This window comes from Diuraphis noxia, unplaced genomic scaffold, assembly GCF_037042655.1.
Source record: "Diuraphis noxia isolate RWA-SAM2 unplaced genomic scaffold, SU_Dnox_SAM2 contig0002, whole genome shotgun sequence".
Taxonomy (NCBI): domain Eukaryota; kingdom Metazoa; phylum Arthropoda; class Insecta; order Hemiptera; family Aphididae; genus Diuraphis; species Diuraphis noxia.
Genome location: NW_028301712.1, coordinates 72260089 through 72404267, shown reverse-complemented (window position 1 = coordinate 72404267; position 144179 = coordinate 72260089). Strand labels below are relative to the sequence as shown.

Below are 144179 nucleotides of genomic sequence, written 5' to 3'. Positions count from 1 at the left end.
ATGTATGCATATTTCAACATTTTACCATTTTTAGAGCATATTTTACAATAATTTAATATCTCAACCATAATATCCACCAACAATGTGAGCTACAACATCTTCGACTCAAAAAATCACTATGATAAGCTCTTGTGCGTAGTTCCAATCAAATTTCAAATTTTATTTTCTAAGCGCAAATCCATCTCTATTTATTTTAATTAATGTGTATATACAATTTCAAAGTAACAATAAATAAAATAAAATTAATAAAAACTTTCATGACGGTCAAAAATAGACACCGTAACTTTTTTAAATTTGTGTATTTATATTATTATAAATGTCAAACATAAATGTATTCAATTTGACAATTTAACTGATTATTATTTTCATTTTTCGTAACTAGGTATTCGACTAATAAATAAATAAATAAATAAATAAAGCTCAACAATTATAATATACAAAGTTATTATAATATAGCTAAAGATTATGTTTCTATTTTTTCCGTTATTTATTATCATTTACAATATCATATCGAATTGATGTCGTAAATTTATATATAATCGTATCCTTATTTTATATTTAAATATTATAAAAGTGTGAGACTGTAAAATTTGACTATCTGAGACTCATTACAGGAGATATTACAGGAGTGTGTAATTTGATTTAGGTCCAAAAATAAATAAATAATTTTGATTGTCTCATAAAATTAGATAAAACGGTATTATGTAATCCATACAATCTTGTACCCACAAAACTGAAATTTTCCTTCTCTGAAATATAACTAATAGGTAATAATTTTGTTTTTAACTTAATCGTATCAATTGAAAATAATTCATGAATCAAATAATAGAGACATTAGCTTTAATACATAATTATTATGTGCGCTTGGTAGATTTATATTGTAAATTTTAACAGTTGAAATTGAAAGCGCGGCGCAGATGCATAACATTATGATGCCATTTCGTTTTATATTATGAGGTGCAGATTACTAAAATAATTAATATTTAAATGTGGCGCAGATTACGTATTATAAATGTTGTCTCTTATAATCTGGCACACAGATTACATGCACACTGAAACGTACCAATTGCTGATGCAGTGACGCGAAAAAAATACGATCTCTTTGAGAGGTTTACAAGTCATTAAAATCGGAAGAACTTACAATTTTACTATATGGCATAATATTTGGACGGTATAAAAAAAAATATATATAATATATATGACAATATTAGTACCTAAACGTACCTATTCAAATATCGCTAATGGATACTTTACACATATCGTCGTTTTACGATCGAAAAAACAATAATAATATAATAATGTGCGTACCTTCCTTCTACTATCATATTATTATTATTATTGCTACCCGTGCGGCCTACCCACGAACATATTTTCGTTCATACATATTTATATACATATATATATATATATGTACACATTATAATAATAAATTGTGTACGGCGGAAGTGAATGAAAATTCCACCACCAGTGGTCAAAATAGTAGTAAGCGTGCGCAGTCGCGCTGGTATGATTTATGACCGAGGGTCACGAGTGCTCGCTGACCAATGGGCGAAACCTTGGGGTCCGGAGTCCCTTATACACACACACACACACTCACAATGTATACATTATAACTTACATAAGTGTGTGTGAGTGTGTAACATGTCCGTCCGTCGTGTTTATTTCCTTGTTATGTATAATTCAAACAGAGTCCGAATGGATAAATATATAATATAATATTATTATATACGTTGGCCACGGGTATCGTGGGGTGGAAGGGGCACTCAAAAGAGCGCCGGACAGACGCCGAAAGGGGTGGTCGGAGGGTGTACGCCGCGGGCCTCTCATTTGTCCCCATTGTTACGCGCAAAACGGTGTTCCCCTCCGGACAGCTGCGGGTCAGCGCGCACACACACACATATATATAAGTGTACATTTGCGTGTGTGTGTGCGTGCGTGCCACCTTAGTCGCGTCCCCCGTATTATAATATTATATTATTATACGAGAGTTTTATACACTCGCGACCGAATTATGCTGTGCAGAAAACCCGACGCGGCAAAATATTTAATATCCGGTTCCGGACGCAGTGCGTTATACGGTGTGTGCGTCGTTCCTGCCGACATTTGTCGCGTTGGCCGCCGCACTCACGGTGTATAATAATATTATAATATATACACGCGAGATATGTGTGCTTTTAAGGTGTCGAAATAATTTACAAAACCACTCACGAAAACCGTGAGCACGACTACGAGGTGTTACGATATTGACGTGTTACTGCATAATATATAGACGACAACTCGAGCACATTCTATAATAATATTATGATATAACGTTATCTACAAATTATAATAGGTTCATATAATACACTCATATTATTATATAATATGTAGGTACTATCGTATATATTGGTAGACAGCAGCTTCGGTGATGGGCTTTCGTCTGTTTCCCGCAAACGTGTTTCGATACGGAGATGACATATTATTATATTATATCACGTCAGTTACTCGCGACGATCACAGACGATAGAAAATTCGTTTAATGTAGTAGGTATGTATATAATATTATTATGCTCGAAATCAACAACATAATATAAAACTGGAACACGTCAATGGCTTGGCATAAAAATAAGATATAGATAGCACATCATATACCATTGCCAGTAAAAACTATTATTATTTACAAGGTTTAGTGAAAATCCAATATTGCAATATTGGTATACTACCGAAAAAAAGATCTTGGTCATTAAGTCATAGGTACACTATAAATTGCATCCCAATTATTTTTATATTCATAATATATGAAAAACACAGAAATTATCATACATTCATACACATTTTTTAAGTTAATTAACTACTAACATTTAAAAATACATTTTTTTAAATCTTAAACAACATAAACAGCAAAACCTATATTTTTAACTATACAAATATTAATAAATTTATATAAAAATATTGATTTTCAAAAATATACCCTTACATATAATTTTCGTATGAATTAAAAAATATTTGTGCTGCAATTTTTAATCTATTGCCTAAAAATAGGCGTGTATAAAATATACAAGGGCCACAATTTAAATAAAAAAATTAAAAATGGAACGATGCTACGATAGGTAATCAATGTGTACCACCATTTACAAAGGAAATCGATTGACCTAAAATCGTACAAAATATCCTGGGTATTCAAACTTATATAATAATTACGTACTAAATAATCGCGAAAATTTTTTTCAATAAATCAATTTTGTCAGGGATATGTATAATATAATATGCACAGCAAGTAGTAAGTACTAAACTTTACAAGACGTATTAACTGATTATAAGTATCAATCACTCTGTAATCATTATCGTATACAAAAGTCAAAAATACGATTCTGGTTTCCCGCAACTGTGTTGTGGTATACATTATAATATATATGCATATATTTCGATAGGTAAATATATCAAAACTTTATGTAATAAATCGTTCTGTTGATTTTTAGGTTAAACATATTATTAATTTACGAGCACGCTGTGTAAATATATAAATGCGTACCGCCAACCAACTTACAAACATTAAACAAGAACACGAAGACAAACACCAGACGTTTGAAAGAAATCAATATTTATTTCCAAAGTGTTCATTTACTTTAAACAACTTCTTATCGGAATAAAAATAATGTCTATCCATCCTTGTACCAATATATATATTGGTATATTGGATATATACATCAAATCGCATTAATTAACGTTATTTGAATACATAATTATTGTCGTCTGCGTGTCTGTATTATAATAATGAGGGGAAACTTCAAGTATAATGGCACAATGACCTCATTCAACTTTTGTCTTGGAAAAAAAAGAAAGAAGGTCTGGCAGTTTGAATGTTAAGTTAGTAAATGTTTTTTTCATTACTACGACGTTGTGTAAGGCTGCAAGGGTGAGGAATTATTATCCCTCGACTTGTTGTTATTGTTGTTATTTTTTTTTTTATAGTTTTTGGCGAACATAAAGACCGTTAATTTAAATAATACATTAAGCGAAACGGGGCAATGGTTTTTGTGATAACTTTAATTTCATTTGGCGAGAATCAAGTGATAACCGAGACAATTATATGTATAGTAGTAAGTTGTACCTACAAGTGCATGGTACAGTTTAAAAACGCATGTACAATTTCCATAAGTACGGACAATAATATTATACAATTATTATAATATGATGCGGTTTTCAAGGATATATAATATTTTAAACAATACGTCATACCTTGTGCATTGTGTTAATTTTATAATGCTATTTTTATCATCGTCGGATTTTCTTTTTTCATACCTATGAAATGTGTGATTGCGTGTAGTCATTACATTTATAATATGGTTCATAATATAATAAGAATTTTTTATAATATTTATAGTCTATGCGTAAAAAAATATAGTTCATACTTAAATACCACGATGTCTCGACGTCTAATCGAATTAATACTGAAACAAATTTAACAGGACTATATTATGCACTCGTAAGGCCGTAATTTATTACGTTTGGACGTTTAATTGCAATATACAAGTAAATCCGATAAGTGATAAAATCCTGTGTGTTTAATTTAAAAATAATTGATGGATTTAATTTTGATCATATAAAAAGTAGTGGTAGGTCAAACAAACAAAATGTGAACGGTTCGATTGACAAACAATTAAACCGCATTGGTATATTAATATTCGGTTACGTTTTACAATAATTTTAAACGTAACAAACGATACAATTTCAGTAGGTATATAGAACGAATACAATTTATAATATTATATATTTATATTTTACATTTATTGAATGTTACGATCGAGACAAACGCGAAAAATTTTTTTTGACTACCCAATATCATATTTAAACAACAGATAAATTTCCGAGTAGATTGGGAAGCGTACACATCTTACTGCAGTCGAATATTATTTGTTGTCCGTGAAATTCAGAATTTTACTAATAATAACACAAAATTATTCCCTCAAAATATAAGGAAACTTTGGTATCATTGTTTCCAGCCCCCGTTCATATCACATAACTGCACTCTTAATAATATATTATCATATACTATTACAGCGACGGCGCTGAATGCAATCGCTGTGTTTTTATAACACGCATACCTATTATAAATATTTGTGATTTATCCGAGACGCAAACGGTTTTTTCTGTACTTTCTCGTGTCGCGGAAGAGATAATTTATCATCCGACGTGGGTTAACATATAGGTACTAGGTACCTAGTGTAGTATATTAATATAACCTAACCTAACCTAGTGTAGTATATACATACTAGGTTCATAAATACATACATACAAATCCATTATAAACGCACTCGTACGCCCTAAAGACGATAACTGTCATGCTATGAAGTTGATTCTTTGAAAACACCAACAACCCGAAAACACATAAAATATTCCCTTTAAATGAAAAGTTCTAAATAATTTCTTGGCATTATACATTTAAAATGTATGTCTACACATGAAAACATGTATTAAACTTTAGCATTAACTATTTAGAAATGATGAATATATAAAAATACACATGTATAATATTGTTATTGTACAAACAAATCACACCTGTTTCCAAGATATTTCAGTCTAAAAGATGAATTTCAAAATAAGTAGAGTATATGTTATATATTTTGTCTAAATTAAATTCAATGTTTTTAATTTTATCTCAAAGAATATACAATCGAAATACAATATTAACTTTAAAATATTTCCTACCCCCCCCCCCCCACACACACACACACACAAACACGTAATCAAACCGTCGTATATACACCTCTTCGTGAGACTAAACCTGCAGTGTCTATAAATTGAATACCCTCCCCTCTCTAGAGACAAAATCCACCCACGTCAAGATATACAACAGAGAAAAATTGATAATAATCACATCGGCAGCACGTCTTTCGTATACTTACCTGCACCACAGAAAGGTCGTATCCGTCAACGGCCCGCTTTACTGTCACCGCTCGTTTTACGCTCCAAATGATTTAATAGACCAGCCTGGTACGGTTAAGGCCGTAAAACTTTTACAACCCTCTCTCCTCCATGTACCCAGAATCCCTCCACCACCTGCACAGCGACCGTCCCCAGCTCACGATAAAATAAAATAATGTTTATTATTATTGTTGTTATTATTATGATTCGTATTATTAATATAGTGTATAATACGTATACGGTATACAGAGTGATAGGTACATTTAACGCAAGAAACTAATTGAGTCAGAAAATATTAATGTTTTTTTGCATTATTTTAAGTCATTGCTAATAAATAATATTTTTAGAAAAATTTGCATCCATACTAATTTTTATCGTTAAGATTTCAAGTTACGCAAATACTTATTGTGAGTATACTCTTTTGAAGGACAGCGTACATTTTTAATTTAATATTCCAAAACCAAATACTTATTTAAGTATTTTGATCTATAGAGATCAAATTTCGGAAGAATAGTTTATTTGTTATGGGCAATTTGCTATAGTTTTAATTGGTGGAGTAGTGGACCAACATTTTGCGAGATGTTTTTGTTATACTATTCCTCTTATATTATGACCTATATATATATATACAATTTTAAATATTTATGTATCTATATATCTATATGCTATTGGTTCCAAACTCCATTTTTAAGTATTGGAGTACCTACTCTAAAAATAAATAATTAAAACTGAGTTTTTTCATTAAAAAAAGTTCAAGCGATACAAAATATAAAAAATGTTGGTTTTAACCACTGAGAATTATATAAAAAAGATGTTTTCAAAATTGTTGGTAGTGTTCTGAAATAATGAGTGTAAGTATTGCGTTTAATGGATCACCCTGTATACACGATAGGTATACGCCATACGCCATATTACATAATATTATATTGTAACCATAATATATTATGTTTTAAATAATAAGTAAACCGCATATTATGTCGTAAAACTGTTGCAGATAAATCCACTTGTTGATTCGTTTTATGCATGGATCGTATGAGCGTAAAATTTTCTCGCTGCCTAATGATTAACGGCATTTAATGGCTATAATAATATACAACCCGCGAGGGACGACAACTCGACCAGAACGGAAATCGTCGTGATTCCTCGGCACCTAATTATAATAAACCATATTACATTATTATTATTAGCAATATTATAGCAGGCATTACATATTAATTAAAACAACATAGTGCCGTTGAGTGAATAATATAATACATCGTCATTTAAATTTCAGTTCAGTATTATAGTAATATCATAAACTATAAAGTCATGGAGTTTGATGGCCAGGTCAAACAACAGAAAGGTCGTACGTTATAACTACAATGGCTTTGCAGCAGTTTGGCAGCGCTGTTCAGTGTAAATATTTAACACTGATAACAACCGAATAAAACACGTACAAAGTGTCCTACGGGATTTCGGACGGTTGATAATAAATTAATATACGGGTGAAATTCACCTATAAAGTTCACCCTCATTTTTTACATTGATAATTTATTTGTACAAGTTTTGAGTTTTGGAATTTTTAAATAAACTGAAGGACCATATTTTCAATTTTTTCGTTGTACCCACTCAAGGAGAGTCCTGTGGTAATACAAAATTATATTCTTAAAATCAGAACCCCCTTTTTGCTGTGAATTATTTAGTAAATATTTTTTTGAAAACTTTTATGTACTCACATCTACTTAAATTTTTAACGAGTAGATTCTGAATTCTTAAAATGTTTAATCAAGGATATTGTCACGTACGTGTAATAGTCAATACAAATTATTAATTTGTTAAACAATTTGTTAATGTCATTATGTTGTTGACTTGTAGTAATACCATTATAGTGCATAATGTTATTAAAGTAAATCAACTTAATATTAATGAACTTTAAATTATGTACACAAATAGTAATTTACATGGATACCAGCTCATTCTATTACAGTCAATGGGTACGTGTAAAATTAATATTCTCTTATTAAAATTTAATTTGATTAAAAAACACTGAATTCCAAATGTGATCTACCTACCTAATTTCTATTTTAAACCATTACTATGTATAACAAAACCATTATAGTATAGCTATTATAGTTAGGTCATCCATTGATTATTCACCACTTCTCGGGGGTAACATTCTGATATAATTGTAATTTTCTACGTATAGACATCAGCTGTTTCTTGTATTTGAATTTCAATGTACCTACCCATACAAAATAGGCAAACAATTTTTTGATTATCCAATCAAAAGTGTCAAACGAATTTTTTTTTATTATATATGTTATTATTATTCAAAACCGTCAAGTATGCATGTCACGGCGACAGCAAAATAATAAAAAAATGTACGACAGCCGTATATGTATATTATATTATATTTGTCAACTGTTAAGTGTCACGTATATATTTTATTTGTAGCATATTCCTGTCGAACAAGACAAACAACACGAGGGAATATAAGGTCGCCGGGCACGGGTTACCCCCCAAGCCCTTTGTGAACCCGGAGGCGTGGTCAATCCGGTTCCGGAGACCTTTTGCATAATATATAAGCATAGGTATACATCCTATAACCTACTTATATTCACTAAACAATATTCCACGGGTGTCGTTGAAATAAACCGTCGACCAGTTTACAGTTGAGTAACATGCCTAACCTATGTATGCACTGAACGACAGCGTGCAGACCGATTTTTGACCCTTTTTGTAACCGTATACGTGAACGTCGTATATTATAACACGTCGTGTATATCAGTGAGAACGGAAAAAGAAAAACTCAGTAGATGTATACAAAAAGATAGTGCAACAATCTTGATTTACCTATATTACACTGCACGTGATATATACTCTATTTCTCGCGGAGTGTGATTATAAAAAATAATATCAACGTATTATGTATTCGGGAATTGAAGGTGATTATAAAATTGTTTTTAGAGCTGCTTAAAATATATCAATTTAATAAAAAGAGTGGAACAATGAAAATATTTTCAAGTTAAATTTCACACAAATAAACTCAAACAATTTGTATGTATAACATATAGAGAGAGATGTACAGCGGCATATCTAGAAGGGGTATGGGTGTTTAAACCCCCCCCCCCCTAACCATTGATAATTTTTTCCTTAATAAACTTATTAACTTATTATTTATATACGAAAACTGGAAAAAACTTAGTTTAATTTATACTTAAGACCCCACCCACTATTACATAGTCCTTGATACGCCACTGCAGCACATATTATTATGTAGGTACCTAGGTATTATTAGTTATATTGGAAAATGGTTAGTATATTATGTAATATTATTATCATTCGCCTACATTTAAAATGAACCAACTCACTGAGACCGTTCTTAACATTTATCTCATTTTGTGTGTGTCTAGGCAAATAAGAAGAAAGAAAATGCTTTTTAGCTTAAATTTTTTTCAGTGATTTTTGCGTTCATAAAATATTTTTTCCTATTTTAATAAATCTTATATATATTTCAAACACTTTTGGTTGTATGAAATTAAATAATATTATGCTCAATTATTATAGTAGGTATTTTAGCATCATAAAATACCATAGTAATATACATCATAATATAGTTTTATTTTATGATCAAAATGATATACGTAAATACGCGTATATAATATTATATAGGTATGATATTTAAATTAAGTTTTGATCTTAGAAAATGCATGAATGAAATTACACAAAGTAATATTTATATTTTGAATTCGCATTACCTATGTATTTTTGGTTTCTTTAATCTTAAAAATTAAACCGCGATTGGTTTTAATATTAACCGAAACCTTAGATTTTTCATTACGACGGACCGAAACCTTAAAAACGGCATTGTACACAGTTCCGGTCCCCGTGACACAACACTATATAGGTAGTAATATATAATATTATAATGTATGAAACTCGTTGCGTCGACCGTTCTCCATTTAATTCGCATTTGACGAACGCCACCGACGCAATGGTTGGTTATATAACAATACATATACACGTCACGCATATACTTATTGCATATACTTTATAAATGTATATGTATATATTGTACTGTACAAAGTACCGAGTGAGTGGAAATACCACGGTCGCGAGCAATGACGAATTTCCCGGGAAACCCACAAAATGCACGGGTGGTTTTTCGGGGAAGTGCTGGGGGCAGTTGTCATGGGAACGTTTTGTCGAGGGCGTGTGTATGTGTGTGTGTGTGAGTGTATGTTTGTGATTGATAGCCGCGACAACATATATTACTCTCCATAGACACGACGTTGGCACACGCACACACACACGCACACGCACACACACACACACACACACAATATATGTGCACCACAACTACGGTTATTCGGTTCAGGAATTCCAACAAATGTTTTTCCGAACGCGAAATTTCCTGGCGGACGGACGCGTCACACCGCCACTCACCCGCTTGGCCATCCCTGTCCGGAGAGGGAGTGCAAACGACTCTGCGGCAGCATATTATATTATATATACTACACACTTCTGCAGCGAACGTGTCTCGGCGAAACGTGCGTAACACTGCCAAAGCTGACAGCGCGGCGGCTGTGGCTGGATGCTGCGGAGACGACCGAACAGCGGGCTGAACGGGTAAGTCTCTACCTCTCTCCGTAGTCCATCCGCCACATCCGACCCACCCCCGCCCGCCACGCCACGTTCTCTCGCCCATTATGCCGCCGACCTCGCAACAACCCGCGGCACTTCCCGCCCGGTCCCGTCATGTGTATATGCGTGTTCTTGCTATATATGTAGTTGTTGCTACTGCCCGCCGCCCGTATCCTTTTAGAGGAAACCCACGTCATTAACGGTGTGTGACTGTGTGTGTGTGTGTGTGTGTGTGTCATGTAGGCTTACACACCCCCTCGACCGAACACTATACCCGACCCAAAACTGTATTTCGCTCTTTTTCCTCGTATTTCTACCTACTTCCTATGTATGCACGCGTATACGTCGGTTAGTGTTTATCTACAGGGCAGCAGAAACTACCCCTAATACTTCCCAAGAATTCCAGCACGTCACTTTTGCCAAAAACGAACCAAATCTTTCATTCTCGCCTCCCCTCCCCCAACCAACCACTTCGGAAAACGCCGCCCCTGCGCAACAGCCCACGTCTCCGTCACTCCCCCCTTTGATCTGCATACACATACAACACTCACCCCTAGAAGCACACTCTTCACGCACAACCCTCGCTGCCTTATACCTGTCAAGGGAATTCTAATAACTCAAAGTTTTCTCTCTCGCTCGAACGCCCAAATTCTCACTTCTGTCTTTATCAGTTTTCTCTGTATTCCCTTCTCTCCTACTCTTCTCTCTTCCACAGTCTTTCACTCTCTATCTCCATTCCCCTTTTCTATCATCCCCACATTCTCATTCTATATTCATCGGTATCCTCTTTCTCTTGACACATCCAACGCTGAGCCACGGGTTTCCACCGCCACCTCTGCTTAAGTCTTAACGTATATGCAGCTTCTATGCGAAACACTAATTTATTCCCAAATACTGTTATTCTTACTCGTCTCTTTGACCATATCATCCCCCCCATCTGGTACGACCACCGATTCTGCCACGCACTGTAGGTATACTCGTATTTTCATCCTTTTGTCATGTTTTGACTCTCTATAAGAGCCGTAGATGGAAAACACAGGAAAACATGGTCCAAACCAATACTCGGCGAATCCCCTGGAGGTTCACCCGATACTGTCTTTGTTACGACCGTAAGCACACACCATCTGCCATGATTCACTAACATAATTAGTTCCAAATTTTCAAGTATCCGACATCCTAGACGTCAGTCTCATGTATGTGACTTTCGCATTCAATTTACACCATGTATACACTGCAACTGATAACACTCCACAATAGTAATTCTAAACTATACAATATTAATTAACCAGCCAATATTCATTAGTCATGCCTTACGTTAGTAATTATTAATCTAATCATAATATGTACATATGTCAATAAACATAAGGCCACAGCATTCAAATTTTTTTTCTTGACAAATATTATTTTTTTAGAATAATTTAGCAAATTATAGTGAAATGTGTACGATAAAAAACTTACAGTATTTGTACTTTTAGTAGTGTGTCCTAGGTTTAATCGACTGATGTTTGTAAATGCCTAAAGTCCAGATTGGTTATACGCGTGCATATGTCAATACGCTACCTTTATCATGATTTTTAGTTGAAATAAAAGTTTTCAAAGTTGATTGCAGAATTATTGCACTTTTCAACTGCATATCAATATTTTTAGCCGTTTATAATAAAAATATAAATGTAGTTTCGATAGAATTCAAAGAGGTATAAAAAATTTAAATCGGACATTCCGAAGTATGTGTAATTTACCACCGCTTATTGGTCTAAAACGTATGAAAAATACGTGCGTTGCAATCCCCTTAATCATTATTACAATAATATAATACATAATATTATAATAATATCAATTTGAGTACCTAATAATATTAAATTATTAGTAGCTAATGTAGTGCCTATAATTATATTGTATGCCTATAACTAAACGTGAACTGATCTTAAAGGTAAGGGAAAAAATTTAAGATTTTTAATAGCACCAACTGTTTAGCCTAAGATTTAACAAATCGCATTCGTTAAAGTCCGTACCAAAAATTTTTTTACCCAAATAGACAAACCAAGTTTTTTTTAACGATTTCAAAAATTTTTAAAAACTTCGGCAACTAGATTATCGTTTTTTTGAAAAACTCTTAACAAAATAATAATGAAATTCCTTGTTATCATGGATTCATGTGGCATAAAAAAAACAAAGAAAATAGTTTCCCCAGACGGCCAGATCGGCCGTATAAAATTAAATTGTAAGAATTTCCATAAAGTGTAAAACATCCATTTATCATCATGTTTTCAAAAAACTCTTTGAAAATTAATTATTGTTCACTTGATCAACATAATTAAAATTAAAAACTACTGAAAATAAACTTTCTTGTAGAGAACTACATTTAGTTTCACAGTAGCGTAAATAAACGTTAATATAAATTTGTTATTGAAAATTATTTTATTATTTCTTATGAGTTATGTCTTATGTGTTATGATCATTAAATTAAAAAAAAAAATCGTTACCCTCTGTTAAAAATATTTTTTTACGTTCAGTGATGTTATAAATAGGTATTTAAATTTAAAATATAATAAAATGCTTAGGTGGGATATAGCCATTTAGATAACCTCACACTTATGAAATTATCAACCTATTGACATTTGAAGTTTTAAACTTTTAACAACTATATTGGTTTTCGCCTAAAAAATAACATTATTAAAATAAAAAAATATAATATGATGCCTAAATCTATAATCACAATATTTTATTGTTAGTAATTATTTTCAAACACTGAGTTGATAATGTATAAAAATGATTGTCTTCGTTGTATAACAGAAAAAAGTTTAGCCACGAAAATATAAAATTCAAAACTCGATAACACACATATAATAAGTCTTCAACGTAATAAAGTTTAAACCATTAATTTGAGATATTGCTTGTCTGACTGCTTTAACGACTTAAACTCACTCTATTGTATTCTTCAAAGCCACTATTTCCACCAAATTTACTAAATATGTTACTTTCTCTCATGTACTGTCTGCCTGGAACCGTCACGTTTCTCATTTAACTTTCGGATTACATATGCTTTGATCTCGACAAATGTAAGCCATTGCAAATGTAAAACTCCAGAGCACCAAATATGAATACATAAAACGATAAACAAACGAAGTAAGTATTTAATTTATGATTTTAAAGGAAGTTACAATTGAATTTTTGTATATATCAATTTGAGTTCACGTTTTTAGTGATACTTTTTTTTTTTTTTTTTTTTTTTTAAAGTAGAAAAAAATATACAATCTGTATAACGTAATACAATAAGTAATTTAGATAACATTTTTACCAGTCTGGACGGCTTGAGGGAAGGGAGAGTCCATTGACACTACTTCCAATATGGACTTTGGTTAAATTAAATTTTTATTGTACAGTGATACTTATAATTTATATTCTACAATAGATAGGTATATTATTTTATAGGCACTCCAAGTCTACAACTATAGTTATTAGTTACTACTGAATATCATATAAATGTTTACTTCGACGTCTAAAGATTAAAAGTACGTAAATCAAAGAAATTTAAATGTATATTTTCAATAATACTGTGCAAACGTATAATTTATTTCCTCGTAAAGTCAGTCGGTTCGTAATTGTATACTATATTGCCAGGACCCTCGCTCAGTCGTTTATACATATTATAGTTATTAAACCGTCATTGAAAATAGAAAATTAGATAACTAACTCGAGTACCAATTTTTTTTTCCTGTTATTATTAATTCAACAGGGGTGCCGGGACTAATAGCATATTTGACTTACGGCTGAAGCACTATAACACTGTATCCCCATTGACATTGCCGATGTTATCTGTGTGTGCCTACTCCCCAGTCGTGCTCAGTTCCATTTCGGTCGTTTTGAATGTTTGAAGAGCACTTAAAATCGCTTCTCGACGCGATAAGGATTTTGACGCTCGTTAGTCGTTAACCCACACCATGCAACTATACTTATATAACTTCTCGACGGTCTCATTATTCCTATTCGAATTATTATAAATTCGTCAAATATACCTATAGGTCGAGTTATGTCAAATAATATAATGTATGGAGTACACACGTGCGCTTATATGGCACGTAAATGTATATTATACATTTTGCGTCCGAGATATTGAAGGTTTCTTTTGAAAATTTTTATTGTAATTAAAACCGCATGATATTTATGGTTCAATCATCCTGATAAATTAATGGTTTAGTAATCATATAATTCATTATGACACTATGTGAAATTTGAAAAAAAAATCTTATTAACAAATTCATAAGTGATTTTGAAATATTCTGATACATTTTATATAGGCAACAGCTACAATAGAAATATTTCAGTGAATATTTGAATATTGATGGATAATATTATATTATATAGTTAAAATTCAAATACAAGAATTATGTAATTTGTAACATAACTAACTGTATTTTGTCATACTTAATACCATTTTCATTGTTATTATTAGCTTACATGTCATTATCTTATAATCTTTTTGCTTACTGCTCTATATTTTTTAAATATTTATTAAAAATAATATATAATAATATGTACCTATTTTTATATCATATATCTATACACATTGACATTGCTTAAGTACTATGATAGTTATTTATATTTTAATGTAATCAATATTATGTTTTATGTGTATTTTTTTGTTTTAACTGATAATTTGTTGCGATAAATTTAAAACAAAAAAGCAATCAACTAACTACAAACATTAATTTATTTTGCTGAATATTAGATACGGATTTTCACTTTAATTTTAAAATTTCTGCTGTATAATCACTTTTTTCGAAATTGTAACTATATAAAACAACTGTCCTATGCTTGCACCGGTTTAGCTCACTTGTAACGCTACGTCGAATTTCTATTTTGTAGGTACTCTCACATCTTACAAACCATTAAGTACCGCTGTATATAATGACATGCATGACAATAAATTAATTCGTATATTCCGTATAATACATTCGTATAACACAATATTATGGAGGTCTTCACAAGGTAACTTGATTACCTACGAATAACCGTGTGCAGACGGTATACATGTTTTCAGCGTTCTCTTGCGGTTTCTATGTCATTTCAGATATGATTCCCGCATTGATCTTCTGATGCGCATTTGGCACCAATTGCATAAAGGTTACAGAATAATATTCGAGGATAATATATTTTAAGCCGAAGGTTGAATTACAAGTGTCTCAAATGGGGCGAGGGCTCTCGAGGGATAAAGCAAATATATTACTATTATTATTATTATTATTATACATTCGTGTGAGTTAAATGTTATAACAACATGATGCGGCTCTAAGTATTCTTGCGGTATTCCGGTATGTGTATATCGCAAGTATAAACTCGAGTATTATCAAACAAGCAAGCATATAATAATCACAATAATAATAATAAATATAATAATAGTAATAAATAATAATACGGATATTATATGTTCAGGTATTTGGTTTAATAAACATTTGAATTATCTGTTGTTAATTATATATTGTGGTGCCATGTTATTTAGGTTGTATACTTGTAACATTGTTGTAAATATTAAAATGATTTTACACACGCATCCTATTATACTTATACGTATATGGAAAAATTAAAATGTTATAGTACTTTATGTTTATCGTGATTGAAAAGCCAATTTTTCAATTTATAATGTTCTTGTTTTAAAATTAATTTTGTGTAAGCATGACAATATTACACATTATATTTTAGTATTAAAGTCAGTGCCGCAACAACCACAGGGGCAGCCGGGGCAATGCCCCTGCAGAGGGCCGCTAATCGTTGGCTCAAGGGGCCCCGACGTGCAGTGCGTCTATTTAAAAAAAAAATGTATTATAGTTTAATGTTTAAATAAAATAAAATATATTCAGTAAAAATATTATTGAAAATATTTATTTTTATGATTTATAATGCTATTTAATGTGTTGTCGAAGAGCGGGGGGCCCCTATTGATCCATAATAACATCTATATTTATATATAAAACTGTTAGTGAAAGTATTGGTAATTTAGTGACAGAATAAATTGGTAAATAATATGTATGTACTAAATACACTTATATAATTGTGGATATTAGAATATAAAATATTGATAACAATTTTGCAAATTGTACAAAAGTATGGTATTGTTTGTTTAATATTTTTAGGGGGGCTTTAACTTCAAATTATTTATTTTGAGGGAGCTAAGCCCCCGTAAGCCCCCCCCTCCCGGTCACCGCCGATGAACGTTTTAACAATTATTTCATACATTTTATTATTTTAGCTAATTCTATTTATGATGATTCTGAATATTCTGATAAAACTGTTAGTGAAAGCAGTGGCGGCCTGGGTTCATTTTTTTTAGTCGGCTAGAATTTAAAAAGGCCCCTGACCAATAAGACTAATAGCAAATGTGCAAATGCAAATGGCTATGGGCCTTTTTACAGTTTTACATTTTTAAAGATACCTAATCATTTTGAAGTTCTACTACCCCCCTCTTCCAAAAAAATGTATAATATGTAACTATTTTTGTAAGTACCTTATTTAGGTTTCAATTAACTTTACCCCTTTGGCTAATAAGACTATCTAACACGATTTAAGATAATATCTACAAACTAAGTTATTTATGAACATTTAAAATAATATAATCTCAATCGGGTAATGGCTCTGGCTGTAAGGGCCCATTTAGCCAAAGGCCCAGTCGGCGATTGCCAACTCGCCGACTTGGCCAGGCTGCCACTGAATGAAAGTATTGGTAATTTAATGACAGAATCAATATTGTAATATAATTTATATTTATAATAAAAAAACAAACACTAAAAGTGTTGTTATATTTTAATAACAAGACACCAGTCACTGGGTGGTGGTGAGCCTTCGCATTTTATTTTTAGGTTTTTAAAAAAAAAATACCATCATTATTTATTTTGTATTGGTAACCTATAAAAAAATATATACATAAGCCTCAGGGCCCCATACATTGACTGTGTCCGGGGCCCCAAGAATCCTAGTTGCGGCACTGATTAAAGTATTAAATAGTAAATACTATTCAAAAAAATTGATATCTATTCTATATTGAACATTAAGTTTTTAAAAATGTATATAAACATGACAAAGTTAAAGTTACAGGTGCACAATTGTAATAAAATATAACAAGTAAAAATAATATAGTCTTATATTTCACTTACTCATCTTTGCAATGTCGTAATATTTACTAGCTTTTTGGAAGAAACCAAGCTGTTTTATTTTTTATATTCTATGTGGAGGCGATTGATGTATTGATTTAAGCAATGATCTGTTTGTTTGATTTATTTTTCTGTATATCTTTTTTGAAAAAAAAAAACAGTAAAACTACTTCAATCTTATCTTCAACTTTAAGAGTAGTTTTTGATTGCAATTTGAATTCAGTTGGTATTAAAAGTTTCAAATGTAAATAAAATATGCTTGTATAAATAATTGTTGAAGAACTAAAAAAAAATTATTACAGAATACAGCAATATTAATTTTATGTGACGTAAATACTTGAAATTTTCGTTAAATATTTGTATTGACAGAATTTTTTAGATATGTATAATGTATTTTTTAAATTTTGGCTCTTTTTGAGCTATTTAACCAATGATGTTTGAAATTATCAACTTTTTTTTATAAATGGAAGTGAAAAATTTTACATCAAGTTAAACAGATATAAAATATATAATACAATATTCCTCATAAGCATAATTTACTAGCTTAAAAAAAGAATTCGAGTAAATTATAATATTTTTTTTATAAACGTTTTTTTTTCTAATTTTCGTAGTTCACATTTTGACGAAATTGGATATTTAAACGAATAATTACGATTTTATTTGTATTGTTGTTTAAAACATATTATTCATATGGATTGTTTACCATTACGTTTATTATTTATATAGAACAAGATACGACGAAATTTGCATAATATTACGATGGAATTTATGTCGTTTCATCAACAATAACTTTTAAGGTACCAGTATGTATGCAACAATATTAAAATAATTTATATACAATATATAGATATATGTACAAATAATATATAGGATATATGTTTTTTTTCGGAAAAATTATTTCAACCTACCTTATTATTAGCAGAATAAAAATACTTATTAGTATTGAGTTATTAATATAATTTAGTAAAATGTCCATAGAAATAAATTGGACAAGAACTGTCTGCTAACGGTCTCCGCTTAAAATCATATTTCATAGTCATATACAAAGATTCATCATTAAATTCAAATTTATCACGACCGTAATGGTCATTTTTTAAGTGACCACTAGCTCAATTACGAGTTACTTAATACTCAACACCTCCTTTCATACGATAAAATGACATCCCCTTTTGGCTTTTATATTTTAGTGACATTATTTTTTATAGGTAATTACTTTTTATTTAATTTTCCAAGATATAAAATGTTTATAAAAAACGTGAACAGAAATCAAATGTTAAAGTAATAGTTATTTTGTTTTATTTAGAAGAATTTAAAGTTCTCCTTGTTAAAACTTTTAATGTTCATAAAATTATAAAGAAAACTTTATCATTATTAGTTCGATATTCGTGTTTGTGATTGAAATTTGGATAAGAAATGTTGAAACTCACTTACTAGTTAATACAAATAATATACAATATACATATTATGATAAAATAAAAATAATATCATTTTATGCGACGTTTTTGACAAAAATTAATCCAACATAGTATAATACTTACTGATAGAAAAATAAATATTTTATAGTAGTAATATAAATAAATTATGAAATAGAGGCTGATACATCGTCTCCGCTCAGGATCATTTTTCGTGTAGTATACATGAGTGTATTTTTTTTTAATCAAAAATAAAAATAATTTTGAAATTTAAATTTAAAAATAGGTATGCAATATTTAAAATATATGTTAAGGAAAACATAATAAAATTACTACTATTAGTATGTAAACGTTTTTGTTAATTTTATATGTATACCATATTATGGATAGGTATATCATTAAGGTTCATTGCTTCCCGAATTATACACACAGCCTAAAATTTGATAACTAGATGTCATACCTTAATTTATTAACAAGTATAATTTTGTGAACATTCTCAATACTGAATTTTTGAAGGTCTGTTATTATACTCCGATGTGACCCGATGACCGGTGTTCACGTAATATTTCAGGAAATTCTTTCTCGTCAAGAAAAAATGTAGAATATGGATATACTAAAAAAATATCTTTATATGAAACGAATTTAAAATAATTTAAAATTTATGAAATTGGCGTTGATTTGATTTAATATTATACTTCATAATATTCATCTAAAAAATACAGTATAATATGTTTATTGGTATGTTATAATCCTTTTCAGACGATAGGTACCTACATCGTACATGCATGATCACAATTGAATATTCAATGAGTATGTAATGAGTTATTATACAAAGGTATCTGTGTTGTAAAGAAAAAGAAAAATCGTACAACTATTTATCGTATACCAACGTCAACAGTATATGTTGCTCAATTAATTTCAAATGAAAATGAAAAATGTAGTATTATACTGTTTAGTGAAGTACGCAAATGTTATACAGTTAAAATCTTGAAAGAAAATTAATACATTTTAAAATGATGATATTGTGCATTTAATTCTCTATTAACGGACCAACAATTTGGTTACCAAATATTGTAAGTGGTATGCGATGATAAATTAATTAATATTGGTATATACCGTTGCACAACATGACACATTATTTTTCAACTATCTAAACAAAATGACGTATTTTCACTACAAAAAAATATTTTTTATACATTGTTCAATTGAACATGAAAAATATAAAATAAGCAATTCTGTCATAGTTAAAAAAAAAAAACACATTTTAAATAGCAAAAGTTCATAAAAATCCTTTTCAAATCTTGTTATGAAATAATTTTCAAATTAAAAATAAATTAAAACCTTACCGATGTGAAACAATATTATTAATCTGTTAGAATTAGTGGCTATACATTATGATATTAAAATGATTGATAATTTTGTTTCTTGAACTGATTTTAATATAATTTTAAAAGGTACCAATAATATATCATCTTTAGTTGGAAAATATTTTTATATGTAAATGCAATTAGAAACTATCGATTGATGAATTTATTAAAATATTAATGCAGTATTAATTTAATCTATTATTTACTGACTTCTTCTATCGTAATAATTTAAAACACAATAAACGAAATAAATTTCATGGCAAAGAAGAAAACTCGAAATATATTATATAATATACAATACAGATTCCAACACGATTTATAGATTCTAATATTAACTATATGACAATAACCTGTTGTAGAGTCTACTTAGGTTTTCATTTCATTAACATATTTTACATGTATCATAATTTCGATGCTTGCAAGTCGTCTCCATTGTTTACGAAATTTAAATTACATCAAAATTTTTAATTGTTTAGATCCAAAAAATTAGAAAATTATTTGTTGACAAATAATATAAAATTCAAACACAGAGGTTATTAAACTGTTTTTTCATTAAGCCCTTTAGTTAGCATAATAATTACAAAACTATAAATACAAAAAATATCCAATTTGAACCACAACTTTTTTGTTTTCTTTTTATTATACATATACTAATCAAAAATATTAAATTTAATTCATACAGTTTAAAAACAGAACCCTTGAGATGCAAATTCACACTCATACATTCTTGAAAATGATATCTCCGTTTTCAGATAGAACATCTAAGTAGAGACAGTGGAGGAGTATTATATTTTGAATATTTACGTGTGTGTACGTTCTTCGAACTTTATAACTATTAACTGTACGTTCCTCGTATCCTGCTGCAGTTATACTTGATAATGACATAGTAGTTATATGACCTATTATAGTATATGTATACCTATTATCTATACTACACTAATATAGGCATATATTGCAACGTATATTTAGGTATATATTTTATCATTCAGCAAAGGTGGTACCTATCCTAATAACTACATACTAAACATAATAAACGATAATCCATTTTACGAATTCTATACTGTTATACTATTCAATCGTTCTCTTTCCATTGGAGTCTTTCCAGATAAATGGAAAATATCATACGTCTTCCCTGTTTTTAAAAGCGGAGATATGAACTATATAGTTAATTATCGACCTGTTTCTAAAATATCTATAATCCCAAAATTATTCGAGGGTATTTGTCCGATGTTGATGGATTTTCGGGCTTTATAGGAAAATTAGTCCTCTCTTTAAAAATTTTATAATTAACGAGCAACATGATGGCTTTATGTCTAGTAGATCCACTACATCTAATTTTTTGGTCTTGCAACAATTTATTTTAAATGCATTTAAATTAAACTGTCAGGTGAAATTGCTCTTTGCTGATGATGTTAAACTATTCAACTATTCCGTATTATTAAAACTGCACTTGATACTAAATTGCTTCAGAATGATCTTGATAACATGAGTGATTGATGTGATACAAACAAATTGTACATGAATGTTTCTAAATGTAAAGTTATTACTTTTCACTAGAAAGCGTTCATGTTTAATAAACAAGTATTTTTTTAAGGGTGTTGAATTAGATCGAGTCAACCTCGTAAAAGATTTGGGTGTATATTTAGACTCTTCTATTTCATTCAATGACCATTATATTATCCAAATTCAAAATTAAGCGTCCTCAATGCTAGGGTTTATAATGAGGGGCAGAAATAATTTTGATAATCCTATAGCTCTCAAATCACTATACTGCACTTTTGTTAGGTTAATTTTAGATTATAATTCAATAATTTGGTCTCTTTACACTTCTGGTCCAATTTATTCGCTAGAGGCAATTCAAAATCGCTTTTTAAGAATTATAAGTAATAAATGTAATATTCAAAGTTTGCTTCACACTTCGTATGAATCATTATTATCATATTTAATATTTAAACATTGATATACTTCAGGTGAGAAGGGTTCAACATTACATTTGTTTTATATTTAAACATTTAAATGGTTGTGTTAACTGTCCAGATCTATTGTCAAATATTTCTGTTTTAGTTCCTGGTCATACGACTAGACAAACTGATACCTTTTATGTGCCATTCCAGCGTACTTCATATGGTAAAAATGCCCATTTAATTATATCCATGCAGCATGTGAATAATTACAATATTGATATGTTTTTTGTAATTCTATTGTTTCTTTTAATTTGTATCTTAGTAATTTAATCAATTAACTTATTGTATACAACAACCCATCAACATCTATATAAATATTTTTTGTTCCACACTTAAATTGTAACTGGGCTTGCCCGTTTAATTCTAATAAATAAATATATATATATATAAACAAAGGTCGTCGAAGGAAGCCTACGATCGCGGCTGTAGGCAGCCTCTACTATATATATATATATATATATATATACATATATATATATATATATATATATTAGGGTGGTCCTCCGTTATAGATGAAGTAAAAAAAAATTGCAAAATGTTCAAGTTACCGCCCTCAAATCGATTCAGTTACTTAAAAAAAGCATGAGAAAAATTTTTTAGACGAAATGGTCAACTTTAACCCGTGCCGCAAAAGCTCTAAAGTTTTAATAACGAAAAAATGTTAGAAATCGTTAGTTTTTGAATATAATTAATCATAACTCTTAAAAGAATGATTTTACAAAAAAATTTTAAAGACATTAATTGTACGTTATTATTATTGTTACAACAGTTTTATACTTATACATTTTTTTTAAATATATTATTATCAAAGATATTTGAGTTTGAATTTTAAAAATAAAATTTTTTGTCTATTTTCATTGCTACTGCAGAAGCTTTAGGTAATAATGTTAATGAACTTATTGTAAACCGATCATCGATACGACGCTCTCGCATAAAATACTGTAAGCAACGTGCTGAAAAAATACGTCATGACTATAACTTAGGCAATACACTGGGACGGAAAACTTCTTCCAAATTTAACCGGGAAAGGCTTAGTCGATAGGCTGCCTATAATCGCGTCAGTAAATGGTCGTGAACAACTGCTATAGGTGTCCCGGCGTTAAATAGTGGAACTGGACTTGAACAAGCCAATGCAGTATACCAAACGCTTGTAGATTGGTGTTTAGATGAAAATGTACAAGCACTTTGTTCTGATACTACAGCATCAAATACAGATCGGTTAAATGGAGCTTGTGTTTTGCTTGAGCAACTATTAGAACGCGAAATAATATATTTACCATGCCGCCATCATATTTATGAAATTATATTGAAAAGTGTGTTTGATTTGAAATTTGGTGCAACATCGGGCCCAGACGTTGCAATTTTTAAAAGGTTCCAACAAGCATGGGGAACAATTAACCCTAACAATCTTAATTCTGGCATACTTAATACTAATGTAATGGATTCTGTAAATGACGTATGTGACGAAATTATTAAATTTTCTAAGGATCAACTATTAGAAAAGCAGCCAAGAGATGATTATCGAGAGTTACTAGAATTAACAGTAATTTTTTTGGGCGGAAAACTTTCAAATGATACTAGCTTTAAAATACCAGGTGCCATCCATCATGCTCGGTGGATGGCGAAAGCTATTTATAGCTTAAAAATATATTTATTTCGTGAACAGTTTCGATTAACACACAAAGAAGAAAGTGCCTTAAGAAGTATTTGCATTTTTATTGTATGGTTATACATAAAAGTATGGTTTAATTCACCATCTTCAATCAAAGCTCCTTTACAAGACTTGACTTTTATGAAAAATCTTTTACATTATGCTTCTATAGATAAAGATCTATCTCAAAATGCAGCTAAAAAGTTTTGTGGTCACTTATGGTATTTATCGGCGGAATTGTGCGCATTTGCTTTTTTCGATGAGGCTGTGCCACTGGAGACTAAAAGAAAAATGATTCATGCTCTAAACAACGACGAATGTACATCAGAATTAAATTCAAATTCACAACGTTTAATTATATCTGCAAAAAATACAAACGAGTTATTAGAAAAGGAAATTGATGATTTTATATGTGTCAATACTAAAAATATATTTAAACGATTTGCCATCAACACCACTTTTTTGAATGAAGACCCTTTAATGTGGGCAAATAATGCAGATTATAATAAAGCTCTGTCAATTTTAAAAAATATTCCAGTTATAAATTATGTTGCAGAAAGAGGAGTAAAACTTATTGAAGATTATAACAACAAAATAACTAAAGATGAATCTCAAAAACAATATCTACTACAAGTTGTTAGTGATTATTGCAAAAAATATCCTGACCATAGAAAAGAAACACTTACCCAAGTTACACAGTCATAAATTTAGTTGTATCATTTATATTTAAAATATGTTAAAAATATAAATGTTAAGTGTTAAGTCATTATTTTATTATTTTTTGTAAATTGTTTTTACAATTATTAATATGTTATTTTGATGGAAATATCTCGATTTTCAAGATTTTTTTTTTTTACTTTTTGATCAAAATATTTGAAAAAATAAAATATTTGGAATCTAATTTATATGAAACAAATTTCAGTAAATTTAGTTTTCTATCATTGTATATTAACAAATTTTTGTTAACATTTTTATTTCCAGAGTTATGCTTAAGAATATCAAAAAAAAATTAAAATATTGAAAATGTTCTATTTTTGTAACTTTGGAGCTTTTGCGGCACGGGTTAAAATTAAAGAATTTGCATGAAACTTTTTTTGTATGGTTTTTTCAGGTAACTGAACCTTTTTAGGGGGGGTAATCTCAAAAAAATCAAAAATGAAAAATAAGGACCACCCTAATATATATATATGAAAGTACAACCGTGCGGTGGCATCCTCGATCGATTTTGCCCACTTGGCGGCATGCGAGGGTGTCCAACAGCAGCAGCGGCGGTAGCCCGTGTCCTAGTGATGGGTGGATCAGGAGTAGAGGATGAGGAAAGAGGGGTTTGCAGGAGTGTAGGTTGGATATCTGCACGCGTGTCGTGGACAAAAGTTCTCTCCTTCTTTCTCTTTCAATCATTTCCATTCCTTTTCTCTCTCTGTCTCTATTTTCCTTTCCACTACTACCTTCTACAACAGTTTGTCTCCAACGCCACGACGGGTGAGGGTCAAACTTACCTTTCGTGGGTCCAACAGTGTATATGCGCAAAATAATACAAGACCCTTTCATTTTCAGTAAATATGTTTTAACGTAGAGCCTTGTGTTAATAACTTTTCTGTTAGAGTGAATTGACTTATACCCAATTAAAATTTAATATAAATATATATTATCCAGGCCAAATGTATATTTATATGTTCATAATTTTAAAGCCAATTATGAAGGTTTAACTGTAGTATTTACTATTTTTTACATGGATATAACTGACGTTAAAATACAAAAAAATCAATAAAATTATTCGAGGTGTGTATTATGTGAGGTAATTTTATTCTCACCTATATTATCTCAAGTTAGCTCAGTTAGTCGCTGCTGAGTTAATTTGCTCTGATATTAGAATTTAAAACTAACAACACAAGAATACTGGTTCTGGTCAATAATAATTTATTATATTGCACGTGGTTCCAAAACTTAGTATTTCGCTATATTAATATATAATTATCGTTATTATTTGTAAATGAATCTCGTTTAAAGAAACAAAAACAAACGATAAAATACAGCCAGAAGACAATTATTCAAATATTTTTCATCAACCACGTAGTTTAAAACTTAAAACCATTTATATTATAATATTATAAATTGTATGTAATCCAGACTAATCCGAACAAAATACCTAACTTGTTCGTGAACAGTGTTTTAATTAAAAAGTATATAAATTTTGATTTTTTCATGCAAGTATTGTTTTCATTTTTTGGTTTGTTTCGATAACGTATACTTTATAACAATTTAAACTTAAATTTTACGTCCAAGCTTTTAATATTAATGAATTAACTTTGTTAAATAAAACTGTTGATTTGCTTTCACTATTTTATTTTTCAGCACGAATTTAATTAAACAATTATAACCTTAGAGGTTCTTTTTATCTTAATCGTTTCAATAAACTTTTTGTACAACGCAGTTAATGGACCGTATGATTCAAATGTGTTACTCAAAACTTTTAACAATAATATTGAATAACTTAAACATGTACTGAGTAGTGTGAGTACTATAATAATTGCTACAATGTAAGGAAATTTTAAACAAACACTAATAAATTATAATAACGCATTGAATATCTGTATATAAAAAACAGTAAGCTGACTCAGTGATCCATCAACGCACAGCTCAAACCATTGGACGTATCGGACTGAACTTTGGTATAGAGATAGCTATTATGACGTAGGTAAGCATCTGCAGCTAAGTAAAGATTTTTGAAAATCATAATTTATATTATACATTTTAGTACTACTGTAGTATTTACTGTACAGTCCACTTGTGATTTATTTTCATTTTCACTTCGGCCAACACTTGTTTTTCCGTAGACCGTCAGTTATACATATATGTCAATCAGTTTCCTCAGATTAAATAATGCTTATAGTACAACAATACGAAGAATAATTTCAAAAATCATCAATAAATTCATTTTTAAAAATAATTATAAAACTATGATAATGAATTCAGGACATCGGTACTCTGTAACTTTCAAATGAATAATGCCAATATTCGTTATTTATTTAAGATAAATTGTTTTAATAATACAGTTGTTAGTTAATATTCGCTATCATGTTAACTTACTAAAGTCAGCATATCAAAAATATAATTTTTATTATTTGTTTCATATTTATCGTCTCCAATAATCCACTTGTATCATAATAATATAACTCATTATGTGTGGCTATTAAATATCAAAATATATGTCGGAAGTTTTATTTTCCACGAATTATACTTTTGAATTAGGACACCATACTAACTACAATCGCAATTTTTCATTTAAATACCTAATTTCATACAAATTTGAAAATTCAATTCAATTATTTTGGTTTCAGTATATAAAATATCTATGAGGAATTCCAGAATAATATAAAAAATTTCATAATTTTGACGACCTTTATGTCTGTTGTTCAAATTTAAATTTCAAATGATTCAAAAAAATTAATGCCTGTATAACTTCAATATTTTTAAATTGATATAATAACAAATATTGTGGAACTTTGTGTTTTTAATTTTATTGACCTAGACAAAAACAAAATAAATAAGTACCTACTTACCTATTATATAATACTGTTTTATTAATCATATATCACATGTGATATGATAAAACGTTATCATAATCCATTTCTATAGCTATCTATATAATGTTTGTCTTATTGCTAATCGTCTTACAATTTGTAATAATTAAAAATCAATTAATTTTATGAATTTTGTTTAACGTTTTTTAACATTTTTTTTTTTTTTTTTTTTTTAAATTTAAAACATAAATTTTATTTTTTTTTAATTAATGATACCCTCGGCAACATGGGCCATTGGGTTTAAAGTGAGAAACTGAGAAATATATATAAAGAGAAAAAAATTACATGAATTGTATCTATATCTAAATTAAACTAAATTTTGGTTAGAAGATTGGCGGCTGTGATGAATTGTATGATGTTGGTAATGGATTGAGGATTGTTGTTCAATATTTCTGAAAGTGATGATTCGGGTAGGTTGAAGTTTGTACGGGTACTGGAGATATATTCGGCAATCGGTGAGGATGTGTTTAATGGTTACTTGAACACCGTAGGTTGTGCATCATATTGTAGGTTCTTCCCCGGACATTAGAAAACTGTGGGAGATTTTTGTGTGTCCTATTCTCAGTCTCGTTATTATTACTTCGAATTTTCTATGGATTTCGAAGGGAAATGTCCATTGTCAGTGTTATGTAAAACATAAAATTGTATTGTATTTTACTATAATAATAATAATTAGTCGTATACCTTATATTCCAAGGGGTGCTAGAAACCTTTCTCCACACCTTTGATTGTGCTAATATTTTACTAGGCATTGGTACATATACAACATATTATGTGGAAGAAATTTTTAATACTACATTATATAGACTAATCATTATTATGTTTATAAATAACCACTTGTAATATGATATTACAATATTCCAAATATTAATAGATCTCTCAATTAACCTGGAGTTTCGATTATAATAATATATATCGTAGGGTATCAAATGTAATTTTTTTTATATTAGTTGTTTCGTTTTAGGGTTCGAATAATATTGTTTTACAGATATCATTAATAAAAATTGATTCCATCCAACATTTGAGTCAATAGTTAGAGCTTATAAGTATTCGTTAAAAAAACAGGAGGTCCGATCAATCTGTATTGTACAAATTGTTACGCATGAAAATCACTTTTGATTATGTTTAATCTGTTTAAAGTATTCCGAAAGTTTTTAATGGTACTCCCTTTCCCGAATGTTCCAAAACTTGTGTTATAAAAGAAATGTTCACCAAATTTGAGACCTAATTCAAAGTTGACCGAACTGTATAATCGGTATATGCTTACACTTTAAACTTTAAAGTGTACTAGTTCTTTTGGAACATGGTCAATATTATTCAGTATTTTTGAGAAATACAATTTTAGATTAAAATATAATTGATTTTGTCGAATAATAACAAAGTCGGTACATAAAAAATTGGTTCAAAACTTCAACCTGGAGTCTAAAACCCTAATGGTAACATGGATTTCAGTTGATCAATATAAAAATTAATGTCTCTGGTTTCAACACGAATTCTATAGGATTCAAAATTAAGATTTCAGTAATATAAATATTAACGTTTTAAACTTTTTTACTTTTATTTGCATGGTTGTAACTTGTGACCACATTAAAAATTATATTGTATTATTTTTAGTTATTCATAATACTTGATAAAAGCAAAAAAATTCAAATGGTACCATAAATTAATTACAAAGTGTGAATCAACTGAAAACGTTTTTAAAATGGTTATCCTCAGACCTAAAGTTGCATTTGATTGATTAAAATATACTTGTGGTAAGCAAAAATTACTCGTAATTTGTGCACGACACGATTTTAAAATGAATAATATTACTAAGGGATAATCTCATGTTAAAGTTTTATTTCCGGCATATTATATTCGCGAAAAATATAAGTATCAAGATTATTTTTCACAGAATGCCTTTTAAAAAAAATTTAAATTTCTGAAATCGGACTTCATTGTTTAAAAACTCTTTAAAATCTATATTTATTTTTGTCGTTTGTTTATAAATATACTAATAAACTATAAACTGTAAACTCTTTAACAAAAGTTATATACGCTAAATAATGTTAAATACTTAAATGGTTTATACTGCGTATACCATAAATTAAATAAGAAGTATATAGTGTCTTTACCATTATGTTATTATAACTATTATAGATACGATATCGATCACGGGTCAAAAATATAGAAACACTCGTAGCATTTTATATATATAGGTAGTATTTTATTATAATTATTATCATGTCGATTTAAGGTTTCGTTTGAGGTATAAATCACAAAAATAAATAAGTATAACTAATAATGTGATTTGGTTTTATTTTCCGAAACGATTAGTAAGTAAGTACGAAAAATCCGGAAAGTAAATAAAATATTACGTTAGTTACAATATATATGCGCCAAACCCACTTCCTGCAATAGACATTAAACGCATATAAAACAAGTGTTTTTTTTCCTTCTCATTTTTTTTTCACCTACTTGTTTATTACGCAAAAAACACTTATACGAGAGAGGATAGTGAAATGTATTATAAATTGTTATTGTGCGCCTGGAGGTTGTTATTTAGTTTTTCATTCTTGTACAAAAATTTGTTATGGCTTCAAGTTTTCATGTTTGCATTCGAGATTATGTTTAGCGAAATTGTTTGCGGCCCTGCTATGCCACCCATACAGTACCTACTGTATATATTAAATAGTACCAGGTACTAAGTATACCTACACAAGATCAGCATATTCTATTCAAAATGACTTGAAAATCATAGGGTTAATAATTGAATGACACGAGTCAATTTATGTACAATACGTACAGTGTACACAATACATATACCTATTAGGTATAAGGTATAATACATATAGGTACATATTATACTTATAATACAATTTGAATAATCAAATAATTCTGCTATACGTTTGAAAGGTATAATTCATTATATTACTTGACGGTTATATTAATAATATTTTATACACTATAGTTATGCATATTATCGTGTATACCTATTCTTAGGGATAGCAATTCAAATTGATAACTCACGACAGTAATTTCGTTAGATTGTGACCCTGTTTGCTGATCACATCATCAGTGTGCAAACATTATTAAGTTTATACATTTTGCACGCAAATATACACAATGTATATAATGTAGATACTAGTAAGTACCTATATCAATTTGTTAAATTTAGTCTTAAAAGTTATTTATATTGAATATTGATCTGAAAGAAATTAAAAAAAAACTAGTTGCGGCTATACGTTTTAATTAAAAACTAGTAAGTAGCGTTGTAGTTAACGATCATGATTGATTTAATATTGTCAGAAAAATATTTTTTTTAAATAGTAGAAGAATATTTAGAATAATACTGTTCCCTATAATAATTAGGGTTTATTAAATTCTTATATTCCTGTGGACAAAATTATTTTATGCGCTAATTTAATTAATTATTTTATCTAATTTAGTATCAACAGAAACCCATGAATATGCATTATTAAAAAAAATTGTATACCTATATGAATGAATGTTTGTTTAAGTATTCATCATTTCAAATACGTCAGTATTTGAGTTTATCTTATGAATATTATTAATGAAACAATATGTCTGTATACTGTACATGCAATATGCATAAACAAATCAAATAATTAAAATGTTTTATAATTATTCTCGTAGTATATCCCTATATATAGCTATTATCACTACTAAGTATTATAACTAGATAGTACAAATTCATATAATTACATACAGGTATTATGCTATATAACTGTTTATATGTGGGTCTTAATGTCTTATACTCTTACATTTTACTGCTCTAAAGAAATTTAAAATAAACAGAAATTTAAAATAAACACAATGTTTTAATAAATATGATTTAAAATATTTATAACTTCAAAATAAAAATAAAATCTTTTTATAATTGTTTATTATACCTACTTAGTTTTAATACGTTTTACATCATTTTAAGCGTTATTCACTTTTATTTTTATTTTTATGTAAGACGGATATTATTCTAAAAATTTTAATGTAATCACAACAATGTCAAATTTTGAATTCATTAGTTCTAAAATTATAAATTGTCCGTGAGTAGTTCAAAGTGAGCGAGTGTATATACAAAATTAATAATATATATTTTTATCTTTGATTTATCTAAACATTTTTTTTTTCAAATATAAATAGTTTTAAATAATAAACTTAATTTTGTTTGTCTTATGTATGTTGTACATACAACTATACTATTAAAGCATATTATTTTTTTTCAGAAAAAAAAATTATAAACAAAATCAAAATCTATTATATTTAGTATCTATCATGTATAGCTTACCTAATTAACTATACAAAAAAAATCGATTCTCACACAAGACAGTTCCTTAGATTTAGCAATTCAAAACCTACAATCCTCACTAAATGAAATAAACAACTGGTTCCAAAAATGGAAGTTGAATATAAATCCAACAAAAAGTGAGGTTAAAATATTCACTTTTAAGAGATATAACAATTCTAAATATATTCATATCAACAACCAGGTCATTCAATTGAATAAAAAAGACGACGCACTCAAATTCTTGGGTGCCCACCTAGATGAAAAACTTACCTGTAACATTCACATACGTATTCACTCGTACATGGCTAAATAAAGATGAGAATTCTTTACCCTCTAGTAAACTACAAATCAAGTCATCACTCCACATACTCAATAATCAGACCGCTGTTAACATATGCTTGCCCTGTTTTGGCGGTAGCCACACCCACTAAAATTAAAAATTTCAAACTTTCTAAAACAAATTCTGTAGGATTTCCCTAAAAGCACTATTGTTTATAGGTTGTTTATGTTTTTAGGAATCGCCAAAGCTATAACGATACTGGATACCTTTAATAAGTATCTGGATTAAAACCCAACTCAAAAACTTCCAGGACAAGCTTAAAGACTTGGATAGCTCTCGTTACTAGCTACCAAACTCCAAAATAGATGGCTACAACCTCGACTGCCCCAAGAGATTCTCCCAATGGACGCTGAAGAGCTCTCAACAGAAGATGAAGAATAATCAATACGATTAATATAAAATTTATAACTATGAACTAATATCATTATTATCATCATTATCATCAATATAAATGAAAAAATTAAATTTTAATTTTAAAAGTATTTGTAATAACCCACACCTCATGCACTGATGTACTGACATTTTTTAAATAATAATGAATAAATAAATTTAAAAAACTATACAAAAAACAAAAAACTTTATTTATATAAAAAAACATACAAGAAACGTCAGATAATATTCGTTCTAAAACATAATGATAGTGTAAAAATAATATATAGTAAAATTACCCACCTCAAATTTCAGCTTTTAATTCTATTATATTCAAAAACAACATTACATTTTTGCATATAAAAATGTATTTCCATAAACTAATATAACAACATTCATCGTAAATCTGCACAGGCAACCCATCAGTGTTTTGACATTTGTACACATTTTATGTTCGTGTATACGAATCATAGGCCTTACAAAGACGGGGGGGAGGATTTGCATTTGTTACGCGTAAATCCCCTCCTGGGACATGTTTTTTATATCCATTTTTATTGTATTTTTTTTCAATATAACTTTAATTGAAGTCAGCCATACTGTAACGTCATTCAAAGGGCTATTGAAAAGCTAGATGGTCTTATATAAATGTAAGTTTGAAAATAATATTAATATTTTGGTCTTTTTTTTCTTTATCTCACGTACAATCTTTAAACAATATTAATTATAAAAATGTAGATATTATATAATTTGGTAGTTGTATTTTGCGATTATGATTAAACTCTTAAGTAAAAATTATCAATGAAAAAAAAAATAATGCCTAATTGTTTATTAATTATTATGACAAAATCATCATCGACAGTATTGATTTATATGATTACGAAGTGATACGAATGCGAGTAAACTTTTTTTTTTTATTAAAATTGTATATCACCTTGAAGTAATAAACTATAAATATTATATGTCAAACATTCGTTTTATTACACACATTTTTATTCTAAGTTTGACATAAAAATGGTCTAAGCCGTTGAGTCTTCATTTTGTCTTTCTGAATTGTTATAATTATTGCGTATTTTTACCAACACTAAACATGTAAACGAGTTAATTTTTTTATGTATAATTATTACTCACCCGTGCATTATTTTAAATTAAGGTTTTTTTTTTAATTTATAAATATCATATATAAACAGTTTTTTCCTTAAAATTCCTGTATGGCTGTATGGCATGTTTTTCCCTTTGAAAAACACACGCATGTTAATAATTACCTCAGTAAAAAATAAAAACGTGTAAAACTCAACAACTTAAAGTTTTGAGTGGTTATTTTTATAATGTTTTAATGACGGAATAAAATCATTTTGTAAGCAAGTTGACTATTTAAAAATAAAATAATATTTACTAAAATGGATGAATGTATCTAATAGATAAACTAACATGCAAATGTATTATGTACCTATTTAAGTGTATATAGGTAGGTACACTATACTTAATTATACATAATATGTTTCTATTAAATTATAAATTATAATAAAAGATATAAACTAATATTATCAATATTATATTTAACATAATTCATCCATTCATGATTAATTATAGTACGGTTAAAAAGTTTGAAAATTTGTTTTAATTGGGAAATTTTTTGAATTAGTTATTTTTAAAAAATTCGCATGGCAGGCCAAAAATATAAACTCAAAACGTTTTGTGTCCAAAACACTAGAAAACTACCTCAACAAAATAGCTACCTATCTACATGGCTAAATTACAATCATATAATAAATTACATATAAATAACAAGTTATGATTTACGAAGTCAATTAAACATGGAAACATAATTTACAGTCTATATTAGGTATACGATAATCATAGAATATTTAGTGGAGATATATTATGGGGTGATCATTTTTTTATATACAATATTAGTTCACGGACACTACCCTTCGATTTATCTTAGATACAGTAGATTCTTAATATGTCGAACGTCGCTATCTCGAATTTTTCGTTATCTCGAACTACTTTAAATTCCCCTTGAAACTACTGTTACACTTAATAGTGTTTTGCTCTCGATAACTCGATATAAAATTAATCGTTTTTCGTTATCTCGAGTTCACAAATAATATTTTTATTACGGTTAAAACAGGAATTGTGCAGTACATTGCATACATTGTGCAGTATAGCGATTGTGATTTAGCGCGTTGGTTGTCACGTTTGTAGTCTTTCGTAGTTCGTTTATTCGTTTGTAGTGAAATGGAAAAGAAGCGTAAATTAAATGTTCTTTCAATTTCGGATAAAGTTCGTTTAATACAGTTAGTTGAAAAAGGTGACCGTAAAAAATGTGAAATCGCCAATGAATTCAATATTCCACCAAATACATTGTCGTCAATCATTAAACAGAAAGAGAAAATAATGAAGTTCAATTGTGGAAATATGAAAAAAATGAGGATGACTCCTTATTTGGACATTGATGAATGTTTGCTAAAATGGTTTACTCAGTGTCGAGATAAAAATATACCATTAAATGGAACAATTTTACTTGAAAAAGCAAACGAATATGCACAAAAATTAGGACACACTAATTTTAAAGCTAGTAGTGGATGGCTTACAAATTGGAAAAAAAGACACGATGTAGTTTTTCGAACTATTTGTGGAGAAAAAGCTTCAGTAGACACACATTGTTGTTCAAATTGGATTAAAAATCTTCCTGATGTCTTAGCAGGTTATTCTTCTAATGATATTTTTAATGTCGATGAAACGGGCTTATTTTTCAAATGCTTACCAGATAAAACATTAATGTTAAAAGGTAAAGAATGTTCGGGTGGAAAATACAGTAAAGAGCGCATTACAATTATGATAGGATCAAATATGTCTGGAACTGAAAAACTAAAATTATTTGTCATTGGTAAAGCAAAGAAGCCTAGGTGTTTTAAAGGAATTAAATCTTTACCAGTTGACTATAGGTCAAATAAAAAGGCTTGGATGACTTCGTCATTATTTAGTGAATGGCTTTTAAATTTTGATAGAAAAATGAAAATAGAAAATCGAAAAGTTCTACTATTCATAGATAATTGTACAGCTCATAATCACGATATTGAATTAAGTTCCATTAAAGTACATTTTTTACCACCTAATACAACATCTATACTTCAGCCCATGGACCAAGGCGTTATACAGAATTTCAAAATGTTTTATAGAAAAGAAATAATCAGACGATTAGTCGATAATATCGATAACAACGAATCATTATCTATAAACATACTCGAAACTATAAGAATGTCCGATAAGGCTTGGAGATGTGTAACACCACAGACTATATTGAATTGCTTCATAAAAGCTGGGTTTAAAGACGGTGATATAATTGCATTAGATAACTCAACTACTATTTCTGATGATAAATGGAATTTTATTGCTGATCATCTTAATTTAGACGACAAAAATTTTTCACATTATGTGGAAATGGACAATAATGTACAGGTATGTGGAACATGGACAGATAACGAAATTTTATCAGAAACCATCGAAAATACCAGCGAGAGTGAAGACGAACCACAAAATGAGGATGAAGTCATTTTTACCCAAGTAACAATTCAACAAGCTAAAGATGCTTTAAAAACACTAAGGAATTTTGTCGAGACTACTACAGGTATGGATGATAAGGCTTTTTCTGCGGCTACACACGAATTGCGTCCCGAAATAAAAAATTTGATAAGCGGGTACACGAATTGCGTCCGGCATTATCTAATCTACTGCATGAATTGCGTCCGGTTTTGTTTAAACGATTGCTTATAAATTATTATAATTAAATATTTTTTTGGTCTCCCATTTTTAAAACCAGATGAAGTGGAGGATTGTTTTACTGACGATATTGTATCCATTTTACTCGAAAATGAAAAAGTACAGCAATTTTCCGATTATATATTAAATACATACATAAAGCCTGATTGTGATTTCCCGTCTTCTGTATGGGCAATGTACTCATGTTCTATAATTAGTTGTGAAGCCTTCCACTCCAAGTTTAACAGTATGCTTTACTCAGCACACCCGAATATATTTCAATTTATAGATGTTTTAAAAAATGTACAAAAAGAAACTTATATTAAACAACAAAATATTCATGTAATTAAAAACAGACGAATGATGGTATGTGAAAAAGAAAATTCACTAAGACAAAATATGGCAAAATATGAAAGTGGCCAATTAACCCGCCTTGATTATATTAAGAAAGTAACATTCAAGTTTTTACCAATTTTTTAATTTTTTAATTATAATTTTTATATATATATATATTTTTTTTAAACTATTATATTATTATTATTATATTATTAACCTACACATTTTATTTTACTTACATATAATTGCATAACAATGATAAAAAACAATATTTTTAACCTACCGATAGTCGTAATTTGATATCGACAGTCCTTAGTCTGTATGAAATGAGAAGGAAAATAATTTTTTTACGTTGGGACGCAATTCGGGTAGTTGTTAAATATGGTTGGGACGCAATTCGTGTAGTCGTTAAATATCTTTGGGACGCAATTCATGCGGAAAAGGGAATTTGGGACGCAATTCATGTGCAGCGTTTTCTGCAGTAAATAATTTGGAAGACGTCGTGGCAGAAAAAAGTAATATTAAGCAAACTTTAATGACAGATTTTTTTAAAAAAGAATAATTTATTCAGTCATTTTTATGTATTTTAGGCATTCGTATTATTTATTATTCTTATACAACATACATTTCTATTATTTTTTATTTTTTAATAAAACTCGATATCTGGAAGTTTTCGATATCTCGAACTTTTTTCTGTTCCCCTTGAGATTCGACATAACGAGAATCTACTGTATAATGAATATTATGTATCCTTCCCCAATGAAAATTCCTATTCGCACCACTGGTGACCAAATTAAGAATTTAATTAATAACTATAATATGTTATTGAATTACTTTTTTTTTTGTTACTATCCTAACAGTATATTACTTTATTATTGTATATTCAAATAAAATTAATTTTTATTATTGTTGTTTCTTAGACAAGTTCAAAACGTCATTTAGAATCATGTTCATTACAACAATTTTCATGGGTTGTCATGTTACCTCTAATTTAATAGAATACAATCAGTTTTCCTGATATATTTTTAGATACATGTCTTATTATAATTATAATTATTATTACAATCATTAAGATAAATATTGTTATGTTATAAATCATGCAAGAGTTCTTTCCTTTAATTAAAAATAACGATCATTCGCCGGTCCCATAAAATGCTTTGAAGCCTCAAGTTTGCGAACTATTCGAAGACAATTTTCACGAACATTAGAGACTGAATTTAGCAAATTCAATTACATTAACTACGCCTTGTCACGCGTTGTGCGAGAAACTTGGGGAACTGAAACAATTTTCTACGGCACTTTTCGAAGAAAATGCATTATTTCGAACTTGAACATAACAGTGATTGTTCTACCAAAAGTATCTTTAAAATACAATATTTAAAACGCCATCAAAACTACGTGAATGATAGCTAATACTCCTACGCCATGTTTATTACTTAAACTATATTATAATATTTATTTTGCAATCATCGGTCGCAAATTCGCAATTTAATGATATCCGTAATTTTTGCACGAATATTGTAATACATTATATTATAGCTGAACAATTTGTTAAATTTATTTGTACAATTTTATTTGTTTTTGACCTCCCAAAGGTTTAATTACATTATGATACGGTAGTTTGGTCACAATAATAATAATAATATGTGTCATAATAATAATTATTATTATAATGAATAAGATGGACCCACAACAGTGTTGTACTAAAATTGCCTATACATAATGCCGTGTGATCATAATACATATTTTAATAAACATGTTTTCATAATAATATTATACATGTCCATTGTCCATTGATATACTCAATCAATTACATATGTCTGTTTCAATTTATCTAACTCTAATCGTTTACTTATTTTTTACTTCAATTAAAAATGTCTAACCGAAAATTTTTTTTAAGAATTTTGATAAATACAATTAGAATTTCAACAGAGTATTTTTAATTGTAAGGAATTATACTATCCAAATTAAGATGACCGTATTATATCACAGAATGTCGTGGTACTTATCAGTCCAGTTAAAACTAACCACACCTAAACTTTAATATATATTATAATATGCAACTAATAGATTAACTGCTCAATACAATACTCAAAAATATATTATGGTTCGGGATATTAAATTTAAAATGTATATTTTTCAATTTAAGAAAAAAAAAATAGTGATAACGATAAGAAACGGTAAAAATAATGTTTCTAAATTAAAATATTATTATATTGTAATGAATAGTAATATAAAAAATCTATATTTTCAATAACTTTAAAACTTGTCAAATAAAGAGTGCTATTATATAAACACTAGCTGTATCTACATAAAAGCTATAAATAATTGAGTGTTTAATACATTTTTTTTTTTAAATAAAAAATCTATCAACGGAGACTGGAGTGCAACACTATAGGGTAATACTCACGTACCCAGTCACACGCATAACTATAACAATAAATTATTTGTTATGTACGAAAGATTTAACCGTTTTACGTCATTATTCGTAATTTATCAATTTTATAATACTTGAAATTTACTAGAAACCTAACTATAGCACAATTTTCTTATATTTATCTCAATGTGTAGAATGTTAACACAATAACAGTTTGATAAAATTATAGATATATAGAAGATCGTTAATGATATTAAGATCTCTCGCGAGGAACGCACGTGATTTTAGCGCTACAGTTGTAGCAACTTTTAAATTGTGAAATTATATGGTATAAAGAAATTATTATAATAATATAATATAGGTACGTTTCTATAAATTAATTCACCGTATCCATCCTTTTAACTTGGATTTTCAATTATTAAATAACGAAAACACTTCAACAACAAAATTCGTGATACAATAGAATTGTTTGTAACAAGCGAACTCACGCATAAGCAATAACCATGATATTGAGTTATGCCTATCTATTTTTGTAGATGAAAATTCAAAAATGGTATAATAATTTAACCGAAGATAAAATATTGAAAGTGTAACATATAATATATTGTTACCAAAAAATAAATAAATGTTCATTGTTGAAGTTGGTTTGTAGGTAGCTTATTTTGTAGTCGCTCGGCATTAGTTTTTATTATAGCTTTGTTTACTACACAATTATTTTTTTGGACCGAATATCTACCATCTATGTACAAAATGGTGCAGAAAGAACACGTTGCCTAAACCTATGTCTTAACACTACGGTGTACTCAATATTAAGCGTATAATATAAAACATTTGCCGAATTGTATAATTTTACTACGGAAATACAATAATAATATGTGTACTGTGTTTGTGTGGCGATATTTTAATGGCAGAAGTAAGTACACAGAGGACAAAGTATTGTAAACTATTATCTATATATGACACATACGAATACGGCCAAAGCTGATGGTGCCGCGATGTTCTCCTGCGGTATACATTATTATATTTAGTACGCCTCGGGTTTGGAATCCATCACGGACTTCCGGAACAGCCTCCAGTGGTTCGTTGCATCAACGATATTACAATGTGAATACGGATATACATATAGATATATTCACACACATTATATTATACTATATATGTATATATATATATATATATATATATATAATGGTAATGGCATCATGTATATATATTATATATATATATAACACATAAGACATAACTGCGTATAAGACACACGCACGCACGAGCCGCAGGCAGTCGTCTAGCACAGAGCGTTATGGGAGGGAAAAAACCCTTTTTTCTTCTTACACACGGCGCTTATCACCCGGTGAGTCTCGCGAACGGCTAAGAATATATTACTATATTATTATAATATGTATATATTACCGCGTAAACGTCAGAATAATATGCGCAGCCACTTCCTATCTATATATAATAATATATATCAGAATATTCTATATATATAATATATGTATGTATAGCGCTTGTATAACGGCGCTCGCGTATGATCGTTATACTCGTTAGGTATATACGTATATACTGTATAAACGCGCATCAGGAAATTAATATTAATTAACCCGAAGGCGGTGGCGGATGATATTTACCGAGAGTAGAGTTCGCATTATATTATTATAATTATATATACTAAACGCGATATCATGTATGTGTATAAATAATATACTAATGTATGGGACGAGGCGAAAAGCCAGTGCAGCGGTTTTTGTGGTGTGCGCATCACACAAAACATCAGACAGCGTGTCGGCAGCAGGCGGCGCGTATATATAATATACACATACACATAATATATATATATACATATTATATAGATACGCGCGTGATGGTGCGACTCTCTCATCGGAGATATTAAAGAGCAGGCTAATGAAAAGACAGATTAGAAATTTCCATAATATACAAAAGCCACGACACACAAGCCTGTTGTGCGCAGTGTAAATATATTGTGTGTGTGTGTGTGTGTGTGTGGGGAGGGGTATATGTGTGTATGTTTATTATGTATTGCGCTACTGGCGGACACGACGGTCGTATCTCCACCGATACGACTAGTTCGAAAGGGGGGGGGGGAGGTAAATAGGAGGTGACTTTGTGTGTGTATTACGGACGCGCGTGATGCAGATGAGGACGATGTGCAGGATGATCATCGGGAAAACTCGACGGCGGTGGCGGTTATATTATATGTGGTTAGCGGAGGGGGTATCGCATTATGGATACATTAAATCTAAAAAGCCGCGGGGGAAGGATCGTAGGACCCACAGTCGGTGGCTGCAAGGGTGATGGGCAAGAGGGTGGCTTAAGGAGGCGCAGTACTACAGCGTCTACAGCAGACGGGGGGCGGCAAGTAGTAAACGTATATTGTATATATATGGTGGTGGTACGCCGTGGAAGGGGAAATGGATGAGTAGCTGATAAGAGGGTTAAAATCATCATTCAACGTCGGCCGTCGGTGGTGCCACGGTTCGGGCCGGCGGCGGCGTCTGCTGGAATTGCGGGACCGCGGGAGGACGGTGGTGCAGGAGTGCAAAGGATTTTTGGACGTGTGTATATATTATATTATAAGAAAAGGAAACCGGGTAAGGCTTAGATAAGGGACTTTAGCGTGTGTTCGTATCTATACCTATATGTGTGTGTGTGTGTGTGTACGCCACTCCGAAATGCTTCCCTACCCGCCACCCGCAACCCAATCCCGTCCTGCGTCATCCGCGCACGATGGTTACCATATGAGGTCTTTGCGAGCGGCGGATGTTGGTGGTAATCCCGCAGGACGCGGTCGAACAAAACTTTATCTCTATTCTCTTCTTTCCCTCCCGCCAACCGCGTAGGCCACATCACGCGGTGTACTTTCTTTCGGCGGCGACTGCGACTGCGCAGTTCCTAAACAATAATACTTATATATTCGAGAATGTGTGCATCTACCATACCTATAGGTTAGGTTGTATAGTGTATTACGTATAAAGCCAAAATAATAGGTTAGATTATATGTTTATCGAATATAGAACTATAGTCTACATAAATGTTGAGGCGCCAAACATTTTGGACTATGGTATATTATTAAATTGTTTTAAAATATATCGATGCGATAGCCGTCTTGATATTACATTACATGTATTTAGTATGTGGCATGGGCATTTTTTAGATGCACGAGCTTTTTCGTAGCTTTTGAAAATAATATCTAGTTTCTATATTATACTTATATAAACTGAAAAAAAAACTCACTATTCTTACACCTAGCAATGTCGCCTGGCATGTATGCGTAAAGCACTGTAACCGATCAGTCTTAGAGAGATTTGACGTTTACCACTTATTTTCGATTGAAGGCTTGGTTTGATTTTTTTTCTGCAAATGCAGGTGGACAATATTAAAAGCCAGTACATCATATTTTGAGGCTAATTAACTATGTATACCAAACTTAGAACTTGGTGTTCTACCTGTGTGTCATTTATATAAGAATTTTACTGTTTCTTTAATATAAAAAAAATTTCTTTAAAGAACAATATTTTTAATAAACTAGAAAAGTTAGTATATGATTTAAAAATAAATTATCCAACAAAAAATGTATAGACCAACAATTTATGGATTATATACCACCTAAACGTTTAATTCCCTAAATCTTAATGATAAAAAATATCTTCGATCTAACACTACAACAAATGTAAATATATATATATAAATAAATTATTATTATGTGAGCAATATGCTATTTAAATGTATACTAGCTGAACTAATAGGCGAAGACGGATCGCCCGTGTACAGTTTTTTGTGTTACCTACTATTACTCTTATTTTATCATTTTTTTAATATTTATTACAGGCTGCTTTTAGATATGTTGATCCTAGGTTGCCCATGTATTGTATAGAAGTTTTTGTAAACTCTGTTAAAACTAATTAAGTTTTACAAAGTCGTTGTAACATTATTATATACATTATGGTGTTATATAAACCAAAAAGATATATTTATATTGACATATTTTATTCATCTCAATACCTACCTCTTTATAAACAGTATTTTTGATACTGCCTTTTGTGGCTAAAATAATTAAACTACTGGCAGTGCTAACTCTAGAACATACGACATAGAACTGTCCATGTGAAAAACATTCTTCTCTCAAGTCAATCTCTGCCATGCTCAATGATTGTCATTGAGACTTATTAATAGTGATAGCAAAGCAAACTTTGAGTGGGAATTGTATTTTTTTAAGTTCAAAGGGATAATCAGTTGAAATCAGTGTTATTCTCGGGATTAAAACTATATCTCCTCTTGCTCGCCCAATGATAACTATAGCTTCTATTACATTTTTGTGCAGAGCTTTAACTTGCAATCTAGTTCCATTACACAATTTAGGTGGGTTAAGATTTCTTAGTAACATTATATAATAGGTGCTCCAATTTTAAGGATAAGTTTATGTGGTGGAAGACCAGAAGGATCAGAATATTAAGAAATTCCAAAGGTTAGGTTAGGTCTCAAAAGAACATTAAAAGATATAAGAGGATATTATAGTTTGATGGGTGGAGTCACTGTGCTGCTAGCAGGAGATTTTCGGCAAGCATTACCCGTTATGCCTAGAGGTACAAGGGCTGATCAAGTAAAGTCATGTCTAAAAGCTTCGTATTTATTGAACATAACTGGCACAATATTATGCTCCTCGCTATCATTAAAGTAGTCCACAGAACAACGATAATTATTTCCATCACTATCGTGTAACGTTATTGAATAATCTTCCTAGTGATTTATCACATAGGTTACTATCTTTGTACGTACTTCTTGGGCCTTATCTCGAGTGTCTTATAACACAAAAGATATTGCCCTAAACAGGCAAGCTCCGTCACCAATAATTTGAATGATAGTGCGAGGCGTAAATGTGCCATTTATTTTCAATAATTCAACAACCACATCAATTATTTTTTTATTAATTTGTAAGAATGTAAAAAATTTTATTTTAATACACTTAAAGAACCGAACCTAACTGTGGTGCGTATATGAAGACGCATTAGTATTCGAAAATATAAGTTAAACACCTTGATGTTTTAATACATTTTAATATTTAGAAAAAAACCGTAGTTATCGTACACAAACTTTGTAAGTGTGCGTATACGAAAACGCGTTATTTAATAATAATAATAATAATATTTAGCTGTTATAATAAAGTGATAAATGTGTCAACACATAAATCAGGTTATTATAGAAACCATTTATAAACAAAAATTATTTGTTATTTCCATCGTAAATCTCAAACCCCCGTTTGAGCAACCCTTTAAAATGTGAATTTTGAAAAATCCTTTTTTAGTGCGCTTCTACTTTGCTTAAGGACCCTCTGTACAAAATTTCAAGTCTCTAGACCCAGCGGTTTGGTCTGGGCGTTGATGAATCACCCATGATAAGTCTCTTTATATATCTATATATAGATATAGATTACGTTTTATGTTTACTTCTTGCAGTACCTATACGACTTATATTTTTCCATGTGATTTTTACATCATCCTTACAATTGTTTAATGCATATATAATTAATTATTTATTTATTTATGTATTATTTAAATAATTCATGTTTAACTGTCGATTTTTTAAATTATAGTATACATACATGTTAAGGTAACCCATATACGCACTACGACTTACTGCAACTTCCAACACAACCTTGTGCTTACAGGAGGTTGATAACCCACGGTATTTACGTTAAATTCCTAAAACGTAAAATATGTTAATTTTATAATAAATAGTGATGTTTCTCGAAAAACTAAAGAATACGATATATTATATATTAATATATATTACAGACAATAGTCAATAATGTTCTTGATATTCAATAGTGATAGTACAACGTGCGTATGATGAAGGTAGGTATATCATATAATATATCTATACATTAAGCTCGGGCCCTCAGGCCCCTACGGACCTGCTGCTGCAGCAATATGCGATGATTATTGTTTTAAAACATTAAATCTGTACGTCTATATACATAATAATGTTATCATGGTACGCCGTTTACACCGAACAAAACGACTACCTTTTGAACTGGAAAAATTCCCCGGGGGGACGAAGGAGCAATAATTTCCGCTCAAGTGCCGCGTACGTTTCTCTTCGTTAAATCCGGCCTTAGCACTTCGGACGCGAACTCGTGGTGGCACGTTATTAGGTACAATGTAATTTTATTACTCGCGAGTCGTAAGACTACGTATATGTTGGTCTATATATGCTTAAACTGCAATTATTGTTTGTGGTACATGAATATTGTAAACATTATAACATTATTATTGTCTAATGTGTGCAGAAGTCATGTCGGGTATGCAATGGTCCGGAGTGGTTGACTTGGTGGGGGGGGGGGGGGGGGGCGTGGAGGGACTGAGTACCTCAACTAATTTTTTGGATATACGCTAGCGTACCCCTACTTCTTTTTTAAAAGGGAACGCGCGGGACGGATTGTTATGTAAACGTTTAACCCCCCACCGCCATGATTATGTAAGTTTTATTAAAATGCTAGGGACCTATAGGGACGCTAAATTTTAAAAGTAGCTAGAGTACCTCTACTACTTTATTTCCAAGTCAACCACTGATGGTCCGGCATCCCACGTACACCGAGTTATCATAATCATAGTTTTTAGTTGTACATTTTTTGATCGGAATCATAATAATAAGCTACTAAGATAGTTCATAATCTTAATTCATGATTAGAACTTGAATATTTTGATGTATTATTTTTTAAATTTTTTCATATGAAAATATTGTGTGTCGAGTAGAAATCAAAATGTAATAATTAGGTTTATATTCATTGTTATATTTTCATCTACAGATTCATATTTGAGACGAGTTGTTTTTTATTGATATGTTTTGGGGATTAATTCTCTTGCATTTAGTTAAGTATATTTAAAAACACCGGCATACGCCCTGTGAAAATATCTGCGCATGTTTGTTATAATTTTCGATATAGCTAAGTCCCAACTAAATAATAATTTAGTCCAGCAAATCTTTATCCAAAAAAAAAATGTTGATTGTATATAATAATATCAATAACTATATCCTGCGTACCAGAACGTATATAAGGGAAGGGGGAGTTCGAGCCCTCCCCCCAAAAATTTGTTCCTACTACGGCCTTGCTGTGTATTAAATAATTTCAACTCATTTTATCAAAATATATAATATATATATATGAATATATGATTAATGATTATACTTATAGGTATGTATAGAAATCTAAAGCTACAACTGCTTCTGCTTCAGGCTTTAAGTTAACAAATACCTATTAAGTAACATTAAATAGGTACCTCCCTAAATGCCACAAAAAAAAAAATGTTATTACTTCGCTCGAAAAATTATTTTTACTACTTTATGAATATTTCAAAATTATTTAGGTTCTTTTGTTTTATACATTGGTGTTTTTTAAACCTTAGAAACAAATTTTAATATTATTATTATAAGCATAACACCTATTTCAAAATTCATAAAATTTTCAATTAAAATAAATTTAGGTTACAAAATTGTACATAAGGGCATAATAAGTAATTTTTATTAAATTAAAAAAAAAGTTAATCGTAGGCACATTATTTAATAATGAACGTTTGAAAATTTAATTTTGAAAATAATTTAATGTTAATTAAAATAAAAATAAAATAACAATGCAGAAATTTAAAAATATTAATAAGACATGTGCAGTTTTATTTGATATGCTTTTAAAGGTTGAATAATTCATCTTCTTTGCTTAGAATGATTTTTTAATATCTTTATTAATATAATTATTTATTGTCGAACTCAAAACTACTATATAGTAGAGAAGAACTTTAGGTACTAACCTAGCAAAATTACTCTTGTTCATAGAGTAATTTTAGAATCTAGTTAGATATTATAATTGACAATTAGCTTAGTATAATTAGCTAGTAAGCTTTAATATTAAATGTTCAAACCAAAGTGTTAGGTAAAGTACCCATGAAGTACCTACTTTGAAATAATCATGACATTTTTGAATTGCATAATAAAATTGGTAAAGAATTCATGAAGGGAGAAAATTATATAGGCATAATAGTTATTAGTTATTATTAGAGCGCGGATTTAAATGCATTAAAAATCAATCAAATAATAAATATGCGCTAAAAAATCTTAAATATGCATAAATGTATGCATTAAAATGTTAAAATATGCATGGAAAATAAAAAAAATATGCATAAAAAAATTCATTTTTGGAACATTTAATTAATACAATATATTATAAAAAAAATTATGGAACAATACTAAAAACACTTTTCTTTATTTTTTCCACTCACTATTTTCAGGTAGCGTTAATCAATATATAAAAAAAGGAATCAATTTATATCAAAAATTTCTCCTAAAATAAATGTACTTACCTATATTTTGATATTAATCGAAACAATCGAAATTATAAAAATATAATTTTTTTTTTCTTATATTATAATTGAAAATAGTATAAATTTAGAACATTTCCAAAAAAAAAACATCGAAATAGGTAGAAAAGATGAAATATGCAATTAAAATTGTAAAATAAGCCCTTAAAATAGAAAAATGAAGAAATATGCACTAACAAAGTTTCATTTTTTAAATCGTTATGTCATGAAACAAATGTTGTGCTCAGTTAGCATTTAATGCGATCAACCAGAATAAATATGCAAATGCATACAAATCCTCGCTCTAGTTATTATATATATTACTATTGTACTAACTATTAATATAGTTCATTAACTATTTTTTAAGCCAATCAACTACCTAATTATTTTGTTAATAAAATAATAATAAAAAAATATAAATAGATATGGCTAAATGGCTTATTTATTTTCTAGTCCAACTTTTTCATCAATAAATTATTAATAGGTATAAATTTAAATCTACTTAGTCATTATAACATTATGTAATTCATAATTAATTTTAAAAAATAAATATTATATTATACATTTTATATAATATACATATATAATTTACCTACTGTATTAAATTTGTCATATATTATTTCTCCATTTTGCTTTGAAAAATGTACCTATATATTTTATTACAAAAAATGTTCTTACCATAAATACATTTAATGTCAAATTACACATAAATTTACTTCCAAATTTCAATCAATTTAATCTATGTATCTGTTATTCTATTTATAATTTATATATTTAATAATATAAGTAAATATGTTTATGTAAATTATAAATAAATTCATTGAAATATTATAATATTGGTTCTTTTTTTACTATAACAGAAGAATTATATGTTTGCCTGTAGATTTAACTAGCTGATCCTCATGCACTTCGTTGCCCGTTAAAAATACAATATGATATATGATTCAAAATTTGTATTTAATTTGTCTTTTAATAGTCGGTGTAGCTGTAGTAATCATAATATTTTCTTGCATTTAATGCTTTGTAAAGGTAAAACAATTTTTAAATTGGTATCTAGTAACGAATTGATGATTCCTTATACATTTAAAAAAAAATAAGAAAATAAGAAATATAAGAGAATCTTTAATTGACATTTTTGTGTACCAAACGTTATTAGCCAACTTATATTATTATAATATGATAGCTTGTTATATAAATACACAAGATGTATAGGTATAAATAAACAATTTACATGTACAAATTGAATTTTGCTGATTTCCACCGCTTAAAATCAAAATTTTGAAAAATCTTTTCTTGTTGCACGATAAAAGTATTAGAGGAACCACTATTCCAAATTTCAAGTTCGTACGTTGAGTAGTTTTTGAGATATAGTGATCAGTGAGTCGGGCCAATTTCATTTTAGACTGGTATGAGAAATTTGCTGCAATGTCCACGTAACGTTTTTAATGACAGCTATATAATAGTATACAGTCAAAAAACGTGATAAGGTCATTACTATTAATTAATATTAAAATTCATCCAATATGGGCTACCTACTATAACAAATTAAGGGTCGATTGAAAAATATTTCAAGAAGGGCCGAGACTACCCAATCTATATATACCCTGATACCATGATAATTGTACCCAGCCTATATTGTTTACAATAAACAAAATAGAACAAAAAGACATAAAAATATTTTTTAAGTTAAAATCATTATAAATAGTTGTTTATTTTAAAAATAATACAATATACATAGTTACAAGTTTTTTTTTACAGAATATAAGAAAGTGTAGTGCAAGGGTATAAAATAATTATTTTTAATAAATATATAGAATAGTAGATAACAATTAACTTAAAATAAATTGTAATACTATTTAAAAACAATTAACCATTTATAAAAATGGACATTATACAAATACACAAATAGTGAAAAATTAATAACTGTATAATTTATATTAATAACAATTTTATATAACATTCAGTCTATTATGGAAAACACACAAGGAACATTAGCGAATGATGTAGTAAAATTGATGATTTAAACAGTCAAGCCGTCCGTTGCAGGTGTTGAAGTTTCTGCTGCTGTAGTTGGTGGTGTTTCCATTGACTCATGATCATCTGATACGTTTTTGTTCTAAAAATATAGAGTACAAAAATAAATGTTTTTTCATACATTTATCACCAATAATAGGGGGTAAATATTTAAAATATTTATTACAGTCTTAACACAGTGAATGGTAATATCATTATTATTTTTAATCAAAAACACCAAGAATTATTCCAGCCAAAAGAATTTACCCACAGTTTATGATAATAATCAACTATATAGAAAATAATATTTGTTTAAATATAATACAACAAGTAATTGGGCAGAGGGTTTTCTCCAGATTAAGCGGTATATTTTAGCAATTATTATGTTCTATTCGGTACTAAGAATTTTGTCCATAACATTATGTAGCAATCCAGGTTAAAAATAATATCAATGCATGTTTTTTTCTTTTTTTTGTAAAAATTCCAAAATATTATGCTAATCTAAATATTATATATTATATTCTCAAATATTCCCAAATATGAAACAAAATGTGTTTTAATGAGTTCTATGTTGAACAAACGAATTGTCCACATATTTCACTCAATAACGTATAATCGTTAACTCAATGATATGTAAAAATATATTAATTGGGAATTTACTAATGAATAACCAATTTTTCTAAGGAAATTAGTATTAATAGTATCAATTTTGTTTTTGTTTTTTATAATAAATAAACAATATTGTACCTGAACGCATAATATTACACATTACTTTCACTTACTATTTTTTTTGTAACTTGTAAATTTGAAATCTCCTGTTCGACTTCAACTGTATTTAAATCTAATGGAACCTGAGCCGGTGCCTCTAGATGAACACAGTGAAAAACCTATGAGGAAAAATATACCATTTAGAAATATGTGTTACTTTTAGAACTTTATTAAACCTGGCTTACCTCATTGGCTGAATTAAAAGTACCAGTTATACGAATAAATACAACGGGCCGAGAGTTGAACTGCAAAAGTTGCCAAGATTGAACAAGCTCTTTAGACTTGTCAACAATCAATTCCCAATCCCACATGTTAACTGACACTTCAACATAGTAACTATAATAGCGGTCGTCACAATCCCAAAGTAGCATTCTATAATTGTCATTAAATAATTAATTTAATATACATTTGATAAACTAATTATGTTCCTTCGGAAACATCAACAATCAAAACTTTTAGTGTATGTTGCTGATACGCCTAATGGATTTAATTTAGCTCTTAACTATAAGTAAGTTAGCAATCACTATAAGCTAAACTCAAAGAATAGTTGTAGCAGTTAACTGGAAAATAAATAATAAAAATTTACCTCATTGAACTAAGCATATAAGGTTGACCAAGCTGAACAAGTATACATCCAGAACCCAGTTGATGGCATGTGTAACCGCAATCCCAGTCATAATCTTTAGAGTTACCGTCTAACAGAGAATTTCGACAACGACTTACTCCGTCAATCACTATAGCATTCATGGCCATTGTAGCAACATTAAATTTTGGTACTAGAATTCAATAAACTCAATTAGAATATTAATAATACTTCAAACTAACTTAGAAAGCGTGTTTGAGTATACATTTTTTGAGATTTTTAATCCATTATATTTTAAGAATCAATATAAGTTTTTAACACATATATAATGTTTAAAAGGTTTTGATAAATATTTCTAGTTGAAAGCTATTGTTTTAAAAGGACATCAAAAAAAAAAAATTCTGTATTACACAAAATAAAAACCTATGTGACTGGTTCATAATTTATCATTATAAATAATTGTGTTAAAATATTAACATTAAAATACTAAAGTGAGTGTCATTGTTGGATGGCTTCTCACATATTATCGAGTTTCATGTAAATATATATGTTATTGTTAGTTCTCCTTTTTAGTTGTATTAATATATAAAATATATATGTAATTTTACTCTCTATCACATGTACTCATTGTGCCTCTTAGGTATAGATTGTATATTTCAAATTAAAAAAAAAAATGTTACGACTATTTTGCAATATGCGACCTAGTCAATAGCAGTCTTTTTTGTAACTATTATTAATCATATGTCAGAAGGCTAACTTACGATTATACTTATAAATAGGGTTTGGATTTGATTACAAGTGTCTTTTTTTTTTAAATAATAAAAAATTAATTTTGAATTTAAATATGTCTCATTTATGATTTTTTTTGTTTTTTTTGCTTTCTTTTTTTTAAAATTTGTATGTGTTTAATTATTAATTGGCCTAACAGTTTTCTATACATATCAACGGAACAAATAGATAAAAGGATTTGTGAAAGATGAAGACAACACATCAATCTAATGACCATAAATTAACAATAATATTATGCTAAGTATAATATTATGCTAAGTACTCTGTTCATTACCATATAATTATACACATACCTACTAATCCTTTTTCAATGTCTACTAAATGCATTTCTTCTGAATTGTACATTATTTCCATTGAAACTGTATGGAAACATTTATTAACGGTGTTATTGGTACCCACAATACGAATATATTGCACTACTCGAGGTTGTATCCACAAACGTTGTGTTGATCGACAATAATAATTTGAATGATCAATAGCACGCACCCAATCATGCTGATCCATTGAAACTTCAATGTAATAAGAATAGGACCTTAATTACAAACAACATGTAAATATATTATGTATTTATATAATTTATATAATATATATAAAAATAAAAATGTATTACTATACCTAAGATCTTTATCCCATAGTTGCATTTTTATATAATTAATAATTGAAGGATGACCAAGCTTTATCATAATACCGCTGTCGCTTTCATTAATTAAATGCCTTGTACATCCCCGCTCGTGATCATGGCCACTAGAATCAGATTCTAATAATGCTGAACGCATTTCTCCCTGCATTACCTGAGCGCCTTGTGAAGGATGAGCAATATTTAAGTTAGGTTCTAAAATGAAATAAATAAATTGAATATATTATTACCAAACAAAACTAACAAAATTAATGTAAGCTTAGAAAGTAAACAAAATTTTCGTACTTAGCTGTCCTCTAAATTTGAGTTTATGTGAAGGTAATGTATTTCGTAGTTGTATAGCATCCAAAATATTATCAGAACTTACAAGTTGCGATTCCCTCACAACAGAAAGCAATTCATCTAGACTCATCAAGGGATATCTGACAGCAGACAAAACTTTAATCTTAAACTCAGGATCTTCATCATCTTGATTAGCCTTAATCCAACGACAAACCGCACGAAATATATCCAATTCATAAGCGTACAAAGAATCTCTATTAAGAATTTCCTGAAGTGCTTCCTAAAATTAGTTTAATAAACCAATTATTATACAGTTAAATAATTTTAATATATAACATACAGATGAAAGAGATAAAAAAGCTTCCGATTGAAGTACTTCCAATGCATGGTAGTCAATAAAATTCAAAGCTTCGGTAACTAACTCTTTGTGTTGGTATAAGCGAGCTGCAGCAAACATAGAGCACACATTATAAACATTGATATTACTGCGTAAATACTTGCACAGTGATAGTTCCAAATTTGTGAAACCAAATAAATTGGAAAGACTAAATATTTCTAAAATTACTTCATCCTAAAACATAATAATTAGCTATTATAAATCACTATTTGCAATATTTTGTACACAATTGAATTAAATTATTAAAAATTCACCTTTAATATACTTAAGTTCATGCGTCCAGAGTAAATGTATTCAAGAAGTTTTTTAAATGAATTTATCGAAGCTTCATTGATTACCACTTCTGGTTGATGAGATTCTTTCAGACCACCATACAGTAACGCTCTGTAAATTAAATAAACAATTAATGTAAATATTCAAAACAAATTCATAAGTTTGACTAACAAACATTACTTAAATAAAATTAATTAGTAATAAGTACTTTACTAAGAATAATATAAAACAAATTTATTTTTAAAAATACATTAATAATAAAAGTTGTTATTTTAAACTAAAATATAAACCTATTTACTTTACCGTAATATAAACAATATGATACATTTATAAATACCACAAAAATTTAAAAAAATCTTCTACAAACCTATGTATTATTATTAGCTTTACCACATTATTTTTTTAATAATTTAATACAAGTACAAGATACTGAAATATACATTAACATAATTCATTTTTAATTAACCAACAAGTAATAAATTATAGATAATTTTAAAATTTAAAAGTTCATAATATTAAAGCATATGCCCACAAAGGATAACAGTATTGATCATGAACAGTTTTTAAAACACAATAAAGTATAACATGATACATTATACAAAATATTTTGACAAATAATAATATTCAATGATATTTTAATGAGTACAACTTATAATTAGTAGCATTTTACAAGATAAAGTACAAATATTTTGATGAAGATCCAATACTTGGATATTTGGCTATAAGTCAAAATCTCAAGGCATATTTGTAAAGATAATATTATGTTCATTAAAGTTGCAGTTTCTTTATAACATACCAAAATTTAATTAAATTAGGTTCATTTTAAATCCATATTACAGATATAATAGAGTTTAGAAAACTGTAGGCAGTCTCCACCATAACTTTGTGAAATTATTTTAACTATGAAAACTCATTACATTAAGAAATATGATTATCAAACTTATACTAGTGTACTATATTTTAATAAATAAAATCTAATTGATAACAAAAAAACTATTTTCTACGCTATTTTCAAGCATTTTGATGCAAAAAAATAATAAAATTGTGTAAGAAAAGTTAAGTCAAAAAATTTAAATGTTTACATTGATTTATTTATGAATTACAACAAAATAATAAAATTGATTGTATTGATAACTGATATTACGTAAATATATTTTTTTAATTTTTTGAAAAATAATAGGAATTCTTACTTTTGATAGACACAAGAATTTAGGTTTTATTATATTCATTATTTAGCTTAAAATCTAAAAGAAACTTAACCTAGAAATCAGGTTAGTAATAGATAGTAGTACAGTCCTGAGGAGGTATTTTAAGTTAACAATTTGACATTAATATTAAATATTATAGTCTTACTCAAATATATTTTATACCCCAGAAAATAATATGTTAAATAGAAAAATAATTGAAAAAAGCATTAATAAAATACAATTGTTCAGTTTATCAGTTACCGATAATTGTGATAGAAAAATAAACATTATTTATTCAAATTTAATATTAAACAAACATAATAATTGAGTTCAATGTACATAGAAATATGAAGGTTTCCAACAAATCAAAAATATTTAATTTATTTTAATAATTAATAGATAGTATAAAATCTTCATGAATCACTGTAAAAAAATAGTGGTATTATAACATTTTGTTTTAATATTGAATAATATTAATCTTGCGAAAATAAATATTTTTTTGAACGCATAAATGACGATAACAAATTAAGTAAAAATTATAAATCTATTAAATCAGATGCCAAATAACACAATTGACCTCTTAACTCATTATTTGCATTATAATGGTGTTATTTTATGGTTTACACCTATATAAAAATGTACAATTGTTCTTTTCCTTAAATACAGAAATATGAATAGGTACTAAGTTAACAACTTTTAATTTAAAAATTAGTATATATATTTTTTTTAATGCATACTATTTATTACCTAAAATAATCGCTTCTTGAAGCCAATACCACTCTGTGAGCATGGAAACGTTCACCATTCACTACCAACACAACATCAGAAAACCTATAAACCAACAAATTTAAGTTAAAAATATACAAAATTAAAACATGAATAACTATTTAATTTCTTATTAATACCAATTTTAGTACACAGTACAATTTGTATATATTATAATAATATGAATGAGTATACTGAATATGTTTATTTAAATATTTACCCCCCCCCCCCCCCCCGGAAAAAATCCTAGACATGCAACTGAAGACAATAATACCAAATATATAAAAATGTATTAATAAGTGGTATTTAAACATGAACTACATTTGATTATTGATTATTTAATACATTTTATGTTTGGCATGTGGTACCTGTCATTGAGGTAGAGAGTGCCGATGTCATTGGCCAAAAAATGAGCATGATCGATTTGCTCGTAGCTATGTTGTTTTTCAATTGATGTAGGTGATTTAGTGTCGACTGGACTATGATTTCCGCCATTGCTGGTGTCGACCGCACCATCTGCCAAATGTTGACCACTCATTGCACCACTGCGGTGAGTGTAAAACAAAGGTCCGTAAGCTGCTGAAACAAACGTTTAGCTTATTAAAGCATCAACTATGATGAGGGCAAGTGTGGATAGAATAGTAAAAAAACCAGATCTATAACATAATCTTTATTATTGTTAATATTAATATTATTATTATTTGGTAGGTAAACGACACATTCTAGTCGGTCAGTACAGGGCCACAGTGGAAAAGCGACCGAAACATCACAGACATACTCATCTTCTCCGAGTTCAGTTCCAAGTTTGAGTAAGTGGTCCTGATGGTTATTTTTTCGTTGTTGTCTGACCAACGAACGGACTACGAATGTGCACAGAGCTAAACACATAGAGTATCTATGCGATGGAGCACGCACGGCCAGACGAGTCCGCGACACCGACATTTTATATTAACCACAATTGCAGTAATCGATACGCGAAGGTAATTAAAATAATATTATAATAAAAACTAGGTATTGTTTTAACCTACCTTCGAATTCCAGTGGGCAGAGTGTTATATTCGTTTCGTAGATTAGATAAAAATTAATATAATAATATGCGTTATAAAATCACAGACACCGTTGAATGGCGCAAAACGATCGTATTGTGCGTGTGTATGTATACTATCTTTTATAGATAACTAGGTGTTGGGTACATGGGTTCGACACTTCGACGGTAGTAATAATTGCTATAATATACAACAAATAATAATAGGCGTGTTTTGATGCAGTAGTAACCGCGAGTAAACTGTTTACAGAATGAAATGAATATTACAACACTGGTCCGCGTTTTAATGACGATGTTATGAAAGCGTCAAATGTCTCTTCTCTCGGCTTCTTGATATCACATAACAATTACATATTAGTGATGATAACGTGACGGCGCGGTGGGCGTGTTGTGAGTATAAGTTGATCTATAATACCTAGAACAAAAGAAAAAATTGTACGAATGTTGGATCCGGTCGAAGGGCAAACGATGAAAGTATTACTATTAATTATTATGTCCTAATGTCATAATATTATTGTCAACTGCGCACACTGATAAACGATATATTATAATATTTATATTGTCATTCACAACATTAACAAATTACGTAATGTGCGAATGTCGAATGATGGATATTGGATTTATTATTAAAATTTATTTTTATTTTTGCACACTAGTCGACGCTACGCGTATAAGTAGAATAGTTATCGCTTGTGTAGTTATGTGTGACACTGCTGTGTGCGCAACTACGCACTACACGCAACACGCAAGCCTTTCGATACTCGACGATCGAGTAGCGCAGACGCGGGTCGACGGGTCACGTAGCATTTTTGTCAACAAACTCGGTACAGGTACATAGGTATTTCAGTGCGCACTCTAACCGCGGTAACCTTCGTTTTGCCTTACCACGGCAAGAGTCGTGGCAAGTGGAAACTCCAATAATAATAACACAAAAATAATATTATTATAATTCAAAACAATAAAATATATACCAATATAATATAGGAGATCTTCGCATTCGCATAGGTAATCATTTAGTCTGTATACTGGATATACTATCGAGGATGTGCAAATCGAAGGCAAATTTCACTATTTTAAGTTGAAGAATTAAAATGTTGTTGTTTTCAAGTGAAGTCAATTAGTTGGTTCAAAACGTGTCTAACAAATTGAAATTTTATTTTAAAAAAAGTACAATAATATTATAACTATCGAACAATTTGATAATAAATATGGGTAAAAAAAATAGTTAAAAATGTACAAAAATAAAATAATTGAAATAGATCACATTAATTATTGTTTACAGGTTTTGATATTGCGTGCAAGTAGATCAAATAATTCATCAAAGTTAATTTGCTTTTCAAAGCAATTTTAACTATTTTTATAAACTAGATGGATTTTTAACTTAATTTTATTTACATAATTTCTTATGTATTAACTTCACTTAAAAAACCATTTTAATTTAAGAACGGTAGTAATTACTAATTTTATTTTATTAAAAATAGGTTCTCTACACTCTACAGAAGTATTGTCTTCCCAGCGGTCTTTTTCCAGTAGAATTTTCTTTTATTACAATGCATATAAGTAGGTTTTGCAGGCTATGCCAAACATGTCCAACCAATAATTGTAATATTTTGTTGTTTACCGTTTCCAGTATACTGGGTTTATGAAAGAGCGTTTTTAATTCTTCGTTTTTTCTTGTTCTCCGCTCTCCAGTCTCCACTTTATCTGTCCATTACAGGCCCAAGAAATGTACCAACAACGCGAATTTTCTTCTATCGCATTTCCATTGTGAACAAGATTTAGGTTCATAAGTAATTAGGAATCGTATTATTGTATTAATGTAACATAGGTACAATTGTAGTTTTAACTCCTATAATGTTTATAGTAATAAATATAAATATTTTAAGTACAATATAATTGTCAATTATTATAATATCATTAAATCAAAACATCAAACCAGTCATAATCATATAGAATTTGTGGATGTTTATTGTATAATTTTACATACGTAAATCGCATAGAAAGGTATACCTTTGCTCGGCTTTGCATTTTGACAAACGTTTTAATCTTAAATTATTTTTCGTAAAATACATATAGATTCGATTAGTTATTAGAACTCGTAGAAGATGATAAAGCGATTCATTGTTTCGTAAATAAAAATATAAAAAATATATTATTCATTATTGTTCAGAAGTTAGTTAGGCTTGAAAATATACATCGTCACATCGAAACTATTATAATATGTGAATAAACAATATATAATTATTTGATAATAAATTGTTATCATCTACTTATAGTAATAGTTAATGTAATATAATAATCATTGTAATTTTTCTATGATAGTTTTATAAGAATTCTCTAGATAAATAATAATTATGATTTAGTTCTGACTTCTGTTAATTAATTACTAAAAAAATATCAATTCGACTAATATAGGTAGTTGTCAGAATATTATACATATATAAATTAGGTATACGCGTAGTACTAAACTAAATGGTTTTTAGGCTATTATTAGTATTGGATTTATAATGAGTATTTTTTGTGTAAGAGTTTTGTCTTTGTGTGACTATACATATAGAGTCTCTTTTTACAGTAGAAAAAATACTTAAATATTTAACTTTAAGTGTATTTTCTGGTATAAGAAATTGCAGGATCTAGTGAGAAGGGAGAAATAAAAAGGTAAAACTAACCGTAGTCTTATTATTTTATAATCAGGAAAAATGAAAAAATATTTACTAAAAACGGGAATTTTTACGCAATTTCAATTATTGGTAAAATCAATTTTGTTATCTTGTTGTAATTCAAAAATTATAAATGAATAACATGTATTTCATAATAATTTATAGATATTTTAAATTTTCAAAACAAATATTGATATTAATTATAGTATTTCCCAAATAAAGTATATGCAATTGTCAAAATATTTCAGCTCTTTTTCAGCTTTTTATAAGCATTTGAAATTTTTGACTTTTTTTAGTAATTTTTTCTATAAAATATGTTGATTAAGAATTTATGCTTATTAACAATGTTATGGTGCTTAACCAGTTTTTTTACTAAAATTAAGTATAAAACCTCTTAAATATTTCATCAGCGCGTTTGAAATACAATTTTTTTTGGTAAAATATTCAAACATAGTACATACTATAATACCAAAAGAATTTTTGTGGCTTCTTTACCTATTACTCAAAAAATATTAATTGCGTAGAAATTGAAAGTGTTGCCGATAGGTATAATATATATATACATAGGTATTATAATGTTTAATACGCAATTAAATCAAAATTGGATGTGTTGAATTCATTGTATTTATATTATATGCGGATATCAACTGTGGAAGTGATCGGCCAAATATCAGAAAATAATATAATATTATAATATTCAAATTTGTAATATTTTATAATGTATCTTGCCCCTCGGAGAATAAAGCAAGTCCCTACAGTAATATAACTATAATGCCTATAAATAATATCATCATCAACATATTAATGTCTTTGATCTTTGTATTCTTAATGCGAGTATTTAAGTACCTATATTATAAAATAAATAAATAATAATATTAATACCTACTTAATCATATTCTAGTAACAAATAAGATTAATATATGTTTAATAAAGATAGATAAAAGTATATATACCTATACTACATCAATACAAATTTACAATATTAAATTACTATAATATGAGCTCATCCGGTAAATAAAATAATTGTCTCATATTTCCATTTAAAAGTACTGAGTAGTGAGTATAGTGAGTACCTACTTACTAGTTACTAGTTTACTATTACCTATACCAAACATTTTGCTATTAATATTTAATACGCATGCCATCTACTCTATATCTTACATTTTTTTTTTTTTTGAGGTACCTATCACTCTCTCGCCATTTATTTTATGTTTAGTGGTTAGTTTTCAGGGTATACGCTATAAACAGTAAGATATATTATAGGTACTATTAATATATATAATAGTTAGAAATATTAATAAAAATACTCATAGGAGTGCGCACAGGGTATGCGTTTGCATACCCAGCGGGCAGACGCTTGGGGGCACATGAACAATGTCTCAGTTCATAATTTCGACTGGTTAGATAGTGGTTATAAAATGGTAATGCGATATCAGTATAGAGTATAGACTTGTTTTTAAATTCATTGTGGACGGTTCTTAATACTCAATAAGGAAATATCGGTTTTATTTTTAGTGTAGGTATTAACTATTTATATTTTCCTACAAAAATGACGATGGTTACATTTTTAACTTTACAATATCTAAATACTGAAAAGTCTCATGTTATTATTACAATAGTTGAATAGTTGATACTAATATATAAATTTAATTTGCTCTGTACTAATATAATACCAGCATGACTGACCAGAAAACACTGGAAAAATATTTTTACCGAGTGTTTGTAATCAAATTGCAATTATGACTATTGATAGTCATAGAATAACAAATGTCTATTGAAATTGACATTTGACACAGAGGATGTGATTAAAGAATTTGAAGTCTTTATACCAGGAAAGAGAAGGCTTGAGTTATAACAATTATGTTTAGTGTAAATTTTCATTTCAATAAACATGTTTGTAAAAAAATTAATTATCATTGAATTAAAAAAAAAATATATGAAAAACCTATTTTTATTCTAATACAAATTAATAACCAGAAGTTTAGGATGAAATGTCATGTACATTAATTTTTTGGTAATTTATATCTATGGGAGAGGGACATATTTTATCAGCTGCATACCCTGCAAACAGTGCAAACAATTCTGCGCACGCCTATGACAATAATACAACTACCTACCTATTATAATTTATTAAATATGTTTTAACATCTAACGTCCAACTATATAATATTAAAACTTCACTAATAATAATTTAATTTGTATATTATCATATTTATTATACTGTAGGGTATAAATCACACAATATATTTAAAGGGTTAAATAAACAACCTCATCATTTAATAAAAAATTAAAATATTACATTTGTAATACTAAGACACTCAGCAAAACATAATTAAATTTTTTTGATAGGAATAATCACCATCCCGGCCCTTTGAGTTTTTCTCAAATCATATTTTGTGTTATCTTATTTCTACATTTAGTCGGTAAATAAAAAAATAATATAAGAAAATATTTGCTATCACATTATTTTTTATGTGAGTTTACTGCACGGCACAGGCCACAGGGTACAGGAATTGGTACTAGCTGATTACTATATCTGATAGGTCAATGGATAAGGGGAAACCCCTTCAGTAGATCGTACAAGTTGTTCAACTATATATATTATGCTTCAGTGATGTGCCAAAATGCTCTGTGGAACGCTATTCACTATCTATTTACAAGCAAAATGTAATTGTATAATATAAACATAGAGTACTAATTGTAATTTGTAGCTTATATTACATTCGTTTTAAACCACGAACTAAGATATATCCAGTGGCGTAGCCAGGGGGAGGGGCTAAGAGGGCTATAGCCCTCCCAATTGACTCTGTCGACCTTAAAATTTTATCAAGATTAAATATTAATTTTCTGCCATAACAATAATTGAATACAATAAATAAATAAATAAATGTATACCTATACCTACATATAATTGTAAATAGTTAATAGTGTAAAAAAAAATATTGTATTTGTATTTTTTGTATTTTTTTTTGAGACTTAGCCCCCCCCCCCCCCAATACACAATTCCTGGCTACGCCATTGGATATATCCTATATTTTAGTTCGTGTTTTAAACACATTTAATGAATACAAAACTCAAATAGGTGAGCTAAAACAAAAACATATAGGTGTACGTGTACCCATAGAGGCGCAACTAGAGGCCAAACACTGGGGGTGCTAAAATTATGTAGATGAAACAGACCCGTGGGGGCTACGCCCCCACACCCCAAGTTCCTACTTCAATTTTATAATTACTATAACCAATTTTAAATGCATTATAAAAACATAAGCACACAAATATTTACCTCTTAAATACATTAGGTATATTACCTATATTATTATTTAGGTGATTCAAATAATGACCTAGTATAAACAGATAAATAATATTATTTTTTTTAATAACTGATGTCAAAATAATTATACAATTTACATTTTTAGCAGTCACTTACATGAGGCACAATCATCTCAAAGATTAGGTAATAATACTATGTTTACATAATATTTAATACCTATACTATTTTACACTAATACTATTTTTATTTTATTAGTGGAATTGGAATATATTTCCAATATTTCTGAAGAAGTAATTTTATTAACAACATCTCTTTCAATATTTAAACAACCTTACGCTGAAGCACCCCCGAGCACCCCCCTAGTTGCGCTTATGCGTGTACCTACCTATGTTTTATAGTTTACACTAAACGTGTGCAGCGACAAACGAGCAATAATAAAATATTGGTTAGATCAACTGATCAATTCTAAATTATTACTACGTGCCAGTTCTACAATTCTAGATATAAGAAATAGTTTGACATAAACATGACAAACATGTATTTCTAGTTAAAAGAGTTAATATAATTTTTTAAATTTTAGTTAAACCTATATCAAACCTCACTCATTTTTGTAATATTTGGCTGATGCCTGATATGTGGTAGGTACTATAGACATATACGGATATACGTATCTAATGCTAAATTTCATGTTCACTTCCGCCAATTTATCGATAGTGTTTGCTAGATTCAATAAAGTTATCTACAAATTTTACCATACTGTTTTAATACCATAGTAATGATTTGAGGAGTAGACAAAAAAGTGAACTGCGTAAATAGTGGCCTGAGTATTTTTAAAATGTAACCTACGTGAATTACGTCCAAAAAAAAATTGAAAAGTACACATTACATTAGTTTGAAAAGTCAGGGAACTAAAAGTATAACAACCAATGTCAAAAATAGATATCAACATTATATGCAAGAAAAAATCATAGAATTGCAAACAAAACAATTATTCATTTAAATTTTGTGCTAAAATTATCATACCTACTACAATCATACATATTACGTATTCTTATCTGTTAGATAACTAATAAAGCTACTTTATAATAAAACATGTTTTCATCATAATAAACCAATATGCTTATCAATATCAATAAAATTATATTGTCAGTCATAAGTCTGAAAAATAGAAAAAAATATTGATCTTTTTAAAAATGTCCCTCGACGTATTTTACGTACAAATAAAAATATTTAGGCCTCAGCCCACAATAATTGGTACACAATAATATAATATATGAAATATATAATATTTAAAAAATCATTGATTATTATTAAATTTAAACGAACAGTCGAATGCAGTGGCGGTCCTTGACCAATTCCAATGGGGGGGGGGGGGGGGGGGCGAAATATTTTTCACATTAAATACAATAATTAGGTACTTAAAAATAGAAGTCATAAAAAAATGTATTTTATGTAATAATTTTATATTTTATATTTAACCAAGGGGGGGGGGGCGATCCCCTCCCCGGAGGACCGCCACTGGTCGAATGTAATCAAACTAAATACTTACAATGCCAAAAATGAAGCTCTATGACATGGTGCATACAGTGCCATTGTAGATTGGTAAATATTATGTGGACACGAGTACCTATTTCATTTTTTTAAGATACCTACTCAATTCAACTATTCAAGGTATAGTATACCTTACGTGTACCAGAAATGACAGTTAATTATTTCCCTACTATAATAGATACTATAGTAATTTATATTTCCAAACGTATATCAGATACTTATAGGTATAGTCATAAGCGTAATTTGGGGAGGGGGGGGGGTCAAGAGGGGGTAACTGATAGCTAAGTCTATACCAATGGGAAGAAATATCTTTGGAACTTAAACAACTCTTCATAATCTTATAAAGGCATCTTCAAAAAGATATGATTGTTTTCAAAAAAATAATAGAAGAATCAAACGTAGAAATTAAAAAAAATCAAGACCAGATATTGACAATCAGAAAGTGCAAGAAGATTTAAAAAGCACAAGCAAAAAAATATTTAAATCACTCAGCGAGCCTCGTTGGAATTCTAAGATTGAAGCTATAAAATCTGTTCTTGAAAATCTGAAGATAATATTTCAAGTTCTTTTGGAAACAGAAAGTATCGATACACATTTTGGCTCTATCTGATGCAGCTTCACTTTCACACTGTGTTTAAAGCTTTGAGTTTATATTTTGTCTCCATGTTCTTAGGGACGTTTATGATTGACTAATGTATTAAACTTATATTATCAGTCGTCGAAAAATAATTATACGAGATACAACTGTTAAAATATGGCTATGTATACAATTGAATCTATAAAAAATTATAAATGTGATTCAAAATTTAATGAAGAATGGATACCTAGTATCAAAAACTGTTTGTAATTAAAATAACATTGATCCTCCTAAAATTCTCCACTATTCCAAAGAAACAAGATGGATGTGATTAACAAACAATTTACAAAGATGCTCAACACTATTTATTTTCCTCTTTTAGATTTATTAACTAACGATATATCAAATTGTTTTTCTGCTTGATATCCTACAAACATTATGTGAAGTACTATGTAAAGAAAATCTATCGAATGAGGTTATTAAAAAGTATGTACAAAGTTTAGTCAGTTTAGATGAATTAGAATTAAAAGGAGAGCTGTCTATTTTAAATGAAATGTTATAAAACAGTGAAGTATAAGATTCATAGGAAAATAGTTTAGATTTTTTTTTTAAATGTTAGTTATGAATAGTTAAACAAATGTTTAACTATATTTTTGTCAATTTCTACAAACGAAGATTCAAATGGAAGACGTTATTCTCTTCGTTAAAGGAACTAAAAACAAATCTACGGCTTACTACAAGCCATACAAGACTGAGTAAAAGTATCGCAACTCTGTGCATTGAAAGGGATAGAGAAGTGGATTTTAATCAAGTAATAGAATCATCTATTTAAACTGAACGAAGGCGTATCAATTCGTGGTCGACGACTTGTATAGAAATAAAATATTAATAATTAATGTATAAAATTTTCACTACCTATTACAATTTTAATAAATGTATTAAAATTGTAATGAGACGGCGATCTGATGTATATACGTTTCATGAGTTAGTACGTACGTATACGTTTTTGACCTGCAGTATTTATACACTTTTTGTTTTTATATTTGAATATTGTCTGTTACTAACTAATAAATATAACACTTGCTGGTTTATTTTTTGAGAGGGATAAAGTTACTTTTTCATACCTACCTAATAGATTTTTAGTTTCACCACAGACTGCCACTGTCCTCCTAAGATTTTACCCATTTACCCCACCTATGGCTATGGGTATAGTATAAATAAAACCAAAAAGGTTTTACTAAGTATATATTAAAAAACAAATTTTTGTCTTTTCTGTTTATTTTTTAGCCAGGAGAATGCATTTTAAAAATAGGTATATATATATTATACAGACATAATGAGTACCTATTTTAATTGAATATAATCTTAAAATAATCATTGACAAACAATTTGAAGCAGCGATTTGATCTATACACATATAAATATGTTAAAAATATGTATAATAAAATGTTATTATAATAGTGTTTAATTTAATTAATTATTATCCTTAACTATGTGTGTTTGGGTTTCATTTATGATGCATGCATTAGTGTTTATATAAGTGTATAATATAAAATATTAATTCCAGGCCATCACAGACGCAAGATTTGTTATTTGACTGAATACCTACAAACAAGTTATAAATTATAATATTGTTGTCGAAAGAAGAAACTGTGTAAACCGCATGATGGTGCATTAACGTTATACTGCAGTTTTGTCTATTCATCTGCCGTCACGCAGATCGTTTAAATATATTTCTTCCTCCATAGGTTGAGGTTACACAAGCCATAGTTACATTAATACTATATATGTAATAAGCACATAGACATAATAAGATATCTTATTATGTCTATGAATAAACACGATCAATTCATTTAATATTAAAATTGGCACTTTCCTGTTATACCAGATTACGGCTATTATCGCGACTACCACCCAAGACTACCTCCGTTATCGCGACTACCGCTGTTTTTCTGCAAAACATCACAATCCTGTTATCTAAGACTACCTTATTTTTATTTTTATTAAGAGAATGTCCTACATGCGGGGGCGATCTTAATTAATATTTTTTTAATCTGTAGCTATTGCGGAGATTGCCACATTCGAATTGTATTTATATAATATATAAAGAAAAAGAAAATATCGAAATCATTTGTAATATATTTTTCACGGCGCACACCAAATGTGCTATAGCCAGACTATAGTCAGACTTGGCGTAAATGTAAAAATTATAAATACAAAAATAAAATAATTAAAAATTATGGCCAAATATTCAAATTATGTAATATAAATAAAAAAAAAGAAATAATATTAATGTTGTCACCAAACGCGATCAAAAATGGTAAAATGATATTATATAATATTAAATATTAAATGTAAAAATAATAAATCCACAAATAAAATAGTGAAGAATGATGGAAACACATACAAATTAATAAATTGAATTATTAAATTAATAAATTTCAATAAAAAAAACTCATTGTTTTATATTTATATAATGTATTTGTGACGCTAAAACGCAGCCTATATGGATATCATTCAGCTAATTGTGATAGTCGCAATAACAGAGGTAGTCTTGGGTGGTAGTTGCGAAAATAGCCATAGTCTCGTATAACGTATAACAGGAAAGTACCATTTTGGTAGTCTTAGATAACAGGATTGTGATGTTGTCAAAAAATAAGGTAGTCTCACATAACCGGAAAGTACCTTAAAATTGTATTCAGCATTTTTGTTGGCATCATATTTTGTATCATGCATTTATCGTCTCAATGAAATTAAAATGCAGAACATTATGTATCATTATATATTTTCTCTTGAAAATATTCGTTAAATTACTAGTTGTGGCTATATAACTACAGATTACAGAAGTCTATATGCTCGTCTAAAAGTGTTATTAATAAAAGTATTTCTTATAGAAACATCAAAATGGAATATTATGTGTTATGAGTGATATTGTATTCATTACTACATTGTTTAACAATTAAATATTAGTGTAAAGTAATATTTTGCATGTTTTTACTAATAATTTATAGTTTCTATTGGTTTTTTTTTAATTTCTTAATGTTCGTTTGATAAATTAATAGTAATAATATCAGTAAATTTAATAATAGGTAATACCTATAATAAGTAATATAATAAAAAAATAAAAAATATATATATAATAATTAATAATTAATATTTTTATATTATTTGTTCAACTTTTTTCGTTCCTGTAAATAAGCATGAGGAATATCCAAATATCAAGATCAATAAGGAAAAAGTAACAACTTATCTGAATACCCTTGTTTAATCTGACAAATGCATAATCTTTCTTGTATTAATTTTCGATTAGATTATTTTTTTTTCCTGCCCATATAACAGGATTAAATACTTATTTCACTATCTATACATATACAGTTTTTAACATGTATATGAAGACTTATAGTTGATTTTTGACAGCCGCCTACGGCAGAGGCAAAACCATTTATTTATCTCTGTTCAACTATATAAACAACCATGTATAAAGCCAAATGTAAAAAATAATATAAAAAACTAGTTAGAGTAACCAGAATTTTATATATTTGATTTAAGATATATTATGACCTTTTGATTTAAATTATAAATTATAATATACCTATTTGAAAAAAAAAACAGTTATATAACCAAACTTTTAGTCGTATGAACGGTTAAGTATGTGAAGGTATGAAGTGTAGGTTTTAAGGTCAGACAGTTATAACATTATAAGCTTTTTTTCTCGATTTAATAATTTAAATTCAACACAATTATCGATTATATTTACTATTTTATTAATTTATTATACACCTTATATACTTAAAATATACATTGCACATATATAATACATATACATATGTATATTGACATTATGGACATACCTATGGTATTTTAATGCATTATTGCACCTGAATCATTAACATTCAAGTTTTAAGTGCTGAAATAAACATATTATAGGAACATTATTTCATCTCATAAAATATTACTGATAGATGATGCCACTAAATGGATGCAACGAAACAAAATGCATGCATTTTAATGTTTGTTGATAACAAGAAATATTCTATTATTATTATCAAGCAACGAATTAGGAGACTTTTTACCCAAACAAGTGACCATTTTGGAACGCGCTTCTAAACAGTGTTAGTCGCGAGAAAAGTTAAATCGGTGCAGTAATAGTAGAGAAACGTAATGCATATAATTGTTACCTATTTTATAAAAAAATAAACATCGATAATAGAACTATAGAAGTGCCATCTATGAAAGGTCCTCGAAAGGTTGACCACAACAGCGGCAGGCGCTACTACAGTGACCGCCCAAATCCGGAATATCTACGAAATTCAATAATGTACCATATCCCTTCGATCAACAATTTGATGAACTGATATAAGACGGACAGCAATGGTCCATAAGTGGCATTTTTAAATTCATTTGTAGAAATTGATAAATTATTAAAAATTTAAAATGTGAATTCAACAAATAAAATTTATCAAAAATCTTTTGGGTAAGATTATTGTTCATATCGCATCATTCACATCTATCTATGTGGTTTTTATTGTCTTGTAGATATCTAATGTTAAAGCAAGTTATGATGGTATTAAGTAAAATGTACAAAAAATTACATATATTACAAACATATTTACAAAATTAAGATTAATACGTTTAAACGAATATTAATAAATGCTTCCGGATTCGCTGGATAATAATCTAATTTTTAAACTTTGTAAATACTTAAGATGTTGGTACCTGAATGTTGAATGCATGTATAATTGTATAAAACGGAGGCAAGTAGACAACGGTTGAGTAAATGTGATCCTTTTAATGATATACGGCGATGGCTTCAAATATACATTTTTGTAAAAAAAATTCTTATTTGAAAGTAAAAATAAAATGACAAAATATATAGTTATTTAATTTAATGTAAAATTCCTTCGATTTGCTGACATGTAAGTACCGGTCTTTCACGTAATTAACTGAGATGCCTTTACCGTCAGTGATATTTTTTCGTTTCATTATTTTATTAATTTTTTCATATATTATTATATTAAGATATGTACAAAAATAAAAATAAAACAAATACTATATGAAAAAGCTACCACTAAAATAAATTTGTATTAACTCGGAAACTCAATTAAAACGTACTGGAAAATTATTGTTAGCCAGCTTCTATATGATATATAAAAACATAATAATAAGATTTCTTAGGTCCATCCATGCTATGGAACCGGTTTGTATCAATATTGTTAAAAGCATTTAATAATTAAAAATGTTTAGGACCTTAGTTTTAGGTAGGTAAAGTATAATTTATTTCTACAGAATCCCTGTCGGCCATTTTGTTATTTTTAACGCTTACCTGTTGCATAATATGTTTTGAAGATATAACATGAGTTTCCAAATAATGTGCGCTGACCCATTAATTTTGATTGATATTTAAATGTTATACTTTATTTTTAATATTATAAGTATTGATAAGCTTTGCATGCTTAGTGCAAACCATGTCTATTTTTTGTAAGTATTAATCCCGGTTTTTCGAATTTTAATTTTATCATTGAACTTCCTGATAACCTATTTCATACAATTGGTATTCTTATTATTGATAATTATACGTAATAAATTAAATTATAAACATATACTTGTTACTTATATTTGTTAGTAATTGTTATATAATATAATAATATGTGGTATCATATCCTCCATAAAATAATACTCATACCCGCCATAACCATATCGTCTATTATAGCCTATAGGTGTTGAAATTATTGCTCAATGTTAGGTTTGGTCTACATAATAAAAGATTGTGTTATCGACTTCAGACAATTAATTTTAAAATTTAATAATTAATATATATTATACTAGTTTAAAACAAATTAGGTACCTACTAAATAGTTAAACTTATCACCTCATTACAGATTTCATAAATTTTTAATCTATACAGTAGTTGTTGCAGTCTATTTATCGATAGGCGGCGATAGGTCATAAGTTATAGGTTGGGTGATGCAAGGGCTTCATGGAGGGGCGATTGTTAACTCCACTAGAATAGAAGTATTGGAAAGGACTGATGCAACTTCGCCAGTTTTATTTTCTTTCTTGTAATGGGTATATGGAAAACTCTGCCAGTGTTAAGACCTTGCTTATATAAAACTTGATAATATATCTCAAACAAATAAACTCAATAATTAAAAATTAAAAATAAATAGTTATAGGTAAGTTTATAATAATGGATTTATATTAGACTTAGAAGTCAGGCTATCATTTTAGTTCACATCACTTCAAAATATTATGTCATACCTTCACATTTTATAATTGTTACAATACTGTTTTTTATCACTATTTTATGGCGTTATGCACATTCCTACAAATTATATTGTTTGTTCGGACAATTATTATTATTATTGGTTTCATATAATTTTTGGCATACATCACACATTCCTCACTATTATTTAATGTGAGCGATTATATACAAGGTACTTTTAAAATTATAATTTTAATCTGTGAGGTTAGTAATTTTATAATTTCAACTGCTTTTAATTTTGTAGTTATATACATAATTTTTTGTATTACGCGAAACTATAATAAAATATAAAAATCCACTTCTATAGGTAAGAATCGCTTTTGGGTTCTAAGAAGCCGCGCGTGGCCGTGGGACATCAACAGTAGAATTGTTGGTAAACCATCGCGTTGGACGATGTTCAGTTGTCATTTTAAACATTCTACACACGGTTCTGGATGCACTATTGCACTATAATAATAATAATAATAATCGCAGAGCCCTGACTTAAAAAATATACTTCAATATTGTAGTTAAGCACTTTATCAATTATTTAGAATATTGTATGTAGGTGTAGGAACAATACGATTCCGGATATCGATGTCGTCATAAAAATGTGCCCCACATACTGTTTTAAGCGCAACAACGAGAAATCAGCTGACATAATATTTGGTGTATTGTTTCCAACGACGAGAAAAATATTCGTTTTTTCCAAATACAAATAATTAAGTATTTTTAATAATAGATTGTAATATTATATTAATATTGCTCGCCTTATAATTTGTCAAATTTGATAATTTTACGATACTTTCCAGCTATACAATTCAAAAATTGTATTTATATTGTTTTTTGTAACTTATTTTCGTTAGTTTGTTCACTTTTAGCTATATTTTTACATCATCAGAATCTGTACTGTACCTACATATTATAATCCCCTTGTGGCGTTGATATTTTCTTAAATAAATAAATAAAATATTGGAAATGGGCGAATTGTATGTACTATTATTAGTAAACCTATATTATTTAAATTTATTATAGTTTAATATACAATTAAGTTAACCAATAGTTTTTTTTTTCAAATTGCCGACAATTACGATCAATATTTTTCACTTTCCGAAATATTATGATAAGATAAAAGCGTCCAAATGTATTTTTTTCAAGAAATTTCAAATTATACATAATTACTAAGTATAGGTGCCTACTCAATAATATTCTTGTCGAATGCATACCCAAGAAAACAAAGAATAATATTATAGATGAGATATTGAATATTACATAGTATATTAAAGTGCCTACTACCTAAAACCTAAGTACCTGATACCTATTTATATGTAATCTTTTACCTTTATCTATTTTACCAATTTTTAAATTTAAAATAAATAAATAATTATTTGCATGTTATTTATGTTAATTTGAATGTAAAACTACTCTCACTAATCGTTTTTCAGACACACACACCTAGAGTAAAATATTTATTTGCCGGGCTTGGGCCGTATAGTTGTTGAATAAATCTGGGACTCAACCATACAACTCCTTTAAACAGTGTAGTAGTGGTGCCTACCTTTTGTACACAAAACATAATAAACCAGACATGTCTGCGACAATAAAATATGTCAGGCGCTATTATGTAGATGTAGATCCCTATAACATCGGGTACCTGGTATTCCAAGAATTTCGAACGTAGGTCTGAGCGTCGAAATTGGATTTTCAAATACTGTCTTTTGTATTCGCACCACTATTTACAAACAGGTAGGTAAGTTGGTAGGTTGTATTTTATGATAAAATAATATAATAATATATATATCAGTGGAAGCGTAACAGGTAACACGATTGTGTATGAAATTGTATGCAACGTTGTCAAATTTACTAATTTCATCGTATATAAAATAAATAGTAAATAAAATGAGATTAACTAAATAATAAAAAAGTAATTAATAAATAAATAAAATCGTAAAATAAAATTATCGTAAATACATTTTTTTTTAAATGCTTGAATTTAAATTTCTTGACATCTATAGCCTACTAATTCTAAATATTGAATTATATTGTTATGGATTTTATATTGATCATAATCCTTTATTGTATTTTGAATTCTGTTTAAGTATTTTTTTTTTCAATTTTCTTTACTCCCCCATTACTAACCAATTGTATAATTGATCTGGTCTTTCAATATTTGAATAACAATATGTGTTGGAAGATGAGCACTGTGAAATTGTCCATCATTATATAGGTCCTATGAATAAGCTTTCAGGTCCATTTGTGGTGCTAAAAATACTTGATAATTCGATTAACAAAAAAATATAATTTCATAAAATAAGACTGATTTCATTCAAAAACAGGCAAAAATGCCAAAAGTCTCAAAAAAAAAGCAAAATAATTTTTTTAATTTGAGTTCTCTGTGTCATGAAACACATTTTTATCTTACTCTGCTATTTTTTAAGAATCTCATAAGAAATATGGAAATGCTATAAAATCTTAATCCTAGTCATATGTGGTATATATACCAGTATGAAAATTGACAAAAACGCGTAAAACTTCGTATACAATTGTGAAGTTAAAAATCAGGTAAAATCATACGGAATCGTGTATCTTAAAAAGGTATCACCGATAACGAACGTACGCAATCGTGTTTTACCCATCATAATATTTTGAATGTTATAATATTATATATAATATACAACAATTTTGTTGTGTTTACACATTGAGTACTAGTTTAACAAAAATGTATTTGTACCCACCAAATAACTTTTACAGAACTAATAAAGTAACCATACAAAATGAGCTCTGCAATAACAACCAAAAAATTGGTAGATTTAGATATCAATACGTTACCACTACTAAATATCGTTCAACAGAATATTTTGGTAAATTATTTTTTTTCGTGTACATATATGTCAGGTTACATGAATAATTAATAAACATTTATTGAATCAATAGGGATATAATGGTCGCTTAAGCATGATTAAGTTATTGGAAATTTACATTTTTTTTAACCAATAAATTGATTAAGTTAAATATTTGGTATAGAAATTGTTTTGATGGAAAAGTGATCAATACCCCATTTGTTAGATTGAGTATTAGTGGAAAAGTGGAAAGTACAATTTTGGTGGAAACTGTTACCTACTACCTACCCCACCCATGAGTGGCGAGAAAAGGAGACTTACAGCCACGTGTTATATCTAAATTTGTAAGTTGGAAACATAGAATTTTGAAAATTGTGGAAATTTGGAATTATTTAGTTATGTGACTGATATTTGTTTCAAATTAATATGTTATGCAGTTAAATATGTACATATAATACATATAACACATATAATACATATAATACATATAATCAACCATAAATATAACAAGATGATGGTATACGCTGGAAGTGTAAACTTTTGGGGTTTTTATGTATTTTTTTCAAAATTGTTTACTAATTTTTTGAATAAGCGAGTAGACAGATAGTTTTAACAGGTCGTCAGATCCTCAGAAGAGGAGGTCTGCATTTGATATGAAAAATCAATAGTATCAACAGTATGATACTATATTTATATCTTATATAATATATCTATTATAGCCATTATAATTATAGGCATCGTGGTTAATGCGTATTTAAAAAAATAGGTGAAATGTATAATTTATATTGTTATAATTAATATTTATAAAAATATGGCAAAAAAAATGTTTCATTGTAAGATTAAAAATACTCAATACTCATCATGAATAAATTATATACCATGACTAATTTCCGGCACTCGGCAGTTTTACGAAAGATAATAATTTTTGGAATTAAAAAAAATAATAAAAGTAATAGTTAATTAGTTACTTATTGTTTTTAATAAGTTAAATTGGATTTTTTTTACACTTTAAATTCAACTTATTAAGTTACTTTAAATTATAACTTAATTTTAAATTTTTAACTAGTTTTTAAGACATTTACACCGCTCGCAGCCCTGCATAAGACGTATACAAATTATGGTTAGTCTCTACGAGGAAACCGGTTCATAGATGGAGGGGGGTTGTATTTTCATATTTCACCAAGTCGACATTGATGACGTGTTTGTTATATCACTATATTTTTTTACTTTCTCTGTATTTGTTTATTGAAACAACCTGTCAATGCGTATCACAAGCGGGTAGTAGAGGATCATATTATGATCTATTTATCTATATTTATATCTTTAGTATATATCACTATACACATGATACTACCCCTTTCTCTAAAAGGGGAAATGTGCGATCTTCACTCCCAGTGGAGTGGGACCTAGTTGGAAACAGGATGACGCAATCGGACGACAGCACGAGAAATTGTAGATGACGTAAAACCACAAAATTGTTTGTACTTTATTGCTATGAATCGAACCGATAACTATATGTGAGTTGCTAACAACTACGTGACCACTACGAGCTACGCCACTCCGGCACCATGTCATAGTAATTGTTATTGTTATCGACATCATGCAGGTTTTAACGCGCGAGGAGAATATCGAAAACCAGTTTTCGATGTACTTTTAACACCACTGTCGCCCGAGTGGTAAAAGACGCACCCTACCGCTATAGCTAATAGCGCTACAGTAACGCCATCCCTTCCAGTGGCTGTATGGTCATTGGTCATACACGGGTGTAGACGTTGTCCGAAACGAGAATCATTTCGCCTGTTCGACCACCATTAGTGATCGACGTTGCAGTCAACGATTTTCCTAATATTGCCATCTTTACCTTGGTTTTCGTTATGTTCATCGCATCTGCTGAAATTATCATTTTTCAATTTACACTGTACGTCTCCCTATAAATATATAGATAATAACACAAAAAATCCATCAAAGAAGTGTACGGTGTCTGACGCTGCACGCACCTGCGCCCTGCTTAACCACGTAAGCTGCTCGTCCTGGTCGTCAACGAAGGTAACCTCGCATCGTAAACTGTAATCCACCAATCATCATACACGGTTTCATCCACTCTTTCGTCTTGGACACACATGTGAGTATGTCTACCTACTATACATAATACTTATGTATTATGTATTAATTTAATTGACTAACTATTTAATATTATAATATTATACTCATCCGTAAATTAATCATGTCGCCTTTAGTTCGTAGCAACTGCGTTCGGTCAGTGGCGTATAGGGAATTTTTCATGAGGGGTCCACACAATTTTCTCAACACAAAACTGCAGGCTATATTTATAATAATTTGTTTAGAATCCCGTAATTATCCGGTAATTAACATCGTAATTCGTCATTGGATTTGGATACCAACTAATTACCAAGTGTTATAAACGGTTAATCTGTATCGATACGCCATAAATTTAATCGTAACAAGAACGATCCAATAATAATAATAAAAATATTTTTTTAAATATGCAAATTTATCTTTAAAATCTAAAATTTGATAATAATATCCTATAATTCAGTGGTTCTCAACCGGTGTGCCGCGAGAAATGTTTGATATTTGTTATTACGATTGTAAAAAATATTGAAAACAGTACTTTATAGTAGTATGTATTTGTATGTTCACAGCCAGCTTTTACGCGGTAAAAAAAATTGTTCAAGCGGAAATGTTACACTCCGAGAGCACCGATTTACCGCGTAACACAATACGGTGATTACACAAAATTGTCCGTCTATTTGCCCCTTACACAAAAATATTTACCGCATCAACTATTTTTTATTAGATTTTCAGTTTTTTTTTAAATTTTTATAAAAAAAGTTTATTAAATAATTTGTGTTCTTTACTTGAAATATTATTTTTATAAAACTAGTGATATTTGATTGAAAAATTAAAAAAAACTGAAAATCTAATAAAAAAATAGTTGATATAGTAAATATTTTTGTGTAAACGGCAAATAGACGGACAATTTTGTGTAATCACCGTATTGTGTTACGCGGTAAATCGGTGTTCTCGGAGCGGAACATTTCCCCTTGAACAATTTTTTTACCGCGTAAAAGCTGGCTGTGAACATACAAATACATACTACTCTTTATTTCATTACATTTGTGGTGAGTGTGCCACGAAAACTTTTGGTATAATAATGTGCTGGAAATCAAAAAAGCTGCCTTAGGTACATAAAGAACAAAAAAATACATTTTTGCCTAGCTAAAAGTGGATAAACATGTGAAATAAAATTAAAAATTAATACACTCTGGATCAAGGAACCATGAAACGAATTTTAATTAGTTAAGACAGAATTGTATAGGATCAAAGAGAAAAATGCAAAAATTATACACTACATAACTCTATAGTTATTAGTGATAAGATATTTTTATTAATTATTGTTTGTATCAACTTTAAATTTTATCAAATCCTTTTATCTTAATTTGATCGTATTTAACTTTTAGTTACTATATATTATTCAAATATCTTATTAATTTATAAGTGACTAAATTAGGGACTGCTCACTTCCTAACAATAAACAAGACTGACAAATTCACCTGCAAGTACATTTGGAGCTCATCTACTGAGTGCTAGCAAATCAGACGTAGACACGTTGTACATTTATACGTCAGAAATATATAATAATAATAAAATGTTTGTATTGCGTATTGCTGAAGGACAATAAACCCCTAAATTTTAATTTTAATTTTCATACCCTCTCCTAAAAAAACAAATAATGTCACCACCATGATAATGTGCATACATTACCTATTTAGGTACACATGGCTTTTTCAAACTTATTATGTTTGAATTTAAATATTTTTATCGAATGTTATAATTTATTGTATTGTTTCAACACTAAAAACAAGTTTAGGAATCGTCAAAAATGGCTTTCACATTTCGTCGAGAATTTCGATTATACCTACCTAAATAAAATTCCTAAGGTTGCCGTAATGAGAATTAATAATGGATAAATAATTATTTTAGATTAACACATGTGTGTGTGAATTACTGATTCATTATATCCATTATTAATACAAATTACCAAAAGTTTTTAATTAATTTCAAATAACAATATTTTAAGATTTCATCTATTACTAAACACGTAGAAAAATGTAGAAAACTATAAAGTTGTTATTTCATTTTCAGGTCTTACAATTTAAAAAAAAAAATCAATATGGACAAGAAAAATATCGTATCCAAAATAAGTGAAAGTCCTATTGACGTGGGAAGCGATTGCAGTAAACCGAAAAACTGTTCTACAGCAACTGATGACTATTACAATAAGAACTGTGGTGATTCTTCTAATATCGAGTATTCGAATCTTAAACCAAATAATCAACAAAATAATTATACCGGTGATTATAAAAGATTAAATGGTTATAAATAACTACCGTAGAGAGGTAGAAATGGTTATAAATTACAATAATATTATATTTTAACAAAGCTTTACAATTCATAGGGGCTTCTCAGGGAGTAATAAAAAAAAAAACTATCAAATCAATTATATTTATAAAATTATTAAAATTACAGATTATTGGGCCCTGACAGTATTCTTGGTAGACTTTGACAAATAATAAATAATTTTAATCACTTTTGGATTCTTCCAGGTTTTAAAAACACCTATTTTGTTCGAAAGAACAATATCAACATTAGAGTGAAGAAACGTGGAACCAATAAAAAAACATCATTTGAAGTTAGTGATATTCACAAAAGTCTGTTGGTCAATATATCTAAGCTCAAAGCACCAACTATAATACTAAAAAACGTCTTGCCAATTATTATGGGTGGGAGGGATTTAGTAGCCATTACACCGGTCGGTTCAGCAAAAACTGTAAGTACCTACGTCCTACATACATCTGATTTCTATATAAATCGCCTAATGAATGTATTTTTGTTAAAATAAATATTATGATTCACCTAGATGGTAAAATTTTTATTTGTATGATATTTTATCAGACAGGTTTTGTTATACCAATAATGAACTGTTTACTGAATAATCTACCGGAAATAAATGACGAGATTCGACGTTGCGACCCACTTGCTATAATCATGGTACCCACGAAAAGAGCTGTTGAAAAAGTATATGATTTTACATGTCGATTAATTAATGACACTTCAATTATATGTATACCGCTGTATGATATTGAATCCACCGCCGACAACAAACAGAAAATTAAGGTAAAATACTGATAACAATTTTATTTTAAATTTTATTAAACCTTCAGAAACTTAATTCATAAAAATGTAATTTGTTTTCGTCTCTCTTACAGAATGGTGTTCATGTAATTGTGACTACTCCAGAAAGCTTGGCTAGTTTTGTAGGCGCTGGTTTGGTCATTTTCACTGCCTTACAATATGTTGTATTTGATGAAGTCGATTTAATTTTGACTAGAGGATTTAAACCCGAAATTGAATACATATTGAATCATAAAACTATGGTATCAAAGGTAAGGAAAATCGATTTTTATTTCTCTCAGAAAGTTTAGGCTTTTATGTTTTAGGTTTAAATTATTTCTTATAATTAATTTATTGTCATCAACTGGTAAGGTTTCGTTCTGTATTTCATGCATTATCTTAATTCATATTTCTATCAAAAAACCTTTACATTTAATTTATGTCAATAAAAAAATTCAGTGTAAATTTCAAGTTAACAGTTTTTTTGTTTTTGAATTACAACAAGATAAGAATGTAGCTAAAAGAGAAATCGAGTGAACATTTAATGTTGTAAAAAATTGAAATTAAAACGCTCATAAAAATTTAATGTAACTTTAGAGTAGACATTCTTTTTATTTAATTAAGATAGACAAACTTATGAGGAATCACATATTAAATTTTAAAATCTTAGTTTTAAATAGATGAATTTTTATGAATTTCTAACTTAAAATAATTTACACATTTTCTTGAATTTTACGTATTTTATCAAAATTCGAGATTTAAATGCTTATTAAAAAAATTAGGTTCACAACAAAATAAGTCAAGATTGTAATGTTATCTATCAAATGATTAAATAAATATACAGTGAAATGTTCATGTAGGTATCTATGGTAATTTGTTTTAGAATTACACCAAAATCCAATCTATTTCGTCAAAAACTCATTGTTTTGTAAAGATCCAGTTTTCCCATGATTGTTATTATGGTTATTTTCCTGGTTATTTTGAAAACTACAAAGAATTTTAAATTTTAACCTTCTCAATGGACTAAATAGATTTTCTCTTTGGAAAAGCTACTGAAGTTGAAAATCAAAACATTATTAAATAAAAGACACAGATCATTGTAAAATTAATATATTTATCGCTCCGCTCAGAATCTAAAACAAACAACAAGAATAAAGTAAACGTAAAGACGAAGTTTGTTAATAAAAATTGTAAATAACGATAATTTATTATAACCCAATAACGGTGTGCAAATGAATTAATGGATATAAAAATAAAATAATTGATAACTTTTAAAATCGTATTCCATAGGCCTTATCGTTCATGATTCCAATTAGTGGTACTAAATTTCACTGCATTGAACAAACTAGTGCAGCGGTTCCCAATCTTTTTATTTGTGGGGACCCCCTGCAATAATATTGTCTAAAAAAACATTGTGGCCCACTTACCTAATATATAGGTGGATATAAAATATAAACACACAGAAACAAGACAACATAAGAAATATGACGAGTACATAAAATCATATAAAAACATCATTGTTGACTCCAATTACAATTTTCTGACCAATGGCATCGACTAGTATCATGGATCTAGTGTCACATTCCTCGTGGCCCACAATAAGAGGGTCCCGGCTCATGGGTTGGGAACCGCTTAACTAATATGGATATCAGGTGTCCGAAATTGACCTATATTTAATTTTAGTAATATATAGTGTGGAACTGTGAACTATGTTAGACTATTTTTATATTGAAAAAAATAATTAGTTAAATAATAATCAAAAAGACAAGCAAGATTTATTGAAAATAATATTATCTTTTCTTAAAAACGGGAACACCATGTCAGTCTAGTTTTCTGTCCTCCACTAGTTGCCGTTCATTGCTATTTTTTAAACTTTTATTTGAAAACATACAATCAATAAATACATTTTTTTATAATAAAAATGTGTGAGGAACAGGACCGGATTTAGGGGAGGGCTGAGTGGGCTAAAGCCCAGAGGCCCTCACAAATTCAGTGCCCCACCAATGCTATGATATTAAAATTAGGATACAGAAAAAATATTTTATTTATATATTAAGAGGACGCCACACCCGCGTGTGTTGTCTCCGTTGTACAAGTGCGTGCATAGCAAATTTTAATTTAAAATTTAGAGTGAATTGACTTATTATAAAAATTAAAGGCAAGATTATTACCGAGGGCATCTCATGGGCTTTTTATTATATTTTAATTTTAAAGCGAGTTATGAGTATTTTAAAATTAAAATATAATAAAAAGCCCATGAGATGCCCTCGGTAATAATCTTGTCTTTAATTTTTATAATAGGTCAATTCACTCTAAATTTTAAATTGGAGGAGATAAACAGGATTTGCGGAGCATAAAATTTGATATGCTACGCACTTGTACGACAAAGACCTAACCTAACCTGACCCCCCCTGGTGAGGAATTACATACATTGGCGTGGTTGACATGATGACGCAATCGCCAAGCGGCAAAACTTACTGGTTGTCTATTGCTTTAGATGTTTAATTGATTGAATATTGCGCATAGAAATGTAAATTTAAATAAAATAATAATATTATAATTGTGCTGTCGTTCATTACTCATCATTAACACGTCATCTTAGCATAAAGTATATATATAGGCCCGTATACAGGGGAGATTTAGGGATTCCTCCCCCCCCCAGAAATTTTTAAAGTAGTTATATATTTATGATATGCTATCGCAATCTTGTCGGAAGACGGACTTAAAATATTTTAAACCCCCCGAAAATTGATCCTGGATACGTGCTTAGTATTTAGTGTTTCTTCCTTTGAGTGGGTCGTACTGAGGTACTTACACTTTCCGACTGTCATAATGTATGAATTAGCAATAAATATTGATAAAAATTATATTTATTTTTAGGACAAAAGATCAACAGCTTTGTTTTCGATGACCATGCTCGATGATGTTAAACAATTAGCAAAGACTTACCTAAAGCCGAATTATATATCACTATTCACCATTCCTGACAGTAGGTAAGTAAATGCCATATGCTACACCGATTAAAGAATGAAGAGACCGGAGAAGCGTGTACAAATATTATGCCAATCATTAAAAATTGTCGAAGTTCGACTAGGTTTTAAGAAAGACAAATAACATAATTTGATTATTCATAAGATATTCGCGAGTTAAGATGATGTCAGTGCAATACGTATTTGATTTCTCTCTCAGACCCACGCCCAAAGGTAAATCACTTTCGCCTAAAATCGTTTTTTTATGATCTTTGAATAATCTTGGAGTAAAATCAGGTATCACAAAAATTATAGAGGTTATTTTTGAGAGTATGATATATCTGGTTTATATTTAATTGTTACTTGACATTCCATTCGACTATTTCGACTTAAAAAATATAAAAATTTAATTTTAAGTATTACTTTTGGGACATTATTAACTAAATCGATTTTGGATACCCTCAAAAATATTATTCTCTAACGTTATCCTAACGGGTGAATTTATTCTAAGATTACTAAAAAGTATTTTTTTTTAACTGATTCAGCTTAATGTGTTTTGTGGTTTTTTCTAGTATGTATGTCCAATGTCCATACCCTAACATCATATAGTTCCATTTATATTTCTGAAATATAATATTGTAATATATAACCTTTAGTAACAGTTATGTAATTGAAACATTGCATATTAGTTTATATGTCCGCTTAATGATAACCAACATTTTGATAACAATTCAATATTTCTGCAACATTTATACTGAATATAACAGAAACTAATATATATTACAGTTATTCAAATTACAACAAATTAAAATATTTTAACTTTTATTATATAATCAATAATATATAAAAATTGAAATTAAACACTTATAAAAACAACGTTGTGCATGGGTCACACAGAAATCAAACAGTGCGCTGACAATATACTTTTAAAATTAAATATACCGTTAATTCTAATTAATCTTTTACTTTGTTCACATTGAATAATCTTAACTCAGTATAATACCTAATTTAAGTTAATTTTTTTTTCATAAATTTTAAGCTTGTATACTTTAAATTGGTTATAAATACATTTTGCATAATATAGGTACTACATGCTACTAAAGCAGTGCTGTAGTCCTAAAAAAAGCAGAGGGTATACTATGAATTATAATATTAAACATTCATACTATCATTAGGTATCACTTTGGTAGAGGGTAAATAACACAATACACATATTATATTAATTGTACAAATTAAAATTAAAAATAAAATTTTATATTTTAATTTTAATCTGATCGCATACTTTCGTAGAGGGTAAATAACACAACACGCATACATTAATTGTGAAAATTAAAATTAAAACTAAACATTTTTTTCTAAATAAATTTAATGAAAAATATTCCATAAATGTTGTCTGGATTCCGATTTTGTTAAATTGTTTCTTTTCAATATTAATAATAATCTAATAACTTTTATATTTATATTATTTGGTAATTTCATTACAACAGAGAGTATACGACCTTAATCAGCACCGGTATACGGAGTTTATTAGAAATAACCAGAAAGTATACGGCGTATACCGTCGTATACCCTCCACTATAGCACTGTAACTTAAGTTTATTTACCTAAATCAATTAATAATAAATTTCTAACGATGTAAAAATGAATTAAAAAACATAATAATGTCTTAAAAAATACCTACCTGATTTTCTATTCAGTTTTTTGGGCAGGCCTATTTTGGGTGACCCAGGTTACCTGGTTATTATACCTGTTTTTCAGGTTTTATTTCATAAAACGATTATGATAATAATTATTGTATAGTAATCATGTTAACGCTCCACCAAAAAATCTCTTGATTCATATACTTTCCTCACAAAGGAGAAATACTTAGTAGTGTGCTACGCTTTTTGTTATTATTAAATCTTAATCAAATTTACATAGATAAATTCAACATACATATAATTAATTGAATATTAATTTTTCTGATTTACAAAATATTTAAATTATGTCCCAAAAACCAAGTTGTATTGGCTAACCTTTATGTTTTTCAAAATCGGAATACCCAATAAAGCATTTTTTTTTTTTATGTAAAGACAGATTGATTTTATTTTCTAAATATTATTTGAATATTAGGTACTTATTTAAAAGGATACTTATATAAGCAGCAGACTTAATTAACCTACTAGATCTACTAGAGTTATCACTGTTATCAGTAATACTTGTATAGTTTGTGTATTAAAATGTAACAATTTTTACTCAACGAGTATTTTTGTAAGTGTAGGTTCTATGCCAATTTGAACGACTTGGAACAGGAAATTAATGAGAGATAAGTCATAATGCAAATAGCATATTATAACCTTTCTTTTGGTCATACATAACTGTTTATAAGTATATTTATATGAATAGAATGGCATATATTACATAATAGAAAATGTACGAATGTTGTTTACTGGTTTATTTTTGATAAAAATTTTTATTTCTATAAAGCTTATAAACATTTCTTGTAGACTAAGCTATCCCCAACATTGGAGATTAGCTCGAGTATGGACACACATTCATTATTTAAAAATTTAAAATAACATAATAACACATTTAAAAAAATATTTGTACATTTATAATATATATTATCAAAATTAATTACATTGTTACAAACCATAAGAACCACATGTATTATACATTAAAACAATGATAACAACATATTGAAATATAACATTTTAATACACATGGATTTTTACACATAAACATAGATGTCAAACAAATTCTAACCAAATAAGGATATCAAATTTAGATGACTCAAATAAAATATATTTTTAAAACTATGCTTTTAAAGCACATAAATTGGAATGAACATATTAATAAATCAAATATCTATTTTTAAATAATAAATTTCAGTATTTTATTATGTTAACATAAGTAATTTTGTTACTTACAAATATATCATAATATTTACAATTTTAAATAACGTCAAACTGATCTTAACATTTAATGAGATTGTAACATAAAAATTCATTCAATTTAATTTAATCGTCTATTATGATTAAAATGGATATCATGTCTGTGATGGTTTATTATTGGATTGGGCGCATGTGGGTAGTCATCTTCATCATCATCACTATTATGGTTAGGATTATGATGAAATTCATCACCTTCGTCGTCATCATCCTCTTCATCTACATCTTCATCTATATCTTCATCTATATCTTCATCTACAACTTCATCTTCATCGTCATCTTCATCTACAATTTCATCATATTCATCGTCATTATTGTATACTACATCATGATTGTCAGGTCTAAGTAATTGAAAGTTTTCATTAGGATGGGCAACACCTCTATGATTGCCTGGTCCAGCACGAAGATTATTACCATAAGGTACATTTCCATTATTGGGATGCAACATATTACGGTGAAATTCATTAAAAGGAGGTTCATTGACAAAATGTCTAAAAATAAAATAATAAAATATCATATAATTATAAACATCCTATTGGTTGTAATGTTATAAATGTAAAATATAACAAATTTTGTGGGGTTAGAATTTAATATTTGAATGAATTGAGAAATTATCGAACTTAAAGACTAAATATATTTGAGATTATGGAGAAAACAAATTAATTGGCCTTCTCTTAAAAATTAATATATTATTTTGGTTATTCGTGTTTTAAGTGTATGTTTACAAAACATAATAAAAACTAACACAACATCATTATACTTTTTAAAAATCAATTTCAACATTATTGCTATAGCTTCAATTAGAAGCTATTCTTGTAGTTGTATACAATTCATCAAGACTGGACATTAACAAGTTAATAAGTTAAAAGTTAAATTAATTTTAACTTAACTAACTAGTTGCTGTTCTAATTAACTTAACTTTAACTTAACTCATTGATATCTACATTAACTTAAAATCAACTTCTACTTTACAATGTGACATTTAATCGCCCGTATGACCATATTATATAAGATATAACAATAGCTACAAGCTCACGAAGTCATGTTAAAAACACCAGGCTTTTTACATACCATTAATTATTATTACTTAATATTTATTGATATCTTATTTTATCATTTTTATGATTGTTGGTTATCATGAATTGTGACCATTTTATTACAAATACACGTTGAGTGGCTCTTTAGTACTGGAAGACTGTTAAGTTGCTCAACAAAATAAGAGGTTCAATGCCAGATAAAAATTTTGAAATGACTCTGTTATTGAAATTTAATAAATACTTTGAATAAACCAGCAGCAAAGTACAAATCTTACATACAAATAAATATACTTCCATATTATATTATATAATATTATACACAAACATAATATTTTTTTTTTTTTTTTATTATTCATGGTAAAGCTTCAACTGCTAAGGTTATTAGCTTGTAGAAAAATCAAGTATTTAGAACTTAGTAAAATATAATTATACAATAGATTCTTAAATTAAATTATACATATCAATTTGTTTTAAAAATGTGATTATTTTGTTGGTGGTGTCATAGGTAGGGCTGAGGGCTTCAAAAAGGTTGTTGGGCAATTTTAGACTTTTTTTGGTATCTATATGGATACGGCAGTGGATAAGGAGATGCTTGACTGTGAGAGGTTCTCTGCAGGTTAGGCACATTGCAGGTTCTTCTCTGCGCATAAGATGTCCATGGGACGTAGTCTACTGATAACTACTCCATCATTGCAATTTGATGAATGGGGTTTAGGCCAGTATGCGGTAGCATTTTTTATTTCTCTTAGTTTGTTATTGGATGTGCGCTGGCATTCAGATTCCCATAAATTGGTACAAAAGGTGTTGACATTTCTATGGATGTTGATGAGTGATGAGTATGTGCGTATTTTGGTCAGAGGGTTATTTACTGCTTCACGAGCTACTTTGTCAGCTTTCTCATTGCCATCTATTCCACAATGGCCTGGTGTCCATAAAAACTTATTTTCTTGTTGGCTTTTTCAATGATGTTGCTTATTTTGGTTGCTAGGATGCTTGAGTGTATATTATATTTCAGATTGATTAGAGCGCTGAGCGAATCTGTACAAATGTTTATGATGGAATCGGGTAGTTGAATGGCTAGGTGGACTCTCTCCAGGAGTGCAAAGTATTCCACCGTATAAATACTGTTAAGGTCTGGCAATTTGTACGATATGGATTGCTCACCGTTTATGATAGTGATCACAACACCTGAGTTTGTTTTGGAAGCATCTGTATAGATTTGTGGGCTAGATGGAGAAGAGTCCATGCTTTCATTGAATACATTTTTATATATAATATTTAACGTTTCTTTTTTACTATGATCCGCTAGACTGGTGTCCACAAGAATTGTTGGAACCCTCCAAGGAGGCACCACACTGCACTCTCGTTTGATAATTAAATTTGGATCAATATTGGTGTGCGACATTTCATACTACATCCTTACACCAAGTGGTTTTTTTAGATTGGGATTGGAGCAAAATGTATTTGCAAAACGATTTTGAGTTGCAACTCTTAGACCACTGTTGTGAATTACGAGTATATCAATTATTTTAAGAATATTGGGGTTTGCATTGGTGTAGCAGATGGATCCATAGTCTAATTTGGACCAAACAAGAGATCTATATAAGTTGATTAATATATTACTTTCAGCTCCCCATTCAGCATGGCTCAACGTTTTTAAGATGTTGATACTTTTGGTTGTGATTATTTTGGTCTTACTTATATGAGGTTTCCAAGTAAGTTTGCTATCAAAAATCAAACCTAGAATTCTTATGTTGTTTACAATTAGTAAGGGTGTGTTTCCCAAAAATAACTTAGGTTTTGAACTTTGTTTCCTTTTGGTAAACATATTACATTTGGTTTTTTCTGGTGAAAAAAAAAACCTGAGTGGAAGCACCACTTGGACAGATCGTTTAAGCAATCTTGGAGTTGACGTGCCATTGATTTAATGTTTTTCCCTTTAAGATAAATATGTGTGTCATCGGCAAACATAATTGATTTGACAGGATGTGAAATTTCATCAGGTAGGTTGTTGATTGCAGCTTGAAAAAGTAGAATGCTAAGGGGAGATCTTTGTGGGACTCCGTTCTTGAGATCAAATTTATCTGACATGTGTTCATTTATTCTTACTCGGGAGGAACGTTCTCTTTAAGAAAACTTGTTATAAATTGTAACATTTGCCCATTAAATTGCCATTTGTTCAGTATATTTAAGACTCTCGCCAGACTGTGTCATAAGCTTTCTGAAGGTCAAGACTAATGAGAATCATGGTTGGTTTGTTGGCATAAGATTCTAGTATTTCCGTTTCAATTTTAACATGGCAATCTGAAGTGGAGTGAAATTTCCTAAATCCGTGCTGGTTTGGAGATAAAAGATTATTATAATAAATTATTTTTTTCAAGTGTTTTGCTCAGGTTACATAAGACAGAAATAGGGCGATATCCTTAAGGTTTATGTCTGTCTTGCTCTTTCTTAGGAATTGGGGTAATGCTAGCATTTTTCCACAATGATGGAAAATACCGGACAACCAAATATTGTTATACAATTTGAGGAGTAAGCTTTTACCTTTAATGGAGATGTTCTGGAGAAATAAGAATGGTATATTGTCTGGTCCACAACTGTTACCTTTTTTTTCCTTCTAGGTTAGAGTTAAGTTCTGACATTGTGATAGGATCATTGAGAATTAAACCTTGACTTGTTGTTGTTTTGGGGTTCGGTAAGGTAATCAATTCTTGAGTTTCTTTAAATTTCAAAAAGTCAGGATTCAAGCTAGAGTCACTACTGTTAAGAGTAAAAATACTGTCCTATTTGGTTGGTTATCTCTATAGGATATATATAAATGTTTTGCCCTACTAACAGCCAACAGGGTTTTAATTTGTGTAAAAGGGACTCCTTTTAATGTTTTAATTTTATTCCACATTATGGTTGGAGAAATATGACTGTTTAAACTAGATGTAAAATTTTTCCACGACTTTTTTTCACTTTTAATAAGGTATCTGACAAGCGCTTTGTTTTTTTTTAAATTGTATAAAATCTTGTATGTCTTAAGTTCGTTTGTATCTGTTAAAGGCAGTCTTTTTTTTTTCCGTATAGCTTGTTTGATAGTTTTATTCCATCAAGGGACTGGAGGTCTCTTTCCAGAGTAACTAGTTTATTCGAAAACGTCGGAGGCTGTATTTATAATGAGGTCGGTGAACAGTTTTATCTTATCTTCTACATTATAAGTATTAGTCCACAGAGTTGAATCAATATTTTTATCAATTTCCGTTTGGTATATATTCCAATCAACATTTTTTAATTTCCATTTTTTTTTTTTAGTATAATGATTATGGGAATTTGTGTGATTTAGCGTCATAATGATAGGAAAGTGGTCACTGCTTGATAATTCTGGTATGACATCCCAATCTATGTAGGGGGTGATTGTAGATGATGAGAATGAAAGGTCGATGGCTGAAAAATGTCCCGTGCTTACGCTTACTCTTGTAGCTCGGCCCCTGTTAAGTATGTTGAGGTCATTGTTGCTGTTTAGTGTTTACTCGATTTTTGATCCTCGTGAGTCAAGAGTGGAACTGGCTGTTGAAGTCTACTAAGATATAAGGGGAGGGGAGTTGATTTATAATGTTTTGAATATCGGCTTGCTCAAAATCCTGAGAGTTTGGTAGATATAAATTTCAGATTGTTATTGAATATTTTATTAAAAAATTTACTGCAACCACTTCTAGATTGGTATTAATGATAATTTCTTAGGAGTGATAATTTGAATTTATATAGATTGCCACCCCACCACTGGCTCTGCCAGCATTAGTTCTATTTTTGTAGTATGTTGAAACATAATATTTGTAATATTTAAATTTAAAAAAAAAGTATAAAAGTATAAAATATAGTTACTAGTTTTTTTTATACCTCATTTTTAAATGTTTGAGTTATTTATTTTTGAATTATAAAGGTTAAACAATAAAGTAACACATTTAAATCAAAATTTTAATCAACCCAGACTCTAGAGTGAAATATAAATATTAAATAGAGTTATAAAATGATACAGCCCTAAAACAGTTTTTAAATTATATACATCATAATAATATATGCATATATATTCATAGATAATATATCACCTACTATACAAGTGATTTTCACTTATTTTAAAACCTTTTCAATGCATTTTTTTTTTTATTAGCTTAACTTATTAATTGAAGTCAGCAAAATTTGTTAACTTAACTTTTAATTTAGTTGAACAAAAACTATTTAACTTAACTGAGTTAAAAAAAATCATAAATTTGCTCAGCTTTGCAATTTATTGACCACTACATTATCCTATAATAAAATGAAAACTAGGATGGTGATATTTATAAAATTAAGGAATAATTTACAAACTTAGAAAAACAGCCCGTGGATTTGTTCTAATATAAGACAAGGATATAACTTTTATTCCTAAATTATTAACCCAGTTTCATACAAAAAAAAAAAATGATATTTTGATGAATAGGAGACATCTAAAAGCACAATTCAAATCCTATGCACACATACATAGTGGAAGGCGCAAGGGCACTAAAGTTATTACAGCAATTAACTAGTTTAGAAACAAAATATATCATTTTATTTGCATACAATTTAAGCTTGATAAGCACACCAGTTAAAATATTTTCTCCATCTTACACACAGTTAAAACCTTTAAGTGTATTATTCATTGTGATAGTTAGGGCTCAAATTTAAATGTATTTATATAACCAAAGTATGTATTTGTATAACCAAAATGCGCTAAAAAATTCAATATATGTTCGCTAAAAAAAAAATAATTTATTTATTTCAATAATTTATAGCAACATATCTTTTTAAATGTTCAAACTCAAAGAATCGCCGCTTATATCATACAATTGCTTTATACTTCGGCATTACCTATAAGTTTTTATTACACAAAAATAACAAACAACAAATACAGATTAAGCCCAAAAAATATAATATTTCAGCTGATAAAAACTTATCTAAAAATAATTGAAAGTATAATAAAATGTACTGTTGAGTGCCTGTCAAAAATAGCTGACTTTACTATATTAAGAGGACGCTACACCCGCATGTGTTGTCTCCGTCTTACAAGTGCGTAACATTGCAAAAACTATTTCGCGCGGGAAAGAACCGAGAAAGATACAGTTATAACTAGAAACGAAATTTTCACCACATAATAAGGTGAACATTTACTGTGCAACGTAGTTTTCAATTTTTCGATATCACAAATAGAAAAAAAGTTCTTATTGTTTCAAAATTCATTATTTTTGCGTTTTTTAAAATCAAATAACTTTTTTTTCAGTTCTAATATCAAAAAAATAAAAACAATGTTGCACAGTCGAAATTCCCTTTTATCTGTGGTGAGAATTTCGTTTCTTAGTTATGACTGTAGCCTTCTCAGTTCTTTCCCGCGCGAAACAGTTTTTGCAATGTCACGTACTTGTAAGATGGAGACAACACATGCGGGTGTAGCGTCCTCTTAAACTAAGTAAGTTTTTTGAGGATTAATTTAGATTTATAAAAAATAACTAAAAATAAATTTAAAATTTAATCTGTTTTATTAAGTTTTTTTTTGATATATATATATATATATATATTTTTTTTAAAGTATAAGCATGATGTCAAGTGTACCATTTGTTATCTCTCTGGCCCACGTACAACATACCAAATTTATGTTAAGTAGAACCTACCCTGTGGTGTTATTTTTAATATTAGAATAAATTCACTTATCATAAAACTTTAAACTAATAACATTACTTAAATCAGTTTTTTACAATATTTTATTTTTTACACAATTTATAAGCATTTTTAAATTGTAATAGTTACATCCTTATAATTTACAATAGAAATTTAAACGTCATAAAATAATCAACATGGGTACACAGGTAATATTCTGGACTTAAAATTTTAAAATATGCGAATTCATTCTAATAGTAATAACATAGGGTTGGTTCTACTAAACTTAAATTTAGTATGTTATGCACTGGCCAGAGAAAGAAAACAAATAGCGCGCGCTGACACCATCTTAATAGTTTTTCTAATCATTTTAAGAATAAATGCTAAATTAAAATCAAGACAACTAATTAGAATTTTGTTTATACTAGAATAAAAAAATGATTAGTAACTATAAAGCCAGATACATTTTTTTAGCGTTCAAAATTCAAATGTTAACAGTTTATTACTTTTATAACTATAAATAATTTTTAACTTATCTAAGTATTTATGGGGATTTAAATATGTCAACTCATTTTTTTTACTAACCTAACCTAATCGTTTGTTTAAATTGTAACAAAATCTTAATAAAACCACAAGTTAATTTATTATTACCTCATTATTTTTATTTTGCAATATGATAATAAAATTAAGTATTAAATATAAAGTAAATATTTATTTAACTCACTCTAAATCTTCTTCTCTGTCATCATCATGTCCTATATTCTGTGCCATTTCAGCCAAATATTCTGCTTGATTATGAAGATCTTCATATGGTTCTTCTTCATCATACTGATCATTTTCATCAAATTGTCTGTCAACATCTTCTTCACCGTACAGATTGTTTTCATCATATTGTCTTTCAACATCATCTATACTCTCAATACTATCATCATCAGAATCTTCATTGTCGTCATCACAATAATGATGGTTATTTTGATGCCTCATTTTATTTCTATTAATATAATGTTGAAATTTAGATGAAAGATTTGGATGTTTTGGATGATTTTGAGAAGTTGAAGGTTTGGGAGGATTGTGAGCTGGGTTTAAATTATGACGATTTGACAGGTACGAAAAATTTGAAGAATTCTGACGATTTGAAAGGTTTATTGAATTTGATATGTCAGATGGATGTGTAATTCTATGAAGATTTGTAGGATGTTGTGATGTATTAAGCGTCTTTATGGTAGTTAAATCGAGAATTGGCAATTTAAAACCCACAGGCAAAACAGATCCTCGTTCTTTCATCCTAGCCAATATAAGATTATTTAGTTCTCTTCTTTTTATGTTATTCTTAGACACATCATCAGGATGGAACCAATTTTCTAAGTGACTAATTGGAAAAGTGTAATCTACAATCGGCTTCTAAAAATACAGTAAAATTTAGCTTATAATTAAGATTTAGCATACAATAATAATAACTAATAAACTTACTTCAAAAAATAGTTTAAAAAAATAAAGGGCAAAAAGGCCACAGTCATAAAAATTAGGTTGCTGAGGTACTTTAACTAAAGATGCTTTAAAAATATTAGGACTAAAGTTTTTGGTTTCGTCATTGTATTTAGCGATATATTCTTGTTCCAACCAATCACGTAGTGTGGCTGTGACTCTAGCACGGCAAAGACCACCAGATAAAGAATCAAACAACAAAATGCAAGGCCTAAAAATAAGTAAACTTTAATAATTTTAACTTAAATTAATGATTGATAAATTTACCGTTTAACAAGTGTATGCCTATTTTTTAAATAATTTGCCACATCAGTTTCATAATTAACTCCATGCTTTTCTACATAGCTTTGCTAAAAAATATTAATACAACAAATTAAAACAAATATGTATATGTAAAATAACAATAAAAATTAAAATTAATACAAATGATAAGTGCTTAGACTTAAAATACTATAAAGATATTTTGAATTATCTGAATGAATTTAAAAAAAATCTTACAGTTGAACACGGATCAAACAACCAAAGATCTTCAACATTAGGATCAGCTTCACTACGATCTGGATTTGTTGACTCATATGGCGGCAGTTGATATCGACCTATAATTCATATGGTACTAACAATTATTACTGTCAACTATTCTAAGTTCAAAATATCATTAATTTAGTATGTGATCATAAAAATTAATGTATAGATATTTTAATTAAAGTTGATAATAGAACACTAAATATTATTTTTATGCATTAAATAATATCACATCTTTTAATCTGATCTCTTGATTATAAAATCAATTATTACAAAAATTACAATATATTTGAAGGTTTGAGATACCATACTGTCTAAATATATCTAAAAATTTGAATATCAATTCAATTTAAAAGTGAAGAACACATGTCTCCTCTAAGAGATAGGAGTAGTATCATGTATATAGTAATATATACATAAATAAATCACATGAGCTCCTTACTACCCACTTATGATATGCACTGACAGACTTTAAGGTCATTTCAATGAATAAATTTAGGGAAAAAAATCTATTATTTAATACAATAATAGATTAAATACAAAATCAATATAAAAAACTCTTAACAATGTTATTCTTTATAATTTTTTTAATAAGTGTAATTATTCTAGGAATACTCAAAAAAATATTTAAAAAAACAATTTTAAGTGAATGCGTTTTTGATTTATGATGTGCATGGTTAAAAGAAAACAAATGGTAAGCTGAAATAATTTTAAATAATAAATGCTAAATAGTATAGTTTTTTTTTTTATTGATCTTAAACATTGGCAACATCGGCTATTAGTTGTTAGTTATTTGTATACAGTTTGTGTATTGCATTTTTGAGTACTAAATTATAGGAAATTATTATTTAATTTTACCATACATTAATATTTAAATTTTAAATATTTACCAATATTATCATCAGGTATATTTACTGGTGTTCCGTCATCCTTGTTAACCTTACCTGATAAGTAAGGATAACATATAACTGCTAAATACCAATGAGCACTAAAAATGTATTAATTAAATAAGTTGATTAAAAAGTTTTATAATGAATAATCAAAGTTATTTAAATGCTTACTTTTCATTAATTGGTATAAAAATGAAATCTTTTTTGAATATGTCTACATGTTTAGTCCATTTTTTTACCCTTTCGTGTCTAATCTTTGACGGCGATAAGGATGGACGATAGTCAGCTAGATTAATAGATTTTGATAATGCCGTATAAAAGTATGTACTGAAGATACATGAACGTTTTCTGTTTTCCTCACTTAGTTCATGAGTATACACATAACTACAATACAAATTATATTTTTCATAACATTACTCACATTTATTAGATTATATAAATTTAATTAAGATCAATTACTCCATATAAAATTCCATAAGAATATCATTTAAAAATTCGCCAGAACTCAACATTTTATAGTCCAATACTTTGATCTTATGGATTCTTTCACTTAATTTATCTTCGAGTAATCTAAAAAAGAATATAATAAATTAAAAACAAAATTTGTAATGTTTAAAGTTTAACAGATTTCAAACTTACACAACCATCGAATCAGCTATTTCCCGTTCTTCTTTATCACATTTTTTTGCCTGAAAATGTTATTTTGAATTTTTTTATACTTAATATAATATTTTAATATTTTAAGTAATTAAAAATATTAAGTTAGTTAAATTAAAATGCCAATTTAGTATAAATATCGGTACATCAAATTAATCATATGTTAATATATCTAATAAAATAAATATTATATTAAGGCATAACCTTAACATATCTTGTTATCTAATATCTAAAAAAGCATAACATACCAAATTTACATTCTGCAGAACTATTTTATTGAAGTACTATAGCATACTCGTGTTTTTATTTTGTTATTTTAGTTTTTAAGGAATTTGTAATTGCAACAATTTTAACATTACCTTTAAATAGTTATATGTCAACTAATTTTAATGTGCCAATGTAATTTTTTCCATAAAAATACGCTCTACAGAAATAATAATTACCTATGTTCTGTAGAATCAACCAAATTTGATATTTTTATTTTTTTTAACCTACATAATGTACTATTCTACAGGCAACATTAAATTCGTTTTTTTTAATACTATAATCTCTAACTTAATTATATTTTTTCAAAAATAATATAATTTTAAAACTAAATTTATTAATAAAAAAAAATTTATTTAAAAACTATAATTAGAACTGCATAGTTTAGTGTTTATTTTTCAAGTATTAAATAGCATATCTTTGATTGCAATAATTTAGAGCAGGATTTAAAGACCTATGATCTGCTTACCAAGAGAGTCAACAAAATTGCAATCTAATTGAAACAATGACAAAAATTGCAAAACAGTTTGCATGAAACAAATTTAAAACATAATGAGCAACAAATCCAATCAATAAAAGAAAAGTTTCAAATGGAACTATAATCAAGCCCTAGTAATAGAATATATGTATGTTATAAGAAATAATTCTTCAGAAATTAAAAATCAAGAAAGTGTACACGCCGACTTGACAAAATGTTTTTTGTAAAAAATACAATATAACATTTTATTAGTAAAATCAATAATAATATACTTTATCAATGGAAAAAGTATTAATTGTACTAATGAACTTATATCAACATTTTCCAAAAAAACCTTGTACCTAATACACCTAAATATAACTTTTTCAAACTACATATTGCTATTGGTTAACATAATGTGTTTAAGATTAAAATGTAATTGAAGTTAACAATATATAGATACAATCTACATATTATGTATTATAAAATAGGTATGTGCAAAAGAAAAAAAAAACTAAGTTTTTAAATTGAATCATTTAGGTTTAAAATTATAAAAAAATATAATAGTACAAGTAATTTTAATTTATGTTTAAATGTAAAATATAAGTAACTTTAAAAACATACCTCTTCATCAGTCTTTTTATTTAAGCCAAGTATTTTATTGGCTTGATTTACTGTCAAAGGTCCATACTTATTTTTAGGTAATTTCAGCAATAATTTTTCTAACTGTGATAACTCATTTCTTTTTAAATTAAAATACCAAACTATTTTATTTAGCATGCCATCTAAAACAAACAACATTTAACAAAATATTAATTATAGATAAGATAAAGAAAAAGCAATTTCTAACCTTTACTAAGTGGATCATAAATGTAGTTTTTATCGTTTTCATTCATATTTAATAAATACTGAATGCCAACCGCAGCTACTTGGTCAGTATAAATTATAATTAAAGGTTTTTCTCCGTATGAACCCAAAATTTTCACAACATTGTCCATTTGTAAATCAATAGTCACTGGTTCGCTTTCTAATAAAACATTAAACACATGTTTCTAAAGTATAATTTTAATTAATTTAATCAAGTGGCTGAAACTACCTTTAACTAAATCTAAATCTTTAGTTAGTTAAGTACTTAATCAATGAATACTATTTATTAAATATTAAAAAATTGAATTTATAGATTAATAACAATTATAGGAGTATTTATTCGGAAATACTATTTAATTCTTACTGAAATATCAACTACAATTTAAGTATATGTTATAAAATAAATAAAGTTAAACAGTTTTTAATACCGATGCATGAATAGAAGAGTTCGAGTGAAAGTTTAAAATATAAATTTATTACACAATATTTTCATATTTTCATATTTTTGTGATTGAAAACATATTTCCGGGATGCAATTGATACTTTTTTTGGTGGATCGGAGAAAAATGAAAAAAGTTCCCAGTTCTTTGATTAAGAAAAAAAATTACGAGATTTTTACATTAATTTTAATTAATTGTAATTTTATAGCAATTGAAAAAAAAAACAAGATATTTGAACAGTAACAAAATTTATGCAATAGAATTTTTGACATCCACATAGCATAAAAAAAAAAATATATTTATTAAAATATAAATGTCCAATATATTTTTAAATTTATGGTAAGTTTATTAACCAACCAACTTAGTATGATGAAGGCTAACAGCAGTCAGTAGAGCCACTAGACATTCAGACATAACCAGGGGATTGTAGGTTATATAAAATTTTTTGTCAAGACATGGTACTTTTATTTCATGAAACAGAGTATACATAATGAACAATAAAAACTTGATTAACCATCACAGTTTTAATTGTCCCTCTATGACATAGAGTCTATGTTATCCGTCACTATCAAAAAATTCTATTTTACTTCCGTAAAATATGGAAGATTTGGTGGGGTAAAAACCAGGACAAAATGAACAAAGACCATACCTACAACTGAAAATGAATCAAACCGCCTAACAAATTATAGTTATTTTAAATCAAATTACAAATTTCACAATCAAGTAATAAATATAAAAATAATATTATTTTGGTATTTAAAATAAATTTCAACATAAAATAGTGAAGAGTTATCTTTTGTTTATTTTTAAAAATTTAAGAGGCCCCAGGAGATTTTATGCTACAGCCTTAAAATCTTAGTTACACTACTGAACACACTGCTGCTCCAAAAGTTTAAACCTCAAAGCAATAAAAGATGACGGATTATTCTGTTTGATTTATATTATTTTTGTAAGAAAATATCTATAGACGTTCCAGGTGTTTATGAAAGTGTCATGAAAAACAAAAATAGAGATTTTAATGCAAAATTAATTTTTTTTTTTAAATCAATTTTATTTGATTGGTGTAATTCAACCATTGTTCTTACCAAATATTTATATAAAAATTTTCCACATAATATAAAGTTATATTTTTTAAGCTTTTTATAGCTTTGAGAAACATATCAAATTTACACACAGAAGATCATGTTTAACTTCATTGGCTTAAAAATTAGACCAATTTGAAACTTGATGGTAATTACCTTAACTGTGTTTGTAATTGGGTTTTCACAAATATTACAAATTTTTAGCAACTTATACGCATAATACCATAGTATAGTTTAAAAATGCTTAAACTATTGCTTATAAACTGAAATATCTTAAAAACCCACTTACAAACATAGATAATGTTAGATAATGTATAGAAAATTAAGTGATTTAATGAGTGAAATTTGATATATTACACACTTGTAAGACGGATACATGTCTGTGTAGCGTCTTCTTAAAGTGTATTATTAATATATAATAAACAATAAAATATGGTATTTTTAAGATTATTTTCTAGGGTATGATAACATAACGCAAGTAAACTAAAAATGAAAACAATCAACAGTTATTATTTATTGATAACTAATTTAGTACCAACTTACCAAGATTACGTATCACCATACGTATTCCATGCAGGCAAACTAACATATCACCATTTACTGCAGGAATCGTTTCAAAACTACCAATGTGTACAGAGTAACACTCCTCAATTTTAAAATAATCTTTAACACTCAAGTCTTTCTGCCATAATCTATCTTCCAAAAGTTTAGGATTCACTAAAAATTAGAATTTATAATTAAATTTTTATTATTGTATATATTATATGTAAATAAAAGAACCATACATGTTAATTTGTCTACATGTTTCTTTAAAGTTTCTGTTGTCTCAACTTTAGTAATAATAGGTTCCAAATTATCATCTTCTTCATCAGATGATAAAATCAAGACTGATGAGTCATGTGGTGATACAGAATTTGTGGAACTTGAAGGAACATCAATAGGCCTTATAGGGGTAATAATAGGATTCTCAGGAGCTATAATTGCTGAAGTGCCTAATAGTAATAATAAATTGATAGTTAAATAGTTTTTAAATCTCAAGGAAATCAACTTACTAGGTGTTTCAATCCTCGTGACTGTAACATTTTTTAAATGAGAAGCCATACGACATGCTGCGCAAACTTCATCCTCTGATACAACTTTGCACTTTATACATTTAGTTACATCTTTAACTGGTGACTGATATGTAACTGTTGGTTTCACATTCTGCTGTTACATAATTAATTAATAATCATTAAATATTTGATTAAATAATTTAAAAGTAGACTTACACAACTGGCCACCTTTTTAGGAGTTACTAGGGTTGATATTGAGGGTTTTGATGCTATGGGAAGCTGTTTACTATTGAGTTTCTGTTTATTTGATGTTTGAATATGTTTTGTTGTAGCCATTTGTTTTAGAGAAGTATTATTAAATTGATTATTAGTTACAATATGTCTTATATCAGTTGGCTTAATTGTAGAATGTTGCATTTTTGGAGAGACAGTTGATGAAGCAGATTGTTGTTTAGTGATATTTGGAATTTTAACTGTTTGTTTAGATGGTTGATGTGTGTTGATTGTATGTTTCTGTGATTTATTAATACTGACTTGATTGGATTGATTTTTTGAGTTGGAACTAATAAAAGAAATATTTTATAATACAATTTGATTTTAAATCACCAAAATCATACATTATCATACATTCATAGATATAAATTGAGAGCGAATCTTTAGGTTTTAAGATATTTTTATTGGCTTTATGCAACTTTACGAAGGGCTATCTCCCAATATGCGGTCTACCACAAAAATATGCGGTCTACCAAAATGAACGTGATCTACCGTAATAATATTAAAGTAATAAAGTACAATATAAGTGTAATTTAAAGTATAAAAAAAAATTGTTTTGCACAAGGTAGTAAACCATAATCTTGCAGGTATTTGACAGTAGATTCTTCGGTTAAAAATTTTTTATAAAATTCTTTAACTAGCATTTTAAAAACTATTTTTTCAACTCAACTAACCTAACCAACTAACCCAGTAACCTGTATTGTTACCTATATGATAAAATATATATTGTTATGAAAAATTAAGATAAAACATATAAATTGGTAAATAATAAATATAAATGATGCGGGATTCCCAGCTATATAGGTAGAACACATAACATTGATAGACCGCATACTATACTCATATTTATAGTTACGTAGCACACAAAATGGAGGTAGACCGCATATTGGGAGATAGCCTTACGAAGTTGAAAAATTTAGACAATTTATCTGTTATAGAATTAGTAGGAAAAAATTAATTTTGAATATTAAAGTATATTTTGGATATTTAGCATATTATTCATATTTTAGAATATATTCAATTGATTATCAAAAAAAAAAAAATAATTTGATTTAAGGATGATAAAAATTAAAAATTATTAATTTACATTTTATATGTTTAATATAATTTACCTGTTACGGTATATAACAGTGTTATTAATTGTTGTAACTGAACTATTTTAGAAAAAAAATCATATTATCTGCATACTTACCAGTTTAACTAGTTAAAAGAATATTTAGAGAACATTTTAGGGGTTTTTAAAATTATATTTTAAGATTTTAAGAACCTAAAGATTCGCCTTTTAATTATAAATATTGTAACTTACATATTATTGTGATTAGCTGGGCTTGTCTTAGAACTAGTTGCAGTGACATTTTTTGTATCAGAAGACCTAAACAATCATTATTTATTAAAAATAACTGTAAACATTTGATGACTACAAAAAAAAATAAAATAAAATGTATATTACCAATCAAGTTTAGGGGATTGTAAGACATTAGAATTTTGTTTTAGAGTTTCTAATTCTTCTTTAGTAACAGTCTAAAAAAATAATAAATATAAAAATAAATGCATAACTAATTTTTAAATATCATAAAAAAATTTAATGGTATAAAATAATATCTATACAAATATAAATATATATATGAATTACAAGTGGGAAGTGAAGTAGATTTTAAAACCGTGAGACTTGTTTGTATGATTTATGTTTAATACACATATAATTTAAGTCATAACCAAGATAATTAATAAAGTTTGTTGTAACCAAATATAGGTAAACAATAAATATAATCAGTAGGGCTCAGATTTCAATGAATTTGCAACAAATTTATTTTAAGTACTCTGTGTTCTAACTATATTTTTTGCATTTTATACTTTTAAAGGCTATTTTCATGTTTTTAATGAATTTTTTTTAAACTTTTTAGGCCATTTTTACCTCATTGAAATACAAGTACTACTTGAACTTAACATCAGATAATCCAGTTTCAAATTAAATAAGGCTGAATTTCATCTTTAGGTCAAGATTTGACACCATCCATTTAACCGATAACATACAAAAAACAAAATGTTCTTATCGAGCGATAATGTTAAATTAGTGGTGTGTGTTGTAGTGTTGCATATTATGTCAAAGATACTGCAGATGTATTTCACATATTACATATTTTATGATATATGAGGGTGTAGTAGCTGGGCAGATTAAGGCGTCAGTTGTGATGCGAACCATCGCCAGTTTGAATCCCGGTCACGGGTGGCATCACTTCTCTGGCAGTTCACGCTGTCTAGAAAGAGACCCCCAGAGAAAGAGGCCGCCACCCCCCCCTCCAGGCAAAGAAGAAACCTACGGGTGCCTACTAGAAATTCTGCCAAATAGGCATCTGAACTAGGCCTTTGTGCCTACTCCCAGACATACTGCCAAACGAAAAAAAAACTTTAAAAGTTTTTTTTAATTTTTAGAATTTTTAGGTCATAAATGCATTTTTTGGAAAATTAAAAAATGGCATTTATATCCAAGTCTTAATAATAAGGTTTAAGGTCCACACTACTGCAGTGGTAGCAGTGACGGTCATGGCAAAATAAAGCCGAACACAACTTTACTGTCACCGTAATGGCACTGCCAAGACAAAATAATTTTACAGCCAGAGCTGCAGTGTGTAATAACTAATAACTTTAATAAGAAGTAAACTATTTATCACCAATCATAAATATATGAACATGATATTTTTTCTCTATATATACAAAGTATACACAGCATGTCACATTATTGTCACATGTTATATTTACCACTTAATTTCTCAATTTGACGATCTTAGATAGAAATACCATTAGCTGTGATAGCTAGGGGGTACAGAAGTACACATTTTAGGAAAATCTAAAAATTTTAACTGTTTTATTTTGCATATTTACATAACAACTAGTTTTTTTAATTAGCAACCCTGACTTTAGTTACTTAAGAGAAAGCTACACACATATTTGTTGTCTGTCTTGCCAGTGCGTAACATCAAATTTTTGCTTAGTAGATCACGTTTAATTTCGTTAGGTTAAATATTAGAGTAAAATTACCTATTATGAAACTTGATGGTAAGAACATTATCTGTGGTTGTATGTGGGTTTAAACGATAACTTAGTTTTTAAGTGAGTTATTATCATTTATGCTTAATTTATACTTTTTTATATACGCATAACTTGCTACAAAATTTAACTACCTTAAAAAACCCACAAATGAACACAGATAATGTTCTTAACATCAAGTTTCATAATAGGTCAATTCATTCTAATTTGTAAACTAACGGAGCTAAAAGTAATCTGCTGAACATAAATTTGCTATGTTATGCACTTGTAACAAATGGTTGTGTAGCGTTCTCTTAATATGGATAGATTTTATTTTTTAATTAATTTTGATCCACTGGCCAGGGTTCTAATTTCTAATCCTAAAATTGAGTTATAGACTTGCTGATTTTTGAAATTTACAAATAGTGTAATTTTTATAGAACAAACTTTTATTTAAGTTTTTTTTGTTCCCATTTGTTACATGGAAGTTTCATTTAAATTCAATATTTTCAAAAATATTACACATTTGTATTCAGTAATTTTTACGAGGATTTGGAAATTCTTATTAATTTGGCAACAATGCATAAAAAAGTTACTTGTTGACTTGAAGTATACTTATAAAATAATGGGGGAAATTTTTAACACAAGATTAAAAATAAACTTACATAAAAATAATATGTTACAAGGTAATTTGCATTTTATTTCATAATAAAAAAAGTATATAATATCCAAGTAAAAAATCACAGAAAACAAATGTGCATATTGCATGGGAAAATCAAAATTATATGCAAATCTAATAGCCTGTAAGCATGTATCTCGGTCAATTTTAGGTTTAGGAACATAGTCTACGGATCATGAAAAATGATATAGAAAAAAATAACTACTCATGTGTGGTTTCAAATTCAAGGGTTTTGCTATTTAAAAAAACTAGTGTTATGGGTATGCCGCATGCACAATTTATTATTGTACACACTAATTATCATTTTTTCTTTAAATCACAAAAAAATTAATTAAGATTTTACATTTAAGTATATATGTTATTGTTTAATTTGGTATATAATTACAAATACAAAGTAGGACACATATACATCGGACTAATGGATATAATATTTTAGCAGTTAACACCAGTTAGACATAATTGCAGTGTTTGACCACTTATCGCATGAAACAGTGCAGATACATAGGTAATAATTAATTATATAATAACTTATCAATTTTTAAATTTCCTGATTAAAACCTAAGTTTTATTACTATATTTACTCTATTAGATATTAGAAAAGATTGAATGAGAATAGAATACACCACACTAATTTAGAGTCAAAAAATCTAAGTATTAAGTGAATTTCAAATGAGTGTCACAAAAAAATAAATGGTTTTAAATGCCAATGACTATTGAACATTAGATATTTTAAGAAAAAAATCAAGAATATAACTTTTTTTTATAAGAAATTTATAGGCTGTTCTCAACTAGAAAAATAAACAAATGTGTACAGAGTAATTTACATATGAATCTTTTAAGGGAAGAAGCCACCCATTAGTGACACACCTATTTTGAGTTTTTATTTTTTGGTTTATTAAGTTAAGCTATTTTAAATTTGAGATAGAAGGTCCTGGCACCATCTTCGCTTAAGCCATCTCGGGGGATTACCGGGAATGGACAAGATAAATAGTTATTTTATAAGAGGATTAGAATGGAGATGTTGTAATTTGGTATGATATCTTTTTTAAGCATTTTGCTTCATCAAGTACTGTTACTGTTTATAGATCATTATGGAGTGTAAGATTGGAAACAAAGGGAGGGGCATTTATTATTTTTCTTAGGGAAATGTTTTGAAGTTTGAATTTTTTGTGTTTGATTTTTTGCACTACCCCAGAGCTATAGCCCATAGGTTCAAATGGGTTTTAGAAGAGTTTTATATATTATCAATTAAGAATGTCAAGTTAACTGATTTTTTTTCAAACAAAACAAATCTTAAAATACATATAATTTAAACACTAAAAATTTATTTCGTAATTATTTTTTGCATAAATAAATATTGTAAGTACAGTTGATTAGATTATATACACTAACCTTTTTCATGGCCATACCAACAGCAAAGAGAACTTCATCCATCATCTTAGATCTTGTAATCTCATAAATTTCATTTTTAGTCTGTATTCGAATCATTTCCCTGTACAATAGTAAAATTTAAGATGATGTATAAAATTATTAAATGATAGGCATATATTTTACTGTAATATTTTCGAAATACAGGTTAACCCTCATTAATCTATATCTATACTCTATTCATGGTATGAAACAATCAGTAGCGACCAGTTTTTTATGATGACAGCATGGCCACCCCTGACAAGTCAACTATCTGTATAGTGTTGCCACACCCACATGTACAAGTCGGTTGCCATTGGACTGTATTTCTTAATTTAAGTTAAATGCTAGTTTAATGATAATTTGAGATTTTTTGAAGTTCAAAAATTAGGATTTTTTCCAAATCCAGTCCACTATGAGATAATAAAAAAATTTCTGTGTTTCCAGATTTTAACTCATACATTTTGTACAGTAAGTTATCAGGCAATGTCCTATATCTTACAATGACCAACTGACTCACACATACACATTGAATCATAATGCATAACATATTATTTATTTGTGAATTATTTTTGTTGTATATAATTAAGTTTAATAAGAAAATTAAACATAAAAACTAAAAAAAAAAATGTATAAAAAAATTAACTCAATCTAAGTTAGTTTAAGTACAATATGATGTACACAAACCTATGATGATATACAAAATGTTTAAGCAATATGTTATACATAAATGTAATTAATAAAAAGATACTTATGACGAAAACGATAATAAGTATAATAATAATAATAATATAAATAATTTATAATCACTGTATAACACAGTGGTTCTTAACCGGTGTTCCGTGGACTTGGTATAAGTGTCCGCCAAAATTTTAAAATCAATGAAAAAAAATTCTTTCAAAATAGAACCGAATTAGGCTGACAAATATTGAAGAGGAAATGAGAGTAGCAATACATACCCACATACGGCCAGATATTGAAAATATCTGTAAAAATCATCAGGCAAAAATATCTCATACAAAGTATTCAATTTCAAATTTTCAAATTTTTTTAAACTCTTTTTATTATTTTATTATTTTTTAAAGACTAACACCAACATGTATAGCATGCAAACAATTTTATGCTATACATCCATTGTTTAATATATTAAAAAATTAAAAATGTATGTACTACTATTTTATTTTACGGTTGTGTTCCGCAAAAATCTTATTAAATGTTAAGTGTTCCGTCATTCGAAAAAGGTTAAGAACCACTGGTATAATATGATGTTAAGCGCCCATCTGTTGTGGCATCCACTTAACTCACATCTACTTGTCCTAACACCCAGTTGGCCGTGCTCAATTTGCGGTGACGTCTTGTCCCATTTCACCCAGTACCCACATATATTGTCTCCATATAACTAGTGCATAACATAAAAAATTTTACGTTCAGAATAATCCATTTTAATTTGTAGTATTACTTACACTAAGTATTAGATTAATTTGACTTGTTACCAAATTTAAAGCCAAAAATATCATTTAGGAGGCAAAATTGTTTTTTTTTTTTGTTATTTTCATTTTTAAACAAGTTATGAAATAGTATTTTGAAATAATAAATTTATATAAATCAGAATAAAATAATCATAATTTGTTTCCAGATTAAAATATCAGTACAAAGCTTACTGAGGTCATAAATAACATTCTTACTTTCAAATTGTATAATATATAAATTGTAATTATATAAATACAAATTAAAAATAATAGAGTTCAACGGATTATTCTGAATGTAAAAATTGATACGATATGTACTGGTAAAACAGAGACAACACATGCAGGTACAACATACTTTATTTTCTTAAACATACTTATGATGAGTCAAAACATTAATTAAATATTTAATAAATTAAGTGTTCATTAAACATGATTTAACTACTTTTGAATGATTCATTTAATTTTAGTTAACAATTTAGCTATACATTTTTTACATAGCCCAGCATTATAGTGAGAATTAAACTGACTAATTAAGTTTTTAGTGCATGCAATATAAATTTAAAAAATTACTGGTTTGAGTTTGTAAATCCACTTTTATCGCCTATACCACCATCAAACTTGCACTGATTGTCCGTAATACAGAAATACTTCATTAAGATTCCATTCTCATTTTTATTAACATTTAAATGAGAAGAATCCTCTTTACAATTCAATTCTGGTTTTGATAATTGAAATTCTTCTTTTGAAGACTGCACACAAGCAATCTCTTGAGAAGATCGGATAACAGCATTTGATGTTGAAGGGATACATGTAGCTGCATTAATACTAGAAACTACTGTATCGTTTTTCTTTATATTTTGATGATTTACAACTTGGTTTGATATAATAGGCTTATTGTAATCTTTACGAGGTTTGGTAGGCTTAGTAATAGAGAGTCTAGGCTTTTTAATTGTCCTTTAAATAAACACAATTAATAATTAATAAAATTATTGATTCATAAAATACATTATTGTAGTTTTAATTAAAAAATTACCGATCAGAAATTTGATATGGGGCAGTTCTTTTAGCATTTTTTTGAGTTTCTTTACTATTTGGCGACTAAAAAATTTAACACAATGAAATGTAATAGATGGTAGAATATTTTAATAAAAAATAATGATTTAATATTTTTATTATAATCTTGGATGAATAATAAAAAAAACTCACAGATTTGTCTGACTCACAAGACACAGGTAAAATTGAAATTGGAGGTACATCTAAATCATAAAATGTTCAACAATATTAAATTAGTATTTTTTGAAAGATGTTCAAATAATTATAATAAAATATCATCATACTCAATGGTGGTCTGCTGGAAGAAGCTATTGCCGGCTGTTTCACTAACGGTAAACTAGGAGTAATTGATATACTTGGATTATTAAAAATCTGATGCGTAGGCAATATGATTGATCCAATATTTCTAGTTAAAAACACAATATACAATAAAAATTAATCAAAAGAAATACACAAAAATAAAAACAAAATCAAAAAATGAATAATTAAATCTACTAGTAAATCATATGGGAAAACATTTGAAAATATTAACTATCAAATTTTATACAATAATACATAGGTTTAATTTTAAATTAGTAATTAGAATGGATATTTGATATATCATTAGACGTCGATAATAATTTAATCAAGTTTCAGATACAACAATAAATCATAAAATTAAACCAACTGTTTCCTCAAAATTATCAATAAATATATTTCAATTAAGTATGTTCATTGAATAACCATAGTTAAATGTATAAATATAAATCTAACGATTAGAAAAAAATAAAAAATAAAAATATGAGCAAATAATAAGTCATTTAATTTCTATAAATTGGTAGATACACAAGTTTTATAGTTAAAATGTGGCTTTACTTGTTTTAAATTTATCTTTTGTTTTACCTATTATTCTTGTTGATAAAATGTCCACAATAACATATTTTATAGGTACCTAAAAATTTACAAAGACTACTACATTTATACTGAGACAACTGTTAATAAGAATTGTGCTGTTGCCATTAAGTTAATGTATTGAGTGCACATGTTTTTTCACCAACAAATTTTTAAATAGAAAAAATACCTAAAATTAAAAATTAAAAACTGACACCAATTAAAAAATGGATGGAGTCATACAATAATAAAGGTTTTTGAAATTTTAACAATAACAACAGTTTTTAATCATAATTATCAAAAATCTGTAACAGCTGAAAAAAATTTAAATTGATCAGCATTTTAAGTTATTTTTGCACAAAAAATGTTTAAACAAATCTTCTAAATTAATTTTTGTTCATTAAGCATCAATGCCCTATCAACTACAACTTTTCAAAGAACTTTGTAATATTTTTATTTCTTTTAATATGATACATATTATACTACAAATAAAATACTTAAAATCTATTTTAGAAAAATAAAAATAATAAAATACATACCAAATGAAAGTTTTTCAAGAAAAACTACTCAGATGATTGTTGTATTTATGTTTTAAAAAATAATCAAGAATATACATATTTTTTCAGTGGATGAAAATAAGGGCCTTTAAAGAAAAGTATGTAGTAAATATTGAAAATAATACTTTGGTAAGTTGAATGCCAATTCACCTTCTAAATTGTCTTTAAACATCATAAGTTTCCAAAAAAATCAATAATTTAACTATAGCATAGTAGATTTTAATATCTGTGTATACATTATATTACATTATATTATATCATATTATGTATATTCAATAACTTACATGATATAAGAGTAGGTAACTCAAATATTATACTTAATTTCTATTAACTAAGTTGTTATGAAAACAAAATCCAAAGAAATAATTTTACTTTGTTTTCATTTGATTGGTTGACATCATTTGATTTTAGTAACACAACAATTATGCAGTGGTAGCATGTGAAACAAGATTGATCAGATTCACACTTCTGTCTAAAACGAGTATGCACTCCACAAACACAAACGCAACTGCTCATGTATATGTTTTTAAATGCAAAATCATATAAACAAAATGTATACGTTTGTTTCAGTGTGCCTATTCCATGGTTGGAGCTCGCTACTATGTTCCTCATGTTCTAGCCATGTCGAAGAGGCGTAACTAGTGAACTAAAAGCACTAGTTGTAGTAGTTGGCTCGGTTTTAATATGCAAGGAATAGAATAAACATTTTTTTTATTTAATATCTATAAACAATTGTGTTGTAATAAATAAGTAATTTGATTTTAATAAGGAATTTTATTTTTTGTAGATTAAGATGACTTAAATTTTCAATTAATATAGAAAAGTATTTAAAAAAGAAATATTACGCTGTGTATTGTGATATAAAATTGATAAGATCACGTTTTGTGAATGATCAATTGTAAAACGTGATGAAATCTGTTAAAAATGTATAAAATTAAGAATATTTATTTTCAGAATTGAACATTTGAATTACATATCATTCATAAAATTCTTCCCCAAGCTTATATTATTAAAACCTAATTTTTAGACTTATCTGTTAATTTATTCAAATCAAGCTGAATCAATGAACAATTTAATATTCAACATTTTTAATTATCTGTTGTATGTTTTACATGTAAAAATTGGGTCGACTACTACTACTAGCGCATATAGTTCACTAGTCACACCACTTCAACATGTGATAACACACTATGCTCCAACTTCACTTAGTAGACAACTGTGGCCTAGTCTAAATCTTTAATAAAAATATCACATAATATCTCAGTCAGACAAATTTAAATTTAAAATAGTATTTGTTGGGATAGCTAAGGTAACTATCAAAATATAAATTTTGAGGAAAATTCCCAATTTTAACTTTTTTGATGCACATGCTGTATATTGTCTTTTTTTAAATAATATATTTATTGGCATCAGACTTAGATAAAAAAATGTTTTGATCATTATGTCCAAAGAATTAATAACTAAAACAAAAATTTACTGATTTTAAATAGGTACATTTTTTTTTTAATTTTTGAAAAATTATATTATTATTATTATTATTATTGTGTTATATATCAATGTAGTGATATAGTGAATCACTACAAACCAGTTAAGACCTAACTAACTAGATCAGTTATCAAAATAATATTGATTATCTACCTCCAGCATATATAACTCTTTTGTACCTCTTTTCACATAATATAGATGTAAAAATCTGTTGTTGGGGTGCCCTTATACAAAATACTTTACATAACATAATAACACAATTAAAAGCTCAAATTATCATATTTTTGCATACAATAGTTAACATCTATTGTGCATTAAATAAATACTTACAAACTATTGGATAAATACAATAGTTATACATTTTTTGAAAAACCAGAAAATAAATTACAAACCAAAGACGATTCAGAACAATTTAGTTTAACCAAATTAATTGTCTAAAAATATGTTTTTATTAAAAAAAATTCAAATTATACTCTATGTGCACTAAGAGTTAAAATTGGGAAACTTCCTCAACAATTTTATTTTTATTGTTTCCTTAGCTATACTAACAACTCCATTTTAAGTTTAAGGTTGTCCGACTGAATTATCATGTGGTATCTACATTCAAGATTCTAGTTCCAAAGTTTAAAACGTCATGTAAATTAAAGGATGTATAATAACAGGAGAGATGTGAAGATTGTTTAATAACAACAATTAATGTTTTTTTTTAAATGTCAGAAAAAAATTGCCAACAATTAATCAGGGAACAAATAGGTATAGGCATAACTATTTTCATATTTTAGTAGGTAAGAAAATAATTATAAAGGTAAAAAATTGATACATACTTACATAGGAACAACATTTTGAGAAATAGAATTTTTATATTTTTCATAACGTTTTTAAAGATAGGTATTTAACATATTATTATAACTGTGTAATTCACTAATATTAGCCATATATTATTCATTTACGATTTTGTGACTAACATTTGAATTAGTAATAAAAAGTCTCGTAAAAACCAGTGTTGTGATAAAAACACGACTGCATTCATTTAACAACTGACTTGTAAATTATATTAATAAACATAATATTGTATTCATTATTTTTTTAATTACTTCATAAAAACTTAAATTTGACGAGGTTTTATTTATGTAACTCATTTGATATCTGAAAGTAAAAAAGCTAGAAATAAATCTACCCTAGCATCAGTATGTACACCATGGTTAGATGTGGGTGAATACCATCTATTGCAAAAATATAAAAGTTATTTGTAGGATTGTTGGATTACATATTGAAGATATGAGATTCTCTCTATTAGATTTTTATTTCACATTTAGTAACTACCCCTATCCGTATAACTGTATAACTTCTTAAAAGCAATGTTTATTTACAGATGTAGATCTTTACAAAAAAAGTTTGCCTATCTATTCTACATATATATACACAAATAAAAAAATGTTATCTATTGTATTTAGATTTTGTAATTTTAATTACATATTTAACAATTAGTATTTTAAATATTTATGTTTTACAGGTTCTTTAAAATCAGTTACTTATAATAAGACCATACACTTTATGAAATTACTATTTATGGATATTAAAAACATTTGAAATCATTCCTGCACATAGGAGATTATTATGTATTTAATATTTCATTAATCATAAAAGAAAGTAAACACTAAGCAGTTTGTGTGATATTATTATTACATTATAATTAGGTACCTATATTACCTAATATTATTATCATTTAATAAAAATTTAAGATACTTTGTAAGTAATTATAAAAAACAGCAAAATACTTAGTTCAAACTCAATTTGTTGAAAAATAATATAGTTTAAAAAACAAAGGTATTTTAAAACAGGTACTTGACAGTACTAGATACTTACTTTTTGGTGATTGGATCCATAATGGGTTGAATGAGAACCCTACAATATTTAGTAGGATCAACACCTGGTGGTACGCGAGAAAATCTAGTCCTAATCTCGTCTATCGGTAATTCAAATCTTGCAGTAGGAAACAACTTGATCAGTTGAATTATATTGCACTTTATTTGTGGATTCGAATCGCCACCTCCGCTCAGGCCCACCGAGAACATGGTAAATAATTGTTACCAAAATTTTTGAGAGCACTTTTGACAACTGAAAATTAACAAAATTAACACCTCGCATGAGTCATGACACAACAACAATAACAACAATGAGAACAAAAACAATAACAATATGAATATAATCACGAAGAGGTTTGCAGTGAGCTTCACCTTTAATGTTAAGTCTGGTGCTGCTCATATTACGGTTTGACGCATGTCCGACACGACGGACGATTCACATAATTAAGGGCGCATCCTACGCGGTGGGGTGACACGATAAAGATTCGAAAGAAGAGACTATGCTAACTACGGCGAACGCGTAAACGGTCATCAGCATCGGCTGCTACAAAAATGCGCGAGTCTTCAGACTATAATTAATGCACCATAAGAGGAGGTCCAAAATACAAAGATGAGGAAGCAAGCAGCAACGGAATGAAACGCATTTACTAGTGATCGTGTATTTAAAACAAAAATGCGGTGAAATAATAATAATATCGTTATTAAACTTAAGGCGACGACGGCAGGGGCGTAAAATGGTGGACGACTGCGAACTGTAAACCGACAACAACGGACACAGTGACAACAGTGTGTTTCAGCGCCAGTGTCGACTATCGGCGAACGCGAACAGCACCGAATCTGTTTTTATTTTTATTTTATTGGTTAGGGGGCGGCCCGTGGGTACCGTATGGAGGTTAAACTGCGCGTCTGTTATCTGCTATCAGGCGGTGCGAGAATTATGTGCGGACGTTGGTGGCCTGACGGATACGCGTCCGGAAACACGGTTTGGTTTATTCGTCACCGTACCGCATAGTCACAAACAGTTTGATTTTAAACCGTGAAATACTACTAACTGGCAACTACCAACGATACAATATTACTTATTGTTCTTAAACAATTACTGATTAGTTAATCGGGATACCATTTAGTATTAGTAGTACGCCGTTTTTGTCTATGCGACTGTGTCTTTTACAGAAGAGAACGTGTCACCACAAAAAAACATGTCAAACACACTTTTGTAATTCCTATTGCTTACTAAAAGGTTTTAGCTAATAATATTATATTTTATATAGGGTTAAACTATTATAATAATTTATAATACGTCACACCTGCCATCTTGTTGTTCGGTTTTCACTTATCTTGGCACGACTGCACGAGGCGAACAAGCGATCGAAATTCGCGACGATATTTTTATCACTTGTAATTAAATCCGAAGTCGTCAAGTTTTAAACAAAAGACGCAACGTAAATAAAATATGTGAATATCGAGTTGTTTATTAACAATAAATTACGGAAAATTTAAAATGGTTTTATATAGAACCAGCACAATAGTTTGATTTTAATAATATGCTATTTTTTATAATAATTAAATAATATTATAACCTATTATTAGTATTTAGTAGTATATTATTAATATTATTGTTTGTTTGGTAGATTAAGCAGGCATTATACAGTCTACTACACAATAAAATAAAATGTATTAAAAACGACAACTAAACTATACATTGTGCATTAACTATTAAATGAAAGACTGTATGTGGAAATTAAAGTTGTGAGGAATGGACAAGATACACCCATAGGAATCTTAAATTATAAAAAGAGTTTTCAATTAGATTGGTAATCGTTTATTAATTTGTTATTGAAGTTGTTATTTTAAAGATGGTCACTGGTTGATTTGGTTAGATTTACTTAATCAATGGTTATAATTATATTAATATATTATGTACCTCTTAAATGTCATTCTAACTCATTTATTATGCAGGGTTCAACAACCAAACCATACAAACACACACACCAATAAAACATAAACTGAATTTTCAAACGCAGAAAAACTATTCCCAGTACTAAAATGTCTAAAATAGAAGTATACAAAGATTGAAAAAAAAATACAACTAAAAATAAAATGGAAGTTTTTATATATATTTTAACAGTTATTAAATTCAACTAAAATATCATTTTAATTAGGTACAATTATTATTGATCTGAATTAGAAAATTAGAATTCAGTATATAATTATCAAATAAAACACAAAATGACGAGTTTGGTTATAATTTTAGTAGTTAATTTTGCTATTTTATGTTTACTAGCCACAACAGAGGTTTCCAAGTCGAAACTGCCAAATGCGATATGTAATTACTAATTAAATAATAATTGATAAGCAATATGATGGTACGCTGTAACTGGAAACTTTGGAAGACTGAACAGAATAGTTTAGATGAGGGCTCATCAATAATATTTTTAAAAGTCCACATTATCAATCTGGAAATTTTTCGGGGCCTTCAAAATTACTGACGTCCGTAAAAACCAATGAACAAAAATTATAGATTACAAAGTATGTCTAATATTAACGGTTTTTATTTTTGTCAAGGACCGGCAAAATTTGTCCACGGGAAACGATTTCGTGAATATTGGTTTAGACGATTAGTATGTCCTAACGATTTAAAGTTAATATAATGATTTATTATGGTAGAATGCCGTATGGGCAATTGGTCCACCAGGTGATAGAGCTACACGACATTCGAGAAAATACATTTGTTTGTGGTGAATCTAATTAATGTCAATTATTTCAATTATTTATTGTTTTTTAAAACAAAAAAATCATCGATAGTGGCGTTATCATAAATTTTAAACAAATATTTAGGAAAATTTTACTACTTTACTAGTTTTATTGTAATATTTTACTGGGCTTAACCTTATCAGTTATCACTATCATATAAACACAGAGCATAGATTAAACATGTGTTTAATCCTTAGATCATATACGTATGATATAGACATATAGTATAATTATTATAATATTGTAATGGTTTATGTTTAATCCATAGGCATATAATATTAATTGTCCATGAATTAATCTATGCACAAAATAAATAAAATAAATTGTGATACAAAACAAACACACAAGTGATAAGCGATATCGTAAAATATGTAACAGGTATTATTCATTGTTGTATCGCAAATTATATTAACTCTGATTATATAGTGTATTATTGTTATTATTATGTACTTCTATGTTATGGTAGAAAATATTGAAGTTAATTTTTAATTTTTATCAAGCTGCTTTTCTAATAATCATATTGCACAACTCAAAAATTACAATATCTAAAACATAATCTGTAACCGTGATTCATATAGTCGTAGAACTTAAGATATTATATAGTATCATACTAAGGAACTATAAAGGTTTAACTATACTACTATAATCACAGACCGTATAAGAAAAAGTATATATCTATAAGTTGTAACACAAACTGAGATACTACATTATAGCTTAGCACTATAGGCAGCCGCCATGCAACTTAAAATAAAAAATAAAAAAATAATTTGAGTGAAGAAAACTAATTTTGTATGATTATGATTTATATTATGTGTTTATTTAACTATTTTAGTCTTAACCCTTTCAGTCCCGACTTTTTTTTTTTTTGGAAAAAAAATTTTTTTTCATTATTTTCTTTTTATTTACCGTATTTATGAGTGATCCTGTGAATTAAAAAATTTTGGCACACTTATTTTCGGAGAATTCGTAATGTACATTATAATGTACATTGGGACTCAACGGTATAAAAATAACATACTTTAATCGAACGCTACATATTTATGTTTTTATTATTTTGAGATCTAAAAATGTAATTTCCTCCACAATATTTGTGATATAATGTGTACTCGTATAAATAAATCATTTTATCATCTAATCCAATATTTTTAAAACAGATATCTATATTGTAATACTAGCTATTAATAATAACTAATAATATATAAATGTTTTATTTAATGCATATTTATTATTTATAGATACCTATAACAAATATTATTTTTAGCCGTACTATATCTTTTACTATATAAGTACTGAAATTAAAAACAAGTTTAAAATAAAAATAATATAGTAACAAGTAACGACGGAAAATAACAACAAATCGAACGTCAAACTACTAATAGCAATAATAGCATTATGACGTTCATGTCGCCCGTTAGTCCGTCGCGCCTCGCGCGGTCGTGTTGAGCCGACGAGTCCCAATGTACATTGTAATGTACATAAATAGTACCTTCTATAAACTCCGTGATATTGTACGTATAATAACGAAACCGGTGGCAAAACATCAACAAATATATCAAGAATTGATAAAAAAAATGCACAACATTTTAAATTATCACATACATTCAGGAGGGAAAAAAACATATCGAAAAATAATCAGGTTATGATTATCATATTTTTTCCCTTTTGCAGTTGAATTTAATAATGTTGGTAACACTTATGTAAGATATTATATTTTATTCTGATTCTACACATTATAACGAATTCATAGACAACACGATAACGAACGTAGCGCTTATCATTATTTAATTATCAATTATAAAAATGTATGTACATTATAATGTACATGGGGACTGAAAGGGTTAAATTGTATTTTATTATTTTTAATTAAGTATTTAAGTAAACATTAACCCATAAAAAACTTAATATAAAATCTAATTGTGAACACTTCACACTGCGGTGATTAAGTTTAATATCTACAAAACAGTGGATGTAGGAATATGGATGTAATTTGCAATAGGTATGTAAATTATAATTTTATGAATTCAAATTTCAAATAAATGCTTTCTAACGAGTAAATGCAGTGCTTATAAAAAGCATGGAGAAAGATTTAGTTTTTACCATGATTGTAATAACTATTTTAGCTGCAATTTTGCGCACCCTTAACTATAACATTATAACACTTAATCGTTACTATCTAAATTCAAGTTTCAAATATTTTTTCCACAGTCCACGCATTACTCAATAAAATTTAAAAAAATTGTTTATTTTTTATTTGAAGTAGTTACATAGTTTTATACGTGTAATTTATTTACTTTACAAAAAACCTTAAATTTCGACCCAAAGTAGTATTTCATATTATAATTTTATGATTGCCCCAAGTTTTACACTACCCACAATCTAAGTCCTTGGGTCAAACATAAAAATAAACCTTATGAGGATATTTTTAATTGTATATGATGTATTGAGATATATATGTATATATAAAATTTAATTTTGATCATAATAAAACTAAACACATGCTTGATTGCTAAAACTTAATATATTCTCCTAACTATTTACTTATCTACATTTTAAAACTACCTGATTTGATATTACTGTTATTGTATTTGGCCAATTTAAATTAATACAAGTAAAAAAAATTAATAAGTATGTATTTAGTGTTACTACTTACTAATTCAACTGACAAGATGTTGTTTATATATTTTTATTAATCAAAAAAGTTAAGTTTATATGGATTTTCAGATAAACACAGTGTAATGATAACTTAAATAAAACTATAAAACTATTTTGTTGAGAAAAGACTTTAACATAATATACAAAACTATTAAATATTAATATATTTAATAATGATCATTTACCAATTTAAAAAGTGTTAATAATGATTGTAGCTACTTATAGTTAAAAGATTTGTGTTTATTAAATAATCAACAGAAAAATATAATAATAATATGCAAAAAATGGGAGTGTTTGAAGTCCATATTTTTGAAAATTGTTTCAAGAATTCAAAATAATTAAAAACAAAACTAAGACTCAAGACTTATCAAACTTCAATTAGAATAATGATAATAAAGAGCTGTAATGTTGTAGCAATTACATGTTTTTTAAGATTGCAGTGACCAGATTATATAGTTTTATGAATTTGTTGTCATTGTATCTTTTTTTTATTATAACTATGTTTATATTATATCAAATATATAACTATCGGAATGCCCTAGCGTACGTGACAACTCTAACAAAACTGTCTGATCAGCAGATTCTTCTCTCCCTATAATGATATAATTAAATATAAATATAATAATAATAAATTGTTGTTTAATTTCCAGTACATTAAACATCTCATTGATTTACTTTTATTACTTTTTTAATTTAATGTTAAGGTGTTAAATCCCTTGTTTATCAAAAAAGTAGTTTTTATTAAATAATTTTGTTATATTTTTCATTGATTAACACATTTTAACTCAAATAGTTTGATTAAGTATAAATAAAAAAAAAAGAGGATAAGTCGTGGATGTCGCTCTGTTGTACAGTAGATTACTGTAATGGATGGTATTAAATTTGAATGCAATGATAGGTATCATTGTATACAAAAAACTATTCTGAACGGAGATGATTTGTCAGTCTAGGATATATTACATTTAAATATTGTCATATATTCTATTTTGAAACAAATATTTTATTTTTCAATTAAGACGCATTTTGCATAAGGCATGGTTAATCAATTTTTTCAAAAACATTGCATGTAGTTATCATAATTCATAATACCTTATATTATCATAGATATATGAATACCTGGTTTGAGGATAAATCGTTATCATTACGCGATTTCATAAAAATTTAAAACTCAAACGCTCAAAACATTTTTCCTATAATGATGCTTCAAATTTTCTCTATAGCTATTTGAATCAAAACTTATGGAAAACTTAGTGTTAAATTTTATAACCTTAGATATAAATACAAACAATATTATGAATGAACAGAATTGTACAATTTAATTTAATGTAATCATGTAAATACTAACAATGTAATTAAAAAAAAATTTGTGTACTAATGGCCTAGTTGTCGATGTATATTTCAATTCAATAAAAAAAAAATATATATATATTATGAATTTTGAACTACAAAATAATTTGAAAATATTCATGGTTTTGACGAATTTTTGTCAATATTTGAAATTCAAATGCTAATAAAAATTTAATTTGAATTTCCGGTGGACATTTTTTTTGTGATAAAGACTGACAAATTTGTAAGGAATCTTATATTAAATTTTCAAATCTTAGATGAATTTCTAGTTTAAAACAATTTGCGAATTTTTGTGATTATTACGTATTTTGTCAAAAATTCAAAATTTGAATGCTTATAAAAAAAAAAATGTGACAATGAATTTCTTTTATTTTTCAACTGCTATTGTAACAATATGTTAAGAGCCTTGTATTATAAGTCTTCAATATTTTCTACCCAAAAAATAAATTTTTATCGATATTAATTTAAAAAAAAACTAATAATGATCGAAAATTGCATATATCAATGAATAGTACAACATAAGTCAAAATTTTTTGAAAATTTCATAGTTATACTTATAAAAATATTCGGTGAAAATTTCATGTATCAATGATCATTTGTTATAAAATTACATCAATAATCAAAATCGATTTTGTGGAAAACTGATTGTGCGTAAAATTTCCCGTTTTTCCCTTAATTTTTAATTTGTTTATCCCGATTATTTAGAAAAATATACTTTTATTTTTGACCACCAAAGTATCAACTAGATTCACTTTCTGATCGAATAAGGTACTAAAGTCAAAAATCGAAGCACTTTTACTGCCCCAAAACGAGATGACAGACACAAAAAAAAAATTCATGTTTTTGACGAATTTTTGTCAATATTTGAACTTCATATGCTAATAAAAAAAATTGTGCCTATGTATTCTTATAATTTTTTTATCACTATAAGAATAACTTATGAGAAACTCTGTATTAAATTTTCAAGTAATTTGATAAGGCCAAAAAAAATTTATCGACACTTCAAAAAAAAATTGAAAATTTCAGTTGTCTATAAATATCTCAAAAAAAGTCAAAATATTTTGAAAATTAAATTATGTACAGAAAATACCAATCTAAATAACTGGTAAAATTTTCAAGTATCTGCGACCTATACTTTTTGAATAATAACAAATATTTAAAATCATTTGAGGATAAATCGTTATCGTTACGCAATTTTGAAAAAATTTAAAATTCAAACGCACTTAAAATTTTTCCTATAATGAAGCTTCGAATTTTCTCTATAGCTACTTGAAGGAAAACTTAGTGTTGTATTTTTAATTCTTAGTTATAAACACAAAAAATTTTATGATTTTTCAACTTCAAAATTACTTGCAAATATTCGCGTTTTCGACAGATTTTGTAAAAATGTGAACTATAAACGCTTATAAAAAAAATTGTGATTAACGATTTTTAATTTTTTTTAGCTACAACTAGAACAACTCATAAGGAACCTTGTATTAAATTTTCAGGTTTTTTTGGTCGTCCAACATTTTTTACCGACACTTCAAAACAAAAATTCTCAAAAAATCGAAAATTCCAGTGGTCTATAAATAATTCAAAAAAGTCGAAAATTTTTGAAAATTAAACTGTATATATATATCACTAACATAAACATTTGGTAAAAATTTCAAGTATTTACAGTGATTAGTTTTTGAATTACAACCATATAAAATAATTGATTTAGTCGAAAACTGGTTTTGCGTAAAAATTTCTGTTTTTCTGTCATTTTTTTTTTTTGTTTTTCTTGATTTTTTTGAAAACTGTTGGAAAATGTTTACTTTTTACCTCTATAATGCATCTATCAATTTACTGAAATAGTCTAGTCACTCTATTTTTTAAGCTAATGGAGTAAGATGTGAATTGCTGAGCATAAATTTGCTATTTTACGCGTTTGTAAGACTGTGACAACAAATGCGGATGTGGCGTCCTCCTAAGAGGACGTCGCACACGCATAATATGTTTTCTCCGTCTTACACGCGTACGATATATCAAATTGTACGCTCAGCAGAACACGTGTAGCTCCGTTAGTTTAAAATTAGAGTGAATTTACCTCGTATAAAATCTATAGATAAGATTATTATCTAGACAACCTCAAAAGCTTTTTGTTATATTTTAATTTTAAAGCGAGTTATGACTATTTTAAGATGTACAAACAATTTACAATGTCAAAATGCTCATAACTCACTTATAATAAATATATAATAAAAAGCCTATGAGGTTGTCTAGATAGCAATCTTACCTTTAGATTTTATGAAAGTAAATTCACTCCAATTTTTAAACTAATGGAGCTACGCGTGTTCTGCTGAGCGTACAATTTGATATGTCGTACGCGTGTAAGACGGAGACAACATATTATATGCGGGTGAAACGTCCTCTTAAGTATCTATGAGACGAGTACATAGTGACGGCGCCGAAAGAGAGAATGAGAGGGCTTCTCCCTTTCTTAAAAATCCTTGGCTCGTCCACATGCCTGTCCTGGAAATTTTGTGAAAATTAAAAACATAAATATATACATCGAAACACTTATATATTATGAAATATTTGCCATTGTTTTATTACCTAGTATTTTAATACTCTTATTAGTTTTTTCGTAAATTATTAATTGCTTATTATTTAATATAAGTTCTAAAAGAACATAAAATGCTTTTTTAGTGAAACCGCCGTGGTGAGCAATATTATCTATTGGCCCTAATAAAATGATGTGCCTCATGTAGATGTAGTCATGTTGACACTACCATGTATACAATCTTGGCGCCACAACAGCGAGTATGACATAACTAGAATATCATATAGAAGGCGAACCACTGGCTTTCAGCTAAACGGCCATCAGAATGCGGGACCATCGGCGCTCATTAAATATGTTTATATTGCCAGTTACTACATTGGTATCTAGTATCTACTACTTAGTCAGTACTTCAGCAATGCGAACATTGCGAACTACACAAGGCCCAGTCATTTTGGCATAACCATATAGTCAAAAAAATAATATTAAGTTCGTTAGTTATGGTACTAAAGTTTAATTATACTTCTAATTTCACATACCGCATACCTACTCAGAATTACGTGGGTTTAATAATAACGGAAAAAAGCAGCTTGATACTACAATATATAAATATCATCAACACAACAATCAAAGGTATTTCTCGTAGGATTAGGTGTCCGAGAGGCGAGGATACATCAGTTTACAAACAACTAAACGACTCATAAGGTAGGAAGACAAAATAATACATTGATTATAATGTATTTATTATAGGCTATAGCATATTTCTAACTTTAGTGAAGATAATTACATTGTATACGACGTTGATACTACATAATTAATTGCATATTTATAAGTCTTAGGTATTGTTATAATTTGTTATTATTTCTGAATAAAAACATTCGAACCTATAATTTATTTATTTTTACACGTATTTAAAGTTTAGAGGTAACACTCACCTGTGGTGGGAGATTAACCCAGAAAATTATAAATATTTTAAAAGGTTAAAAATAGTAATAGAATAGGAATATTACTTTTAACAATAGGTAGAGGTACCTCGGTTCGATTAGGAGTAAGGAATTAAAAGGACGTAATACCGGCATAGTGCATATTATATTGTCTCTGTCTTACAAGTGCGAAATGTAACAAATTTTACGCTCAACAGATCACGTTTAGCTTCATTAATTTAAAAATTAGAGAGAATTGATCTCTTATAAAATTTAAAGGTAATATTAATATCTGGTGAATATCTTAAGCCTTTTATCATATCTTAATTTTAACTAGAGTTATGAGTATTCTAAGATGTACGAATAATCTACAATATTGAAATACTAATAGCTAGCTTTTAAATAGAAATATGATAAAATGCCTATGAGATTGACTAGATAATAAAATAACCTTACCCTAACATTTTATTAGAGGTTAGTACACTCTAAATTCTAAACTAACGGAGATTAGCTTGATCTAATGAACATAGAATTTGCCATGTTACGCACTTGATGGTGGGGGACAACGTATACGGGTATCATGTCCAAGATTGAAAAGTGTTTGAGTACAAATATTGTTCTGTGGTACAAGCTGTGGTATGACGTGTATAATAAATAATTATCATTACTCGTTCATCCGCATTTAAGAACAAACGTGCACGAGAACGTTTCTTTTTGCTTAAGTCATATTGTAATTTTTGTCCTTGGTTAGAATCGTACCAATTGATCTATCGAATAAGAATGTTAAATAAAACGTTTTTATGGTCAGTATTTTTACTTTTCCACTTTATTTACTTATTTTAATTAGATATTTTAAATTTATGAATTATCAATATCTTAAAATATTAAGTAAATCAATCTCATTTGAATTCATGAATATAATATCGTCAAATATTTTTGAGAAATTGTATAGTTTTATTAGTTTTATAGTATTGATCAGGTGATTTTAAACATGAAATATAATTGACAGTAATAAGTAAAATGGCTGTAATTTTACGAAAAATAGTCCGACATATCTGAAGTCTTCACTAATGAACTGATTAAATTAAAATGTACACAGGTTGATCAGTATGCTATGTAGATGATACTTATAAAAATTTCAAGTTAATCGGAGGATAACAGCCTGAGTAATATTCAAAAGTATTAGCATAATTAGGTATCGATTGAGACGATATTTTTTTAACTATTTTTTTAATAATTCAACCATGTATAATAATGTTTACGCGCAGCCGTGTTTATGCTGGTCGCCCGTGTTTCCCCCTCTTAGCAACCGGGCCATGATTTCGGACTTCGTATTTCCGACTCGTGACAGTTGCAATCGCTATTCAACAGTAGTTGAACAGTACGTGGTAGTAGGGATAACGTCGGCTAGTTGCGTACATCAGTATTCAGTAATCAGTATACACGAGTTTCTATAACATACCTATGTCCTATATGTATACCTATGTCCTATTGCAGTGGTTCCCAACCTTTTTGAGACTATTACCCATAAGTCAGGTTAGATATTTACAAGTAACCCCGACACAAAAAAAAAGTATTGAGTAAAAAAAAAAAAAAAAAAAAAACAAAATATATATTATTACAATTTCATTTACAGTCATAATACACATGTGTAAATGGATAATATGTACTTAAAATACAAATAAATAGTTTAACTTTTACCCTCAAAAAATTGTGTTTTTACCCCTTAGGGGATAATTACCCCCAGGTTGGGAACCGCTGTCCTATTGTCTACAATTCAGCGGTTTCCAACCTTTTTAGTTGTGCAGACCACCATTAATGTAAAACAAAACATTGAGGTCTACTTACCTAATAAACAGGTATAAAAATATAAACACAAACAAATAATGAAATTAGACGATAGAAGAAATATAACGTCTATAAAGAAATAAAATCATATAAAAATCTCTATCTTGATTCCAATTAAAATTGTTTAACCCTAGGCATCGACCAACGTCCGAGGCCCTGCAGTGGCCAGTACCACACATTCCTCGTGGATCACAAGTGGGCATCGGCCTATGACCCGGGGTGAGAACCGATGACGGTATACATACATTTATTTTATGGCCTACATCAGCGGTTCCCAACCCATTGGCCGCTAGCCATAGGTATAATATTAAATAATACATATATAGATAATGTAATTAAGTTTTTTTTTAAATAAACAATTGCTTTTTTTTCAATTTTTTTATTTCTAATAACTATATATACATGTATATATGTATAGAATATATATTATAATTTTATGAAAACGTATATAGGTATGCTATGGGTGAGCCTCAAATATTTTTTTACAAAATTAGTGGTCCGCGAAACTAAAAAGGTTGGCCTACATAATATCATTGTATACGAAAAACAATTATGAGCAGAGATGGTTTGTCATCCTACATAGGATGTTTTACATTATATTTTAGTATATTGTATAATTATTACTAGCATAGTAGATAGGTTGAATTAATATTATTTGCAAAGTCATTGAGGAATCTGCAGAATTAAGTGCAAATTTAAAAAGAAATCAATTAAAAATATAATATTTGATCAGGCATTACAATTATGTGTGTATTATAATATTTTATTTAAAATAACAATTAATGACAATAAATATCAATAATTTACGTCTGTATATTATTTTTATTTAGATTTGTTGTACTTAAGTTATTAACTTCTCAACTCGTTAAGAAAATTTGAAGTGCGATTGTCGAACAAAGTTAGATCGATTATAGCTTATATGGTATACTTTAATCATATGAATGAATATTATAAATTTTACATTATAGTTTCAGTTATATTATTTATGTTTTAAATTATGAAAAACTTTAATATATGACTATGAAAAATAAGTAACAAATATTGATATTATAAAACTGTACATCAGCATAATGGTGTATTATATACTTCTATATTATGGATTTAAAACAATAATAGACTGCGGTATTCCAGACTATTAAAAAGAAATGTTCAATTAGTAATTCATAATAATATCCGGTAACCGATTACTGTAACTCACAGAGATAACTCATGTGGAGGTCCAAGGTTATCTAAAATTCAGTGAAAAATATAATTAACAACAGTATTAGATACTTTTGTTACTATCGATAAACCTTTTTTTTTAATATATGATTATTGATAATCATCGTAATGTACTAAATATCTAAATAAATTTAAAAAAAAATGAATAATATCAATATTTAATACTAAAATCATTATGACATATAATATGATCAGTTAATACGTCAGTAAGAAATAATTAAAGCAAAAGCACATAGGTAAGTACATTTTTTTTTAAATAATTGTTATCGAAGTGAAATTTCTTTACTGCAAATATAAAAAAGTGTGAAAGTTACGCAGTTTTGGTTTAAATTCAGGTCGTCCAAAATCAGCTTTTGAGTATTTCTTCTATATATTTATTTCTTTTTATATAAAACAGACTATAGAAATGTATTTGTCAAGACGATTTTTTTTCGAAACCCACCGTTAAGGAATTTCACTTCAATCGCGAGTACTCGCAACACCAAATTTTTTAAACATATTAAAATTGAAAAACCACTCATACCCATTACCTACATGGAGTATGCCTAAATATTTAGATAAAATATCAATAAAATATTATATCATAAATTCATAATTCGCTCGGTTATTAGCACGATTGAAGACATACAGGTTGCACATCGCCCTATAGTAAACCGCTTCTAGACTGATTTACAAAGTGACTATAAAAATCAGCTGTTAATAATTAACCAGTGGCGCCCATGTGACGAAATTTAGAACTAATTTTAAACTATATTACATATTATTATGATAAGAAGGTAATATACTAATATAGATAATATAATGTATTTTATATTTTACCGCCTTTTTATGTATTTTAATTTTGATAAAAATTTTGAAAAACATAAAACTAAAAAAAGTTGTCTAAATTAATTAAATGTTAAAATTCTTGTTTATACCTATTTTTTTTTTTTTAATAGTATTTATATTTATACAGTTAATCATCCTTATTCCTTATATGACTTATGTTTTAAATCCAATATTATTATGTACTTTTCACATATTGTTTGTTAATTGGCATATAAATATATAATGAATAACTAAGCGTTAAAATATGTTTTACATTTATTAGAAAGGGCATACTATACTATTTACTGTTTATTTTTATTAATAATATGAAATATGAATTTAATATTTATGAATTTACTATCGTCATTGATAAAATTATTAAAACTGTTTAGATAAAACATTTATTAGGTATATGGAATATTTCCGCTTGGAGCGCCACACATTAATTATTGCAATTGTAATTTTGTATTTCACCTTATCAGTAGTCGATGTGCTACCTGTATATCTTTAATCGTGGTTATTGGTATAGTACAATGATATCTTTAAAATTACATATCACCAAATGTACCTTACGGCATATCGTATACTCAAATTTCACACCTTTAAAAAAAATGTATTATTGCTTACATAAATTATTTTTAATTATTTAAGCTTTTTGTTCACTTGAAAAAAAAACACAATCGACATACGAATTTATGTTCAAAAGCTTCGAGTCAAATTATTTCCGTGTATAAAAAGAAAGTAATTTTTCCTGATCAATATAATCTACATTAATATAAAAAATTTAATTTAATCAAGAAAATTATGTAAAGAGTACCTATGTGTTAATCAACGAGATCTACCACATTTTGCGTCAGCTATAGGTATCTCATAGTATAAGGTTTACATGATTAGGCACAAGTTTAAACATAAAAATTACATTATTTTATTTTCCCTATTGCTTTTTGTCATACCTACCTATATGCCTTTTATCATCATGCTTTTTTCCTAGATTCATATATTTAACAACTTAATAGTCGTTTCTAAATAATGCTGCTCGATGCTAATGGAAATGAGAAATTGGTTTAACAATAACACGTTTATAGGGAAATGCGTTTAATATGTCCATCTCCAACTATTTTTGTAACACAAAATTTAGTTAATCACATATATCAACATGAGTAATAATTGCAATAATTATTATACCTAATTGTATTAAATGAATGTTGCAATATTGCATGATGAAACTAGCATCTTATACTATTTAACTAAAAACTGTCAAATGTTTCTAATTTTTACACTTTGCGGTTCACAACAGCCATGATCAAATAAAATAAATACAAAAAAAAAACATAAAATCGATTATTTTATTTATTCCATTAGGAAAATATATGTAATCATATTCAGTTACCTACCAAGCTATTTATAAGGTTTAAGCTTATAACATAAAATGATTTTTTACCCATTAATATTATGTCTATAATAATAAAAATTATAATTGATTTACTAAATATTCCATTATAAGACAACAAAAATTAAAATATAAATATTGGTGATGCTCCACCAAAAATTTTTTTAAATGATAAATGTGATGTAATAGAAGAAGAATATAAGATTTATAGATTATTAGGACCTTAGCTACATTATGGTCTTGATCGAATGATGGAAAGATAATTGTGTATAGTAGGTAGGTAAAAAGGTGTATTAGTTATACCAATAAGAGTTTTTGATAGAAAACATTGAATACCAATAGTTTTTGAAATATTTGCAGTGCCACATAATTACCTACAATAAACTAAAAAATAGGTTGGATTAAAAATTAATAGATTAGGTAATACTGTAGTAGTTTAGTTTCTAATTTTGAGTGATTGGAAGTTAACAAAGACAAAGGGTATAGGATATAGAAGACAGGAGAGATAATTTAAGGAAATGTTTTTTAAAAAATTATTATTGGTCTTGAAATTATAAATTTCTAGCTTTGACAACTAAGGCCATTACATTTATATATATATATATATATATATTTACATTTTAATAATAACTTTTACTCTGTTCCAAAAAAAGATGACTTGTGCACAAACAACCAAATTATGTTTGGTTTACAATTTAGTCTATAGTAGATTATCTTTCACCAATCACAACTCAATAACTGATGTGTGGATCACAAGCCATCTATTTATAACAGAGTATACTTACCAAAAAACTTAGATGTAGAAATACCAGCTTCACATGTTTATATATTTCTATAATAACTAGTCAAATGTCACATTATTTATTTCAGTGCAATGATTCATGGTAATATAAAGCATTCAGAATGTACTAAAATCAACGTAACTATACTAGTTCCCAATACTTGAGTCCAAATTTTAATGCCTACTAGTAATGTGTCTACTTTAGATGTCTATCGAAAGTTAACATATATTCATCATCACATTTTAAGTCTTGGTATTAAAAGTGTAAACCCTATTTCTCTTAGGTATAGACCCATCATAGTCTTAAAGTCAGGGCTGGATAGGCTTATAGACACTGTGCCTAGGGCTTATAAAAATGTGTGGCTACAAGTTTTTTATTTATTTATTATTATTATTATAAATTAATATACCATCTGCATGTATTATCACAACAAGTAAAATATTAAGTCTTAAGAATTTACAACAAAAATAATAATATTACTTATATAGATATAAACATCAATGTTCGGTACCTATCTGGCTATTAAATTCGTAATTACCTGTAATAATCAGATTGGACAAATCGATAAAATGTTGATCACATATGGGCATACAAATGTGCAGTGGCATATCCAGGAATTATGTATGGGGGGGGGGCCTACTAACCACTTAGCCCCCCGCTAAGTCTCACAAAAAAATACAAAAAATACAAATACAATATTTTTTTTTTACACTTAACTATTTATAAGTATAGGTATACATTTTTTCATTTATTTATTTATTGTTGTATTCAATTATTGTTATGGCAGAAAATAATATTTAATCTTGATAAAATTCTAAGTTCGACACATTTAATGGGGTGAGCTATAGCCCTCTTAGCCCCCCCTGGCTACGTCACTGCAAAAGTGTATGATAAATGAAACCCTGATTATAATACATATATAAATGTTTATATTTACATTATTAGAATAGAAGTTATACTAAAAATTCTCGTGTATAGAAAGAAATGTACAGAAGTAGATTTAATAAAAGGAAAAAAATATGCTAGGTGCCAAGGGCCTACAATAATGTTAATACAGACCTTCTATAGTCTTCATACCTATCAACCATTCGGTTGATGAATTGACCATTATCTGGACTGTGTCCATTGTTCAAACTTTATGTACCTACCTACCAATCACAATTTATTCTTGAATATTTGAAATACATAGGTATGCATATTGTCTTAAAAATTAATTCTTCAAAATTTTGAATAGGTTTAATTAATATTTTGACTGTTTTAATGAAGGTACATATGTACCTGACGGCTGACATCCTTATTCCTAACCAACAAGCCTGTAGACTATAAAATAAGATATATCAATAGTGGATTTAAAATAATTTACATGAAAATAACTGTTTAAATTTAATTTCAAATGACAAATTAGGATCACTGCACCTACGTCATATTGAATATCCAGCTTCTTTTATCTTGATTCATATAATGTAAATCCAACGTTCGACAATTAAAATATCATTGCTAGGTATTCAATCTAGATAATACATTGTACATTTATAATATCTAATATCTACCTGATTGGATATAATTAATATTTGATGAAAAAAATATATTTATATAGCACACGGTAGGTACGGGTATAAAATATAGATAAAACAATATAAAAATTAATGCACACCATTGATGTTTTCTATGTATAAAACATGGTTATTACTGAGTTATTAGGGTGATACGTATTAAACTTGATATTAGCATTGACTCAATTGAGTAACTATATATTTAAAAAAATATATATAATATAAATATACTTAATGGTATATGCCATCTACTACAAAATACTTGAGTACTGTATGGGTATATATACATACATATTCACTTAAAACTAATAATTATAATGAGAATTATAATAATGGTAATAATTTTTATTAGGCACCATGATTTAAGATAAATTTTTTAGGCTTTAAATCTTAAATCGTGCAAGGTGCAATAATTATATAATAACTTAGCTCATGATATGGATATATAGTAAAATCTAATATACTAATAGGTGAGATGTTGGTTTTGTTCAATAAGGCAATAGAAAAATTCTCAAAAAAATAAAATTGTTATGCTGTTATTGTTTTTGTCTGAATTCCATTGTTTTGATCTATCTCAAAGCCCATAGAGGCACAGTAAATCAAAACCAATTAAAAAAAAAATTTGTAATATTAAAATATTATAGTTACCAACTCAAGTTTCTCCAGCTCCTTCTCGATTGGATGTGTGACGGCTGTGCGTTGCTTCAATTGGTCGTAGTTGTAGAGTTCGACTGATGTCAGCGGCAAAAGTGGAAAACGTTAAGAATATATAGACGCGGAAATCAAAATATCAGTATAAAAATTAATAAATTAAAACGAAAATCAAAACAGAAAGAAGGAAACACAGACAGATTAACGATTACGTTTAAAAAAATACAACTGACAGACAAAAAACCAATACGTCGAAAAATGACAGGTACGGGAACAATGTTTTATTAAAATACGAAGATAAAATAAACGACTGGTGTTGGAATAAATAATAATATGTGAAAGCTGATATCACCAAGTTCAATGACAATCAACGGGCTACACGCGCGCCGAGAAGGCGACGTATCTGTGTACTTCTGCTCAAGCGAAAACAACACTTGTTGAATTCGTTATTCGTAGAGAAGGCTGAACGAAATTTAAACATTGAAAATAGATGGCAGGGGCGGACACTGTAATAGACGAGAAGTTTGGTCAACGCAAAATGTTTCGGTGGAAGTCGAATTTATAATGCGGCGTCGGCGCACCGGTCGGCCTAAACGATGGCAAGTGACCGGAAGGACGCAAGCGCGCCACTCGTGCACGCGCACAAACACGAACGGCGCCGCGTATCGCGGCGTTTGTTAAATATTTATCGAAAATGAAATTTTGAGACCGCTGATTGCATCATGTTTCAACTGAAGTAAAAAACTATTAACGCTGCGGCAGCAGCGATTGTCCAATGTCAACGGTTGAAGAAAAATGTCGTAGAGTAAACGGGAGACATGTGACTTAAAGGTGGTCTGTAAGAGATGTGAAACACCGGCGTCCGGTACCGTGTGCTGCCGCCGATTCGACCGATCTACAGGCGAGCGCCGAGCGGCGAACACACGAAATACGAACACACACATTTAAAAATGACATCATAGTGGGGAGGACAGACAGTGTACACGGGCCAGTCCGATATCAAAAATATTATCACTGGCACGTAGTTTTCTGGAACTATCTAGAATTCTATTCTGCTATCTAATTCGTCCGCTCTCGAATAGATGGCCTAGATGGGTACGATATTTTTTAATTACAATAACTTGCCTAAAAGCGTCGTTTCATATTAAAGTTTATACTCTATCTCTATAGGCGTATGGTAATAATGGGTGCATTTTAAATTTTACAATACTTCTACCGCAACCGCAGTGGTACATTACCGTGCCGACTACGATGGTAGCCGATATAACGAGATGAGCTGGTGTCTGCCGCCGCCTCATAAATCTACCTAAAACCATCTACCGTCTTACCGTCGGCGGGACAGAATCCAAAATAATCGTTTTGATAGTTATATAAGTCTATTAATAGACTTGTAGAAATAAACGTAGCATTAGGAATGATAACGCATGCAAGTGGATGGAGTTTATTGCGAAGATCTAGCGTGGTTAAAACTATGTATTGGCTGTCTTAGGAACAGTATCATTTATCTCACTCTCATAATAAAACTCAAGCGATCTCTCTAAATCCGTTTAACACGACCACGTCTCTCAGTCCTTAGGGATCCAACCAAATAACGAGGGTGCAAATAATTTGGGGAAGGAACAAAGAATATGATCATACAATATAACGTACATGACATGTACATTATGATTTATTTTATTTTGGCGTTTGGCCTGTGGATATCCCCCTCTTTAATGCGTCATAACCTGATAATGCGTCACACTACCGACCACGGAAATGGCACGGATATTACAACGTTGCCATGTTTGCGATCTTCGACAGTTATGTTATTTTTTCATCCCTGACGCATGCGAGAAAGGGCTCCTTTTGTTTCTTAGTAATGGTACCCTCGATCGATGCAGCTGTGATGCGTGAACCGCCCGGGTGCCAGGGTTGTAATAATAACGTATCTGTCGACGGCGGTTATATCTTATAACTATATTATATTATATTATACAATAGGGGCTTAAAACGATCGATTTCTTGCGAATTCTAATACGATCTCCCTTTATTAGAAACTTCTTTACACTATTGTATATTTAGTAGATGTACAGTAACATACTAAACTAACATGTATGATATAATTTTGAATAACCCATGTTATGTGTAATAGCATTTTCCAACTGAAAATTATAAAATTTGAATATCAAGCTACACTTTCTGATATTAATTTGGGTGTGTATGTACACCAGAGAAACATCAAATAAATTCGATAAAAAACTAACAAAAAATTAAAATTTCAAATGTCTATAATTAAAAAATTAAAATTTGGACGAAATTCATATAAAAACCAAGAATAATGATATTAGATATGTTATTGTAGTTTAAAAATATTATTCGTAAGTTATTGAGATTTCTAAAGTGCATATTCAAATGCTTTTTTTTTGGCAGAAATTAATTTAATCTACTGTAATAATAATACCTAGATGCTCTAAAAGAAAAATTAATTACTCTAATCACAATAATGTTATTCAATTTACTAATTACAGGCTGTCAAACCGTCTTTGGTCATAATCGTTTTTATAATATACAATGATTATTGAATACAAATATAACACACCCCTTTCACTGACCATCTATAGATGCCTAATGTACCTACATCAGAGCGTTATTGTTAACAACTTAAATATCCGATTTTTTATGTTTTGAATTTTTTAGTTAATTTGTTTGAGATAAACTTAAATTTGACACAGGTAAGAAAATAAAACTGCTAGAGTTTATATTTGACCTTTTCAAGAAGTACCTGCTTATACAAAACCAATATTCTGGCAATTAATAACACATATAATTATTATAAATTGAGTGATCGGCGGTGCTGAATAAATCTCATAATTATTACAATATTATGAATGGCCAATAGCCAATAGGCATTTTATAAGAAAGATAACCAATGATAAATTATTTACACATTACCCAATCACTAATAAATAATTATTGAGTTAACTACACTTAATTGAATATCTTGATGATTTCGCACGAAATGAACTGAGAAAGCTACAGTTATAAATAAGAAACAAAATTTTTACCATATAAAAATGATAATTTTGTCTGTGCGATTTTGCTTTTATTTTTTCGACTTCACTTATACAAATAAAGTTCTTATTGTTTCATAATAAATTATTTTTGTGTTTTTTAAGCACGAATAACTTTTTTTTAGTTTTGATATCGAAAAATAAAATAAAAATGATATTGCACAGACAAAATTCTCCTTTTAATGTAGTGAAAACTTAGTTTCTTAGTAAGTTATAACTGTAGCTTTCTCGGTTCTTTTCTACGCGAAAAAATTTTTGCTATGTTACGCACTTGTTAGACGGAGACAACACATGCGGGTGTGGCGTCATCTTAAATAATAAACTGATCTTCGATATCCAATGATATCGCTTCTACACTAAACGTTGATTTATTTCGAAATTGAATGTGAAATATACTCATGTTATACAAGTAAGTATGTACTGTTAATATTAGTTTTTAATAAACACTTTTGATAGGTATAGATTAAATATATTCTAAGTAGCTCTTAATAAATGCATAAGTTTAGCCACCCTGCCATATAGTTATACAGGTGATACAATGGATCCTCGAGGGTGGCGCGTCTACCGCCTTCTGGTTATCGGTAGGAATGGAATGTTAGTATAACAAAAAAAAAAAGAATACATAAACATGTCATAGTTTTCACATAATAATATCATAGCAAAAAAAACATTCCCGCCTGAGACCTGAAGGCATATTACAACGTTCTACCTTATTGTAAACTGTGTTATCTTTAGATAATTATACGTTCCAATTGTGGCATATCAATTTTAAAAAAGTTCTAAGAGTATTAAACAATAATGATGGAAATTAATTTAAATAAATGTATCTGCGTTAAAATTATTATTTCCTTCATTCAAAATAATTGTTTAATATATCCATTGCACGAAACCGTAAACCTGTAATATTAAAAAAATTAAATATTTATAATCAAGTTAATTCTAAATCTAGAAGACCAAAACACATTATATCTGTTAAATATATTTTACACAGCAGCTCTGCTTACAATTAAATGGCTGCTAGAAATGCTATAGTACATTTAGATTTATTCTCTACACTTGATCAGTTTTCTTGTTATTTTAATAATACTCACTACATTTATTATAATTAAATTTAAATTTAAAATTTAAACGAAATTGTATATTATTATTTCTCACTTCTATATTCATTGCTATTATTTGTTAATCTCTATATTTATATATAAATACCTACCTAATACCTTCTTAAACTTATGTATAAAATAGTATGCAGAAAAAAGCCCCAGCTATACCATAATTATTTTTAATTAATTAATTCTTTATTAGTTATTTTTTAATAATGTATTATGTAATAACACTAGATTTTTTTTATTATTAACTAATAAATACCTAAAAATAGTAATAGTAGTATAATCAATGTGGCCCAATTAAATCTACCAAACTAACTTAGTTAGGCGCAATGTTTCTAATAATATTATTTTATTTTCCTATTTTATATTTTTGTTTCTATTTACATATTATGACGTTGGTCAACAGTTTTAACAATATTATTGTATCATATTCAATTACATAAATATTTTAAACGATTAATAATACTTACGTGTATTTTTATAGGTGTTTTATATTATCTATTATTATTCAATAATATATCTCTGTACAAAAGTTAATAATTATATATTTACTTTGAACTTATTTATAAACGTTAATTCACTAGATTAAAAACTGTACTAAATAATTATTAATCAATAAATAATATCAATCATTCTGGTAATTCGGAATATTTAAAACAAAATCATAGAATTTTAATTTTTTGTAGAAGTATTTGCTATGTTTTTATTTCTGGGCTTATTTTCTTAGATTCGGTTTAAAATGTATGAGGTAGGTAATATTTAAATAATTGGTTAGATATAGTGAAAAAAAACAATTTATACAACGTAAACTGATTAAAATAAACAAAATATTAATGTAGTGAAAAACTAATATTGTGATCGGCAGTTCAGTCGTACAGATATAGTATAATTAAAAATAAGTCACTGTTACTAATAATAATTAGGGCTCAGATTTTAAAGCATAATAAGTAACAAAAAAAAGCACAAAATTGTTTTAAAAAAAAAAAAATAAATATTTCTCTGTTATTTTTTAATATTATAGATAGGTGGTTATAATTAGTAATTATATTATAACTACCTACCTATTATATTAAAAAAAATAAAAGAGAAATAAACTACATTGTAAAATAAATATTAACTAAAAAACAGATTATTTTAATTTATTATTTTCTTGATTTTTAATTTTGTTATTTGCTGATAAATATACCTGTATTAAATCTGAGTCGGGTAAAATTTAATACTCTGTTAGTCTGTTCTATGTGTTGCTTTTATACGTATACATCGATTCGAGGGTGAATCTTTTCGGTCAAACGCTTAGACGCGGCAACGTCGCATTTTTGCAGAATCTGTATTGATCCGATAACTGCAAACATTTGGCCGCAACCCGCAACCATGCCAACGAGTGAAAATGGCCGGGTGCGGATCATGCGCACTGTTGCTACCCTGTGTAGTGTGTATAACATAATATAATACCATGCATAACACACCCCATTTCATTCGTATTATGTAGTACGACGGTTTTAACCTTTTGTAGAATACGGACGAAATACTTTTGGAAATCGTGGAATACCCACCAATTTTTTGTAAAATACCAATTTTTACAAAATATTTCATGTTGTCATAAAATTACAATTATTATTTTGTATTACAAATTGTAGGAAGTAGACATAGGTTTATCTCTAACAATATAAAATAATATATTTTAATTGAAAAAATAAAATAATAATAATAATCCAAAAATATTTAATAATGCACTCATGTCTCGTATTGACTTATGTTAGGTGTTAGTGCTGCAGCGGACCTCCGACATGAGTATCGCTAAGTGTAAATATCTATTTATTTTAGAAATCCGACTGGGCAATCGACTGAGTATACTTAGTGCCATCGCATATCCGGTGCTTTTTGTATATATAAAAGTGTTAAGTCCTAAACCACGTTTGAGTATATAGTATAAACAATAGCAATACTACTTATTACCTTATAAAGCTAAAACTATTGTGCCTATGTACCTACATATTATATTTCCCGTTTTAACTATTTTTAATTTTTACGTTACACTCTTATCGATATTATTGAATTTTTTATTATATTATGACGTGTGAAAAAAACAACAGTATTCATTTTTATAATAATTGCATGTATTATACTTAACCATATATTGTGTTTTGTATCATTTTATGTGAGATGAATTATGACTACAGTAAATCAAACTTAGTGTGAATTAATTATGTGTTGTTTAAATTAGAATTCTTAAATTTAATGTTAGTTATTGTTATACTGATTAATTTTTTTAAACCCAAAATGTTGAAAAAATTATAAAATTTAAATTATATCATTAAAGACAATTATAATTATTAAAGTACTAATATTTGTCTAAATAATAGATTATAATATAATCTACTAATCTAATTAATTTTAGTATTTATCAAAATAAATATGATTTATAATAATAAGAATCACAACGGCAACGTTGCATACGAAATGAGCGCATATGGGTTATAAATCGGCAGGTAGTACCTTATCTTTCGGGCGCATCTGTCCATATCCCTCAGTGCGTAAATGTACTACTTCGGGGCACAAATAGGCTGTAGCCGAACAAATTTAATTAAAATGTTATTGACCGACAACCAGCTAACTAGACAATACCATGGGACATCATTAGTAACATCATCTTCTATGTCTTCTCGGAAGTTTTGCTATCTTTATTACTTTTGTGGTATAAAAGTACACATTAGATAATTTGGCTCTTGATATAATTTTATTAAGACATGTGGCTCGCGTACATAGTCATGTTGGCCACCCCTGGTATATAGCAAGTCGGTCAACTTATCTGAAAATCGTTTTATGAATAACTAAGTCATTCAGTAGACAACTTATGCCATAGGTGCTTATTTAATACGTCGAGTGGCACCGAAGTGTTAAAAATATACTATATGACAGCGGCTCCCAACCTTTTTAGTTTCGCGGACCACTAATTTTGTAAAAAAATATTTGAGGCCCACCCATAGCATACCTATATGTTTTCATAAAATTATAATATACATATATACGTGTATATATATTTTATTAAGAATTAAAAATTTTAAAAATTAAAAAAAAAATTGTTTATTAAAAAAAAACTTAATTATATTATATATATATATATATATATATATAATATTCAATATTATACCATGGCTCGCAGCCCATGGGTTGGGAACCACTGCTATATAGCATCGTATATCAAAAGGCCCCCATCATCCCCTCTATTTTTTTAATTTAACCGTCAGATGCAAATCAAAGCATCTACAGCTAAGAGTAATGTAACGTAATCGTATATTTTTGAGTTAAAAACGTATGGATGCAGTACACAGCAGTATCTTATGATGGGCCCCATCAATCTAAAAATTCTACCATGACATATTATGTCATATAATTATTATAAATTAGTGTATAATTAGTATATTATAACCGAGTGATCGGCGGTGCTGAATAAATCTCACAATTATTACAATATTATGAATGGCCAATAGCCAATAGGCATTTTATAAGAAAGATAACCAATGATAAATTATTTACACATTACCCAATCACTAATAAATAATTACTGAGTTAACTACACTTAATTGAATATCTTGATGATTTTCTCGCAAGACAAAAAATACGTACTTATGAGGCTATGACACACAATAAAATAACTAATAAGCAATTCTCAACACCAGCTACTATAAGAATTAATTTATATTATTATCAATTGAAATTCTTTTCATATAAACTTTCAACCACAGAAAAAATAAAAATAGTACCTAATACATTAAATAGTTATTTTTATTTTTTTTACTAACTGACTGACAAATTTTTTTTATAGGTCTCTAGAGCCTAGGGTACTAATCTTTTACATACATTACCTAGCAGTGAAATAGTGGATAGTAGTTTAACTGTGCATTTTAACCGTGTTTAACTGAGGTCTGTGAGAGCTAAGTTAGTATGAAATTTAAAATAATATAATTTTGCTAATTGATTAAGGGCAAAAATTTTTAGGTCTTTGTCAAGACTATTATTTGTGAAATACCAAGAAGACATTACTAGTTGTAGACAGATAGATTTAAACGCCCAGAGCATTTTGGAATTAAATGCTATTAATTACACACCTATACTCTGGCCATGCATTGTGTAGAAATAAGTCGAATACCGTAGTAAGTTTATTTTTTTAAATTATTAATGTCTAATGAAATTTTTAATATTATAGTTTATTATATTACTTTATTATATTTATAATTTTTTCTAGTATATAAAATTACAAAATAGTGTCTTACAAATTATTTTCTGTTTGATAATTAAAAACCTCCGTCTCTTTAATATACACTCAATTTAATAAAATATAATTTTTGCAATATTTAATTATTCTTATTTTTATACTTAATAAAACAAATTTTAATTTATTTTATTCAAAATATACTACATTTAATATTCAAAGTACCTACTTAATTACAGTTAATAGTGTATAAAAAAAAGTTATTTGTAGTTATACTTAACAATAAGTATCTAGTTAAGAACCTTGACTTAAACATTAAAATAAAATACAAATTCAAGTTATGGCCGTTATGGGTAGTGTTAAAATGTAAAACAAAATGTTTAAATTCTAATTAGGTTATGAAAATTTCTAAATACAGATGATCATAGGTACTTATAGTGATTAAGCTTTATTAATTATTAGTTATTATATTGATTTTAACTTATAAAAACATTTGAATAAAAGGTTAGATTTATAACCCTGGTCAAGTGATTTTTTATTGTTAATTGTTCAAACTATATGAATTTATTTAAAAAATGTATAGTTCAAATTCTGTTAAATTTATGTATCTATCAATAGGTAAATATATATAATTCATTTATTACAACAATTATTACTAGATTTCATAGAATTGTAATTTTGTAATTTTATACATATTTTTTTTAATAATTTTAGTTATATACTTTTATATAATAGATTATAATAATTAATAATACATAGTATAGATACTAATTCTTTAATTTGATATTTTTTTTTTAATTTCATTGGAAAGTGGTAACATTCGGATTAGGGTTATAATTTTGGTGAGAAAATCTGATGAAACAATTTCACTTTAAATTGATCCTTAATTTAAAAAAAAAATCAATTGTTTAAAAGATAATAATTTACAATTCCTATCATTAAATTGTATCAAGAAAAAATTGTTCAATATTCACTATAATAGGTACATGTTGCCTAGTAGCCAGGGTCGACAGAAAGTAAGTAGTAGGTATCTTAACAGTGTTGAACTGAGTATTCAACTAAATGTTTAAAATTTAAATTCCCTTTATGAAAGAGTTAATTCCATTCTTGCATTCATATTATTCACTACAACAAACCTAGAGAAGCAAAATATTATTGTAGTACCTAGTTCATTGCATGTACCTAAAGGTCAAGATATTTTATGAAGGTATCTACTAATTACTAAATTGGTTATGCCAAAAGTTCTGGAGGATTGGGTGATAAGTAATAAAGTGAAGTAAAGTAACTGTTGGAACTTTGCAACTTTGCTACAGCAACATCATAATAAAAAACAAATCAACAGATAAAAATATGCGTCGAGCCAACACCAAAATGTAAATCGCAATTTTATAATCAACCATACTATGGAACTGAAATTAGTGAAATGTACACCTCTCTTGCCTCTCTGCGAGAGTGTAGACTGTAGATCACGATTTAAAACATTACTAGGTACGAATGTTCAGTACAACATATCCTCAAATTTTTATTTTAGTACGCTCATGATCTGTAAATTATTTATAGTATTACTCAAGCCCTATTATTTATAAAATTTCTGACTGCACACTTAATTTTACTGCTTTAAATAAAAATTGTATGCACCACTATATCTTAGAAAAACAATGTATTGCATATGAAGGCCACAGTGCAAAAACCAGATACGTCCATTTTTCATAATGTTCAGGAAACACAAAAAATGAAAAACTATCTATAAAATTGGGAAATGAACCAAAAATTAAAAACGTGGAGTTATTCTTTTTGTAAGATTAAGATACATCACTTAAACAAGTTCTCTTTGGATTAAATTTAATATCCATGAAAATATTTATAAAAAACTAAAAAATTATCATAATTAGATTTTTAATGGTCGCAATAAACATACAAAATATTTTACTGTAGTCAATACGTCCACTATTATTATTATGTATGTCAAATAATAATCCTACTATATTTTTAACTAATACATCAAATATATATTTTAATGTTATAAAGTTATTTTTTAATTAAATTGTTAATTATTGATTATACCATAACTCAAAGGAACAATATAGACCATCTATATTATTAAATACACCTTCCTTTAAAGTACTTGCAAAATAACAGTACACAATCTATTTCTTTTATAAAATCTGTTATAACTAGCAACACTAGACTAAACATAACAACTAGGAAATAAGAATTAATATTAGAAAAATAAAGTTTTAAAGTTATTTTACAATCACATAAAGTTACTCTAAGTTATAAGTATGTATTACTATTATAAACCATAAACAAAAAACAAATTTTAACAAAAACAAAACAAGTCAATAAGATAATTAAAAATTAATTGATGATTTGACTACTTGTATTTACTACTAACATTATAATAAATGATATTAATAAATATTTAATAAACAATAATATGATTGATCACTCATTTTTATTAAGACAATATTATATCATAAGTATTAATTAATATTTTTTAATAAATAAGAGACTACCTACATTATAAATTTTTCATTTTTGAAATATTTGTACTGATAATACACCAATGTTAATTTGTATCAAATATTATTAATATAATAATATTTATATAATATATTATTAATTTAATAGGTACTGTGATAACATTACAACAATACTTAATGATCACCAAAAAACTGTACCAGAAGACTCCAACAAATAATAAAATATATTAAAATAAAATAAAATACAACTTTATATTTTTATGCTATGTAAAAAATACAACTCTTTATATCTGGTTATTGCAATCAATGAAAAATCAAAATTTATATGGGAGTGTCGGGCGCAAAAAAATGGATATAATTTGCAATTTCAATTAATACGTCCGAACGTATCCGGTTATTGCACCCAACAGAAATTTAAAAATCAAATTTTATCATTTTATTTCAATACTATTCATCGGACGTATTCGGTTTTTGCACCCGTCGATAGAGATTTTTTTTCTGAACTTTTCTATAACAAAAAACGATTTTTGAAAAATGTGGACGTATCTGGTTTTTGCACCGAGGCCTTCATATGTAATATATTTATAAATATAAGTATAATAATTAAAATAAAACAAAATTCAGGAAATTCATATTTTCTAGTAGCTAGCATATTATGTAATTTTTGTTTGTAGACCGTACTGCACACACGTTCAAATCATTGTACACTGCACTTGTACACATAAAAGTAGGGCCTGGTATTACTAGTATTAGGAACATACATATTATACGAGAGTAATATAGAATATTTGCAGGCTATCGTAATATAGTATAATATCGAACCTATCGATACTAATGTAGTAATGTACATTCTAGAAGTCTTGAACATGCTGTATGAGCGGTCTTTGTAAAAAAGCTGCATGCTGTCGCAGCATCGTACCTATACATTTAGTTTACACTATTAAGTAATATTCATATATTTAATATGCATAATATTTATATTAGCGAACGATATCAACGCATACGGCATACCTATTTGTAATATGCGTTCCTATCCCTAGTCTTGCTATAGTTTTTTTCGTGTACATAAGTAACAAAAGATTTTGTAAAACATGAACGTTTTATTTTGTAAGCCGTCTCTTGTAAGTGCATAATACCTATATAACAGCTTCAGCAAAACAGTAAATCATTTTATTGTCACGAAATCAATCAGTTAACTTATATTTTGGAAGCTTCTTCAATTAATATAATGTCTTCAAACCAATTATTAATTTACCTAATCCAACATTGTTTAGGTACTCAATAATTTTAGCATTTGTTTTCTTACTAGACACTTCTTAATGGTCTTACTACGGTTATTAAAAGAAAAAATATTGCAGTTTAAATCATAATTTAAATATGGTCAATATGGGTAATATTTTTAATATATAAGTAATACAATATTTACAGACCTAAATGGCCAAAGGTCGTCACACACTGCAGCGGTGGCGGTAAAATTGTGTCCCGCTTCATTTTGCCGTAACCGCCACCGCCCCGCTACCACAACCGCTGCAGTGTGTGACAAGTGACAACCTTTAATCGAGTAGATAATATTCAATAGGTACTTACCGACAACATTTTGCAACTTATATGACGTAGATGACATCATCATTACAGTCCCCAGGACTCCAGAATGTTACACTAGTTTACAAAACTGACTAGTGATGAACGAAAATTATAATATTAGTGTATTACTCATGAATGGTACATTTATTTTGTCATGTGGTACAGTTATTAGTTTATTACATGCCAAATAATTCATATTTTTAATATCAGTTAACGGAAATCAAGCTTTATTATTATTGGCTATAATTATACCAATCCATAGAACAATATTGAAACGACACTCAATCAGCTGATCAGATCATTGTATGTAACATGTATCACTGAGGCATGAGCTAGGGTATTTTAAATATTGTATTATACAAATACTATTATTAGACCTGAAACTCACCACAACTGAATAATCAGATTTTCTAGTGTAGTGGCATATCAGTACTTTTCTAAAATTAGAACTCGTGGTACTTAATGTACTGTTTAAACTTTAAAGTAAACATACCATTCTCATCCATCGATATTTAAAAAAAATAAATATAGCTATAGTCTATGTCCTTGAAGTGGTTTATACCTATGTATGCCGTTTGGAACATAAGAACATAATAATGTAATCTATTTTTAATGTGGTAAGTTAATTCTAATTTACAAACAATAATTCTAATATATTATATTATATCTTTATGTACGTTGAAATGTAGAACATTGAAACAAACTATTTAGTAGTTAGTTGTATAACTCTTAGTAATTATAATATGTATACATTTAGGTACATTTGCACTTTGTAGGCATATACCTAATAATGGTACATTGATACACAACATTAAAACATTTAAAACGATATCTGTCGAAAATACTTCTAACAAAAGGTTAAAGGCCAATCAGAGGATAAACTCATTTATATTATAATATCGGTCATTCGATTTAATCAGTTACAGTTATTATTTAATTTTTGAGTACAAATTATAAATATTTCTCAGACAGTTTTGTAGAAATATTTAAAAAAATCTAATTAAAATCATTATTTAGTAAATTATTAATATAATGCTATTACTGTCAATGATTAAATTTAATCAAACACGTTTTTGATAGGGGATTTGGTTAACCATATTTTATATTATTTACTTATGACTTTATGAGCTACAACTATATTTCCTTAACCCGGGTCCACACAATGATAGAAGTTAATCTCATACTATCCCCGCGTGAACATTATCGTGAGACCGTGAGAGCTATTTTTTTTTATATTATCACGATGCCGACTATGTGAGAGTAACTTACTATCATCTTGTGGATCTGGCTTTAGAGTTATTCTATTACAATATTAAAATTGTATGTTACATCAGTCTATTATATTAAAATATTAAACATAAACGAACAAACTGAATCATGAAAACTAAACTACAAGTCTACAAATCGACTTCTACATTTTAAACATAAGAAAATTAGAACCAGCATAATCACTTTTATTGATATATTTTACTGCACAAAGTATGTAAGTATGTTGTAAAAAATATTTTCTTTTTATTTACCTCATGTGTAAAAAAAAACAATATTTTACTGAAAATTAAACTAGGTGTGTCATATATCACACGCAGTTCAATACAACAAGGAACATTATGCATTTTTTACTTGGTAAAATAATATTTTAATATTTAATTATTTGTACAAGTACTCTGTTCCCACTATACATAGCAAATATTATCGAAGACTATTTATTCTGTGAAAACCCAATTTTTGATAAAATGAGC

General features: G+C 28.1%; 3 protein-coding genes across 10 annotated transcripts; 1 reads left to right on the top strand and 2 right to left on the bottom strand.

Annotated features, from left to right (window-relative positions):
* Positions 1-49394: 49394 nt before the first annotated feature.
* On the bottom strand, positions 49395-56963 carry BTBD9 (BTB (POZ) domain containing 9). Of its 5 annotated transcripts, XM_089220347.1 has the most exons (14): positions 56706-56963; positions 56473-56639; positions 56208-56405; positions 55548-55755; positions 55162-55245; positions 53209-53338; positions 52898-53128; positions 52561-52837; positions 52254-52470; positions 51932-52170; positions 50853-51042; positions 50452-50638; positions 50281-50385; positions 49395-49601 (listed from the first exon to the last, which is right to left on the bottom strand). In XM_089220347.1, the coding sequence occupies exons 4-14, from the start codon at positions 55715-55717 to the stop codon at positions 49506-49508; spliced, it is 1926 nt and encodes a 641-aa protein (XP_089076473.1). In that variant the 5' UTR covers positions 55718-55755; positions 56208-56405; positions 56473-56639; positions 56706-56963; the 3' UTR covers positions 49395-49505. The 5 variants fall into 5 exon arrangements, with proteins under 5 accessions (XP_089076473.1, XP_089076472.1, XP_089076471.1 ...); XM_089220346.1 differs by having other exon boundaries at positions 55548-55758; positions 56208-56639; XM_089220345.1 differs by having other exon boundaries at positions 56208-56639.
* Positions 56964-75201: 18238 nt separating this feature from the next.
* LOC107173423 (uncharacterized) lies at positions 75202-81858 on the top strand. Its single transcript, XM_089220344.1, has 6 exons — positions 75202-75486; positions 77532-77740; positions 77993-78216; positions 78342-78563; positions 78656-78832; positions 81441-81858. Coding segments are annotated over exons 1-6 (951 nt in total). The 5' UTR covers positions 75202-75484; the 3' UTR covers positions 81558-81858.
* A 2090-nt stretch (positions 81859-83948) lies between these two features.
* LOC107173429 (uncharacterized) lies at positions 83949-130208 on the bottom strand. 4 transcript variants are annotated; one of them, XM_015523968.2, is made up of 24 exons: positions 130002-130208; positions 111554-111805; positions 107060-107181; positions 106929-106978; positions 106756-106820; positions 106293-106676; positions 104239-104338; positions 100591-100661; positions 100447-100512; positions 99084-99429; positions 98868-99021; positions 98601-98807; positions 98359-98532; positions 96277-96453; positions 96051-96211; positions 94688-94737; positions 94508-94618; positions 94220-94432; positions 94049-94146; positions 93135-93232; positions 92904-92986; positions 92622-92847; positions 91876-92552; positions 83949-84950 (listed from the first exon to the last, which is right to left on the bottom strand). In XM_015523968.2, the coding sequence occupies exons 2-24, from the start codon at positions 111760-111762 to the stop codon at positions 84524-84526; spliced, it is 4269 nt and encodes a 1422-aa protein (XP_015379454.1). In that variant the 5' UTR covers positions 111763-111805; positions 130002-130208; the 3' UTR covers positions 83949-84523. The 4 variants fall into 4 exon arrangements, with proteins under 4 accessions (XP_015379454.1, XP_015379453.1, XP_015379455.1 ...); XM_015523967.2 differs by lacking the exon at positions 130002-130208 and adding an exon at positions 111925-112348; XM_015523969.2 differs by lacking the exon at positions 130002-130208 and adding an exon at positions 111925-112348 and having other exon boundaries at positions 98868-99018.
* Positions 130209-144179: the final 13971 nt, after the last annotated feature.

Coding starts and splice junctions, on each gene's coding strand:
- BTBD9 (XM_089220348.1), bottom strand. Junction 53,129..53,208: donor TGAACTTAAGTATATTAAAG/GTGAATTTTTAA, acceptor ATTATGTTTTAG/GATGAAGTAATTTTAGAAAT. Junction 52,838..52,897: donor CTTTTTTATCTCTTTCATCT/GTATGTTATATA, acceptor AACTAATTTTAG/GAAGCACTTCAGGAAATTCT.
- LOC107173423 (XM_089220344.1), top strand. Junction 77,741..77,992: donor TCAACAAAATAATTATACCG/GTGATTATAAAA, acceptor GGATTCTTCCAG/GTTTTAAAAACACCTATTTT. Junction 78,564..78,655: donor ACAACAAACAGAAAATTAAG/GTAAAATACTGA, acceptor TCTCTCTTACAG/AATGGTGTTCATGTAATTGT.
- LOC107173429 (XM_015523968.2), bottom strand. CDS start 111,762: ATGTTCTCGGTGGGCCTGAGCGGAGGTGGCGATTCGAATCCACAAATA. Junction 106,677..106,755: donor CCATATCAAATTTCTGATCG/GTAATTTTTTAA, acceptor GTTTATTTAAAG/GACAATTAAAAAGCCTAGAC. Junction 100,513..100,590: donor CAATCCCCTAAACTTGATTG/GTAATATACATT, acceptor ATGATTGTTTAG/GTCTTCTGATACAAAAAATG.